The sequence below is a fragment of the Zosterops lateralis genome (assembly GCF_965231275.1).
Source record: "Zosterops lateralis genome assembly, chromosome: 2".
NCBI classification, from domain to species: Eukaryota; Metazoa; Chordata; class Aves; order Passeriformes; family Zosteropidae; genus Zosterops; species Zosterops lateralis.
This window is the reverse complement of record NC_139763.1, coordinates 89049024-89192047: the sequence shown is the minus strand read 5'-3', so window position 1 is coordinate 89192047 and position 143024 is coordinate 89049024. Positions and strand designations below refer to the sequence as shown.

At 43.8% G+C, this 143024-nt stretch overlaps 4 protein-coding genes across 9 annotated transcripts in view; 2 read left to right on the top strand and 2 right to left on the bottom strand.

Moving 5' to 3' along the window:
- Positions 1 to 32405, top strand: part of EPHA1 (EPH receptor A1) — a 34226-nt gene extending 1821 nt beyond the window's left edge. For both annotated transcript variants that reach the window (XM_083883557.1, XM_083883556.1), the window contains exons 2-18: positions 1546 to 1613; positions 13254 to 13529; positions 15194 to 15584; positions 20103 to 20258; positions 21165 to 21497; positions 22696 to 22820; positions 22917 to 23076; positions 25590 to 25686; positions 26453 to 26508; positions 26785 to 26907; positions 27011 to 27196; positions 27641 to 27702; positions 28085 to 28294; positions 28876 to 29025; positions 29687 to 29880; positions 30202 to 30357; positions 31214 to 32405. In XM_083883557.1, the coding sequence (XP_083739683.1) occupies positions 13272 to 13529; positions 15194 to 15584; positions 20103 to 20258; positions 21165 to 21497; positions 22696 to 22820; positions 22917 to 23076; positions 25590 to 25686; positions 26453 to 26508; positions 26785 to 26907; positions 27011 to 27196; positions 27641 to 27702; positions 28085 to 28294; positions 28876 to 29025; positions 29687 to 29880; positions 30202 to 30357; positions 31214 to 31292 (2736 nt within the window). In that variant the 5' untranslated portion in view covers positions 1546 to 1613; positions 13254 to 13271 and the 3' untranslated portion in view covers positions 31293 to 32405. The remainder of the gene's footprint in view (positions 1 to 1545; positions 1614 to 13253; positions 13530 to 15193; positions 15585 to 20102; positions 20259 to 21164; positions 21498 to 22695; positions 22821 to 22916; positions 23077 to 25589; positions 25687 to 26452; positions 26509 to 26784; positions 26908 to 27010; positions 27197 to 27640; positions 27703 to 28084; positions 28295 to 28875; positions 29026 to 29686; positions 29881 to 30201; positions 30358 to 31213) is intronic.
- Positions 32406 to 35693: 3288 nt separating this feature from the next.
- Positions 35694 to 48512, bottom strand: ZYX (zyxin; the record flags this gene model as incomplete). Of its 5 annotated transcripts, none has more annotated exons than XM_083885314.1 (10): positions 35694 to 36891; positions 37272 to 37392; positions 37655 to 37833; positions 37988 to 38157; positions 38243 to 38384; positions 38724 to 39230; positions 39532 to 39624; positions 40683 to 40885; positions 44518 to 44778; positions 48347 to 48512. In XM_083885314.1, 10 exons carry the CDS (start codon positions 48510 to 48512, stop codon positions 36781 to 36783), a joined length of 1953 nt encoding a protein of 650 aa, XP_083741440.1. In that variant the 3' UTR covers positions 35694 to 36780. The 5 variants fall into 5 exon arrangements, with proteins under 5 accessions (XP_083741440.1, XP_083741444.1, XP_083741441.1 ...); XM_083885318.1 differs by lacking the exon at positions 48347 to 48512 and adding an exon at positions 47982 to 48102; XM_083885315.1 differs by lacking the exon at positions 48347 to 48512 and adding an exon at positions 47573 to 47667.
- Positions 48513 to 64698: 16186 nt separating this feature from the next.
- On the top strand, positions 64699 to 89993 carry FAM131B (family with sequence similarity 131 member B). The gene is made up of 7 exons (XM_083854288.1): positions 64699 to 64781; positions 82731 to 82840; positions 84256 to 84291; positions 86798 to 86891; positions 87487 to 87684; positions 88037 to 88180; positions 88603 to 89993. Exons 1-7 carry the CDS (start codon positions 64754 to 64756, stop codon positions 89148 to 89150), a joined length of 1158 nt encoding a protein of 385 aa, XP_083710414.1. The 5' UTR covers positions 64699 to 64753; the 3' UTR covers positions 89151 to 89993.
- A 13424-nt stretch (positions 89994 to 103417) lies between these two features.
- CLCN1 (chloride voltage-gated channel 1) lies at positions 103418 to 139596 on the bottom strand. The gene is made up of 23 exons (XM_083882330.1): positions 139360 to 139596; positions 132960 to 133113; positions 132310 to 132441; positions 130711 to 130839; positions 130473 to 130606; positions 129621 to 129698; positions 126064 to 126142; positions 123242 to 123367; positions 119756 to 119840; positions 117197 to 117298; positions 115400 to 115484; positions 114852 to 115001; positions 113315 to 113384; positions 111878 to 111988; positions 111539 to 111752; positions 110692 to 110825; positions 109974 to 110188; positions 109748 to 109853; positions 108241 to 108323; positions 107438 to 107476; positions 106722 to 106826; positions 104671 to 104757; positions 103418 to 104165 (listed from the first exon to the last, which is right to left on the bottom strand). The coding sequence occupies exons 1-23, from the start codon at positions 139546 to 139548 to the stop codon at positions 103776 to 103778; spliced, it is 2997 nt and encodes a 998-aa protein (XP_083738456.1). The 5' UTR covers positions 139549 to 139596; the 3' UTR covers positions 103418 to 103775.
- Between the last annotated feature and the right edge of the window lie 3428 nt (positions 139597 to 143024).

Genomic DNA, 143024 nt, shown 5'->3' with positions numbered 1-143024 from the left:
GCTTCAATCCTGAAGAGGACGGGACTGCATAGATGTTATCTGGGTGATGGTTCTGGCAGGGCAGGCTACCTCGCCCTCGGAGTTTTTGGAGTTAACCACAAAAGAATATTATCTGAAATAAAGAGATGGAGAGTAGAGGGGACGTGAATGAGGAGCCTTGTCTGGACAGTGAGTCTGTGGCTAGGAAGGCTGTGCCATATGACCATACTGTGAACACTTTAGAACTTGCAAAACCTGGATTCCTGCTTTTCCCTTCTCCCAATCCCGAAAGGGTGTTTCAGAGGTGAGAACAGCAGCGCAATCCCTCTTATCTCTGATCCTGGGCCCACAGCCTGCTTCCTCATTCCACAGGACTCTTGCTGATCTGCACTTTACACTATTACTTATAGTTGGCAGGGAGTATTTGTAAAACAGTCAGATGAGGGGGAGGAAACCTGGTTATTTAAATGCCATTTAAAAATCTCCCCACTCCTACCTTTCACCCCCAATTTCTTTTCTGAGGAGTTTAGAAACGACCCTTCTGAATACACCCACAGGAATCTAAAAGAGAATCCAAAGAATTTTTCTTGTGTTTCCTGTGTTCCCAAGCTGTGACTTCACTAGGTGCACAAGAAAGGAGTAGTCTGTTCTGGCAGCACCGGCAGACCCAAGGGCAGGCACGAAGCTGCACATCCCACAGTGTGTCTTATTCCAACTCCTCTGCTTTCTCAATGTTTGCCTACAAAGTGACACATTTTAAACGTGTCTTCAGATCAAGACTTTGGGCCAAACTGTCATCGCATTTTCAAATTCCCTTTGAGGGCTAAAAATGAACATAGCAATGATTTTCTCCTTTGTCACAGAACTCCAGTAGCAAGGCTTAAATCAGCCATGACTCTCTCTTGATGTCCCGGCCAGAAAAGTCGGAAGGTTGGGAGAGGGTTAAACGATTTCTCGGCCAGCATCAGCTGGTGGACAGTCTGAGTTAGAAGTAGGGGGCTCATCAATTTGCACAAGTGATGCATGTCCTGGCTTTTGGGTACTGTGACAATGGAAAGTCCCTTTTCTACGACTTCACACTCCCTCTGTACTTTCCCACTGTGTTTCAAGTACTGAATAGTCCCTCCAGGCGACACTGATTGATCTTTTGTGCTGGTAATTTATTTGATTGCCTTCCTCTTCAGCCATTTAGTTTGCTGCCTTTTATTTCAAGGAAAGATGTGTTCAGCTGCTAATGCCGCGTTCCCATTTGAATAGGCTTCGGCCTCCTTCTTCCTTTTTGGGACAGTTTTAGGAAGTGATAAAATTTGTCAGGGTTGCATTGTTTGGATGTGTATAGGAGGGGATCTCATACATTAGTAAAAACGTTTAACTGCTGCCTAGCTGCCCTGTCTTGTAACTTTCTGTCCCTCTTCTAGTCATGGCTTTTGAACGTGAAAGGTTTCGAAGACTGGGGGGTCGAGAAAGGAAATGCAGGCTTTACTTTCTTTGACAAGGATGAAACCATTCCGTGGGGCATATGAGTTGGGTCACTGATTTATTTTTTCCCTCTCTTCTGGTTTTCAGTGGATCTACTTGACACAAGCACCGCACAAGGTGAACTGGGCTGGCTTCCAGACCCTCCGGAAGAAGGGGTGAGTACCCACATTCAAGGAAGGGGAGCCACTGGCAGTATTAAATATCGGAACAATATAATTTATGTTGAAATTTTACCCTGCTTCTGGAAACTGAGCTTCTGAGGCTCTATCCCCTCCTGGACATTTTAGGCTTTATAAGTCTCTCTCTCCCTTCATCTGTGCAGCCTCACCCCTAGCCAGCTTTTTAAGGACTGATGCCTATTGGCTTCCAGTCTGCTTAAACATATCCTTGAAACATACTGTTTCTATGAAGTAATAAAACAATGAAGAAAAATGAAAAAAATCAATTCATCACCCAGTTTTTCATTCTGTCATGCTGCACATAAATCTTATGTCTTTTTTTTTTTTTTCCTAGGGAAATAGGCAGAGCAAAAGTATTTCTGTCTCAGAGTCTCTCAAGAAATTAGAAACACATTTTTTAATTCAGCAGCTGACTGAAGAAATAACTGTTAACTCATGGGGCAGCAATCTGTCCTTGTGGGTGGGCTACAGGATTCTCGGACTTTGCACCAAGCTGTGGTATTTGGTCCACACAGCTGACAATGAGGGAGGAATTTCCCTTTGCTTTGTGACTATAAAATTGAGTTGATGGAAGTGTTTCAAAATGTAGTCCTGAAACTACTGCAGCATTGGACCCCGAAAGACAGCTGAACTCTCAGCTATTTTTGTACAAGTACAGCTATTTTGTATGAAGAATAGTTGAGCAGTCCCTCTGGTGTCACAACCTACATCAGTGAAGGTGGTTTCCTTTGTAGCAGCAGTGCTGTGGGAGTGGTGGAAGGAAGCACAAAGAAAAGGAAATTTAGGGACTACCCTCCTGTAGTAGTTAGCACATATGTCAATACACAATTTCAGTTCCTCATCCATGCTTTTGTGTTTGTAGGAAGTCCAAGCTTTCCATTGGAGAGTCTTCACCCTTCCTGTTCTAAAGCAGGCCCGGGTTCAGCCTGTTCCTTACTCATTTCCATAACTTTCCTGTCTAATGTGCTGTGTCTGGTTTAAATCCACTCCAGCCTCCTCCTCCCAGTAGCCTTGCTGGGTGAAATAGAGCCAGACAGTGAGGTTCTTCTGTACTGGCATAACTGCATTTGTTTTATTAGTAAAGCTGTTTTGGTTGTTAATAGTAGTATTATTATACCCTGCTCAGAACAGGTGCTCTAGTGAGACATACATGTAGATCATGTTTTGCCCACTGTTCCCTTTGTTGTCTCATCAACTCTCTGTGTGGTAATTTTACCCCAATTCTATCCTCCAGGCATGTTTAGGACAAAATTTCCCTCTTGAAAAGATTGAAAAAAACAGCTGAAAAGTGCATTCTAAAAAAAAAAATCTGATAGAAAGAAAATAAAACCTTTATTACAGAACATCTGAGTGTTGCACTGTAGGTTCAGAGCAGTGTGAGGAGTTGTCAAATCCTGCTTGTGTTACATTTGCTTTTTAAAATATGTATATTCAAAATATAATTGTAACTGAGAATTCTTGAAAATTATGGGGAACATGGCCTGAGAGAAATCAAAACTAACAGATCAGGATACGGATGATTGATAAAACAACAGAGGATGAAGAATAGATCCATTGACTTCTCATGAGCATGCCTTTTGAGGAGATTTGTCTAATTACATCATTTCCCAATAACTGTTGGGTGGAAGTCTGACAAATTGCCACAAGCAAAAAGGGAACAATGGCTGATTCTCTTGTAATCAGAACTTTGAACAAGTGTTTCTGAAACCATTCCTTCAAAATGAAGAATTCAATAAGTTCAAAAAAGAACGGAAATTAATTCAGAACATTTTTTGACAAAAAAGAGCCAAGATTAGTACTAAATAGTCTGACTAGGTTGATTAGTAACAGGCTGGAAACAGTCTGAGCTGTGTTGCACACAGAGCTGAAGGGTGTACTTCATGTAACGCTGCTACTTGTACTTAACCTCAGATGCTGGAGATCTCCCATCAGTGAGCTGGATTTGTGTCAATACACTTATCGCACAGAGGAGGAATTTGCTGTGGGGAATGTTCATGCTTTATATGGACAAGGCCCCCGAGGCACAGCCCAGAAGAGGTTGGCTAAGTCTGTGGAGGCAGAACTACACCTTTGTTTTCTCTTCACTTGTAGCCAATGACAGAGGATGAAGTGGCTTGCCAGGTGTGGTTGTTTCATGGTCAGACTGTGGCTGTATCCAGGGTAGACAATGCTCCCATTAACACACGTGCTCAACCTGAGAACACCACTCAGTTTTGGACAGCACTTCAGCAGTTCAGAACTTCTGCACAATTAGCCAGCATCTTGCATAAGCTTAAAGGCAGTCTTTGAGTGAAAGTCTCTGTACTTTAAGTAAAGTGTCTGTAGAGTTTTGTTTGTTAAAAGGTTTGTGCTAGCTTGCTTTTTAGTAGCTATTTAGAAAGAGTTTCATTAACTTTAGGCTACTATTGGAAACTAGGCTTTTAAAGAGGCAGACTGTAGTTCCTACGGTCCCCTTTTATCTACTTTACCACCCACCACCTCCCTCCTTCATCATCTAACATATTCCTTGATAATTCTTTTTTTGCCTTTGAAGTTTTGCCACAGCAACACCAGGTGGGCATAGAGAGGTGTATTACAGTACTAGTGGTAGGTCTCCACCTTTTAACAAATATTACAGAGCCAACGCTGGCCACTTCGAAGGTGTCAGGAGGACAGAACTTGCTGTCACATTTCTTTAAGACTCCTCATGCTGCACAAACATCCTAGCTACCTGAACTGGTTTCAGATACCACTGAAAATGTTCAAAAAGGACCTCTCAAATCCAACCATGAACAAATTCACTTATCAGGCATAGTGGCACTGCTTCTTGGCAGCTTGTGAAATAACAGCATACAATGTTATTAATCACTAATTTGCTTTCAAATATAATTGCATCAGCTGTGAACAGATTGTGATGAGGAATTAAGCTTTCCTCTTGCATTTTGCTTTTAATAGACAAGGCCCTAAAGCCTCCCCAGCCTGGCTTTGAAGTCAGCCTTGCTTTGAGCAGGGGATTGGAGTACAGAACCAAAGATCCTTTCCTGTCTAAATCTTTGTGTCTGTGTGATAATTTAGAATTGTTTGTTCGTTAGAATTCTGAGCTTGAATTTTTAGCCCAGGCACAAAAGGTCCTCATGATTTTATGTTTAGATTTTTTTTTTCATGATTTTATGTAATATCTATTCCTATGGATTTTCTGTATTGGTTTATGTAGGCCTACCATACAACATACTGAGCAACCCAATATTTGTCTTTAATGCTGTGATTATCTCACTCCCAGCTTGTGGGCCTATCTTGAAATTTTTCTTTTATCCACATTTTCCAATTTTTGTGTATGTGAATAGTATTTGCATAATCTAGTCATACTTCCATGAGTACATGTGACTACTTAAGTTCCAAGACATTTGTGCTGGAAAATGCTGCACCCTGGGCTTTTCAATATGACTTTCTTTCTGTATATTCTTGAATGAAATGTAAATGAAACATACTTTATTCTTTTTTAGCTCCTACATTTTCTGGGGAGATGTGCTTTCACCAGTTCTACATGAGTCTTTGCTTGTAAAAGGGTCCTTTTTCATGTTGACTTAATTTTTAAATTGGATGTATGCTATTTCAGGAATCACATGAACTCTACTGCTGCCAAATTGTGCCATATTTATTACATATTAAAAGTTTGGCAAGGCTCAGTTCTCAGCTGGTAGCTGGTTTGTGGAGCTTACTTTTCCCAGCTTACATTTCTGCCATGGATCATAGCATTATTAAAGCTTCCAAATTACTTTCTTAGTCTCCTTTTCAAGCTGCTGTTGTTCTCAGTCTTTTATTCACAGTGAGGAGGAGGACATAATTATTTTCCTGCCTATTCCACATTCTTGCTTGCTTCCACACATACTTCAAAGCACTGTTATCAGTTTCAATCTTTCTACCAGTTTCCCAGTGTGCATGGCACTTGATCTGCTCGGCTTTTCCAAAGTCTACTTTCAAACAAGACTAAGGATGGGCTTATAAAATGCCAGTGGCCTAACATATCCCAAAGGCTGTCAATGAATAGCCACAAACTACAGCTCTTATGGCTCCAAAAACACCTGAAAACTTTGGAAAATATGTGTTTCTTGTTTAGGAACAAGAGTGTCTGAGTTCTGCACCTCATGTTCCGTGGAAAGTTTAATTATGACCATAACAACTGCCGAAGCTATGTGAATACAATTTGATTAAGCTAAAAAATCAGATCCTTTTTTTTTATTATGCTGTTGTTGTCCCTATTAAAGCCCAGGCACAGTTCAAATTCTACACTGATAAATTTTTAGGTAATAGACTAGACCTGTGACCTGTCAGCAACTTCTCTATCACTGATCACACCATAACATTTACATGCCTTCAGGTTGTAGCAAGGTGAGGTCGTGTTCCACCAGACTCAGCGGTCCCAGATTTTGGTATCAGCTGATGGCTGGTTTCTGTTCCACCACTTCTTGGTCAGACAGACAGTCCTGGTCACGAGGAAAATAGTGCTGTGGGGCACACGCCTTCAACCTGCAAGCAATTCCAGAACAGCACTCCTATCTTGTTAAACCTGGGCAGTTCACTTAGTCAGACTCAATGATCTCTTACTCAGATAGTTTTACGTGGAAGAGTCATGGCCAGTCAGTTTTTTGTAGCATCCAAAGGTGGTGTGAAAAACAGCCATCAGAAAAGCAGTTTTGTGCACCTCTTCCCACAACTGTTGTTCATGCATGTTCTTTAGGAGCTAACTCAGAGGAGTGCCATCACCTGTGAAGCTGGAGTAGAGTAGCAGTGTACACCTCACTGCTCTCAGTTTAAGTATCAGGCATAGGGGATTAGCTCCTCTGAGTAAACAGGATCTGTATAGAAATAAGGGAAAAATGCTTAGTAAAGTCAACAGCTACCTGGGGCTGTATCCTGATATGACCTGCTGCTCTTGATCTGTGGACTGGTGAAGGGTATTTGCTGATGGTATCCTGTTCATTTTAAATTAGTTATTTTGTGTCAATTTGGGACAGAAGGAAAAAAAAAATTTGTTATGCATATCCAGATATACTTTATTCAGAAATGTGAGAAAGGGGAATACCAACCAGTGAGATGGGAACGAGTGGAGTGTAAATTAATAGCTGCAGGGAAGGCCAGTTTGCATGAGCCACCAACTAGGCAGCCTAGGATGGAGTCACTGCCAGAGACCCAAGTAACAATCTTGGCCAGTGCACTCAGTGTTGTGACCTGAAGGGCAGAAAAGAGCACGTTGTGAGCCAAAGTGAAGATGCTGTACAGCCATGACATTCATCACCACGGCTGCTCAGGCACTGTGGTGGTGACAGCCCGGTTGCCTGGCAGCTTCAGAAAGCTGCTTCACTCTTTTATAGCTGTTGAATGAGTGGACAAGGTTCACTGAGCTTCCTTGTGTCAACACAAAAGCAGCACAAGTCAGCTGGAGCTTGGAGATTAACCTGTCTATAGCATGATCCTCCAAGAAGACTAAAGGCTATTTAAAATAATAATAATAATATTAAACCTCAACCAACTAAACAAACAGAAAACCCAAACAAAACAACTTCTATTATATTACCAACTAAAATACTAGTGAGTTTGCAGGCAACCAATTAGAAAGAAAAGGCTTTACATCTTTTGTTGCCTGCTGTGTCCTCGAAGGATGAACCTCTGCTTTGAACTGTGATTTTCACCATCTCAGAAGCAGATCTGCAGAAAAATATTCCCTCAATTTATTTCTCAGAAGGGTTTTTCCATTGTTTTCAAGGCCTAGTTTCTGGCTTCTCTTTGCTTGACCTGAATATTGCCAGGTCCTCACATGACTTTCAGGCTGCCATCTCCTGCAGCTTCTTTTCTCCAGGCAAGTTTGATCATCATCAAGGCATAATTACCCCATCCCTGTATGGGATTCCACCTGATACATCTTTGAAGGAACTTACACAGAGCAAGTATTGCCCATCACCATCAGACTAATTTCCAGCTTCTCTGTAAACACTAGAAATACACTTGACACACCATACAAAACCACAACTCACAATATAAAGCCCTTTACCTTGAAAAAATGAAAAAAAAAAAAATTACTTCCATTTACAATGAATCCTATGCAATGTAATGCAAAAATAACATGAGAGCTAATATTTGTTCTATTGGTAATATGGTTTTAGCCATGAATTCTGAACTCTTAAGATGCACAATCTGATTTTTCACTCCAGTCCCTTTTGTAGTTACGGATACTGTTAGTGAGTGTTAGTAAAACATGTGTATACAAAACAAGTGTTCCAAACCAGCTAGGTGAAATGTTGGACTAGAGTGTCATTACCCCTCATCCAGCACCATCTGTTGTGACCAGAACTGTTTTCATGCAAGACCTTAATGTGGTCAGGCAGTTCAGAGAATGAGCAGACAGCAGAACCTGGGTTTGATAAACAGGTTCTGTAATCAATGCACTGGCGCTCGGTGTCTCACATTAACACCTTATCTTCCCACAAGAGCATGAGTACCAGTTAAATTGAAAGGACATGGGTGGGATGGAGACCTATGTGCTAGTGCCCTAAAGAACCAGTAATTACATAATGGAGTTGCTCCTCCCTGAAAATAACCAATGGATCATTGTGGGGAAAAACATATCATCCCACCCATAAAGATACTGTAGATAAGTAAACATCTCTTCTGTGTTCAGTTGTGTCAAAGGCTCTGTGATGATATGATGAAATTAAAATTGTCTGACCATAGCCAAATGATCAAAGAAGTAAGAGCAGTCTCAGCTGTTCTCAGATTTAAGTTACAGGACTCATGAAGTGTCTAGATGTCACCACGCTTCTTTCATCATCGTCATCTAAATTGTCTTCCACACCAGCAAAAGAACTTCAAAGAGTGTTGAGAAACTTTCAGTAAAGGGTCACAGAAGCTTCAGTTCTGGAATACACCACTGTGGTGATGCTATTTTTGGTTGGCTGGTCCAGCTTGCCTCCTGACAAATTTTTGTCAGATGTATTTCAACTGAAGAGAAGCTCTTCAGTGTATCAAGGCAGGTGCCAGCAAGGTGCCCTCTTTTGTCACTGGCTTTCCTCTGAGGAAACTGCACTGTGATTGTAGCACAGCTGTAATTACCTTCAATGCTGAATCTGTTCCAGGAAGGATTTTTGGTCATGGTGTCTTGACTTTTATACAGTAACATGCAAATGCTACTATATAAAAGTCAAGACACTCCACAGGCAAGATTGCAGCCAGGGAAAGAGGATAAAAACTGTTCAGCAGCACATGTTCTCCTAGGTGGTTTCAGGCTTGGCACACCAGTGATGTATTGTTGCTGAAAAAGGTTGCTGTTTTGGGGCAATTTTTTGCAATTTTTCTTCAAGAAAAGATTTAAGGGCCTCTCAATTCTGTTGAAAATTAAATGAGATTAAGACACACTTGTTATGCACAGGTACACTGTAGATGGCTTTACTTACTTTCCTGGTCTTTTCATCTTAGTGAAATTTTCTAACCCAAAGTTATTTAAGTTCAGCAAATGAACTCTTTGACTTTTCCAGTAGGAATTCTTATTAACTTTTCCAGTGGGGATATGCATCTTAGTTTAGTAACTTTAGGCCTACTGGCTAGATGCTTGCCTTGCTTTTGCTTCTGTAAGTCTCTTGAAAGTACTGCTGTGCCTTTCCTCAGGGGTCTGCAGACCACAGATTGGAAGTCACTGTGCTAAGGTAATGCGAAAGCAAATGAGATAGAGGTTACCACAGGCAGACTCTTTTCTGAAAGGAGACGAGGCAAGCTGGAGATGGAGACACTTTTCTTATTGGAGTCACAAGCTCTTCTGTCTCCAGTCTGAGCCTACAATTTGCAATACTGTCACAGTCTGCTGCCTCTGTCACTGGTAGCCTATCTCTCCATTAGCAGGGATGAAATCTGTATTTGTCAACATAAAAAGCTTGTTTCCTTCTTTTTTTTCCCTCACCTAAAAAAAGGCTAAAACCAAAAGAGACCACTTCATTGATGCCTGCAAAGCCTGAGACAGAGGCTCCAAGATGTGCAAACTGTTTCCATCTTATATCTGATGGTAGATCCTAGGAAGAGTAGCCCACAGATAGACAAAGGAATCACAGCTTGTCCTAGACAGGATCCTTGACACAAACCTAATCTAGAGAAGGCTCAGTATACAGAAAAAGCAGAGAGTAAGCCTTCAATAGGCTTCAGAGCTTCAAACTGTATAATCATTTCAGAGTCAATAAAGGCAGATATTAAAAGGCACATACCTTAATCTTCAGATTTTTACTCAAATGGCAGACCAAACCAATACTGTTTACTACAAATATTTATTGGTGCCCTTCCAGGTTGTCACTGAAGTCATTCTGAATGGCCTTTATAAAGACAGCTTTCTTTATATGGAATCAAACCAATGTGAGGAAAGTTGCTTTCCTTTTTTCCTTTTGAATGAACTTGCAGTGTTTTGAGGTTATTGACACAGTACCTTTGCTTTGAGGTTGTTATTCACTTGGCTAATTGCTGTGCTGGAATCAATTTGCTCTGTATTATACCACAACACCAAGAGTTTCAAGAACAAAACTCTGGAACTAGGTGCCTGTGTTAGTATATGGGTTTCTAAGAAGTACAGAAAACTCATTTGTTCTCAAATTCAATGACTACATACTTAGACTTTTTAGGAAGCGAAGCTACTACCCTATAGCACTCTTCTGAATGCATTGGCATTTGTTTTCTTAGCAACTTTTAAAGAATTCTAAACAATTTTAAGAGTTTGAAGACTAGTTTAAGGACAGTTTAGACTCTAACTTTAAAAAGAAGAGAGTTTAAATGGAATTAAAAAGAATAACATGCAAAGACTTTAAGAACTCTTTAGCTTGTCTGGAGCAGGGAATTGGAATAGATCTCCAAGGGTCCTTTCCATCCTAATTCTTTCTATCATTCTGAATCTCACAAGAAAGTTTTCTCTCACAACAAAAACCCACAAATTCACTCACTGCTAAAATAAGGAAGTCTGACTAACACTGTTCTCCACTTGTAGAAAAATGTTGCCCATCCTATGGCCAACTTGTGACTGGAGTAAGGCAACAGTGTCTGGAATGAAGAGGGTAAAAAGTTATATTATCAAAGGAGGTTGATTCAATGTCATTGGCAGACAAACTGCAGAGGCAAGTAATTAATATTGATTGAGCCAGCCTTTACCACACATGTTTATTAAGAACATTACATTAAAAATCAGAAGCATACATTTTGATTTTGCAGCAGATTCTTTGAGGATGGGAGACAGTTGCCTGGCAACTTCTGGTCTCATCACCCTTTCATTAAATGTTGTGTGTAACAGTTTTCCTCTACTACTTTGAATTTAAAAGCTTCACTGAATAATGAAAAGAAGTCAGAGGCATATTTAACAATAGTTCTGTATTGTTAGCATAAATAATATCCTCATTTTACTTCCTTTACCCATCAGCAGTAGAGTCTAGAAAAAACATGTCTGACTCCCTTGTTATTTCTTTGCACCACACTGCATATGAAACTGTGCAATAGTCAGTGCCAAGCATCTTTGCCCTGAAGAACTGAGTCTGGAAGAAGCTGGGCTGAGATGAGCTAAGAAATACAGGGGTTAGCAGGGGTTGGATTTTTTTCCAGCAGTAGAGTTTAAAAGAATTTTTTTTTTCCTAGAGTTGTCACCACTCAAAATAAAACTTTGGTTCTGTATCATGCAAGTTTTGAAAATGTATTTTCAGGATGGGAACCAAACAGCTCACGTCTTTCAGTGAGACATGCAAAAACCACTTTCTGGTGACACTTGCCTTGGGATAAACTGCTAATGGAAAGTTGTCTAACTCTCAGCCTCCAAAATGCAATAATGCTTTTCCCATGCAGACACTCATTGAAAAATGCTTCTAAAAGCCAGTCCTAACACTGGCAGTGCATGAAAGCTAGTTTGCTCTTATTCTCCTCCTAATTTCTTTTCTTCTACTTCAGTATACTTCAGGATGCATTGTAAATTCAGTTCAGTAACATTTTCCAGAAGATTTTCAGTTAAAGACTGCAAGAGGCCATTAAGTGATTGCCCCTTCTACTTGATCAATTGGGATTGATCCATCAGTCTTCCTTTGTTTTGGTATCATAAATCCTTTGACATCCAGTGAGTGAAATAAGTGTAAATCCTGTGTGCTGCAGGTCTATGCCAGCTGGATCAGATTAAGAGGGTGGGGTAACACTGGGGATTAATTATGTGAAGAAAAAAGGGAACAAGAAGGGACACATAGATACCATCCCCAGAACTTCCTGGGAGGAGACTGCTAGTACGCACTTAGGTAAGAGGCTGAAATCATCCAGAGAGGAGCTTGTGCTGTCAGCTGGACTTGCTGGCTTGGACAAAGCTCTCCAATACTTTTCAGAGTGGAGCTGTGTAGGAGGTATGCTCTAAGTCATGGCATAAAAAGAGAGCCTCTTTGGCACTCTGTGGGTCCATCTCTTGTATTCATTCCACTAGCAGAGTGACCTGTTCTGTGGGGAGACAAGCTGTTGTGCTGTGAGCACAGGAGGTGGTGGTGCTGAAGAAATGTGTGAATCTCATGCTCAACCCATGAGAGTTGACAAGTCTGGAGTAACATAGAGACTGAGGCCTTGTTTAAATTGCATCTTAACCTGCAGTGTGATTTAAAACCAAGATGCTTAAACTTGTGCCAGTACTTATGTGGGCACTTGCTTCAATTTAATTTGATTAAATATTTAAAGCATAATGAGAAAGGCCGTCTTAGCACTGGGGCAAAAAGGATGTAAGTTATTTTCCCTGTGGACAAAACCTTGCTTTCTAAATTTTCAGTTCTCATGTGTGAATTACTCAAAAGAGAATGCTCTTTGCATTTTGTGTCTGACCTATGGTAAGGAAAGAAAAACTAGAACCACCTAAAATTTGGCAAAAGTATATGTTAAAATCAGTATCAAACTTTATTAGATTCATGCAAATATTATTAGTAAGGTCATATAACCAGCTAGGCCCATGTCCTCCTCTCAGCCATTATTTGCCTGGGGAAGATGCAGAACCTAAATGCAATATGAAGTCAGGAAAACCAAATGAGTTTTAATACTAAATTGGGTTTTGCAAAACATCCCACTTAAAGAAGCGTGAACTTGAAGTTAATGAGTGCTTGCTCTAGAACAGTCCTTCTGCAATTTACCTTTCCATTATGCCAGGCCATCTTTTTTCTCACCCCCAAATGCTGTGCATTATTTCCAGGGGCAGGTAATAGTCCTGGTCTGGTAGGTCCTACTGTACACCCTGAATGTAAACTGTGGCAGAGGGAAGTGGCCAATACATGGGAGTAGTAATTTTTTTTCTCAATCTCCAAGATAAGGCAGTGCATGAAAGAAATAAATTGGAACCAAGGCAGGATGAAGGGGATGTACAAAGGTCTATGTAAGTCAGATCCTAATTGCAGGATCCTGTTTGCTCTCTATGTACAGAGTTCAGGCAGTCATGGGGTTCTAGACCAGATGCAGCTTTTGCTGAGTGTAAGAGGCTTTTTAACTGGATAGGCTTTGAGCCACATACCCTGTGTAAGAACTGATTTTTAGGCAAGATTTTGTCATATTTGAAGTGCAACTTGTTTCTCATATCTGTCTAACAGTATGTGTTTTCTTCTCCCCTGGGAGCAGTGGAGTGAAGTGCAGCAGATGATAAATGGAACCCCAATCTACATGTACCAGGACTGCAGTGTGCTTTCCGAGGGTGACACCGATCACTGGCTTCGCACCAACTGGATTTATCGGGGTGAGGCAGCCTCACGCATTTACGTGGAACTAAAGTTTACTGTGAGGGACTGCAAGAGCTTCAAAGGTGAAGTGGTGACCTGCAAAGAGACCTTCAATCTCTATTACATGGAGTCTGAACAAGATGTTGGGATCCAGTTTCGCCGCCCGCTGTTCACCAAGGTCTGTATTGCTGGGGGTGAGGACTGAGTCATATCTTTCGGCTTAAACTTGTCATATCTTTCAGCTTAAGCTAGGTGTGTCTTGCTGGCTGGGACAGGCCAGGAGAACCAGCATCTGGGGAAGGGCATGGATAGTAAGTGCTGTCCTTAGAGTAAACTTTACCCCCAGTGCCCTCTGTCATGCTAAGAGCAGTCTTTGCCACAGGAGGCATAGGAGGTTTCAGATGAGATCAGACCTGTGTTCCGCGTAACCTCTTATTTAACCAGACACCAGGTAGGTAAGGATTCTAAGGGGTTGTGACAGGGCTGGATGGTTACACCAATTTTTAGAAAGAGTAAAGCAGAGATCAAAGGAATTTTACTTGCCTTAGGGAATAAAACAAGCTTAGACCAAAAAAAGAACAGAATCCATTTCAGGTCTCAGTGGTCCTGAGTATTTACTCTGATTGCCATGAGATATAGGGTCTTGTTTCATAAACCTGGAGGTGATAGTTTGCTACAGTGAAATTCTCCCTGGTGTGAAGGTATTTAGCACTGCTGTATTTTACCTGTTGTTTTCCTCCACGTTGTGCCCTCTTGCCATGGAAACATTGGAATTACAGAATAGAGAACCTCTGCCTTTTTTTCAGAGGAAATTCTTTAAGCTAGTTCTGTTCTAACAGAAGCCACAGACCTAAATTATTTGATGGCCCTTTCCTTTGCAGTTTAAATGGAATTTGATGGAAACAAAGAGTAGGCCACCACAGGCCTTTAGAGCAGAACTTTGGTAACTGATTCCCCTCCCTCCTCAGTGCTCCTCCACCTCCCCTGCAGCCTACAACATGAATTTGTGCGATACCTCCACAACTCCTAAACATGCCTTGTGATCCCTGCCAAATGCAGCTGCTCTACAGGGCCTTTCATCTCCCATCCAACTACAAGGAGTGGGTGGTGTTGTACAGTGGGAAGGGGCCTGCGGAGGAAAGTTATCAGGCTCTCCCACCAAGAAGAAAGACCACTCCACCTGCAGTCCAGCTCTTCCATGTCACAGGGTACCACAAAGGTGTTTCCCACTTGCTCAAGCATGGAAAATATCCTCACTCACTCATACACTCTTATCCTTTGTTTGCAGAGGCAGTGGGAATGCAAAAGCATGGGAGCATTTTTCACCCAAGTACCTAGAGTGCTGAAATACACTGAGTGCTGCAAAAGGCACCTTACAATAGATGATCTGAACTGCAGCAGCTACAGCCTAAAAACAAGTGGCTGTAATTACCTGGTTGGTTTCAAAGCACAGCTCTTGAGTGGCATTGTGAATTTACTGCATACAATTTGCAAACAAAGAAAATTATCACAGAAAAAAGATTTGCTCCTGTAAGGGGCAGTTCCTGAAGACCTCTGAAATCAGAGATTCGGAACACAGGGTTCTGTAGAAGACCAGCAAATGACTATAAAGCAGTTGAAGGAGATGATGGATGGAAGGTACAGAGGCAGGAAAAGATGCCCACCCCATTTTTAACACCTCTTCCAAGTGCAAAGAAAGCATGCAGTACAGTGGCATTAGAAGCAGTTGACCAGCCACCCCCAAAAAGGCCTTAGTGTAAAAGAGGCTTGAGAGGCATGGGTATCTCAGCTGCCGTAGCCTGCTCAGATGGTAAAGCTGTTGTCTTTCTCCTTCTCATGCAGCTCAACACTGTGGCAGCAGATCGAAGTTTCACGAGCAGAGACATTGAGTCAGGGGCCATGCAGCTGAACACAGAAGTGTGCCCCATTGGGAAGCTCTCTCGCCGGGGCTTCTACCTGGCTTTCCAGAACTCTGGGGCTTGTGTGGCGATGGTGTCTGTCCGAGTGTATTACAAGATTTGCCCGGAGGCAGTGCGGGGCCTGGCCCGCTTTCCAGAGACCCTGGCAGGATCAGAGGGGCTGACGGAAGTGCCCGGGGTCTGCGTGGAGTATGCAGCTGAAGAAGTGGGCTCTCCCCCCAGGATGCACTGCAGCACTGATGGGGAGTGGCTGGTACCAGTGGGCCGGTGCCTTTGTGCTGTGGGGTTTGAGGAAGTCGATGGGAGCTGCGTAGGTGAGTATGCAGACACTAGCTGTAGGCCATGGGAGAGGTTCCAGAGAGGTAGAGATCAGAGTATCTGTAAGCAGAAAGTGGGATCAGGAGAGTCAGTGTGGTCTACCTCTCCCTTGCCTACCCTCTGTATCTTGTATCTTTCCTTCTCCTTACCTTCTCCTAAGCTTCTCTTTTTTGGTTGTGATTTTTCTCCTCATGTGTCAGGTGTAAGACCTGCACACACCTCTCCACTCCCTCTTGGGATTCATCCAGGAGCTTTCAGCTCTGGAGCTAGTTTCTGCGAGCTGTAACTATGTGATTGACACTGACTCACTCAACAACTGGTTCTCAACCCTTGAACAGCAGCCTTGTTCTCCCAGGGCAAATGGGTCAGACACACAGAACAGGGAATTTGTCCCGTGACTAGAAAATCTGAGAGGCAGAGGGGACAGGTTTCTCTGTCCCTCATTCTTCTTGGACTGGGATGGCTCTTCTGCCATGGGAAACCATGTAAAGCATATTGCGCAATACCGTGGTGCCAGCTCTTCTGAAGAGCAATTAGCAAGCAAGAGTCACCAGGGTGCTGGAGTCACAGCAAGGGTTGTTGGAATAAGAAGTGCAGGGCTCTCCCTTGGTTGCAGAGGGGACAAAATTCACCTTCTTAAGGCAACCTAGTTTGATATGTGTGGTGTTTCGGGGGATATGTATTACCGCAGGGAGAGGTAAAAGACAGCAAATCTCTGCTTGTGTTGCCAGAGCTGTATGGGACAAGGGTATGGCCGTAGGGATCCATGCAGTGCTCTCAGATTCAGCAGCTGCCCCGTGTCTCTGCTTTGCTCTGCTACAAGGATCTGGTGCCTCTATGAATCCCTACTGCTTGCTGCTCATTTTGCGTGGGGAGCCAGAGAAGGTTGAAGCACAAGATCCTTGCCCTCCTCCAGCAATCCCCTCTCCTTGCACAGCCCAGCCAGTTTTTCCACTTAGGTGCTACAGAGCTCTCCCCGCCCTCCTGAGAGCACTCCTGTGGGAAGGGGCAGGGAAGCTGTCATGTCCGGACAAGCCTCGCCTGCTATCACAGCACAGGTTCATTCTACATCTGTGCTTTCATCCCACTCCGCCCAAGTACAGCTGCAGCCAGAAGTATGTTTTGCAGGATTAGTAGGGACAGGGGAGGTCTCCCAGGAGAGGAAGGGAAGAGGGGAGAACCTAGCAGGAGTAGGGAGAGGTACTTCATGACCAGAATACTGTCTTATTGGAGCATCAGGGGAGAAGGTGAATGCAGGAGGATATCTTAGGATCCGCTCCCTCAACAGAAAAGACCAGACTGTACAATGGACTGGGAGCAATCTAGCTCAGGATAAAGACTGAAATCACAGCTTTTACTTTGACCTCAGAACAGAGGCCGACTTCTTCAGACATGTAAAGTGTCACAGGATGGAAGACCTTGTAGTGTCATTCTGAGTTTTGCCTAGAGTAGGGAGAAAAAAATAAAAAAAAAAAGGGGAAAGCTGCACCTTTGCCTTTTAATAGGGAAAATAACTTGACCTTTGTTACAGGATGGGAGACAACAGGAAGCCAGAGAGAGGGTCAGGTCCTTATCAAGTCCCCTCAATCTGTCAGTGAATTCCCAGCTGTAAAAAGACCTGCTGTGCTCAGAATGGCTCAGCCACCCCACAGTCCCAGAAACGCTGTGCCTGCCCCACAGCATTCAGACTTTGCTGCCCATAAACCCGGAGCTCGTGATTAACTTCCTCAAGTATGTAATTTGCCGTGCCCACGGAGGCGGCTGTGCCCCGGCCTGTGCCCTGCTCCCTGTGGGCTCTGCAGGGCGGCAGGTGAGCCCAGCTCCCCTCAGCCCCGGCCTGCTGCCGCCAGCCTTCCCGGCCTGGCTGCCAGACTCAACCAGGGGCACCTGCAGGAATAAGGAACGAAGGAAGCGCCCCAGCCATCCTCTCCACCCTCTGGTGCTGGGTGAGCAGGCCCTTTCCCAGGCTTGTTTTTCCCATCGCGCCGCCCGGAGCTGGTGCCCAAGGCCCGGGGAAACCGGGGGCCAGCGGGGGCCGAGGCTGCTGGCCGTGCGCCCGCCTCTCCCGCCCCCGGGCCGGCCGCGGGCAGCCGCCCCTGCACCGCCGCACCCCCGGGGCAGGGCGGGGAGAGCCGGGAGCCCCGGCAGGCCCGTCCTCACCGCCGGCCCCAACACCGGGCCGGGCGGGGGCCGCTCCGCGCCGCCCTGGGGCGGGGCCGTGCCGTGCCGGGCTCTACAGGCCGCTCCCGCCCCCTGCCGGCCGCTGGGCTGGAGTGGCGCCCTGCAGTTCCGAGCTCTGCAGGAACAGAGGCTCTGCTGGGGTCGGAGTTACCTGTTCTGGGACACAAGTGTTGTCAGGAGCGGCTGGAGGAGCTGGGAGTGTTCAGCAAGGAGGCTCAGGGGAGACCTTACCGCTCTCTGCAAACACCTGAAAGGAGGGTACAGCCAGGTGGGCATCAGTCCCTTCTCCCAGGCAGCCAGTGACAGGACAAGAGCACATAGTCTTTAGCTGGTTTAGGTTGGAGATTAGGAAGAATTTCTTCACAAAAGGAGTGATTAGACATTGGAATGGGCTGCCCATGGAGGTGGTGGAGTCACCATCCCCAGAGCTGTTTAAGGAAAGGCTGGATGTGGCACTCAGTGCCATGGGCTAGTTGCCGTGGTGGTCTTCGATCACAGGTTGGGCTTGGTGATCTCAGAGATCTTTTCCAACCTAATTGATTCTGTGATTCTTGAAAAGGTTCCCAACCCCTAATTTCTATAATTTACTTGCAGACAGTCTCAGCCTGTTGAGAGTGTATATATATTGTATCATATCTGTGGCAGGTAGTATTATATAGGCAACATCAGAATCTCTGTGTTATACAAGAATGTGGCCATGCGCTTCCTTTGTTTTTCATGTCAAAGCTCTCCTGACCCAAACTGATCCAATGTCATGAACTGTCAAATCTTATGCTGGAGCAAAGTGGCAGGAGACCTCAAAACTTTCATCTTCAGTCCAGCATGTAGAAGTGTTCTCAGTTGTGAGCAGCCTGAAGATCAAAGTAACTTTTACTGCCTGTTTCTCAAAGGGGTGATTTGATCTGGAGTATAAAGGAAATCTCTTTGTGCTGTGACAATCAATACTTGAGCCTTTTAATTATTTTCAACAGCCTTTGCTATCATTAATCACATAGTTGCATGATTGTATCTCAGAATGATATATTTTCCTGAGTGGTTCTGTCATTTCCCAGAATCAGAAGGTGCTGGTTGCTCCTACTTGTGATTATTCCTCTTTCCTGGACTCTTTAAGCATCCCTTCTGCAGACTGATGATGAGTAGTCTTCTTTGGCCTGTGTTAGTGGAAAGTTTTCAAGGTCCCTCAGGTGTTCCTCTGTGCCACATAGTATGAATGGCTGGGTTGTTTTTATTTGTCTTCTGGATAAAGAATAATTTCTTATACTGTGCTCCACCACAGTAAGCCATTTGTGTGAGGCTCCTGAACAGATGGTTTTCTCCATTGGGATCTCCTGAGGGATTACACAGGATATTGTTGCTTTTATAGTGCAATATAAAAAGGGTCATTCCCTCAATGTGCAAGTTAAATGCAGAGTGGGTAGCTCTGGCAGAAAATTAGTGTATGCATTTCTCAACCATCTGATTAGCAATAGATTGGTTGTGTCTTTAGCTAAAGAACATTTGATTCATTTAGCACAGGCTGGCAAACCATTAAATTCACAGGTTGTTTTAAGCTCTGTCACTGATTTTCTCCTCACTACTGCACAACCATAGAGGTGAAGCATTGACTTTGAGACAACTGGTAAGCTGACCAGTGCCTCTGTGGATTGAACTAATAGTAACACGGCAGAAACAGGTTGTCAGATGTTATACTAAGAGAGTGTGGCTGCTCATTTTTGCAAGACTGGAAGCAGAAAACACATGATGCCTATTCCCTTGCAGTCTGTGTTGGCTCCACAGCCAGTTACACTCGATGCTATGAGGTGAACTGATCACTTCCTAGATATTCCCTAAGGCCCTGCTAGGCAATGCTCTGGTACAACACTTTAAATCAGCAAAGATGCTTCTGCTAAAAAGCCTACTGGCTACCCCATATGAAGTCAGGGAGCAGAAGACTCTGACGAGTGCAAGGATTTGTAGTTACTATTTATGGTTCTTATTTATGGTGTGGAAAGCTTGAAGGAAAAGGTGGAGACCAGTCTGGGTTTGCAGTGACAGAAGTTTCTGTGGTTGACTGGATTCTGAATTCATAGAGCATCTGTAAGGAATTAGATCCCCCTTCTTCAGTCTGCAAGTCCTGTCACAGTTTGTGTCTTCTCTCTGTCTGCTCTGAGATGGTTGGTCTAGGTGACTGCCAGGTGTCCAGGTATTCCTTGCAACCTAAATATTTCTGTGAACTAAAAAAAATAGAGGCAGATAAAGGAGTGTTCAAGAAGCTGAGCAAAATGGCCAGGCCATTTTTTTTGTTGATCTGGGTTTATTGATTATCTTATGTTGGCTTTTTTGTCCCTCCACAGCCTGCCAGCGAGGGTTCTACCGCCACTCTCTGGATGCCAAACGCTGCCTGAAGTGTCCCCCCAACAGCTTGTCCAACGAGCCAGGGGCTACGTCCTGTTCCTGCAATGCTGGCTTCTACCGAGCACCCTCGGAGGGCCAGAACATTGCTTGCACACGTGAGTTGCACACAGAAAGCGAGAACAATATCCATACAGGCTGGGGGATGAACTTATTGAAAGCAGCACCAGAGAGAGGAACTTGGGGGTGCTGGTGGGTGAAAAATTTGGCATGAGCTAGCAGTGTGAGCTGGCAGCCCAGAATGCCAAGTGTTATCCTGGACTGCATCAAAAGCATGTGGCCAGCAGGGCGAGCGAGGGGATTCTCTTCCTCCACTCTGCTCTTGTGAGACCTCATCTGGAGGGCTACATCTAGATCTGGGGCCCCTAGTACAAGAGAGACATGGACCTATTGGATCAAGTCCAGAGGAGGGCCATAAAAATGATCGTAGGGATGGAACACCTCACTTATGAGGGAAGATTGAGAGAGTTGGGGTTTTTCAGCCTGAGAAGAGAAAGCTTTGGGGAGATCATCTTGTAGCCTTTCAATACTGAGTGGGGCCTGCAAGAAAGATGAAGAAAGAGTTTTTATATAAAAGCCTGTAGTAACAGCACAGGGGACAATGGTTTTAAACCAAAAGAGGGTAGATTTAGATGGGACATATGGAAGAAAAATTTTATGATGAGGGTAATGAGACACTGGAACAGGTTGTGGGGGCCCTATCGCTGTTCAAGGCCAGGTTGGAAAGGGCTTGGAGGAACCTGGTCTAGTGAAAGGTGTCCCTGCCCATGATGTGGGGGTTGGAACTAGAAAATCTTTAAGGTCTCATCCACCCAAGCCTTTCCGTTATTCCATGAGCAGTGGTATGGGGGAAGAAAAACAAAAGGTTGGAAAATGGGGATGAGAGATTAGAGAGGGAGAGGCTGGGGTGGAGAGAGGGCTCCATTTGAAATGCATCAGAAGATGGGAATCTGAACTTCGGGCATTAACAGCTGGATCTAACACTCCTTTTGTGCTCCCTGTAGGCCCGCCCTCGGCGCCCCGCAATGTCAGCTTCTCCCTCATTGGCACCCAGCTGAGCCTGTGGTGGCAGCCTCCCAGTGACCATGGTGGGAGGAAGGACCTGACTTACAGAGTCTCCTGCCAGCGCTGCCATTTCCTGTCCTGTGAGCCCTGTGAGGCTGGCGTGGTGTTCTCCCCCAGTTCCTCTGGTCTCACAAAGCCTGCAGTGGATGTGGATGGCCTAGAAGCTTACACCAATTACACATTCACTGTGGAAGCCCATAATGGTGTCTCAGGAATGGGTCCTGCTCCACAGAGAACTGCTCCAGCTGTCTGGGTCTCAGTTGGACATGCAGGTTAGCAGAAGCAGAGAGAATTTCTTCCTGCTCATCATGAAAAGGAAGAGGAATCTCTGTGAATATTTAAGCTTTCTCCATTTTCTTCTGCCTGACACATGTGTTGGTATGGTATGATAAGGATTCTAAAGTACCTCTGCCTCTGGTAGGTAAAGTCCAATAGTCATGTTCCTTGCAAATGAAAGTAGCAGTAATTATTATCCACCAGGAGCTATGAATCCACCAAGAACTTAACAGAGGTGAGGAGGATGAAGCCCTCCCTGTCCCACAGCCTAAGTATTGTTACCTGTGTGACAGGAAGAATGAGGGCTGTGTCATTAAATATTTCCCATGACTCAGATATTGCAAAACACCAAACATAATAGAAACCCTGGTGTAACTGGAAAAAAGAAAAAAAGAGTTTTGAAAGCATGGAGGGTTGAGGATGTTAAATCTTGATACATTTCTGTAGGTTAGCTTCAATCTGGCTAGTTTGGCTGTTCTGTAAATACTTTCCAGAGCACCATGAAATGTGATTATAGAAAAATGACATCACAGCGCTCAACAGCCCTTGGTGCATTCCCTGGGTTCTAATTTAGTAACAAAATACGACTTTTCTTCCTGATGCTATGTGGGGGCAGCACAACTCTGAGCGAGAAAAGCTGAGTTACTTTTGGCTTGCCTCATCACTTCCTGATGATGATGAAGGACAAGAAGAGAACTAGGCTTAATTCCTCAGTCCTTGCAGACTCTTGAGAATTATCTTTTTATTCATGAACAGCATGCATTTGCAGTCAGCTGAGCGATTTTGAGCATTGAGTTTCACTGTACCCTTATGCAATGCAGCTGCATTCATAAATCATTACATAGGATAGCTGTGCTACTGCTGCTGTAGGAACATAAAATCCTAGCATTTTTTATTTTAAACTGGACATTTTCAGTGCAGTCCTGGAATAATTGTAGTTTCTTGGAACATGGATTTTGTTTTGAGGGCCAATCAAAGTTATGCTTCCACTGTTAGGGGAGAAGCACACTATTCACAGAAAGCAATTAAACACAACCAGAGACCTCATTTCACTTCCACCACATGAGAGAAAAATGACAGTGGCAATGAGACTCAGTTCCAGTTGCATGGTATGATCAGAGCTTGTGGAGGGAGGACATAGCTTGCAGTTTGTTTGTATTTCTCCCTCACGTTCTCTGTTCTCTCCCACTGCAGCTCCAGTGACAGTATCCCAGTTTATTCTGACACAGAGAGATGACAGTAGTCTTTCTGTTTCTTGGCTTGCCCCACGGCAACGCAGCCGGACCTCAGTGGAGTATGAGGTCATGTTCTTTGAGAAGGTAAGGCCTGCCTGATTTGCTCTTCCCCCTTTCTCCCAAAGGGGTGGAAGTGTCCTCTTGTTCACCATGCATTTGTTACTTGTTTGGTTCCTGCAGGGAGAGGAGGCACGTTACACGGTGAAGCACCTTCTTGAGCCGAATGTCACTCTGAGAGACCTGCAGCCAGACACAGCCTACCTGCTCCGTGTGAGATCCATCACACCCCTTGGGCCTGGGCCCTACTCCCCAGAGCAGGAATTTCGCACCCTTCCACCAGGTAAAGGATGAGCACTGGTATTTCATCTGGGAGAAAGTAATTTCCCCATCAGATTATATATTCTCATGGTGCATGGATCTCTTTTTGTGTTCTGCTGGCTGTAAGGCAAGACACCACTCTCCTGAATTTCTTGTCACCAGAGCCAAGCCTGTTGCTTTGTAAAGACAACAGTAATTTTTCTTGTTTCCTTGCTATCTTATAATTTGCTTGCACTTTCCCCTTTAGACCTGATCAGTCTCAGTTTAGTGTGTTGTACTGGCACAATACTTAACCAGACCTTCATTTAGTTCTTGAAATACATTTTAATTTTGGCTAATGTTTCTAAGTTTGAATACTGGTCAGATGATTACCATATGCCTCCTTTTGTGTGCCAGTTACTTGTGAAAAGGAGAACTCAGAGGACCTCAGCATAATTTTTTTCAGCTTTATCAGTTCCACTGTATGTAGGCCAGCTCCTGAATGTAGCTCTGCCCAAAGAGATGGTATGTGCCACTGAAAATAGTTCTTCACCAAAGTACAATGTGTAAAAGGCCAAGCTGTCAGGGCCACAAGAAGACTTTTTCTCCTGTGTCAAAGAACATCTTATATAGGCCTGACATCCAACCTCCTCTTTGCCTGGGTCACCCAGAAAACTTCCCCTTAATCTAAATTTTTCTGTAATTTGCTCTCTTTCTGGAATTTGCTCTCTTCATTCCACAGACTCCTATTGACCCTATGGATAACTTTAGAAATACACGTATTGAAGTGCTGCATTCGAAAGACTTATTTTATTGTAATGAAATAAGGACACGAAGAAGAAAGCTAAGGCATACCTTTATGTAACTAAATAGTTAAATTAACAGTGTAAAAAGTGATAAGCAGTTGGCCACTGCTAGTGGAATACAAAGGTTGTGCCCTTTTTGGCACCAGGAGCTTCATGAAGTCACAGTGGCAAATGATGATAACAAAAATGTTGTTTCACCAATTAAATAACGTACTAGAAAGGCCCTGTGAAAAAGATGTAAATTAGCATGCACAATTGTTTTGATTAAGAAGGAATAAGTTAGAAAATACTTTCATCAATATTATGCTTTATTTCAAGTGAAAGTAGATCACCTTATCATGCCAAGACAAAAGTATTTTGAATATGAAAGGGATTAAAAAGAAGTACCAGCAAGGTTTCGTTTGATAAGAGTTCTTGTTTGATAATACTGGGAATATTTTTTAAGCTATTATAGTCTAGGAATATTACTGTAACAGGATTTTCGAGGAGTGGCAATTTTTTATTTAGATCTTTATTTGATTATTTAGATCCCTTAAATTCCTGCAGAAATCCTATGTATCTAAAAGCTTGTCCATTTTATTAATAAAGATACTATTTTACCTTCCAAATCTTAGCTTTTTGATTTTAAGAATATAAAAGAATTAGCTCTGTCTCTTGATTTCTGCTTGACTAAGCTGGTGATTTTTAATAATTTTAGTGGGATGAGTCAGAGGAAGAATAACTAGTGTTAATTAGGCTTTATGGATGCTGACCATTGGACTAGATGTTAGGAAACACTTCCCCACACAGTTCTGTGTATCATCTGCTCCTTGCTTTAAAATCTGCTCATTTATTAAAAAAAAAAAAAAAAAAAAAAGAAGTGGGGGGGGGATTTTCTTTTGTCCAAATGTTTTCCTGAATCTCTTTTGGGAAAATATTAAAAAGATGTTGATTCTCATTACTTCTCCATTAATGAATTTTACAGGGGTTTTTTTGTTGCCTTTTTTTTTTTTTTTTTTTTTTTAATTATGGTAAATAAATTTTAAAAAGACCAGCAGAGGTAATACAGTGTTTTCTCTCATGAATTCAAATGTACTTCATGGAAATGCCTAGGTTTAGCTTGAGAACCTAAATGGAAGGAGACAGCCTGTGTTATGTGAACACTATCTGAAAGCTATCCAATCACAGAATGAAACCACCTGATGCCCAGTTTTGAGAAAACAGGAGTATATGATAGACTGCAAGTTTGCAAGTCAGTACTTGTTTCAGGAGTCCTAAGCAGTGAGGGGCTTTTGTTAGGGTAATTAGGCAAAGGACCAGCCCCAGATATTGTTGGGAGGGGAGCATGTAATTAATTTCATAAACAAGAAGAGAGTCATTTTAGACTGTTGGGGGAAATCATGTCTTTGCTTTGCCATAGTTTAAATCAGCTACTGAGCAGGAAGAATTGTTGAAGAGCAATGTGAGGGAAGGAACAGCTGTTCTTCATTTTTGAAAGTGTCGTGAAATTTAAATAGGAATCAGACATAGGGATAAATTACTCAACTGGAAGACCAAGACTGTAGATAAGAGTCAACCAGATAACCACCAGAAGGTGCTCCATGCGCATGAATAACAGTGTGATAGGACTCCCATCTGGTGGCTCTGCTGCCTGGAAGACAAGTGGCTGTAACTTGCCTAATCCAATTAGGTAATAGAAACTGGTTGGTATATTCCAGACAAATAAATATTGGTCTTTTAAGTGGTATGGCCTCTCTCTTTGTTTCTGCAGACACGGGAGCTCTGTCTGGTGGAGTCATAGTCGCTATTATCTTCGGAGTTATCCTATTTATTGGGCTAGTTGTGGGATTTCTCATGTTTTGGCGAAAGTAAGTATTGATTTTTGGTATTGAAAAAGGTATAGATGTAGGAATAGCTGAGCCATAGCAGCTTGAGAAAGGAAGGCCCTGATTTCTCACAGAATATTGTATATGTAGAAGTTAGTCAGAGAAGAAAAACACCAGTGTGCTGGAGCAAGATGGAAGGGGCCTCAGTAAATAATTTTGATTAGCAGGATTGGAGGGATTGATACTGTAAGATAATGTTTACTATTGGGAACAGAGGAATGCGTCATGATTTCTCAGTTTTGTTATAATCCAGCAGTATCATATTGTTATCATGACAGAGGAATAAAAACATTGTTATGGTATAGTCATTTCTATAGCTGCTCTCCAGTTGAGTGGTAATGTATCCATTTCAGACCATTTTTCATATACGATTACTGTTGGGGTCCTTTACCCATATACAGAATTCTACTTTTCTTCTCAATGTTTATAATGCTGCTATTGCTTGGTTTTAAGAAGATCAGATATTCTACTGAAAGCATACAAAAAACATGAAATAAACAGAAATTCGTTTGTAACTCAGCACAAAACTCCCTGTATGAAAACAAAGCTTCATTTCTAAATGTTAATGAAGCATCACATTTTATTGCCAGCTGTACTTTTCCAAGTAGGTGCAGTGTCTGGTTCCACTTTGCTCTGTGCTACCCTGAACTCTGTCCCTAATCAGCTAGGACAGACACCTTGAAAGTCTTGCTTTTCCCTTTGCTATCCACTTACAGTTTTGTTTTCATGGCTCTTTCTGATGTTCCAGGAGGGCTCGTCGGAGACACGCACGGCCAGATTACAGCACTTCGGGCTTTGAGCGAGGTGAGACTCAAGGGGGTCATAAAACCAGGGGAAAGCCTAGAATGTGTTGGAAGGAATGAAAAGAAACATCAGTTTGAAACCAGACACTGGCATGGCTTTTCTGATGTAATTTGCTTCTTCCCACAACAGTTCTACTCTTCAATGTAGCTTTGGTAGATTGTTTTACTGCCATTGTCAGAAGCCCATAGATTCACTTCTGCTTTTTTAGTTATGCTTTTAAAGAATTGTCCAAAGAGTTGATGGGTTAATTTGCTCTTTTGTTTCCCTTTACCACAGAGAAGGTCTGGTTGAAACCCTATGTAGATCTGCAACCATATGATGACCCGAGCAGAGGGGTGCTGGAATTCACTAAGGAACTAGACATCTCTTTCGTCACTATGGAGAATGTGATTGGGGAGGGTGAGTTACTTATTGCTCTCCCCATCTTTCAGTTTCCCCACACAGTTGTTTTGCTGCCTATTCTTGAGTTCATCTGTGACATTTTGCCTCTGGTTGTCTTCAGGGGAGTTTGGGGAGGTCTATCGTGGGTCCTTGCGACTCCCAGGGAAAGAACGTATTGTGGTTGCCATCAAGACCCTGAAGTCAACTTACTCAGACTCACAGTGGTGGAACTTTCTGCGTGAAGCAACAATTATGGGGCAGTTCAATCATCCGAACATTGTGCGTCTGGAGGGAGTTGTCACCAAAAGTAAGTAAGAGTGTGTGTGTGAGAGAGAGTCCTGGGATGAGAGCAGAAACTGGCATAGTTCTCACGCCTTTCCTAGAGAGTTTGCTGTCAGAGAGGCTGTTGTGGGAGAAGACAGGCATTGTCATGTCAGAAAACGAGGAAGGGAGGAGAGGTATGGATTTCCAGCAGAGTCCTGAGGCAGTGTTAGGAGAGATCTTCTAGGGCTGGTGAGTAGATGAGAAGTCAGGATAGTGTGAGGGATGTTGCAGGGTCATATGTACAATACAGGGTGGGGTACAAGATCACTGGGAGATGTGTAAGGAGAAGAGGCATCCAGCTGTGCCAGTGGAGTGGGGGTGTTAGCTGGGGTTGGACATGGTTCTCCGTGTCGGGGAATATGGAGAGCATTGAAAAGTGTGAGTAGAAAAATTCGAAAAGGGCTGAAACCCTCTTGTCTTTCTCAAGGGAGGCCAATGATGATCATCACTGAGTATATGGAAAATGGAGCACTGGATACCTTCCTCCGGGTGAGAAACTCCAACCTGTAATGGGCTTGTGTACTACCAGAACTTACACTTGACCTGGATTTGAGGCTCTAAAATAAAACTAGAAATAAGATCCAGACATCCACTTAATTTCTGCTTACTGACGTTTCTAGTGGCAGCAGCAGAAGCTTAATGCCATCCAGTCTGTCCAGTGACAAGAGTGGCGTCTTTGGTAGTTGAAATACAACTGCTTAATGATGACTGGGGACCACCACCAGTCCCTTAGTGAGAACCTGTTGGGGCCTCTGGGCTGCAGCATTGCCTTTTTTCTTGTTCACCACTGTCCACTTTTGTATGTTGATAAGGTCAGTGACTAGAAACCAAGAGGATCGAAGTCACTTCTCTTACTTCTTCTTCCGTGCAGGAGAATGAGGAAAAATTTAGCCCTGTGCAACTTGTGAGCATGCTGCAGGGAATAGCTTCTGGCATGACCTACCTTTCAGAACACAACTATGTGCACCGGGATCTGGCTGCTCGCAACATCCTGGTAACACGCAGTCTCCAGTGCAAGGTGTCTGACTTTGGTCTCTCCCGAATTTTGGAGAATGATGCAGAGGGAACCTATGAAACCAAGGTAATGCAAACCCAATCTTTCAGCCTTGTAAATTAACTGTAGGCTCTGAGAAAAACTTGTAGTAAAATTGCAAGTTGTGGTGTGGATGGTTCAGAAGGTGGTACTTTTGTCTCTGGAGTCCATGTTGATTTCGTTTGCTAAAAAATTCTGAGGGACTGCAGTGTTGAAATGAGAAGCAAAATAGGAGGTCTGATCTATTGGACTCGGTTACTAAATCTAGCTTGAAGATAACCTTGCTGTGATCAGAGTTTTGGACTAGAGTCATCTCCATGTCTCTTTCAATGAAAGTTCCAGTAATTCAAATCCGTGGTGTCCTTCAAAGCAGGGCTGTGACTGGTGTCAGGCTCTTACTCCCACAGCAGAGATTTTGTGTAGCATTCAACTGAACAGAGGGCTTAAACTCATTTACTTTCCAAGAATATTTCTCTCCTTTAGAGAAATTTCCCTGGGGTGGTTACATGTCACTTCAAATGAAGTGGGCTCAATCTCTGAACCACTTTGTAAGGTCCTTGCAAGAAAACACTGAAGAAATACAACTCAACGATACATGCTGGATACACTAGGTTTCTGCTCTTTTACAGGGTGGTAAGATTCCTATCCGATGGACAGCCCCAGAGGCCATTGCTCATCGCATTTTCACCTCAGCCAGTGATGTCTGGAGCTTTGGAATTGTCATGTGGGAGGTGCTGTCATTTGGTGACAAACCATATGGGCACATGACCAATCAAGAGGTAACAGACACTGACTTCAAATGCTGATTTAAAAAATAAACGAGGCATGCAGGGAAAACTTTTGTAAATCTTCCTCAGCCTCCAGTCTTGACTTTCTTTTGAACACATAAGCACTGTGTTTCCCTTCCTGCTAAAAAATCAGTGCAACCAAGTAAAGGCAATAAGTATTGAGGTTTCAACAGCAGTAAGCCAAATTAAAGAGTGTTTAAATCAGTCATGGTATTTGGATCAGGAGATACTTTCTATTGGTTTTGTTTTCTCCTTCCTCTGGTCTGGTGCCTTATGTCTGGTCTCATTCTAGGCTCAGCACGTGCTGTTAAAATTATCCCTAAGAGTCTGGTTCACCTTCTCTCACTGTGTCTGTGCCAGGACCATTTGGTCCTGACTTTTCCTCACCTTTCATGAACATGTCCTTAGTGGCAAATGGGAGCTAAAGTAGTAAAGGACTGAAAATACATGCATATGCCACTTAAGTTTTTGGCATCCCTTGCGTGTCTTGATCCTGTGCCATGCTGCCCTAACCCTGTGTCATACACGTGTAATCTGCACCAACCCCCCCCGGCTACACATTGTGAAGTGGTGAATCGCTGCTCCCAGAGGACTCTGGCTCCTCTTCTGTACTCTCTGCTCTTGACCAGATTTCTCTGTGTCCTCTGTGCAGGTGATGAAAAGCTTAGAGGATGGGTACCGGCTCCCCCCACCAGTGGACTGCCCATCTATCCTCTATGAACTCATGAAGAGTTGCTGGTCACACGATCGGATGAGGCGGCCTCATTTTCAGGAAATCCGGGCACAGCTGCAACATTTCATCTCAAGTCCCCAGCTCCTCCGGCCTGTAGCAGACTTTGATCCCAGGTAAGCAGGCTGTCACCAGAGGAGGAGGGGTTAACTGGGACACTTCACCTTGCTGTCACCAGCAGGAGGAGAGGCAGTGTGAGCAATGCAGACTGGGAAGATGCACCTTGAGTGCTCTGTGTGCAGAAGATAGTGGTCATCTCTCTGTCTCCAGAGGTGGCAGAGGGCAGAGCCATTGGCCTGCCCTGACCTCACTGTGCAGAGAGCAGATTAGTTGGCTCAGCCCTGGCAGAGGGTGCTTGCTTCCCCTTTGGTTACTGTCTCCTAGTGCAGTCCATTTCAGGTGGTTGCCTGGCTAACAAAGGGTTTCTGTGTCTCTAGGGTGACACTCCGTCTCCCCAGCTGCAGTGGGTCCGATGGGATCCCCTACCGCTCCATCCCCGAGTGGCTGGAATCCATTCGCATGAAGCGCTACATCTCCAACTTCCGCACTGCCGGCCTGGACACCATGGAGTCCATTCTGGAGCTCACTGCTGAGTAAGTGCAGGCCAGGCTCCCACAGGGCACCTCAGGCTGTGCTGCAAGTAGCTGTGCTCATCCCTGTGCGATCTAGATGGGCACTCATATTTACTTGGAAGGCTTCTCTCCATCCTTCTCCATGCAGTTAAATGGAAGTGGACTGGCTTCTCGACCTAAAACGGAAGAATCATCCCAGAACTCGAGCAGCCCAAACTGTGAAACTAATTCCCCAACTATCCATGTCCATGCTTGAGGCTTTTCAGGGATCTTCAGTTGCTCTGAGCTCACATCAGATGCAAACAGCAAGGGGAAAGAGTAGATGGCAAACAGATCTCTAACCTGACCGTCTCCCCACCCTTGAAGGACTTTGTAAGATTGTTTCCTTGCCACAAACTCCATATAGATTAGTGATATCCCTCACTCCATCAGCCAGGCACTGTTGTGTCATAGAGCAAATCTTTCTGAGCTCCTCAGGACTCAGAACACAGCTGTGTTATTTTGTCAGGGATGTGCAGCCAGCTCCAACCAGGGCAGTTACATGAAACAAACGAGCAGGCACGGACCTGCTGAAGGATTGAGATATGGTCCCTACCACAAGCTGATTTAATCACAAGTCTTGATTTACTGGGAGCACAGACCTAGCCATGAGGTGGAAGAGGTCAGTTGACTGGGTGGGCAGGGATAGCCAGAGAAGGGCAGGAATATCTAGAAGTTTATTCCCTCTAGAGAAAAGCTAGGTGTATTAGGAGGCACTGAGGGAAAGGAAGCTTTCTGAACTAATGCTTGGTAACAGTTTCTGCCCTTACCCACACCCTTGTCCCTAAGGAACAAGAATAACAATTCATTTTTTCCTTTCTTTTCCCATTTCCTTCAGGGACTTGAAACAGATGGGAGTGTCACTTCCAGGCCACCAGAAGAGGATCTTGTGCAGCATCCAAGGCTTTAAGGAGTGATCAGTCATTGCATTCTTAAGCTTGAAAAATGTCCATCCTTACCAGATATCATTTGGAATCATTCCTATGGTAATTGCTTCCAAATGAGTGACTGGACAAGCAAAGCAAAACAACCAGAACTGAAAAAGCTCATGAGGCAACACCACCTGCTCTCATTTCTGTTCCCCCTTGCTTTAGCTCTACAGCAGCCATCAGTACGTTTCAGAGCACTGGTCTTAAAAACTATTCTCTGTCTTCTGCAGTCCACTTTGTACAGCACTAAGTAGGCTCTGTAGTCCACAATGCTGGAGTTTCAGACCCTCAGTATATCACATGGAATACAAAGTGGGTGGAGGGTGGTGGATAATGTTTTAAGATTGGAGATGAGGGTTCAAGACAGACTGGGACATTCTGGGAGCAGGCACAAGAATAAAGACAGATAGAGATGGCTCCTTTGCTCCTTGGCACCCATTCCTTCTCATATCAGTACCCACTTCAGTCCTTCTTATTTTGCATCAGGAACAAACTATTCAGTCCTTCACAAGGCTGCTGGTAAGGCATATATTTTTTAAATGCAGCTATTCTTGCTGTGAACACCACCCTGTGGTGTACTTCTTTCTTTGGAGGAGACACTGGGAGTAGCACACCCCACTGTAACTTGTGTGATCACATCACCTCAGCATGTTGCTGTTTTGCACATGCACACTTCAGAGGGGAGATTTACATCTCTCCAGACTGCTTAATACCTTTTCTTATGCCATGGACAGAAAACCCTTTACATATCCATTTTTCTCTGCCCCTTTTTAAAAGAGACAATAGTCTTGTTTGGCTGTAATAGGGTACTTGTAACAGAAAAATGTGTAGGTGGTCTGTCTTACTCCTTCTCTGTGGAGGAAATGTTATTATTTATCAGATCTCAATACAGTAATAGTCTGTAAATAATATTTTGTAAATAAACCTGTGGCAGAGCAGGCTGTGTTGGAATTCTTTGGCTTATTTCAAATGTGATTGAGACCTTTAGCATACATATTATAAGTCTCAGAAGGGTCCTTGCATCCAGCTTTAGTTGTTTCAGCCAGTGGTCTTTGTACATTTGACTGCAGATGTGACATCAAAGTGGAATCGCATTAGGATTAAAGGATACCTTTGCAGCTGGTCACTTCAGATTTTTTTTCTTTCAACCCATTTACAGGCATATCTATCTGACATCCAAGTCCACGATTTACAGATCCTATGATTATTCCTAAATCATAAATATTAGCAACTACTGCTGTGTTTGGTGAAATACATGTGAGTAGTACTTCTTTCTCCTGCAGACTAGACTCTCCAGGAGAAAGAAAAATTCTCACTGATATTCCTAAGACTTTCTCCCACTCTGGAAGAGTAGCTACCTCAAGATTTATTTTTCAAGTCTAGGTTGGTGAAGGTGAGTGCTACACATCCAGCAATGTGACTTGCTAGAGATAACAGTGTTTCCATAACTGTATAATACTCTAGATTCTTAAGGCCATAAATTAACACTGCTGCTTCTGGGAAGGCCTTGCTTAACCATAGATGACAGGAGGGCTAAGAAGCAGAGATCTAAAGAACTGCAACCTGATGCAAGAAGGCTGGTTTCTCTTCACCACAGACCATGGCTACTCGAGTCAGTGTAACTATAGCACGAGAGAGAGCTGAAAAGCAAAGCTCTGAGTTTTTAGTGTATCAGTCTCAGTAATAGATGTCTTTAACATGCAGTATAGGTAACCAGTAAATTGGCTACCTGGCAGATACCCAAGCTAGCAGATAAGCCCTGATGAAGCTGGCACAAGATTTTGAGCTTGTCATGCACATGTAAATTTTGGCCTGTCACTGCAGGTGATAAGAGAAGTGGGAGTGGTTGATACATCAAATACATGTGCTGCCATGCAGAAGGACCTTAACAGAGGGGAGAAATGAGAAGAGAGGAGATTTAGGAAGTTGAACCAAGGGAAAGGCAGAACCTCACGACTGTGGAGGAATAGTCTCCTGCACCACTAAAAGCTGGGGACTGGAAGGCAGCTTTGCAGGAAAGGACTTGCAGGTCACTGTGAAAGTTGCACAAGACCTGCAAGGGCTAAAGAGTCCTTAGCAAAAGAAGACAACAGTACCTGAGCTGCATTTCAGCAAATGCATCACCAGTAACTGGAAGGAGGCAATTATTCCTCTTTATTGGTCAGACACCTGATGTGTTGTGTCCAGTTTTGAGGTCCCCAGTACAAACAAGGATACAAACTTAATGGAGCAAGTCCAGTGAAAGGCCACTGTGGTTTTGAAGTGATTAGAGCATCTGACATACAGGGAGAGGGTGAGGGAGCTGGAGGCTGTTCAGCCTCAAGAGGAGAATGTTTGGGTGGCTTTTATCATTGTGTATAAATACCTGATGGGAGTAAAAAAGGAGCCAGACACTCCTCAGTGGTGTCCAGTGAAAGAAGCAGCAGTGAGAACACACCAAAATGCATTTGAAGGTGAGAAAAAAACTTACAGTGAGAGTTGTTAATGCTGGAACAAATTATCCAGGTCTCATCCTCTAAGGTATTAAAAAGCAACCTGCCCTAGTTGACCCTGCTCTGTGCAGGGAGGTCCCCACCAACTTCAAGTGTTAGGAGCTGCTGAATCAGCTGGCCTGGTAGAGAAGAGGCTGTTCAGTTCCATGTCCTCAGGGCGCAGCCAGTAGCAAGCCTGAGCATGTATTCCCAATAGGCACTCATGCACAGAAAATCCCCAAGTATAAAATGTGTGCACGCATATAAACGCACACACACTGTACATGACTGGCCGGAGGCAGAGAGCACAGCAGACATGCAAGCACAGCATAAACAGCCTAATCCTCTTCCCAGCTCTGGCTGATCAGGATGAACCTGTTAGAGGGAAACACACATGTACACGATGGATCCCTCCTGACCTGAGACCAGCCATCCTGCAGTTCTCTCCATGCCCTGGAGTCTGAGCTGCTCTCAGTTGCTGGCAAATCTTCAAGGCCTGCAGTCCTGCTGCAGTGGTGGGCATACATGCACATACATACCCTGGAGCCCTCCAGGAGTTAGCATTAGACATTGGCTCTACCCAGCAGCTGGCTCCAAGATTCCCTGGTCTCCCAGTTGTCCTCACACACAGATGCAAACTCTTCTCTTTCAGCTGGTCTCCAGACCCAAGAGTAGCTCCTGGAAGCTTAAGCAGCTGACTCACACACATCTCCACAGGACTTAGCCAGACCCACAGCCATGCCATGTCCTGGCTCTCTAATCTCTTACCTTACCAGCTACTCTGACTTGATTTTGCCAGCAATAATATATGCACCTACACAACATGCATGCACTCAGGTCTGTCCAGTTGCTGGCATTTAGATCCACTTGCACAGAACAGATTCCATGCACAAGGAACAGAAAAAAAAAAGCTATTACGAAGACAGGACAGACTGCACTGATGACACACAGGGCATGGCCAGACAAGAGTACTGTGTACGTGCAGCCACCTCCTTCTGTGCTTTTTTCCTGAGTTTCTCCCATGGTGCTTCCCATCCTCGATCACTCCTGTTTCCTGCCTTTGATCTCCCCCCTACACATCCCATGCCTCTCAGAGGAGAAACCACCCTTTAACCCACAAGGTAATCCATTCCCATTGACTCCACTGGATAGGTCTTCTACCCAGGATATGGTCCTCTGACAGCTCTGGGAGGACCCAGAATTAGTGCCTCTCTATCCTAGCATTGTTCTCTGTGCTCTCTGGGTGTTTGTGGGCACAAGCTTTTAATAACATGGTCTAGAGAAACAACCTCTCACAACAACGCCTACAAACTAGCAACAACTACAGTAAGAAAAATAAATATATAATTCATTCTCTATTCATTCTGTAGAAAACCTCAAGACATTTACTGGATCAATTTGCAAGGAGTCATTAAAGATTCTCCCCAGACTGGGAAGAGATCAAAAGTAGGTTTCATGTCTCTGAAGTGTAGAAACATTGGTGCTTACAACAAAGAGGAGATTCACCTGCAGTGACCATCACTATAGCATGCTTAGAACCATAAACATCAAGGACAAACATTCTGAAAAGCAATAGTTAGAGGCAAAGCAAACAAAATGTGCACTTTTATTACAATCCATCTCACTGGAATATCCACCTCCTTGTCATACATGAAGCAGACTACAATATTGCTGTACTGAACTGCAGTCTTCCACTGCTTTAAATGAGAGCTACTCTTCAGGAACAGAAAAATAGGAGTCTGGAAAGGAGACCCAAAGGTGGAGAGAGAAAGGCCCCATTCAGACTCCTGATCTCTGGAGGGTGGGTGGAATAGTCTTATATACATTTGGCAATGTCTAAAAAAGCTATACAATGGCAGTTCTGCTGCCAAAGACAGCAACTCTCATGGGTGGCTGAACAAATACCAGCAGACACAGGTTAATGGAAAAAACCACACATTTTATTGAATGCAAACAGTGGTTGGACAGTGTTGCTATTCAAAAGAGTTGTTCAGTTTGAGACAGTTTCTAGTCCAGGAAACGGGGCTCGGTGCAGTAACACTTAGAGCCAGACAGTACATTGCAATTACACCGCAGCTTTCACCAACAGCAGTGAGAGAAACCCTACTGGAACAGGAGACATTCCTCAGTCTGCTGAATCCTAATCCACGCACTGAGACGCCTCCTCACCATGTGCTGCCCGTCCTTTTGACGGTCTGTATTTGTAAACATGCATTCTTTGGACTGCTTTGCTACTCTGGTTCCCAGCCTGGCTGTCCAGAAACCACACTGGGAAATGATTCATTTTGGGAAGGGGAAAATTATAAAAAAAAAAAAAAGTTTCCAAACTCAGCAACAGAGTAGTATTTCAAACACTGCCAGTTTAATCTGGCTAAGAAAAAAAATGACAAGACAGTTAATCAGTAAAATCCATTAGAGACAGAAAAACTATAGCAGGTTAGCTTTTTCCAGCAACAGTAACAGATTCCCACTACTTTTTGCCTCCACACTCTAACCCAGGTGAGGGAGCAGGCAGAGGGAGACATCCTGATAAGGAGGTGTTACAAGATATAAAATAAAAGACAGAAAGTGGTGCCGAGATGCAGGCTTCCACCTTCTCAAATTAAATCATCGTTCTTGGCTCCATGGAACTGCAGAATGCTCTCAGCCCTTCCCAGCACCTGCCACCAGGTCTTTCTTGCTTCTTCCACCAGGCGGTGGTGGAGGTCTGATCCTTCTCCTCCAGAGTCTTGAGGGAACAGCAACTGTGCACTCACCTTGATCACAGCCCCCAGCCTGGAATATGCAGTGGCCAGGAAGCAGTGACAGGAGAAGAGGCCTTTTTCTTGGTGGGTGTGCAGAGTGAAGTCTAGGAGCAGTGAATCCTACACGAGTAAAAAACTGCGCTGGCATAGTCTCCATTGGTAGCAGTGTGCCTTGTCAGGCAGAGGGGTGGGTAGGACAATGGCAGGGAGGGGAGGAGTATTGAGTGCGGGGCTCTCGATGGAACACCCGCTCCGAGCTCCTCAGCGCGCTGTTTTTGCACGGACGGTGTGACACTTGATACACAGCACGTGCCCATCCAGAGGAAAGCATCCATTCTCGTCTGCTTCAATAGACAGGGGCTTCCCACAGTCCTAAACAGGAAAAGAAGAGAAGAAGGAAGGAGCTCAGCGATGGCCAAGAACAGGGTGAAGGCATTCAAGGACGTAAGAAATGCCCCAGGGGGTCAGGATGATCGCTCACAGCCCACTGCTCTGCTCCCGGGGGTGCTAATGGGAGATGCTGTCTTGAGGAGAGAACAATCCCAGCAAGTTCCCCTCCGATACACAGCTGATGTATTGGGGCGTTCCTGTATTCATGACTGTGAATGTCTAATCCTTTTCTGAACATGGTTCAAAACCACTCCAGATTCATTCAAAACAACTTCAGTGTTTGGTCAGCGTAGACAATAAATGTGCTCAGTTACTGGTGATGGGCATGGGAGACATGGAAGGAGTGGGGCCACCAGGCTTACCTCACACTTGTAACATTTCATGTGGAAATTTTTCTCCAGTGCAACGACACGCACGGTCTCATCCTTTCCAGGCTCTGGCATGATAGGTTCACTACAGACTGAGCAGCGTGGAGCATACTTCCTACAACACAGAACCGTGGAGGAGAGACCATGAACACCGTGGTGACATACAAGGCAGGCTTCTTAGAGCTGTTAAACGGCATTAGCAGCAGAGGAATAATAAATGTTAAGGTGGAAAGACATCTTAATACTTTGCTGACTCATTTTTAACTTCATGTCCGACAGATGATATGGGCAACCCAATCCCATACTGCAGCAAAAGGAAGCAGGTGTGAGGGAATCTGCCTTCTCTCACACATTACATGCATGTGCTCTCCCCATACCTGTGGTAGTCATCCACACAGTGAGGCTGGTTGGACTGGTCCACAATGAAGGAGGTCCCCTCCAGGGGGGTATGGCACATCACACAGGTGAAGCACTGGGGATGGTAGGAGTTACCAGTGGCCTTCAGCATCCGGTCTGTGATGGTCTGCTTGCAGACACTGCACTTTTCCAAGGTGCTCTGAGCCCAAAGAAAACAAGTAAGACACGTGAATATCATCTGCCACCCCTGTGAGGCTACACCACATAAAGCAAAGATGGAAGGAGGAAGGGAAAGCGAGAGAGAAACACAGGGAGCTCAGTTCTCTCCAGCAGCTTTCACCCCTGTGACTCACAGCATAGCAGTCCTCACAGAAGGGCTTCTCATCCACATTGTAGAACTGCTGCCCCTGCAGCTGCTTCTCACATTTGAAGCAGGTGAAGCATTCCACATGGAAGAGGCGGTCCAGGGCCTTCACAGCTGGCTGGGTTCGTGACAGGGGCTTCCGGCAGAAGCCACAGAGTTCTGTCAGTGGAAAAAGAAAGGGATCAGGAGAGATGAAAAACCCACTAGAGTCTTAATCTTACTGCTGTCCATTGTGAGAACGCACCAGAAGTTGCAGCCTCTGCTGGGGGTGGATGCTCCATATCCTTCATTAATTTCTGGGTCAACTTCTCCAGCTCTTCTACCTCCTTCATTGTCAGACAGGAATTCCCCCTAGGGGGATCTGCACTGGAACCTGTGGGTCTATGCTGCAAGAAGAGGGAACATTCAATCCCAAAGCACAGACTCCCTCTCTCACCCTGCCCCTAATAAACCTATTTCTCTTGCCTTTACAGGTTCTCTCTGTTCATCTCTAGGAACAATCTTCCACCCACTGTGCTTGATTTTTTCCACCTCTACATGAGGTCCTCCACCACTATCTCTATAGTTAGATACTCTCTTATATATAGATATATAGTAGATCACTCTTTTTCAGATGGGTAACAGCCTCCCATAGCGTGGGGCAGATCTGCCCTCATCCTCCCAACTTCACTCCTGACGTGCCTGTCCAAAGACACAAATCCCATGGTTCTTTCTCCTTCCCTTACCATGTCTTTTGCAGCAGCAGGTTGTTCTGTTGGGCGTGGCTTCTCCTGCACTTGGGGTCTTTCCCTCTGCTGGGCATAGGTGAAATTGGGGGGTTGTGGTCGAGAGGAAGGGCCTGAAGGTGAAGGGGCTGTGAACTGAGTTTGAAGGGAGGTAGGGTATCTTGTAGAATTTGAGGGAGCCACTGGAACATTGTCACCTGATTTGGACACAGACTTAGGAGAGCCAGCAACAGGAGATGGGGTGAATTTAGGGGAAGGCTGAGCAGAGGAGAGAGAGGGGGGTGGAGGGACTGGTGCTTGGGGCTCCTTGCGTTGCTGTGGGGCTCCCCATGGGGTTGGAGTGGGGTTCAAATCCACTCCAGAAGGCTTGAAAGATGAGCTTCCACTTGGCTTTGGTGTGAACTTGGAAGGAAAAGAATGAGGAGTATCTTTGGGTGCAGATGGTATATCCACAGGGGCTTTTGGGGCCAATGGCTTCTCCAGAGAACCTGTGGATCCCGGAGTTATCTGTAAAGAGAAGCAGTAGAGAGAAAACAGACAGGTATCAGCAAGGTGGAAGAAAAAACATACCATCTATAGCAGTGAGTCAGCCAGCAGCTGTCCCAGACTCGGAACACGAGGAGTTTCCACACTGTGACATATTCAGCAGAACTGACAAGCTGCAAGATCCATGCTTTCTGGTCCTTCACCAACACTTCAGTGCTATGGCTTATCCAGACATTTAAATCTTCACCAGCACAATCCTCACTACCTCTGTTCAGCAAACCAGTCATCTCTTCTTCTACCTGCAACATTCTGGCCAGCTCACCCGAGATTTGAAGGGATCATTCTTCTCCATGTCATCCAACATTACAGACAGTGAGTCAATCTCAAGATCAATGCTGCTCATCTTGCCACGTACCTACATCGCCATCCATAAGGAAAAAGGGAGCAGAGCATGTAACAGGAGCAGCCAGAGACATGGGTGTATCATTCCCTTACAGTAGCATATTTTGATCCTTTGGACTGTGGTACAAATCTGCCCTTTGCTTTGAATGGACAAAAAGCTGGTGAGGATGAACAGGACACAGTCTCAAAGGTCTACAAACAGTGGAAAAATGCACAGCCCAAGTAAGATCTCAGACAGATTTAGGTAGGAAAAGACATGTGGATGTCTGTAGTCCAACACTCTGCTTGCAGCAGGGCTAATTCCCAAGCAACACCAGGTTGCTCAGGGCCCTGTCCAGATGATTTCACAACATTCCCAATGATGCAGGTTCCCCAGTCTTTCTAGGTGCACATGCCAGCAATGAGCCACCCTTGGAGTGGAACAAGGTTTTCTTCTGTCCAAGAGGAATTTCCCTTGCCACAACTTCTGTCCATTGCCTCTTGTTGTGCCTGAGTAAGAAGAATCTGTCTTCTCTCCAGCCCTCCTTTAGGTCATGCAGAATCCAGTCAGATCCCTGCCTTGGAAGCCTGCCTTGGAAGATCTGCTCCAACCCCCAAAGGCGGCTGTGACCTTTCACTGGATTGCATCTCACTCAATATTCCAGAGGGGTTATTATACTGGAGAGCCTGACTGGATAAAGTCCTCCAAGATACAGCCTCACTAGCACAGAAGGGAGGAGCATTCATCTCTGTACTTCCCTCCTAGGACTGGATACAGTCCTCCAAGTGCAGCCTGGTGTGTGGTTGGCCTTTACTGCCACAAGGGCACATTGCTGGCTCACATTCAATTCACTGTCCACCAGGAACCAGGTCCTTCCCCACTGGAAGAGCTGCAACCCAGCCAGCTGACCCTAACTTGTGCTGGTCCACAGGCTGGTCCAAGGATGCCACTCACTAGATCAGGCTGGTAGCATTTCTTGCTTTCTCAGATCTCAGGGCTTCCTGCTGCTGAGTTCAGACAGCAGCGAGAAGCTGTCCCAACTCACAGAGCATCTATCACACAAACCCCACATTTCCTTGGACTGCACTCACCTGTGGGGCAGGAACCTTGCTCACAGGTCCTTCATCGAACATTGGTGGAGGAGGAGGAGGAGGTGGAGAAGGAGGAGAAGGAAAAGCTTCTTCAGGGGCTGGTGGAAAAGGCTCTTCAAAGGGTGGTGGGGGTGGTGGAAATGCACAGTTTGAGGAGAAACTTGCATCATCCCCAGGTGGAGGAGGAGGTGGCAGTGGCAGGTCTATGGGGGAGAATGAAAATAAAAGCAACTTCAGATCATTTGTTACTCCTAGCCAGAAGGGCTCTTGAAGGTATTGCAGCAAGCAGAATTACAGAATCACAGAGTGGTTTGGGATGGAAGAGACCTTAAAGAACATCTAGTTTGAACCTCACTGCCGTGGGCAAGGATGCCACTCACTAGATCAGGATGCTCAGGGCCCCATCCAGCATGACCTTGAACACTTCCAGAAACAGAGCATCAACCTCTCTGGGCAACCTGTTCCAGTGCCTCACCACCCTCTGAGTAAAGAATTTCTTCCTGACATCTAATCTAAACCACTCCTCTTTCAGTTTAAAACCCCTGTCTTTTTGCTACCTGTACACAAAGTCTCCATCTCTCTTTTATAAAACCTTCTTAAGGTAGTAGAGGATCACAATGAGTTCTCCCCAGAGCTTTCTCTTCTCTGGGTTGACAAACCTCAGCTCTCCCAGCCTGTCTTCCTAAAAGAGGTGCTCCCACCTTCAGATCATCTTTGTGGTCTCTTTTGGCTTCACTCCAACAAGTCCACATCTTTCTTGTGCAGAGGACCCCAGAGCCAGATGCAGCATTCCAGGTGGGGTCTCACAAGAGTGGAGCAGAGAGGCAGAATCCCTCTCCCACCTGCTGGTCACACCCCTTTTGATGCAGCTCAGGATTCCATTTGCCTTCTGGGCAGTGAGAGCACATTGGTTTCCCTGGACTCAGGGGACCTCAGCACCCATCAAGGACAACTGAACTCCACAGGCTGATCTTCACCTTGTCCAAAGCTTTTCATAATTATTTAACCTTTCCTCAGTAGGTGCTGCTATTAGTCACTGGGAAGAGTTGTTGTGTATTTGGGAAACACGTCTGGCTATGCTCTTTCCCACTCCTTGTTTCATTCCTTGGTCCCCAGCATACCCTTCCCTTGCCAGTAACTGGCTCAGATTACTGAACACAGGGTAGCATCCATGGAATGCCAGTGGACAACCCAGGACCCTGGAGAGCTGGTGTTTTTACACAAAAATAAGCTGGCATCTCACAGCAGGATAGCAAGCACTACAAGAAACAAGGCAGGTGGGGGGAAAGCAAGTTGGATCAATTACCCCGATGTGTATAAATAATCCTTGAAAGCCTTTGGTTTTTCTTGGGAGTAAAACCAGCTTTGATTTTTGAGGCTAGTGTCTTCACGCCCAATGCACATTAGAACATGAGACATTTTCCAAAACCCTTTTAAAGCAGGCTGAAAGGCACCAGAGCACCTCAGTTTTCTAGAAAACACCATTGCTTCCACCTGTTCACATACGCCAAAGATGCGGAACAGGCAAAACCAACCATTTTCTACTAGAACACAGACAAATAAATGTGAATCCTCTTCCCTTCACCACACAGAGGAGAAAGCATACTCTTATCAACCACACAGCAAAGAACATGGAAGATGAGAAGGTATAACTTTCACATGCCTTCATCCAGACACTCATCTCTCTTCCCAGCTAGCCCCAGTGAGCAGTAGGGTGAAAGACCAAACTTTTCGCTCCAGCTACTCCAAGTGCATCTTTTAACAGCATTAATCAAATTACGTCATCTTTATATCCTGCTGTTGTCAACAGGCTTTATAAGGACTTCTTATCTGTAACCTGAGGGAGACAGTACTGCCCTTTTAGAAAATGAAAGCCAAAAATCTTATTAGCCTCTGGAATGCATAAACTGCCCTGGTATGCAACACCTCTTCCAAGCTTTCTCCTGCTGCAGAAATTCTGCTGGGGGGAGGGAGTAATACTATGTATTTTTTTTTCTTTGAAATTACAGTTTGGGATCAAGCTTGTATGTGCTTGTCTTTTCGTTATTGAAACCATAAGAAACAAAACCCTGATTTGTCGTCACACTGTTTCAGATGCACTAAAAGCCTATTCAATGAATTATTCACAGGATGAAGTTCCTCACAAAGTTGTTATACCATATTTACAAAATAATCAATACTAAATGTAACATTCCTCACAGCAATACTAAGTTAGCCATCCTGTCATTGAAGACAAAGAGCCCAACTACCACAGCTCTGTATCATACTACATTTTGTTTGGGGAGTGTATAAGAAAGGCACAGAAGCACTGAAAATATGCACCAGAGAAGAATCAAATCAGACACATTTCTCTCATGACTAAGTGTTGGTGGCTCATCTGTACTTCAGATGTCTTGCTGGCAGCCCTTACCCAATGATGACACAGCAGCTTATGACAAATGGTTCTTTTGCTAGTTTTTCTGTTTAGTTACTCCATAATGATCACTTTAATGATGGAGAAGCAGAGCAAGCAACACCTAACGCTCCACTCATGCTCTATATTGAAAAATAATTTTTAACATCCATTTGTCTACTTCAGCTAATATTTGTGTCAGTTTGAGACCTTCTGCCAGACACATCCCTCATCCAGACAACTCCAGCAGAAAACGACAAGTCCTAAGACGGGGACCTTGGTTTCCACAGACACAAGATTCCAGTCAACAACATACAAGAAATAAGTCATCAGAGTTAGCTGGTACAATTTTAGGAGGCAGAAGTACCAGCATGTCCTTAAGACATGGGAAAAACAGTTTAATCACTTTTCTTCTCTAAGCACAGGACCAGTCTTCCGATCAGGAAGGTCAGCTGCCCACTAACTTAAGCATGCTAACCTAGAAAATATCAGTGTTCGAGTCTCTGCTAAACAGTGAAAGAAAAGAAATTTAAACCAGCAGCTGGCATTCCTTGAACATGTGTGTCCCAACTGAGGCACACCCTTTACTCAACAGAGCCTTGGGGAAATAGGCAGTACCAAGGATTAGCAAAGGGTCCCTACAGAAATTTCTGGTGTCCCCATGCTGATCATGAGTTCAAACTACAGTCACACAACCAGTAACCTGCATCTTGAAGGACACAAAACCAACCAAGCAACAAAATATGGAACAAAAAAAGACCTCTCTACCATGGCAGGAAACAAAAAAAGGCCACACACACACAAAAAAAAAAAAAAGAAAAAAAGAAATAAGAAAACCACAGTGAAACAAGAAGTCACTCTGCACAGGAAAACCCAACCCAAACCACTAGGAAAAAGTACAGAACTGTAGAAACCATACAAACTAAACTCTAAGTCTCACTTCCTGTTTATCATCGCTGCCACTATTTTTTCATGCAATTATTTCTCCCTTCTTTTTTCCAGCATCAAAAGATGGCAATTGCAGAGTCCACAAGGACAGTCAGAGATAACCAGCTTGAGCTGGAACTAATCAACAAGAAGGAGAACAGCGTGATTCATCACTATCAGGGTCAACTTCTCTGCAACATACTTGCTCTCAGACATGCTGGCCAGAAACCGACTGCAATTACACAACTGTGCACCCAGGGAATACTCAGAAAAATCCACTGCATTCCTCCAGCATCAGTGCGGTGCAGGACAGCCTCCCTCATCTTTCCTGATGGACAGACTATGTACTTTGAGATCTCTTTTCAATCCATTCATCTCGTTACGGAACCTGCTAGCCTCTACAGCAAGAATATCCATCAGTTATGCCCTTATTCTTATATTCAGCCCAGCTACAAACCTCCCGCCCTGAGAATTCAGAAATGCATATTCACATCTGCCTTGCCAGGCTTCACCTACCTTCTGCCAGCAGGGACACGGGTGGTACTGGAATCTCCCCCACCTTCCCTATCTGGGCCCGCTGGGCACCAGGACCAGGAGGTGGGGGCAGCGATGGCTCTGATGCACCCCCAGCCTTGAAGGGGTTCACCTTGGGTTTCGGGGCAACCACAGGCGCAAACTTCTTCTGTGGGTTGTAGAAGGAAGGGGTAGAGATGTTGATGCTGACTGTGGACGTCATGCGGGTCCCTGGGGCACCTGGGGAGGCCATCTTCTCAGCACCTGGCGGGAGGGCAGAGGGAGGAAACACATATGAAGTCACCCTTGGGCCAGAGTGGAAATTAATGGAGAACGACATGTGAAACAAAGGGATACAGGAATTTAACTCAGGCCAGAGGCTGAGGTGCCTGAGCTGTGCACTTACAAGACCAGCACAGGAAAAATGAAGAACAGAAACTGCAGACAGCTCGAATGAGCCATCGCATTTCACCATTTCAACTCGGGATGGCATTAACCACAAACGGGTTCACAACAGAGAAAACCACCACGCTGGAGCTTCCGTGGCGACCAGAAGGAAGGCGATCCCCTGCAGCCCCAAGGATGCCCCCAGAAGTGGAGCCAGCATTTCCTCCTGCCCTTTACCCGGTATCTCCAGCCGGCTCCTCTCGAGCTCAGCCTGTGGCAGCGCCAGCCAGCAACGCCCCCTCTCCCCGGCACCCGCACCCTTTACCTGCAGGCCCCTCCATGCCGCCGGAGCGGCTCGGCAGGGCGGCACAGGGTCTCCCGGAGCCGGGCGATGCCAGCCCGTGTGTCCCGCCCGCTCCGCTCCGCCCCCGCCAGGAAGCGCTCCCCGGATGCCGCCGCCCCCCGGGCTGACCCCGCACATCCAGCGGGATGCCCGGCTACCCGGGGAACGCCGGCTTTCCCGAGGAGAGGCGCATCCCCTGCACTCCTCCCTGCGCTCCTGCCATCCAGGCCAGCAGAGCTCACCCGCGCTAGAAGCCTCCATGGAGCCAGACGCTTTGTTGTAAAGCCTGGCGTGCCCACAGCCCCGCTAACACCCCAGCACAATAGGGCTGCCGTCAGCACAGGGGCTCCGTGCCAGCTTTTCACGGTGGCATGTCCGAGTCGGTGCCCCTCCGCTCTGCCGGCCCCTCGCACGGACAAAAACAGCTGCGGCCACAGACAGCCCTGGTGCCACAAACATCCGCCCACCCCGCTTAACCCCTGGCTGCTGGAAAAACCCGCACGGCCCATTCCAAGCGCTCCCACGACTCAGCGCAGGGTGACACCATGTAGCAACAACCTGTCACAGCTCCCCCAGGTCACAGGCGAGCGGCAACGCAGACAAACAAAGTCCACAAAGTCCGCGCTGCTGAACTTTTCCTTCCCTTTGTGCAGCGCTGATAAGGTGTGTACACTTGGACAAGTCTTCTGGGAGCTCCAAAAGGAGAATGAGGCTGCAATAAGCACGAGCCAAAAAGCTGTGCTGAGCATTCCCTCTGGGTTAAGAATGGGAAAGGGCCAAGGCAGAAGAGTAATTAGCAAGGCCTGTCCTCACTCCTCCAAACTTTTAGGGGTCAACAGACTTGCCAGTCAGAAGGGACTGACCAACTCCCTCCATTCTGCACCACCAAGCTGCAGAAGCTGTTAAAAAGACACCCAGCCTTTCTTTAGAGACTTTTGCCTCATGCTCCACTATTTCACTGGGGTGTAATGAACCACTTTGGCAGTAGTTCTATCAGATTTGACAGCATTGTGAGCAGAACACTAGAGTGACAATGTCACTTCTAATCACGGACTTAGTCAACACACAGTCTGGGGACATTGGCTGCTTGGCAAAAAAAAAAAATAATCCACTGGCTTTGCAAGCAGCAGCTGCATCTCCCTTGGCCCAAAGCAGCCCATTTCCCGGGATGCTGTGTCGCACTTGGGCACTTTCTGCTCAGGGCTGTCTCCGCCCAGCAGCTGCCCCAGCTCATCCTCATGTTGGGTTATCGGTCCACCCACACACAGACCAAACCGGCTGAGAAAGCTTGGCCTTGCAAAGAGTCACCCCCTCCAGCCCTGGGGCGCTGCCAATGCCATCTGAGCCCAGCAGGAACACACAGCTCGCACAGGTCCTGTGGCGCAGTTTGGGAGAGCTGTGGGAGAGGGAGTGTCACGCCAGGAGAGCTAATCTCAAATCTTTCTCATCCTCACATTTGCCCCGAGGGGAGAGATTTTTCTACCTGCTGTAACAGCATGTAGGATGACTCAAGTGGAGCTATGAAGAAAGATGCCCTGAAAGGACACAGTCGGGATACCTAAGTTGGCTCAAACACAGTTTCTTCCTTAGAGCAGGAAGGAGGAGGACAAAACCAAGGGACACCTCCTTCAGCAAGAGGATCAATTCCCAGAAGGTCTCATGGTGGGTCTGCCACCTGTTACACACCCAGACAGCTTTCACTTCTTTGATGCTGTGACACCACTCTCAACAGCTCTGCTCCTTTCAGGCTGGGAAAAGCAGAAGGAACCTGAAGAAGTAGAGTGACCTTTATCATTTCTCTTGGTAAAAGCAGTTTGGTAGCAGCCACACTGGGAGCCCCTATAGCTCCACACATCATATCTGTACTTCCCCCATCGGCCAACTTCCTTCCAATTGAGGGGAGTCAGAAGAGAACAAAACAAAACAAAAAATCCACCCCAAACCCAAAAACCCACCAAAAAATTCCCACAAACAAACAAGAATATTAAGAACAGATTCAGGAGTTATGCTGCTTTTCAGCTAGAAAGTTCTCCCAGCCTGGCCCAAAGTCACAAAGCTTCAAAGAGAGCAAAGTCTATCAGCTATGCAAGCTGCAAGGTAAAGCCTCAAAGCAGCCGGGCTGGGGGAGGGGGTTATTCGGAGCTACTAACTTCCCTCATAGATGCTGGGCTTGCCTCCTCCTTATGCAAGGGAGGGAAGAAAAACCTGGGGAAAACTCCAAAAAAAAGCTATGCAAACATATGTAAAACGCTACAAAGTTTGCAAGCACTTTCTCAGGGCACTCCCAGGGAGACAGAGAAACTCATAAATTAGGCAAATCTCACGCACAAAGGGCCCCAGATTCCTCTCTCTCTGTCGAGCACATCTGGAAAAAGGCTCGCGAGGTGTCTCGGTCATCCATGAGCACACAAAAGAAAGCCTGTCCCGAGCGGAGCCGGCAGCACCCCCTCCCTCCCTCCCTCTCCCCCTCCCTGCTGCTGGGGCTGTGCGGGAGCGCCGAGCCGCCTCCATTCCACAGCGAGAGAAGAAAACTCACCGCACACACACATAAATACACACACACACACACACACATACAGGCGAACCTGCCTTTACTGCAGAGGGCCAAGCACCCCCGTCCCCCGAGCCAGCAGGGAGAGCCAAGGGCTGTGTCCGAGGCGCGGAGCGGCAGGAAACCCGCACCACCTCCGGGGCCAAGGACAAAGGCTTTTTCACCGAGCCGAGCGCACAGACTCACCTCGGGGGGAGCGGGAAATGCCACCCCCGGCGCTGGGGCTGTCGGGGCTGGGCTGGGCTGGGCTGCCCCGGCCCGCCGGCAGCAGTGGCAGCAGCAGCGAGAGGCGGAGAAGCCGCCGAGCCCCGGCGCTTCCTCCCGACTCGCGAAAAAAGCCTCGCCCAGGCAAAGTTGTTTGACCATAAAAGGCGCGGGGCCGCGGCACAGCTGAGCTCACTCGCTGGGGAATGTGGCAATGAGGTAACGGGGGCCGGGGCTTGCCGGGGCAGCGGCCCCGGGCTCTGCCCGCGGGGAGGGGGCCAGCGCTCTGCCCCGTCCCGTCCCGTCGGGGTTTTCCCCTGCCCCCCGCTCCTCCCGCCTGCCCTAACCTGGGAGCTGCCCCCAGCCCGCGATTGCACTTCCAGTCGCTGAGCTGGATTTTCGGAAGGAATGCGGTGAGTCAGGGTCCCTGCTGGCCTCCTCCTCCCCGGCCGAGCCAGCTGTGAGAGCATCTGACTCACGCTGCCCCGATCTGCCAGAAATTAAAGCAAACATCGGATGACTCCACCGTGCAGAAAAGCGACTTGTTCTTGTACTGGCTGCAAGGCAAACACTATGAGCTGGTTTATATCTAACACTATGCACACGAATTGCTTTGTTGGATTGCCAGTGCTGCACATGGGTTTTATTTTTGTCCCAGTGCTCGCCTGGGGCTTAGCCCGCTGTAGAACAGGGGCAGCCTGACCCAACCCCACAGAACGTAATTTTCAGCCCCAGCCTTTGTTGCTTCTCCTTGCTGCAGAGCCACTCACGAAGGAGGAGCACCAATAAAGACGTTTCCTGTGCAATCATTGTGTTTGACTTTGGAATCTGGCCTTAATATCGGGGTTAATACCCCTACTATTGCAAGTTGCCTGGAAAATTACAGTATTTGGTAATGCTCAGGGGACCTGGGGCTTGTCTGCTCCAAAGACTTACCTATCAACAAGGTACCTTTCTGTTCTGCTAATTTACTTTCAGGTGAGTGAGTAGCCACAAACCTCACCAGTGACACTCCCAGTCTGCACTACTGCAGAATGCTCACATTAGAGACCTCTGCAAAGAGATTGGTCCAAGGTTTAAACACGGTGTAAACAAATCTTTAATTTTATGCATAGTTTGTACAAAGAGGTTGTATCTTTTATTTAACCAGGTGATACAGCTGGAAAAAGTCTCTCTGAGGTTTTTCAGTGTTACATACTATTTGAAAATGCCACCCATAGCAACGCCCAGCACTGAGCATCTCGCTCCTTATACAGCTGCAACCATTCAACCACTGATCTATAGCTCTGAATTTCTTAGAGATATATAGCTCTTCTGTGGGTGCTAAATAATCCTGTTTGCTGCTGCTTTTGTAGGCATGCCATCAGTTGTTGCCTCCTGTGATTAATGCACAAAGTAATTATATAGGATAAAGAATGTATCTCTGTGATGGGTCTAACACTATCACTTTTCTACTGCAGACAAATCTTCCCTCTTGTTTGGGTAAAGATGTCAGTGCAGAGCTGAAAAGGATTCACTGCATAACTGAGAACCAAATTCTAGAACATCACAACACACCCTACACAATGAGCCTGACGTCAGAGAACTCTGCCACTGTTCCCTGGGCTAGCTCTGACTTCAGAGAAAACAAAGAATGTCTCAGACTGAGATTAAAAAAGTGCTGAGCGAATATGAAAAAAAAATAAATCTATGCTATTATACTTTCTGGTCACATCCCCATAAATCCAGATGCTTGCATGCTTGATTTTCTCACCAGCGTGTTGATGTTAAAAGCTCATGAAGGCAGATCAAGGAAAGTGGGAATAAGAAAAAGAAAAGCAGTCCTCTTAGACATTTTGTATGAACTCCTCACTATGAGGAAACAAGTGCAAAACAAGTGTTTTGCAGGTTGCATGTGTGAAAGTTAGAATTCTCAAATCAGAATACACAGGGGGAAACTAATCTGATTTTGTGCTTGCCACACAGTGAATCTAAAGTTTGTGCTTTTGTAATTGGAAATGAAGATTAACTAACTTCCCTGTTAGTTCTGATTCCTCCAGAAAGAAAATAACAATCTCCTTATGCTAACAGTCTTCCTTCATGTAATTATTGGCTTGAAAGAGTAGGCATTTTTCTGCTGCAAATGAAAATTAGAGCCTTGAGATGTACACAGTTGTAGTCACACTCATTAGCTGAAGCAAAATATTAGTCCTGAAGAGGCATTTAGCTACCTGGGTACAGAGATGGATCAGCAGGTATACTTGGCTTGTGCCAGACCTTGTTATTTCTGGAATTAGCAGCCATCCTCTGCATAAATCACTTTGGCTGTTCCATGCTATGAATAAAAGTGATCTGGTATTTTGGAGTGTATTGTGGTGTGAATGCTACTGTCACCATGGGAGAAGTGACAGCCCACTACAAAGCAGGTGTGTGAGGGATTTAGAACACGCAGTTCTAGCTGGGTGCTTCTTTTGAGGCAAGTGACAGGAAGCAAGCCCTGCTACTGGCCATGAAATCAAAGCTTAGAAGTGCTGAGAGTTCAAGGCAGCCATCTCAGGAAGACTAAATTTTAACAGAGACAGTTATAGAGAATCTTTGCTGGCAATTCAGTCATGTAACACAATGAGTAAATAAAGAGTAAGACCACACAGAAGTGGTGTGGCAAATTCATGTACTGCACTGGGATGAGGTATGTGCTAGCACTGGTTAGGTGCCTATAAAATGAAGATAAAAATAGATGCAAGAAGAAAAATTAAGTCCTTGAATACAAAAAGAAGAATTATTTGCAAGAACACTATTGGGGAATTAAACTTATCAGGCAGTAAATCTTTTTTGATAGCCAGGTAGGGTTTAGATAGCTGCAGATGGGAATGTTTGTGTTAAATACGTGTTTAAGGTCAGAGGAAAGCAATCCAGAATCTGGACAGCGTGCTTTACTTGTGTTAATACAAAATGTCTGCATCTGTATAATTTCCATCCATATCAACAGATCAATTAGTGCCATTTTATCTCAGCGTGAGTTAGTTAACAATTAGTGACACCACGCAGGAGCCCATGCTTTTCCTAAGCAACCAAAAGTTCTGACTTGTATCTGTGTTGAATCCCTGATGCTTTGATGCTTCTTTAGTCACGTAACTCCTGTTTAGTCTAACCACGTTTCATTGATTAATGTTAAATTGCTACTTAATCAGCTTTCCCCATGCTGCATTAAATGCTATGTCTGGGCCAACTGGAAGGGTTGGGAATATATAATGGATCTGATTTGGTCTCCAGGCCAGGTAGTTAGGCCTGCACTGTGCAGGGCAGGGCCACCTGCAGCAGATTGCCTGCATCCACATGGGCCAACAGATGTTACAATTGGACTGAGTGATCTTCAGAGTTCTTTTCCAAGCTGAACAACTCTATGATTCTATGTAATTCACCCTGGTAAGAGGTTTCCTAGGATCTGCTGTGTTCCCATGGCACAGCCTCTTCTGGTGTGCTCCCCACTCCCTCCCTTGAGCAGGGTGTTCTCTGTGTGAAAGACAACATCTGGCCCAGATTGTGCCCTGCCAGGCTGCTGCTCACAGCCCTTGTGGAGGCCATGATGTGTGCAGCTGTCCTTTTTCTGACCAAACAGCAGTTTGAAGTTGGAGTGCCTTAATGCCATTGTGGGATGTGTGTTGACAGCTGGGTGCCACACGCAGAGAACTGTCCTGGGGACACCAGAGCCTCATGAGACAGCAGTCCTTACAAGCCTCGTCATCTCCCTGCCTCTGTGCAACTGGCACACAGTCAGGAATGCTATTTGCAAAGGTCATGGGTTGTGGAGACATCCCTGAATGACCAGCTACCCAGGACATGCAGCTACAGCATCTCTCTGCTGGTTCTCCTCAAAACCTGTTGTGCAAAGCACACGTCACAGGTGTGTGTCCCCAAGAAGGGGAGCTGTTCAGCAGCTACAGAGAGCCCCGTCATCTCGGAAAAGGGCCACTGTAGGTGCTCAAATCCCACTGCGAAGGTGTTGCATGGTACACATGCACATATGTACATACTTCAGAAGGCATTCCACCCACACGTACAGTTAGCTTGTCCTGACTAAAACACTAGAATCGGCCAGAAGCTGTAAACAGGAAAAAAAACCAACAAACAAACCCAAACCCTTCCTGCGTCATGAAACACTTTTTTAGTGGGGCAAATCAGCCATATACACATAAGAGGGAGCAAATTATCCCTGTGGTATGACCTTGATCATGCCAGGATATGACTGGCCATCAGAGCAGCCAGGCAGCAGGAGAACAGGAGACTGGGAAGGTCCCAGGGAAGAAGCTTTATTTCCAGCAAAGCTGTCAGGTCTTTCCTAGACAGAGCCATGACAGGGGCTCTGGGACAGGAGGTACAGCTCCCAGATGAGTTCCACTGCTGTTCCTTATCTCTTTCCACCAACATTTCCTGCTGCTTCTCAGCAGGCAGTGGCCTACAATTCCATGGCTCCTGAGGCTGGCTCACTGGCAGGCTTCCTTCCCTTCACACAGCCCTCCCACACCTCCTGCTCTCTGCTGCTGGGCTCTGTGCCCAAAGAAAAAAAGATGCAAGCAGGTTGCCCCAGTGGATATCTCTTCCCTCAGGTGCTGTATGACCTGTTCTGCAACTCTGGAAAACTGTGAGATGGCTCCTGGGGCATGCCAATGTGTGTGGCTGAGTATGGATGGCCGCCAGAGCCCATTCTGCTCGGAGAGCTGCCACTTCCACATTCCAAGGCATCCTTACCATTTCCTCAGCTGTATGCCCCACCCCTTGCCACCAGCAAGACAAGCTGTGATGTATTTGGCTGTTCTGTGGCAAATACTACTGCTTGTCAGAACTGTCAAAGAAACACATCTGTCAGCCTGCTAATTAAAGAGTTCCTGTGTGTGCTGCGAGCCTCTTTCCACCCAAGTACCACACTCCCATGGTAGAAGTCTCCTTTCTTCACTTATGTAGAGCTGTTAGCATGGCCATGCTCCTCCCTACAAACGAGTTTAACCAGATGTAAGTACTTCTGGGTATTGCATCCTGGTGGATTTAGACAAAAAGTCCCAGGAATAATTCCAGTGTGTGTCTATGTCAGGGGGAGGGTGCTGTTTCCTGGGAAAATGGTTCTTCTCCTTCCCCCATCCTCCCTGTGACAAAGCTGAGACACAAAAGCAGGTTCTCAACACTCTTTATCTCCTACTGAGTCTCTTCCTATGTGGTACAGTAGAAGTTCTGTTGTGGCTTCCCAGGGAAACATCTGGTGCAGCTGCTTGCTACTGGAGGGGGATGCCAAGCTACAGTCCCAGTAATATTAACCTGGGACAAGATCCTGTTCCCACATGGCACATGTCTGTCCCAGTGCTACTATTTTCTTGCATAAGAACTGAGGTAGCCAAATAAACAGGGACAGGCTTTGGAGACCGCTAACTCTGTGTTCTGTAGTGTGCCTAACAAAGATGTGCTGTGGATATGTCAGGGCATGCTGGACTTGTAGCATATGAGGAATACACAAGCAGGTTGCTCTGGTGAGAAGAATGAAGCCTGGTATAGTCCATGCCTGCATTATCTACAGGGTGTGGATTCTGCAGCAAACCAGTCTCTCATAAAACCAAGTAATTATTTAACTCCAGACTGGAGTCCTGGCAAAACCTAGTATGTACACAGTGTAGATGATCACAGAACCAAGGCCCTGGAGCAAAGCAACAGACCAACCAAACAGACAATACAAGCATATGGTCCAACAGTCTGCTTGCAAAAAAAAAAAAAAAAAAAAAAAAAAAAAAGAAAAAAAAAGAAAAAAAAATTGTTATCCATGAGCTGCACAGTAAAACACCATTTGAGTACAGCTTTAAGAGGTGCAGCCCCTAAAGCCCTTGCCTTCCACTAATCCAAAAGCAAAAACTATAGGGCTACATGAAGTTTCCTGCAGTTCCCAGGTTTAGTGCATGTGGCTACTATCTTTGCTAGTTAATTTACTGACTGTATGAATAAAAGGATGACCAGACAAAAATCCTTGACTGTTTCATGGGGTTATCAGGGAAATTAGCAGAGCCTTGCAGTGAGCTACTGTCCTTCCAGTGGCAGCTAGGAGTCTGTAACAAGAGAGAGCTGGTTTTCAAGCAGGGTATGATTTTCAGTAGGTTGAAAATATACGGTGTAAGAGGCCTTACTAAAGATCTGTGCTAAGTCTGTATCCAGCAAAGTGATTGAGCAGAGTATGAAAGCCACTGACTGGAGGAGTAGTAGTGGTTACAGACCACCACTGCCAGTGCTTTGTAGCTAAGTAATACTGAGAGATCAGCAGCCACAACTGCTGATCAAAAAGGAAGAGAAGTCCTCAAAAAGTGTTCCATCTTGAATTACTGAGTCATTGACTGTCTGCACATTGGTTGAGGTGCATTTCCTTCAATGAAGGCATTCTTCAGTTGCCTTGATGAAAGCCAATATGATGACCATGGTACTTGGCAAACCTGACCCTTTGGTTTCATGGCTCATGAAAAAAAGTCAAATTTGGAACCTTTAACCTTACCCAAACCACTTCAGTTTCCCTATAAACCACTTTAAATATGCATTTGGTCAGATGCAATCTACATGAAAGTCATTTGTGTTTAGGCTTCATCTGCAAATAAACTTCTTCCCTGGGATTCTTGAGTCCCAGGTAATGTCTGTGACAGTGCCGGCTACAGGTTGGGAGCAGCAAGTAGTGAATGATGGCTGGAAACTAAGCCAGCAGTATCTCACCAAGTTGCTAATGAAAATAGGCTCAGGTTATGAGGAGAGGCATATCAAACCATTTTCTGCAGAGTGACTGATGGTTTCAGAGACAGTGTTAGACTGGCTGCTGCCAAAGGAAATGAACGGGATGTTTACAAAGCTATTTCAGTGTTGCTTTTCCTGGGCTTCCCACCAACAGCTTTCTTTCCAGCACCTTGGTACATAGTGTTCAATGCCATGAGAAGGATTACTGAGTCCTACCAGCACTAATCCTTTTGCTTCCTGTTTATTTAGCCTTTGTGGCCATGCTTTCCAAAAATTCTGTCCTCCCAAGATGGTCATCAGGCCTCTATCTTTAAGAATATAAAAAAATAAATGAGTTCTGGTAAAAAGGAAGGCTATATTTGGTTTCACAGTAGACAAGAAAATATTGTGGATTTGTGTAAGAGTGTGTCAAATTTGAAACAGTGCAAGAGCCACGTATCGCATCCAGTCAATGTACAGACAAGCATTGCAACCTTAGGTACGACACCCTGAAAGGAGCAGCCTTAGTTCCACTTGTCACTTGCTTTGGACACATTGGACAGCCTGCATTTCTCCAATGCAGTAAAACAGCTCCTATTTTCTCCTGATCCAAGAGAGAGGAAATCTGCAGAGAGGTCCAAATTTAAATGCACATATGGGATACTGTCTGTATCCACTCCCTCTGAAGTTTCAGAAGGAGGCATTCCACAGGGGCTAGACTACACACTGCCAGTGAGTCTTCTTGAGCAAGGAGACTGGGAAAGGTAGAGGGTACAGTTCATCTGTGAAGAATATGATGAAGATCTGGTTGATACTGTTCATTGCCTCTAACTTCTTAGATGATATCACTGCAGACAGATATCAGCCCTTTAGTGCCAAAAGCCTAAATTCAAATTAATGACCTTAGCTTGCGGTCAGGATTAGAGGGACACTAAATTGTAGACTTTTTTACTCTTTAATGTTGCATATTCTGAGGCCCCTGGCTTGGTTTTGAGGCTGGAATGACTCTCTCATTAGACTCAGAATCCATTTTGTCTTTCAGTCTACACTGAGGAGAAGCCTACAGTATGCTGTATCCTGCTTTGCTGTCTTAGCAGATTATGCCAGAGTCCAAGAGTCTCCACTTGTGTTTGCTTTTGACTCAGAAATTGTTATTCTCCAAATCCCTGCACCTCCAAGCAAGGAATGGAATTTCAAGTTACATACTTGGTGCTTGAAGAATTCCACTCTCCTAAACATAGCAATTATTTATGTGACTCCCGGGACCATGAGAACAGAACTCTCCTCATCTACAATAATTTCAACTCTTTCTCTCAGCTGACAGTAAACTGAGGAAGAAGTGGTAAATATGAAGATATGATGTTATCTTACCTATTGCGGATTAAAACAAGTTTTGGGGTGACAGAAAGGAAAACCAGCCTTCTGTGAGAGCAGATAAAAGCTAAGAGGCTTTGCCTTAGCCCAGTATTGATACACAGCACCTGCACAGGCTGTGTGGTGCAACAATAAACTTTGCTATTCCAAGATTTTCTAGTAGCCATCTCTTCAGTTGCATTGGTGGATTTCTTTCGAGAATCAGCTATAATCCCAACAAGTCTGAGGATGGGATGCTCTTTTCTGAGCTGCTTCTGATAGGTGATGCCTCCTAGCCAGAAGTGCCATCAGGATGTCAAGTGTTGCAAGACAATAAGAAGTAAAAGCAGTGAGGCAGCCTCTTCTGAGACCCTGTTGCTCAAATTTCAGTGGAAAACACAGAAAGCAGCAAGATCCAAATGTGCTTATCAAGGTGGTTGCCAGCAGGTAAAAACATTAGACCTCAGAAGACTTGTAAACAGATGGGATTGGGAAGGTCACCTCCAAATAAGCACAGAGGGAAGCATCCTGGATCCCACCATATTCCTTATGGACTGCAGCACAGCAGAGCAGGTAGATGTATTCACATCTTCCAGAAACAGCAGCAGGCCCTGACTTGATTCCAAAAATAGTTTGAGTCAATGTTGATTTGCCAGAGCCTACTCACAACAGCTGTGTGCTCTATGCTAGAGAGTAATTTCTGGAGAATTTTTTTTTTTTTTTTTTTTTTTTTTTTTTTTTTAATAGGAGGACCATTCTGTCAGTGCATGAGTGAACAGTTTTAAGTCGATATTTTGCTTCAGGATACATAATACTGTCATTATTCCAGACATTAACATTTGGCAGCCAGGACAGACTCAGTAGCTTTTAAAATAAGAAGTACTTTTCTTCGTTCAGACTTGCTTTTAAGGTCTGGGATATTTTTGTATGTTTTTATTAAGATCTGTAAAACTACAAAACCACATTGCAGAAAAAAACTCCCCACCTTATTTTTAAAACAGTTAGTATCCACAGTTTCTCTGAGCTTCTAGGCCCCCATCTCCAGTATATCAAAGGGAGAGAGTGAGGAGATGACAACTGGTATTTTGTAAGGCTAAAAATATTGTGCCTTTTTACATAACACTGGGAATTTAAAAAGCACATTAACTGCTTGCAGATTATTTTTAAAAATGCAGTTTGAGCAACACCACTAGTATAGATTCGACTGACATTTAGTGAAGCTGTATGCTTCACTGCTGGGAAATGAGACACTCAGTAGAGGATGAAGTAAATGTTTAAAAAAAGGCAAAATAAGGCTCAGACTGTACCAAAGATATTTTCACCCTAATGTGCATCTCATATTTAAGTCATTGGGGGTGTCTCTTTTTTGAATGCAAATCAAGTAGCCTTTTTGACTTTCCAAAGCAACCTCCTCAGACCTCCCCTCTTGTCACTAACTACCTGATGATGAGGAACCTTCACATTCTCAGAGTCACTGCCAGAGGTTCAACAAATTCCTTTTTTACACTCCTGGAAGTTCCTTTCCTTTTTCCTCCTCACTCATTGGCATCTGCTGAGCCCTTCCCAGCAGGGAGGGAGTGGGTAAAGAGTTCCTTATCTGAACCCACTGATCTTCCCATTTCACTGGCTGCTGGAAAAGCCCCAGGCCATGGCAGAAGGAACTGGAATTTCAGAGCATGGCCCAGCCTACCTCCAGTCTCAGTCTGTGTGAGCAGGCATTTAGCTGGCTCAGACACAAGGTAAGGACATATGAGGATGCAGAATGGATTTATGAAAGATACTTGCCAGGAGGGTGTTGCTGAGTGGGTGAAGTTTGTGACAGATGAGGCAGCCTAGACTTGCTAATTCTTTGGTGCTGAGCTGGAGTTCCAGGGAGTGCTGGGTCTCCTGCTGGAGTGGCAGGTGATGCATGGTTACATGCAGTAGGTCACTGTGCTACAAAGGTGTGGGGGAGATGCTACCAGAGCAAGCTGCACCACCACAGCTCCAGATGGTAAAATCCCTTTCTATGTCTTCTATAAAGTCTTGAAATGGGAACTGCACAAAAATGAGATCTTAATGTATCTAGAACTCAGCATGACACGTCTGCATGACTCTGGATAAAAACCAAACGGGGATGAAGATGCTGAGAGAATATTACAGTTGCTAAAAACCTGCAAACCAGTATTGTTGTTCTGAAAAAAACCATGAAGCTACAACTTCTTAAGAAAAAACTATGCAAAGCAAATATCAAGGTAAGGTAAGAAAAGGATGGTGAACACTTGAGTATCGAGCATTTATTTCTGTACCAATACCTCAAACCCAGGTGTTATACAGAAAGCTGATTGCATTTTTATAAAATACTGCCAAATTAAGCAAGGTCACACAACAGGGATCTTGCAGCAAAGCATACAAGTCCTGTCTGTTGTTAAGTTACAGGTGGCCCACTCCTTGCCAGGGCTTTATCTGTTGGGAAGACATACCTCCCCACTGGAGAAATTCTAATTTGTTTTGGAAATTTTTTTTTTGAACTTCACCTTGTGTTTAAATAAGCGTGTTTTTAAGGTATCTGGCAAAATCAAAGTATTTAGTTCCTCTCAGTAAGATTTGGGACACTCTGTCCAATATTCAGTTTCCAAGATGATGCCAGGATGTCCCAAGCATGTGTCTCTACTGTGGCAGCACAGGCCAATTTGAGAATCCACTATGAAGAGGAGAAAATATTTTGGTGCTCACCATTATGTCTCTTCAGCAATATGGGACAAAATACCCAGGAGGAGTTTTTGATAAATGCAGTATTGAGGATGTGGATTGATTAGTCTTATCTCAGCACTGAAATGATATGCTCCCCTGAAGTTTTTATGGTCTCTGGGTACAGGAAGAACAAGATTGAGTTTGCTGGGGTGTGAGTGTAGGTAAGCATGAGCTTATATCACAATATGTAATGCAAACATATCCTACCTCTTTCCACCTGTTGTCCCTTCAGTTGATTCACACAGCCTCAAATATTTTCTCAGCTTGAAAGGACCCAGCCTTTCAGTTACGCGAGATAAGTTGCACCACTTTCAGGATCTGAACTACATTGGCACTGCTTTTTTTCATTCTTTAAAACGTCATAAAAAACCTTTCTGTTTGTCTTCTGCAGCAAGGGAGCTCTGAAGAAAGAAGAACTGCATGAGTCATTTTGCTATCTCATTTCCTTTTCGGTCCACACGAAAATCCTATCAGTAGCTAATACAGCTTGATGTAGAATTAACTCTTATGGCATCTACTACATTATTTCTATGAAGCAATTACTGAGATCTCTGCCAGAAGTAGCTTTTACTGGGGAATCCAAACTGCCAGTGGCAGGAGGCCAGCAGTGAAGCATATTGGAGCAACCGTCCCTGGAGGACAATTCCTGCCTCTATAGATCTGATACAGATACTATTTTTGTAAACATCTCCTACTCATGAACTTCAGAGGCCTCTGCATATTTTCCACAGCTGAAGACACATCTTGCAAGAAGCATGTAGGAAGTTTCTCTGTGTCTTCTGTGATGGTCACAAGATATTACATAAGGGCTTTAAAAAGGATTGGAGGAGAAGGTGGACATTCATTTTCCAGAGTCTTTTTATGGGATGATAGATATGATTGCCAATGACACCTCTGAGGACAGAATAGACAAAAGGAAGACATTTTGCATTATTTGGTGCTTGGTGATGTTTACTTGAAAGTGGGACATTAACTGGCAAGATTTATATTGGTTTTTTTCTTTCCATTTTAGCTGGTTTTAGTGGTAGCTAAGGAAGATGACAGGGGTACATTACCTACTGTGATATAATCTGCATCCATGATAATTAATTGATGAAAAGAATAAATTTACTCAGCAGGTAAGACAGTGACAATAGCTTTGTATTTTATAAGCAGTGTTTCTTTGGAAGATGCTGTTCCAGTATTTATAATTTATAAGATCTTTATATTTATATAGACATATAGGGAACATCTGGTAGAATAGGTTTAATAGATTCATCAATGGTTTATAGAAAAGATGAACACTGTTGAACACTGTCTCTTAAAACACAAACAAACAGTTAACAATTTTATAGCATAAGCTGGTCTTCAGGGTTATGATGGAACCCTCAGAGTAGGTTTAGAACAAGTTGCTAAGAACTAGACTAGTTCTAAAACTGCTTTGCTCTGTGCTGTTATCAGCCCCTCCATCAGGCTAGTGACACTATCAGTCACAAGGTGACTATTTTTAGATTTGCTGTTTTCCTCCCCACCCATCCCTGCCCAAACTTACAGTGGCCGCTCTATGTGCAGGGCATGGGGGGAAGAGACCATTGAAGGCATGGATCCTTGTCTGTTCCCAATTCATCCTGGCATTTACCCCAGAAATAGGTGGTCTTCACCTAGGAGCACATGCTTATTGATTACAGTATCTCAATTTCTCTGTTGTATTCATAGCAAAACTGCAGCAATGGAGGAAGAATAGTCAGGGGATCTTTATGTTGCACTTCCTCCAGCAGCATCCTTGACCTAGTTTGGGCAGCACTGAAGCTCTGTTTTGCAAACAGAAGTTGCTAATGGCAGTGACCTACAGAACACAACAGGTCAAACATTCCTACCCTTTTGCCAGCACACCCCTCACAACAGCGGCTGGGGAAGGGGAGGTTTTCAGATTTGCAATAAATAGAGAGGCACATAATTTCACCCATCATACAAATAAATTAGGAGGTTGCAAGGGGGCTGTTTCCTACTGCGCCTTCCTTCTGAGATACCCAGCAATGTAAAAAGATCTATCCATCTTTCTCTCTAGATATTAAATATTTCCCTCTCCCAATCCTGTACAAAAATTTACATTTATGAAGATCTTTCAAACCAGGATTTAAGTCAGCACTTATCAAACAAATTTGGTGCACAATTTCCTACATGAAATTGTACCCTCATTGTTTAAGAACCTACAATGCTCAGAAAAAATATCCAGACCCTGTCAGAAAGTGTATTTCGAAGAAAACAAAACCACTTATGTTGTCATTTACCTCCAGTTCATTTCAGCAGCTTTGAGCAGCAGTGAGAATACTGTTGCTCAGGAAGTGCAAGGACAAAAACTGTGGGGGACAGTTAGATTTTGTTCTGTTTCAGTCCCTTGTTCAGAGATTCAGTTCTGTCACTTCCCTCCTACGAGATAATTCTTATGAAATCATATTCTTATTAAACCATGTATTTCTTCAAAATGTAAAATACCTACTTTTCTTATGGTACAATATGACAAACACTTTAATTGATTTTAGAAAGTTTGTTATTGGCTTGATAAAAACTAGAAACTGTTCACTGATGATGAATTCCCTATTGCATAGAACCTACTGTGCAGAAGAGCTGAGCAACTGAGTGAAAGCTGAGTCTTAACAAAATCTTCTCAACTTCTAATGAGAATGAAATTAACTTTAAATATGGAGATTTATGTAAATATAAATAACACATAATATTATGTAAACATAATAAATAAAGGTGTGATTAAGAACCAAAAGATAGTGAAGAGTCTATCCTTTCATTAGACAGACTATATTAGAAATGAGAGATGAGGCATGGCTGCAGGTGCCAAGACAGGTATTGCTTCCAGCAGCTAAGTGATATTGATTTCAAATTAAAAAAATGAGGGAGCTGGTGGCATCAGGACATGCAAGACAGCCACAAGACAGACCAATAGCTCTGTGGAGTGAATGAATGGACACTTGGGTATAATCCTTCTTTCCAGTTCTTTTTTTCTCCTGTGCATGTCTGGCAGCAGCATGGGTGGTTGCCAGGTCCTGTATAAACTATCACCTCACTAAAGCAGCAGCAGACAAACCCATGAAGAACTGGAAAGCAGCTTTTCAGGCAGGGTAAGTGCTAGGACTTGCTTACCTGCCTGTGGAATCACACCCTGAGGCAGAAGTCAGAGCAGGTTGATGTAGATGATATTGTAGCTTAATGAAAGGAAAGCCAAATGTGCATTTGCTAGGACTTGGGATATGACTTTGAGCTTGAGATAAAGTGATAGACAAGCTCAGGGGGAATAAAGAAAGAAGAGTCAATGTGACTTGTCTGAAATCTTCACTGAAAAGGAAACCCCAGCAGAGTTCACTCAGTGAAGAAAGAAAGTTCACAGAGGAACAGATTTAGATTTGGTGGGTGGGTGACAGGGAGAAGGGGATTAAAATGAAACCAGACTCTCTGAGCAGAGGAAAAGAAATTGCCCACAGCTGTGTCAGTAATACATCTTCTCAGGCCAGGGTGAGGTGCAAATGCTGTTTGGTGGGGTTTGGTGAAACTGCTGAGGACAGCTGTCCTGATTGATCAGTCCACAGGAGACTGTGTGAGACAACAGTTGGCTGGGCAGTCACCGACTTACAAAACATTTACCCAAAACAGGACTTGTGTCTTAACACACCACTCTTCCCGTTGCAATCTGCTTTTGTTTCCCTTTCCCTCACATTTTTAGCCCTAGAGATCTGCTTTTTAGAGATGGTGAAACACCTCTGGTTAACATAGTGCCAGACCTATTGTTTCCCAGTATTTTTACAACCTAGGTTAAAAGAGTGTCGGGAAAAGTGTCTTTAGTAAGTCATTCAGAAAAACGAGATAAAAACTGATAGATTTGGAAATATATGGGGGAGGTGGAAGGAGTGAAACAGTGAAAGAATTCTAACTGTGGAAAAACTTAATCCTCAGCAGAGATCTAATGCATTGTGCCCAGTGACAAGCATTGGAACAGCAGAGCAGACTGGCCTCGGGCACCGGAGAGGAGGGGACTGTGAATCTCTTACACTTCAGCAGCATCATGCTCACCATACATAGTAATCCCTTCAATATCGTGAAGAAGGAAAAAGATAAAATAGCTGCATATATTCAGACAATGTTTTGAGGGTTTTTTTTTTTTCTGCCTTTGCCTTTCCTATGTAGATTTTATTCTGTAAATTGATTTTATCAGAGTAGACTTCCTGCTTATTGTTTCAGAGGGTCAGGCAAAATATGTTCTGTCTGAAGTCCTTTTTTCCCTTATTTTTTTCCTTCTGTAGGCTGACTGTAAGCTGTGAATGGAAAAATGAATGAACTTACCTATTCTTTGGCACTGCTGTTAATGAAGACTGATCAGCTGTCTTGAGTGACTTCTCAGCAATGCTGACAAAACCTGAATTTTCCAAGCACGAGGATGGGATCAAAATGGCTCATACGGGATCAGCAAAATTCAAATTGCCATTACTAGGGATGGGTGGAAGGATGCTGGTGAGATCAGAGACGCTTTTTGGGCACAGGAGACACAAAGGGCCGGGGAGAAATTGTGAGCATTTCAGAGAGTGGAGGAGGAAGGAGCAGACTGGGGAGAGTCGGTGGTGCTGGGGGAGCGGGCCAGGAGGACACCGCCTGTTGCTGGTGCCATCAGGTGAGAATTTGGGCTGTGAAGGGAGCTGACCTAACCACACCTTCTCCATCTGCAGAGATCCCTCCTCACTGCCATGTTAGCGGGGAGAGGCCTCAGCGATCATCCTCAGGGCCGGGTTTGTTTCCTCCCCGGTACTGCGGGGCCAGGGTCAGGGGCCAGGCGGTGCCGCCCGCCTGATCCCCCGGCCCGGAGCCCGCAGCCCGCCCGGGGGCGGATCGGACCGCGGGGAACCGCCGTCCTCCCGCCGGGCTGCTGCTGCTGGGGCGGCTCGGGGGCCGCCTGCCCCTCGGCGGCGCCCGCAGTCTCTGCAGGCAGGGCCAGGGCACCGGGACCGGCACCGGCACCGCGCCGGGCCGGCTCAGCCGCGCGGGAACGCGCCGGGCGCGCCCCGGGGGAGGCGCGGTGTGGCCGCTGGGGGGCTGCCGGTAACTGAGTCGGGTCCGCAAGTGTAGTTACCGGGAAACCGCGCCCGCCCCCATCCATCCATCCATCCATCCATCCATCCATCCATCCATCCATCCACCCATCCATCCACCCATCCATCCACCCATCCATCCCAGCGCTAACGCCTCTTCTTACGGAGACGCGCCCGCTGCTCACCCACCTCCTGCCGGCACCATTGGCTTTACCCTTACGGGGACGCGCCCGCTGCCCACCGCCCGCCTCCCCCTCGGCTCCCGGCCTGCGGCACCGCCCGCCGCTCACCTGTGCCCGCCCCGCCCCGCTCCGTGCGCATCCCGCACCTGTCCCGTCCTGCCCGCCCGGCTCCCCCGCCTCCGCCTCCGCCCCGCCGCCGGCCCGGCCCGTCCCCGCTCCCCGGGGCCGAGGGGCGGCCCGGCCGCGCTGTCTCCCCTCCCCGGGCCGCGGAGGGCGGCAGCCAATCGGCGCGGCGCTGCCGGGCCGAGCTGTTTACCCAATCTCAGCCCGCCCCCCGTCGGGGAGCCGGGAGCGGGGGGCGGGCGGGCGGCGGGGGCTCGGCGGCGGCACCGGCGGGGACGCGGCGGCGGACGGACGGACGGACGGGCGGACGGACGGGCGGACGAGGAGCGGCGCGGGGCGCGGAACAAAGCGCGGAGCAAAGCGCGGCGGGGGCAGATGACAGCCTGGCCCGCGGGCTCCCCGCCTGGCCCCGGCCGGGGCACCCCGCGCTCCTGCCTGGCCATGACCCCGCGCCGGTCCCCGCTGGGCCACCCCGGCGTCTCCCGCTGAGGGGACCGGCTCCTTCCCGACCTCCGCCGCTCCCTGCCTTCTCCGCCTACTCGCCGCTGAGGCTGCCGCCTCTCCCCGGAGCCCCCACGGAGTGATGGGCTGCATCGGATCCCGCACCGTGGGTAAGGCGTTGGCGGGGACGGCGCCGGAGGATGCTCGGGCTGAGGATGCTCGGGCACAGGATGCTCGGGCACAGGATGCTCGGGCTGAGGATGCTCGGGCACAGGATGCTCAGGCGGCCGCGGCCCCCGCCCGGCCACACCGGCACGGCGGGTGGCCCCTGGCAGCCCCCTCCCTCCCCGCTGCCCCTGCAGCGCCATGAGCTGCGTGCGACCCTTCCCCATCTGGCTCTGTCTCCCGCGGCGTGGCGGAGCCGCTGGCCTGGGTGCTGGCAGGGGGCGGCGGGACGTGCCCGGGGCCGGGGGTCGTCTGCCCGTGTCACCCGTGACGAAAGGTCGCCGAACATGTGGGTCAGTGCGGCGCCTCCGGAGAGGGGGTGGGTGCGGGGCGTGCCGGGCCGTGCTGTGCCGTGCTGTGCCGTGCTGTACCGGGCCGTGCCTCCCGGAGCGGGATCAGGCGGCCGGCGGCTGCCTCCTGTGCTCGGTGAGGGTTTATTGTTATCCGAGGATACATAACGTTGCATGATCTGCACGTCTTCTTGTCTCCCCCTTCCCCCTGCGTAGACTTCAATGGAGAAGAGCAAACGAAAGTGAATCCTTTGCCTCTGGCAGGGCTATTGCGAGGGGACACGGGGAGGGAGCGCATCCTTCCACTGGGCCACGCCATGAACATTTTTAACCAAAAGATCCCAAGCCTTCAGGCTATGTAACCCAGCTCTCCCCTCCTACACACATGCAGATACCAGGAGGTCCCTTGATCTTTAAGCACAGGTGTCTACAGGTAAACACGGCATTCTGGCCAGGTATTCTTCCCTTCAGGAAATTTTTATTCTGTGCAAACTACAGGTACAGCTCTGTCAGTTACATGGGGATATATAATAATGTGCTAAAAGAATTTCTGAGGGCAAACCAGAGTTCATTTGGCAGCACATCTCTCTCCCAAGCCGGTCTGCTCTGTCCCTCCCAAGAGCATGCTGGCATCTGTGGGAACAGGAGACCTCTGAGAACATCAGAATTGCACCAGTGCCCCAGACAGAGGGACTGTGTCACCCCAGAGTAAACCTGAGGGGCTGTGTCAAAGCCTGGTGCTGTGACAATTCTTGTCCCAGTGGGAAAGCCCTTTGTGACCACTTGCCGGGAACCATCTACTCCTGCAGCAGCAAACTTTAAACTGCAGAATCCAATACAGTTTCTATGTAGGGAATTGATTCCCATATCTAGCCTACATCTCTTAGCAGTCTCAAATGTCCTTATGACCTAGAGAAATCTCTTACATGTCCACATGGCAAAGATCACTGCAATATTTCCCTTGAGATTCTTCAAGCTCACCTGGATCACTGTGTCTATAGCAGGACATGTATTGCCTCCATCTCCTGCCTTGCCCCTATCCTCCACACACCCACACTGCCGAGGGCATTGTTATCCTGGTAGCTGGGTAATTATTGATACACCTTTTATTGATGTGTGTCTGAGCTGGCAGCGCTGATTCCTGGTCTTTCTTCCCACAATGCCGTTGAAATAAAGAGCAAACATGCATTTAGTAACATCCACTCTCCTCTTGTACAAACTACAGGTGTTTGTTTGTTCCTATGCATGGCAGCGTTTTTATGATCTGTGACTTGGAATCTGTGTTACAAAAAAAAAACCCCTGGTACAACTGAGCTGTTGCAAGTGTCATTCTCATATGAGATTATGTTTATATATTTATAAATGTCATACAGTTGTGTGGGCATAGATGAAAAGAGAAAATAGCGTCTATGCTGTGTCGATGGGATAATGATAGCTGAAAATTCACTTTTTCTGCAAATTGCAGTCCCTCAGTACAGACCTTAATGGCACAGATGTCTGACTTCTCATACAATAGTGAGTTTTGGTTGGTACCATGTACGTTAATTCTTGATGGTGAAAGCTCAGTGGACTTTAGGGACCTATTTTTACATTTAACTGAGGAGTTTTTCTTGCCCTGGTGTTAGGAAGGCGTGTGCTAAGGGGAATTGCACAACTATGATTCTGGTCTCTGTGGGAGTCAGATATGAATGTAGTAATACTGCCTGATGCCTGCTTTGTGTGAAACTTTTACACTGCTTTGCTTTAGGAGGGGCTTATTCTCTTGTCAGTCCTAGAGGCTGGATTTATTGCGGGTGGGATCCTTGAGTTTTATTTGGACTATTCTACCTAAGGAATTTTGTTGAGAACAATTCTTACTTGGCAGCCTAGATTTTTGGCTCCAGCCTTCCTGGAGTTATTGAGAGGATTCTTCAGACATATTTTGGGAGATCAGTGCTTTGAAGTGCTATGTCTGAGCTCTAGGATGTGGTTGGAAACTAACATCCTAGCGTGAGCAGAGCTTTATGTTCTCTCTTGCAAGTGTATCTGGTTAGATTTGTAGAATTAGTTCAGTGTACAGGCTCTGTATTGCTTTTCCAAGACCACATCCTAGAGAAAGGAATGCTATGCTTGTATTGGTTTTACCTTAGAATTTGCATGGAGCAGATTTTGAACTCAGAATTCAAGAGGGTTTAATTAGTGATAGAAAACTCATAATCAGTCACATTTAGTTTATTCACCACACAAGGGCCAGTGCAGGATTGTGCCCTGAGCTTGCTCCGGGCCTTTTTCCATTCCAATTTTAAGCAAGCCACATGATTTCTTCATCTCCCGCAGGGATGTTTTACTATGATCTAGTTAGATGTCATAGTTTGCACATGTTTAGTGATGTGCAACTTTACATTCCCTTTCCTAAATATGAGTTTTCTGGTTATTTCTCCCTGGGGAAAAGTAATTGAGAGGGTCATAACAGAGCAACTCCATATGGGATAATTTGAAATAGAGTCATAGAGCATCTTTAAATTTTACAGAGGACACCAGAATGACAATGATCACATTATGATTTCCTAAAGTATGGAAAAAGCTGAAAAGTGATCTTAAAGGGATAACCTGATATCCAATCACCTTCTCCACAGTCACATCTCAATGTCATACATGTGCTTTGTCATACATGGCATGATAGCAATGACACAACGAGAACTTGAGGTGGCTCCTTCCTCTGGTAATGGCTACAGGTCATGTCTGTGTATTGGTGATGCCCCATTGTAGTTCCTAGAGAGCTGCCTAGCAACTCTCATTGTAGCTGGGTCTCAGTTTCAGGGAATGTACAGGAGAATTTTTGCTGAGGTTGCTGGAAAGATAAGGCTGTAAAATCCAGCTAGGGACTTGTAGATATTTGAGTGCCAACCAACTAAATGCCAAAGGTCAGCTTGATTGCTGTCAGTAACTAAGTTAGCAAGTTTAGGGTTTCCGGTCTGCTTAGGTGTCTGAATGCATTGCAAGTGTACCTTTGACTACAGCTTAGACATCTCCTAACACTGGCTGTTCTGATTAGTGTGGCAAGATATCTTTTAATTCCTTGAATGGATTTAAATTAATAGAAAGCTCAAGCCTGTTATGCTCAAGATTGCTGTCTCTTTTTTTCCAGTGATTTCTCTCACATCTTTGTACAGAAGCCTGCAGCAAACGTGTTTTGTGAATGTGATGTAAAATGGTGGTAAAATATTCCAAGACATTACAAACTAATAGTACTTTTGGAGTGTGAGAGAAGAGAAACTAGAATTGCTCACACTGAGTGTCAGGAAAAGCTTTTTGACTGTGAGAATTGTCAAGCACTGTAAGTAAGGGGTTTCCCAGAGAGGTTGTTCTATATCCATTTTTTGAGGTTTTCAAGGCCAGACTGGATAAAGCCCTGAGTAATCTGGTCTAACCTCAGAGCTGACTCTGCTTTGAACTGGAGTTTGCACCTCAGGAGGCACCTTCCAACCCAGCTGTCCTGTGATTTTATGCTTAGGGTCTAAACCCTGGAGTGGTTGCCCCTCTGAGTCAGGTTGGACCCACTGCTTTAGTCTTGCTCTGCAGAGGACCTGAGGTCTCTTACATGTCATTAGTACACTCCTACATGTTTCCCCCATCACCACTTTCCTTTAACTACTGAGATTGCCATGTGTCAGAATTCCTCACCACGATAACCCCAGCTGCCAGCTGAAGTCATCTCCGTGTGGTTTTGGTCTGGCAGTTTTGCAAGAAACAGCCCAAGTCACAGCTAGGCTGGTGCACCCAGCATCAGTCACTGACTTTGCAGACTGGAAAGGGCAGAGCTCTTAATTGTTCAGTGTCTGGGTCAGATGTCAGCTGCCAAAGCCAGGTACCTGGCTTGCTGGGCTCCCCTTCACAGGGAATGGTCAGTGTCCTGTCAGAGGCAGGAGTATGTACTTCACGTGTTGCTTTCCCACTGGATGATCTATGTTAAGTGTAAATGAGTGGCTCATAGCTCCCACAGCAGGAGAGATGGAGCCAAAGACCACCCACTCCTAATCCAGCCACTTTAGATTCAGCAGAGTGGGAGTAGGGTAGGAGGCTGACAGGAGAGGGGTAAAGCAGCTGGAGCAGGCAGTGAACATCCCCTGCATTTTTCTCCTTACTTATCCCCCCCACAGATCTGTCGGTGTGTGAAGTGAGATCTGGAATGGCAAGTGTGGTCTACACACTTGGAGTGTGAAAAAGTGAGACATCCACTCAGCATACATACCTCACACATAAGAAGTATGCATCAAGGTGTCCAGTTCCTCCCTCCTTCACCTACAACATCTGAGTGAGTCAGTGAAAAGGAATAAAGAGAGGCAGAAGCCTCAGAAAGAAAATGGTAATGCAGAAGGACACTGAGTCATGAAAGTAGGAGTATTTTCATTGAGTTGCATGCACACAGGTGGAAGGTGAAGGAGCACAGAGCTGTGTAGAAACTGTAGGTGATGTGAATAAAAGAGTGCATACATGAAAAGGGGCATCTGAGTATCTTGTTCCTCTCTTACTTGGGATAGAGACAAACAGAACAGAGGGACAGAGGGACGTCTTCCAGAACAGATTTCTTTGTGGTTGATCTCACTTCACTACTTGTATTTCTTCCCAGTCTGGCTTTTCCTCTTTTGAGCAGTTCTCAATCTGATAATTTTTTTAGAAACTCAAATAAAGAGCTCAGGGATGAGAACTTGTTTCTGTCAATAAGATTCTGAACAGAGACCATCTTGCAGACCTAGCAGCCAGTTGTCCTGAAGGGTGTACAAACAGGTCATCTCTGAGACCTCTTGTCAGGGTTTGTGAAATACAGGTGAGTGGTTTCAAAGTTGTGGGGAGAGGCTAGCAAAGAGCACGATTGCATAAGCTTGGCTTTTTAAAGAAAGAGTCTTAAAAAAACCCAAAAAACATGTGCAAAGTGTGTGTCAGAAATAGTCATTAGTAACAGAAAACAGTCTTTGGTGTGTTGCTGATTGAGGTAAGACTTTTGTGTGTGTACAATGCAGCAGATGTGATTTGAGGAACAGAACTGAGGAAGAGCATAATGACTTTGTGAACTCTTATAGACAGTAATATTGAAAGAATTATGAGAGAAATTACAAAGGAGCTGATGAAAAAATGGAAGTAATGAATTCATTGGCATGATGGAGCTGGGAGTCTTAATTCTATAGACTGATGTTTATTGAAGAAGAAGTGAAGCAATCAATAAATGTTTTAGGCCTGCTTTCTTAGGGAGAAGTAGAAAAAATAATTTTCAGCTCATTTAATAGGGTTATGCTCTCCAACAGCAAACAATTGTGATTTTAGACTGATACTTAACCAATTCAAGATAATTCACACTCATGAGTTTTTAAGCTCTTGGATAAAAAAATCAAAGCTTTGTTTTATAAGGTCTTAAAATAGTGAAGAAGGTCTCAAGTGAAGAGCTGGGGTGTTACTACAACTCTAAAGGTTTTGTGAGATGACCTATGTATTTAATTTTATCAATTTGTTAAAATTTCCAATAAAATATTAGAAGGGCAATATATCAGTGAGAATGGGCTTATACAAAGCAGAGCCTGTCAAGCTAACTTAATTTCATGACTTTATGAGTCTCCCTGCAGCCAAGTACTTCTCTGATAGAAGTACCTTTACCTACAATCATGGTAATGGAGGTAAAATATGAGATTGGTAAAAGATACAATTTCTAATCAGCTAGTGATCAGCTTAGCACTACATGATTCTTAGCCAGTTAATGTATGAGTACAGTACGTTATAAGTGCATCTAAATTCAATAGATAGCAAAATAATAACAAGGAAAGAATCATTGTTGAAAAACCTGTGGCTGTAATTTTGCCAAATACCACATGATTTTAATATACTGCTCAAGATCCTGAGGGAGATCTAAAATACTGATAAACTCAGTAGTATCTGGAACAACTGGGAGAACTGCTAAAAATGAAAGTAACAAATAAAAGGGACAAATCACTGATACAGAACAGTTTGATTGATTTTAAGTACTGACAGACAATGTATGTTTCAGTCTAACCAAATAGGAGTTCATATTTCTAATGACAGGGTGTGTATCGTATTTATGGGACCAGAACTCTATGTTAGAAAGCAGTCACACTGAATAAGCTTATAAATATTGGCACTGGTAATCAGTAGATCAACAGCTACTACTGAGATGCTGCAGCCAAGGAAGCTGCTGTGGTTCTTTGATCTTGAATATTGAACAGGAGGAGAGAAAAGCATGTTTTCCTCTGCATTTGGCACTTCTGAAAAAAACTATTTTTCATCTACATTGTCTAATTCTATTATTATCACTTTGAGAAATACTGCAAAACTGAAGTATGACAAGAAAATAAACACAGAACCGTGAATAAAAACTTAGAGAAGTGATTTGATTACAGTCTTTAAGTGTTTGAAGAAAGTCATCTGACTCGTCAACCTAGTAGATAACTGTTAAGATGTGATAGAAGAATGGCAGATACATTCAGATTGGAAATGAGGCAAAAATAAAAAAGTAAAAATAATGAACTATTAAGATTATTTACTGAGAGTTGTACTGAGCCCTCTGTCACATGGAACAATAAAATCAAGATTTTAAAAAATGCTCTAGTTCAAGCACAGCAGCAGACAGTATAATTAACAAAGGGAATACATTTAGCCTCTATTATTTTAAGGAGGTCAGATTAGATGATCAGGATATTTCTCTGTGAGTTTAAGCTACACGTTCCCAAGTCCAGGAGTATGCCTTACTTTTAAATGAAATGTAATTTTTATATCCCGAAATTAATGTAGTTGCAGATGCTGATCAGACATGGCTCATGGGGAAATTTTCAGTTCAAATTTTCTAAAGTGGGCTGGAGAAGATAGTTTGGTGGCCCAAATGGTGAGCATATGGATTGCCATTCCACATGGGAAAAAGAGTTTTAGGGTTTGTGCTAGTGGCCGTTTACGTTCACTGGCCAGGATGGTGACAGAAAGGTGTGACAGCCAGAGAAAGATCAAAGAGGCTGCGAAGGCAGGAAGCTGAGCAGGCTGCAGATTAAATGTTTACTCCAGGAGCTATTCAAAGAGCCTGTAAAAGGCAAATAACTTGCCTTCTGCAGTGATTAGGAGGACTTAGTGCATGGTGTTACTACTAAAGAGGCTTCAGGTGACTCAAAGAGATTATGGCCATAGCAGAACATCACCACTCTCTGACCCCAGCCTCAAAAACCCAACAATTTTGTATCTGGTAACTGTGGGAGAAGTTGTGGAATTTTATTCTGTGGAAGTTTTCCCTGTTGGAGATGCATCACATCAGCTTCGAATCAAAGCCTCTGCGAGGTTGCAGAGCAAGTAGGCAAAAAAGTGGTCAGATGATATTCATGCAAGACTTCTGGAGAAGTCTGAGGCTGAAAGAGCTGAACTCCAGATTGTTATCTAATGCTTTCCAGTTGCTTTAGTGCAAGAAGATTGAAAGGTAGATGATGTGATACCAATTTTTAAAATGATTTTGAGATCTGGAAAACTGCAAGCTAGTAAATAAGATATGCCTAGGAGGCAAGCTAATAAACATTACTCTGAAGAACAGAATTAGTGCATCCATGGACAGATAAAATGTACTGAGAAAGAGTTAACCCTACTGTTAGTGGATATCACAATTTATAAGTCTTAGAAGGGGTCAACAGGCAATATGGACAAAGGAGGTCCAGTGGCAACAGTCCACTTGGATTTGCAAAGCACATTTGTAAAGGTCACTCACCTCAGGCGGCTAAAAAACATGAATCTGCTGTTGAATCAGAGAAGTTCCTTGAGTAGCTGGGTGAAGATAAGAAACAAGGATTAGCATGAAATGTCAGTTTTTCACAGGGATTTTTTTTTCAGGTTTGTGCATATCCATAAAAGGGGGGACAGGTACATTATGAGGTAACAATGTATGAAAATAAAGTAATCATTTTAGGGGAGCAGTCAAAAAACTGCATGGAGTGATTTGAAAAAAGGATTTCACAATATCGAGTTATAGGTCATTTGATTTCACAATATCAAATGACATAAATTATGGGTGAAATTTGATGTGGATAAATGTAAAACGATGGCAAAGCAATTCTAGAGTTGCATTTGTAATGATGGAGGTTCTGAGTTTACTATTACCAGGCAGGAACAATATCCTGTGGTTATAATGTGCGGCTTAATGCTTAGTACCAGTAAAAATGCCAATCAAATGTTAGCAATTAGGAAAGGAATAAGAGAATAAAATGAGAAACAGCATTATACTATGCATCTATCCATATGGTTCTCTTATCCTTTATGATGTGTTGACCCTAATGGCCTATTCCTGTTTCAGAAAGGCCATAATCAAACTGGAAAAGATTCAGAAATGGGCAGGAAAGACAATCAAAGGTATCATGTGGCTAATATGAAAGGAGCTATTTAAATAGAGATTTCTGAAGTATGGAAATGAGATGGTTAAGGATATGACAGATATCTATAAAATCTTGAATTTTCTCTGGGATAGGAACAGCATGGAAGAAATTATGAGAGAAGACTATTTCATTATCAATTTTAAACAAGAGTCTAAACATCAAATGAAACTAGCAAATGGCAAGTTTAAAGCAAATAATAGTCAGCACTACCTCATGTAACACACAGAATTCAATTGTGGAAGTACTTAACATAGGATGCTATGGGTACTAAAAGGCTTTTTTAAAATTTATTTTAGAAGTGAACAGATGAATCCTTTAAAGATGACTAAATACAGAGGCAATGTCTGTCTTGGGAACTACTTGAGGTGTAAATTGTGACAGGTTAGGATGAATATTCTGGGAAAATATCACTGCTGTTTCCCATGTTTGAATTTTTCCCTGTCTTTCTTAGACATCCACTCCCACTTTAAGGACAAGCTGATACCCATCCCAAACAAATACTAAGTATCTCCTTTTCCACTTCCCAAAAGAAGGAGAGAATGAAGAAAAGAAACCAGAGAGAAAAAAAAAACAAACAATCACCGAGGAGTGGGGGATGGGAAGAAGAAAACAATAAGAGAAGAGAACAGACTATCAGGCTAAAACCTGGAAAACAGGGAACAAAGGGGTTATAGTGAGCAGAGCACCCCTGTATTTCTGTGACATCCAGGAACAGGTAGATGCTGCCTAGTGATGTCCTGTCCAGGGCACAGGAATAGAAATAGCACTGTTAGTTGCTGGGATCTTGGGATTTCCTCTTCCTGGAGCTGGACATACCCAGCTTGGTGAGAAGCAGGACACTTGATAAAGAGGAGCCAAAATTAAGTGGGTCTTGGGATAGAAACTGTACAAGTAAAGATGTGAGAAGTGCAGCCAGAATCAAAATTGTAAGTTCTGGAGGAGACAGAAGATTGGCATTTGTGATGTGCCAGTCTCCCTCTGGCTGCGGAAGAGGCATGACTTGGAGAATCCTCTGAAGAACCTTGTGCTTTCTGCTTGATGAAGGATTTTTCCAGCTGATATTCCCAATGGTCCATTGAATTAGCTCAAAGTAGAAACTGGCCAGCAGGGTTCTTCATTCTCTTGTGACAATGAGTGGTCCTACAACCGTGTATCATCATGGGTCTAAGGGGTTGTTAACCTTGTGTTTGGTTTAAGGGGGAGGTTGAACAAATGGTGTGCATACCTGGCAGAGAGTGATGACTGTTCCCTTGACAGTGGGGTCGCCCTTGGAGATCACAGCAACCCCTGTGTAGGTGTGGATGTCCTCAGGGACAGTAGGGAAAATCATGGGGTGGGGTTAGGGGTGGGTGTGATGGTGAGATGTGGCCTCACCTGAGCAGGTGCAGGGCTGGGCATTTGGTGCCTGCATCTCTGCCTGATGAGTTCAGCTTCTGCAGTCTCAGTGCCAGCAGCTCTTTGTCATATTCCCCAGTTGCTTAGGCAGCTGTGGAGTTCTGCATGGTGAGGACACCTGAAGCCCTGGTGGTGGCTTTTTAGGATTGGGAACAGTTTCTCTTACAAGATACCTGCTGGGAATACAATACAGCAGAGAGGAAACAGACTAGGAGTTTCCTGGTGTATGTGTAAGAATTTCTTGACACAGCTGGTGAGTGAGCCAACTAGGGAAGGCACCTGCTGGACCCATTGTTTGTGAATAGAAAAGGACTTAGGGGTGATGTGGCAGTTGGAGGGTGTCTTGGGCATAGCCATCACAAAATGAGGGAGTTTTTGATTCTCAGAGCAGTAAGGAAGGGGGTCAGCAGAACTACCACCTTGGACTTACAGAGGTCAGACTTTGACTTGTTTAGGGGACTGTTTGACACGGTCCCTTAAGAGGCAGTCCTGAAGGGCAGAGGAGTTGAGGAGGGCTGGACATTCTTCAGGAGGGTATCCTAAAGGTGCAGAAGCAGGCACTCCCCATGTGCTGAAAGATGAGCCACTGGGGAAGAAGATCAGCCTGGCTGAACAGAGAGCTTAGTCTGAAACTCAGGAAATAAAGAGAGTGTTTCACACTTGGAAGAAGAGGCAGGCCATTCAGGAAGACTACAAGGATGTTGTGAGGTTGTGCAGAGAGAAAATTAGAAAGGCTAAAGACCAGGATTTAGTCTGACCACTGCCATAAAAGGGAATAAATTATTGCCTTATTCTATAAATGCATAATTAGCAAAAGGAGGGCTAAAGAGAATTCTTAATCCATTATTGGATGTGGAGGAAATTATAGTGACAAAAGATGAGGAAAAGGCTGAGGTATACACTTTGTGTTTTGGGGGGAGTGGTGATGGGGAGTCAGCAGCCTCAGTGCTTCCTGTCTGGCTCTGGCCACTGCTGCTGTCCCAAAACCAGATGGTTTGTGAGGACTGTCACCGAGTGTGTGATGGCTGTGATGGAGAAGGGTGTAGCCACCTGGCTGTAAACTCTGGGGCTGCCAGGGTGATACCCCACAGCTGAGGCAGGGCAGGCAAGGAGAGTGGTGCCTGAAACTCACGGTGCTGGTGTTGGTTTGCCCCCACGTGCTGGTGTTTGGAGCAGGCTCTTGCTTTGTCCATTTCACAAAGAGGGACCAGAAGCGTCCCTGAGGTGAGAAAGGTGCATTGTGATCTGCTGGTTGACTCTTGAGGAGCACTGGGGGTCGTTCTCCTTCCCCACTGTTAAGGAGGAAACTACAGCACAAAGATGAGCATGTCTAATAGTATTCCTGTGCTCCAGGACAGTGCCCATGTGATGTGCTGGCTACAGAGAGATTAAAATTTAAACACATATGGAGAGCAACCTATGAAACTGCCTGCTGCATATTACTTCTGTAAGGCTGGCTGCAGGCCAGCCAGAGAGGGCTGCTACCTTGGTTCATATTGACGTTTTCATACTTACTGTGCTGAGTGAGGCCCCTGGGGACACATTCTCTGCACTTCAGAGAAGCAGTGAAGAATGAGGATAAATCCATCGCTGCTGTTCGCACTGGCTGATACTTGTTCTGCAAATGAGACAGTGCTCTGAGGTTTGGGGGTTTTTTGAAATTGTGTTAATTGGGTGTGTTTCATTTTGCAGTACCTCCTTAGCCCAAATGACATGATGGCTGCTCAGAGCAGAGCTGCTTGTGTCTAGCATTAGGCTTTCTGCTCATCAAAGATATGCAGTAGCCTTTAGTACTGGTTTGACAGTGTTTCCACTCAAGAAGAAAAACGTAGGTGTTCATGTAGGCTTTGTTCATTAATTCTAGCTCCTAAACAGCTCTGAAAAGGGGCCTACCTGCAGGGAGAGGTAGGAGATGGTCTGGAAAAGTACTCAGATTATCCAGATTCAAAGCAAAGGTCCTGAGAACTGCTCATCTCACTCCTAATCTTACAGACATGTCAGAGCTCTAGGTGTTTCCATTTTTTATCAAAAATTTGAAAGACATCTGTTTTGTGGAGACCAAGACATTTCTGTGCCTTGATGAGCACCAAACTGTTCAGCTCTGTCTCCTCCACAAAAACGGGTTTTTTTTCTGTTTCTCTTCCACAAGTGACCCTGTTGGTAGGTGCCAGCAGCAGATAATTAATTTTTATGTTTCCTTCTGCAGCATAAGCTAGAATTCTTTCGGAGTTAGGTGAATAACTTGGGTTGATGGATTTCTCAGCTTTACCTAAGAGAATTTGAGTGCTTCCTTTAGAGGTTCACCTCAGGGTGACAGAGGTTTATTCCTTTCCTTGATGACCTTTTGGATAGCTTTGATTTGCTCTGTGTAAAGCAGGCAGAGAGGGAGAGGGTTTCTATGATTATTCTAGCCACCCATCTGTCAGTCCTTCCCAGTAGCTTCAGCTGCTTTAATTTCAACCACATTTGACAAGACACGATGATATTGTGTTTGACAAAGATACACACTCCCACGAGTATCATGAAAATTGGTATCAGGGAAAGAACAATTTAAAGACTGATCATAATTACTGCAATTACATTTGTTGTTTTCTTAGTTGTTCGGGGGAAGAAAAAGGGAATGGAAAAAAATAATTGAACCATTTACTCTAAATATTCATCTTTACCAATATTAACATTGGCTACCAATATCAAATGACAAGATTTGTACTCTGCTGGAAAGTAACATTTGAGAAACAGAAGAAAGTGTGCTAGCGGGGGATAATAGCAGTGCTGGAAAGTCATTGCTTAATTAAAATGTTTCTTGTGTTAATTGGCATGACACATCAGAAGCCAAATAACACAAATACTTACTTGGTATATGGTGTAGATCTTTGCCAGCATGATGTTCAGAAGGGAAAAACAAAATTTAAGACTCTCAAACTCTGTTCATCTGTTTGGTGTGGCACAAAATAGACAAGACAAATTGGAGATGATGTTTAACATCCAGCACCGAAGTTAGAACACAATAGATTATTAAAGGCTATAGATGGAGATTAAAGTCATAGATGCAGAAGCCTGATTCAGGCATGGGCCTTGGTAAATTAACAAAATGCTGGCACAGGTACCAAATATAGAATCAATTAATGCACACTGGAAACAGCAGTTGAGAAAATGTCAAGAGGAGACCCAAAAGAACGGGCTTGTTTAGATTAAGTTTTGAGTAATTCAAAACAATGTGAATTTCTTAGGATCACAGAAATGCAAAGAAACTGAAAATTTATCCAACTAAGAAACTTGGCATCTCCATGGTAAATTAAGGTGTGTGGCAAAATGAGCTACAGAAATAGTAAAAAACTAATAACAATAGATCAGCAAGGTGAGGTGCAGTCACTGAGATGTTGTTTTGGATTTTTCCAGTGCATATTAAAATGGTCACTTTGCTTGGGAATGCTTACTACACATGCTCCATAATTCCTGAGAGTCCAAAGTTATGATGCCCAAAAAACCCCAAATAAAGCAGGAAGTAGGGGAAAGGATATTTTCTTTTCCCCACGTTTTTCCTCTTTAAATGTTTTTCATCTTTATTATTTAGAAAGGCTTGACTTAAAAATAAATCTTGATTTTTATCTTAACAGTACTGTAAGAGAAAGAGGGATGATATTTTCCCCCAAAGGCTTTAATGACTTGAGTTGAATTGTTATGTCAGTTGTAATGGAGACATCTTTTTCTTATGACTGTTTTTGCAGACTTTGTTTTTTATCTCATTTATGTTAAAAAATACAAAGCAGCCATGATCTGAAATAATGTGGCTTAATGTGTTTCGACAGCTTTCATTTTCCTTCTCTGCTTCATGTATTCGGCTTCCTACTTTTTCTTCAGCCATCTACTGAGTCTTCCAAAACAAGGATGAAATCTATGATGTTAAAAACCCCAAACCAAATAATATTTTTTTAAAAAAAAATTAAGTCGTCTTTTAAAAGTTCAATGAAGATTAATCCCCTCTATATCCTTTCTATACACACCATACAGAAACAATGACAGGGAAATCAGAAACGAGTTATCTTTCAACTTTCATCACCTCGTTTCAGAACATCTAAATGAGAAATTTGATAGCATGTTTGTAAAAATTCCACTTTAAAATTAGCTTTATGACCTACTCATTTAAAAATTCTTATCAGCTCTATATGGAGAAGAGCAAATACTATTCTGTAAGAAGTGATTGATCATAGAATTACAAATGGAATAGTCATGATGATTAGCAGGAGCTGGAATGGAAGATGGAGAAGAGAAATTATATTGGAGAAGAAACATACCATTACAAAAGAAAAATAGCTCTGTACTAATTGCAGGGAGAAAGAGGTTGACAAGAGACTGGATGAAAAGGATAGTAATTTACAAAGTACTGCTTTCAGTTTCTGTTTTCCCACTTCACTCTCCATATTTTTTTCTAAATTTCTGTGTTTTTTCCCCTCCATCTGTCAGAGGAGATGGAGAAAAAACAAAAAATTGTTTTTTCATGTCTCGATCTAACATGGGTTAATGTTGCTCCTGCTGTTTCTAGCAGGAGAGGAAAAAACCCACAAACCTTTATCCAACTTTCAATAAGAGAAAGTAATGTTGCCCCAGGCCCGACATCAGTTCAAACATAGACATTTTCTTTTCAACCAGTGTGTGATGCTGTAACTTTTCAGCAGATATGACTGCATTTAAAACCATTTAACAGATGTTAAAGAGTTATTTTCTCTCAATATATTTCTCTCTTAGTACCTATGAAACTGTTTAGACCAATTTATTTTCAAGAATTATTCAGTCTTTATAGAGCTTGCAAAATCACATATTATTCATTCTTTTTCCTTGAACTAGGTAGATGAGCTGTTTCAACTGGAAAGAAACAGTAGTAAATAAATTCTGTAGTTCTTTAGTTCTGCTATTACAGAGCAGGTGTGGACTTTGAGACAAGTAATTGTTTGATATTCTTCAACCATTTGATGCTGCCATCTGCCAGAATAGTATTCATATTCAGCCTGGACAAGAGAAAACTCCTGGGAGACTTTACAGCACCTTCCAGTACCTAAAGGGGTCCTGAAAGCTGGAGAGGGACATTCTACAAGGGCATGGAGGGATAGTGCCAGGGGAAGTGGCTTCAGAATGGAAGGGTTGGTTTAAATTCAATAATGAGAAGGAATTCTTTACTGTGTGGGTGGTGAGGCCCTGGCACAGGTTGCCCAGAGAAGCTGTGGATGCCCCATCTCTGGGAGTGTTCAAACCCAGGTTGGATGGGCTCTGAGCAACCTGGTCTAGTGCAAGGTGCCCTTGTCCATGGCAGAGAGGTGAAACTGGATGATTTTTAAGGTCCCTTCAAACCCAAACCATTGTGTGGTTCTATGAATATTTTCCACATTCTAAGACTTCAAGAAAATCATCAGTGGGCTTTCAGCATTGAGAGCAAAGGCTGAGTGTCATTTGCTGAACTTTGGGGATGTCATGTCATGTGTGCTGAGCAAGAGGCTCCTCTTTCTTTGGCTGGGGCAGAGCTGTCTTTGCAGTGCATGCCCAGAATGGTGCTGTAGCCTGCTTGCAGTGTGTGCCAGGGTGGTTCTAGACTTAGAGAAAGGTCACAGCATTATGCTCAGAAAGAGCTGAGAGTGCAGGAAAAATACGTTGGGTAAACAGAGATAAAACAGGTGTGACACTGTTACCTGCACTGAAGGGTTCTGTACAGCTGCCTTCTGCTTTGAAAAGGTGACATCCCTCCTGCCTCTCCAGCATTCCCTGTCTTGTTCAGCTCTATGGCAGGAATGCCCCAGCTCTCCCTTTGTAGTGTGTAGGGTGGCAGGGGAAGGAGCACAGGCAGGAAAAGGCAGCTGGATCCCAGTAGGCAGGGGCAGGCTCCTGCTCTGCTCTTCGCACCAGTTTCATCCTCCCACTGATCTCTGTTGGATGCTCAGTTCACCCTGATCACTTCTCAGTCCACTCCTCCACTTCTTCTTAAGTTTGCTCTTCCTGGTTGTGCTCCCTCCTTCTTCCCTTTACCCCTTCCCTGTTCAGGGGGACTGAATACAAGTGTATTCCATTCTAAGCCATAGCCAGACCTTACAGCCGATGCACCTGGGGCTGTTAGCTGGGCTTTCACAGCTCTGCCTGTAACTTCCCTTTACCAAAAAACCCTCTAGCCCTAGGAGGTTTAGTTGGAACACAGATATAAGAGGTTCCCAGCCATGGTGGCAAACAGGCAACTCACAAGTGGCCCATTAGGCCTTGCTCCTCTTGCTTGGGTACAGAAATCCCCCCATCTCCCTTTCTTGCTTTGCTGGACTCAAGATTGCCAGTCTAGTCAGTGGCAGTGCAGTCAGCAAGAGTTCAGTGAGGCCCAATACACGCATGTGCTTGCCAGGAGAGCCAGTGAAGAGGATCACAGCCCTGAGAGGTGGTGTTTGTCGTGCTTGTCATATAGCTATGTCCTGCCTCCTCCTGAGGCCTGGCTGTGTCTGACCTCTGTGCTCACCTTTGTAGCACACAGTACAGGAATCCTTCTTCTTTTGAGTTCCCTGAGTTGCAAGGAGCTGCAACTCAAGGAGCAGCAGCTTTATTCAGCCTAGTTAGAAGCATATGGGGATGCTATTAAAATGCTTGGTTCTAATGATCCTGATGAACAGAAACCTACTTTGGATGTGAAGGAAAAAATACCCCTTAATGGATCTTCCTGCACAGAAGCAGAAATTTGAGATGTGAAGGTGTGGTGGACACCACAATATGCAAATATCATTGTCTTTCTGGTGTTTTTCATATTGCCATGTTTAGCATTTTTAAGGGACAAAATCAGGGTTTTTGCATTTTGGATTCTAGCTGATGAATGCCTCAGGTTTCCTACCCTTGAGTGGCTCCATGGCATATTTCACATGTCAGATTTGTACTGGGGAAGTGCAGTTATGAGGACTCTATAACTGTGCCAGAGCTGCTTAGAACAAGTGAGGGGCTTTGCATATGTCTGTGGAGGAGAAATTTGCTATAAAGAGTAAAAAGTTGGAAGATCATGGAAGTAGAACCATTCACATTCAAACCAAACAGACTAGACCTTGCTGAATTGATCTCAGGAACAGATGATCCTTTTGACAGCTACATTTCTTGACTGATTCTAGAAGGCTCAGGTTCAAGGACAGTACAGTTGTTCCTCCATGACATGGGAGCAAATAACTTTAACCAGAGTTTGAGGATGGCACACGGGCTGAAGGCACAGCAAATTGTTGACTTCACAGAGCAGTTCTGGTTACCTAGCAGACTACTTACATGTGCTTCTTACCATTTAGTTTCACTTTTTAAATTTAATAATATTTAATATTTTAATCTTAATAAAATTTTATCATTTCTATTTTATGTTATTGATATTTAAAATTTGAAATGTAATGGCAAGTGTGAAAAGTCTTTTATCTTGCTGAGGATGGCAAAGCAAAGGCTCCAGCAACTCTAAGCTGATGTCCAACCAATTGAAACCATAACAGTGAAATGCCTTTTTAAGGGATGATGGTTTAATATTGAAAGGGGATGTTGAAGGAATTGGTTCTTTCCCAGTCACACATCATGACTGGATGAATTTGTACTTTAGCCAAGCATACATCATGCTTGAGAAAAACACAAGCGACATAGTCTTCATATGGAGATAGCTGTGAGAAATGTAAATAGTTAGTGAGGTAAAGGTGGTCTGATAAAAACGGAATATCTGATTTGAGTCTGTTGTGGCCTTAAACTCAATGATTCTCCTGCTTGCTTAGCTGAGTTGGCTTAAGACTGATAGAACAAATTGTAGTGGCATTCAGAAGCCTTATCAGATGTGTTCCCACAGGAAACGAAGTGATTGCAGTAGACTGGAAGGGACTGAAAGATGTGGACCAAATCAATATGGACAGCACGAGTTCACTGCATGGCAGCAGCTTCCATCGACCTTCCACTGAGGTGAGTGCCTGGCCTGGAGCTACTTAGCCAAGGGGATGAGAAAGTTTGAATTCTGAGTTCAGAAATGGGTGTTGTGCATCACTGAGGCACCTGTGAGAGGACCAGAATTCCAGTGAGCTCCTGAAGATCATACCTGGGTGGTTTGGCTTGCTCTGAATAGAACTGAGTCACTCCCTTCACAAGATCCATAGTGAGTAAGAATTTGCAAATGAAAGTGCTTTTTAACCAGTCATAATGGGAGTGAAACACAACGTGAGAAAAACAGTGACAGTTCTGACAAGCCTGTGAGTCTGCATTCCTCGAATAAGGGATTCACATTGGAAGGTCCAGCATTGTGTCTGCCCCAGCTTCTGCAGCACAACCGTGAAATCTTTTGAAGAAACACATTTATTGTCTGCATTTTGAATTTTAGAGATGTATTCACTAGTAACTCACAGACAATTGACTTACCATGCAGTATTTTAAGGGCTGGTTCATTGAATTATTGCAGCTTCTGCATTCTTAGATACCTGGATTTTCAGCTTTGTAAGGTTCAGAGTATGCAATGATGATTAATAGAAATATAAAATCTATTTTAAATGCATAATACTTGAAGAATCACAAATAATGTTCACAAATAAGCTTAACAAATACCATATAGTTAGCAAAACCTTGAAAACTATTAACAGGTGTGTCTATATATAAGTATTTTAATTTTGTTTGTGTACCTTGCTGCCTTGGAAGGTAACTTCAAGACACTCAGAGTTTCATGGAGTCCTGACAGAAATTGTTGGGGCTAATCATGTATGGAGAATTCAGTCAAATTAAAGCTGATCTAAAAGTCAATGAGCATAAACCTCACCTCAGTGAACATTTTGATTTATATGAATGGATACCATAGGTGTAGCATGAGTCATCTAAATTTTCCCGAGTGTCTCCATCCCCAAACCCAAGATGTTGAGATTTGAGTCCTCCCAGCTGAAGGAAACACACTCTGAATTGGTACTGTGATGGCTGATGTGGGAAATGTTTCTGGTTTGCAAGGGCCCAGTGAGTCAGAATGGACAAACCAAAACACTGCAGGAGAAAATAATTTTAGCAGAATTGAATTGCTTGCTGTAGGACACTCAAAATAAAAAGGTGGTGTAGCTCCTCCTTGTGTTAACGTCAAAGTGGTGCAACCCACATTTAAAAGGGGAGCCTTGTGAAGAGATGCTTTTCTCTTTCCTACTCTGTCACTCAGCTCACTATTTCACCTTCAAACCCCGTGACACTTACAATCACCAGCAGGGAATGAAACCATCTTGAAAGACACAAGTTTTTTATAACATACCAGATAAAGTAGTGCCTGTTGATTCTGGCAAACTGCTGGAGTTGCATGGCTGCTTGCAAGTTGCTTGTTACGCTGACGTGGTGCCATTCTTTGCTTTCTTTAGCAAACACGGACGGATTTCTCCTGGGATGGTATCAATGTGAGTATGTACTGTGTCACTTTTCCAATTTCTAGTCATAGGAAGACCAGGATTTGTCTGACATTGGATACAGTGGAGGCCAGAATGGGAACATGACTGAAAGTCCTTAGTGCTGCTGAAATTCTGGGAGTTGTCTGCGATTCAGAGGATGGTGATAGATTTTTGTTTGCCACTGGGTCTTTTGCTGTCTGGCAGGTATTTCGATCTGTAGGTGGCTATTGAATTGCTTTAATCCTTTTGGGGATAAATGTGTGCCATTTCATATGTTCTGTTTTTGAGATTTCTGGGCACTGCTACATAAGGAAGGTGTCTGCCCAGCATATTTTAAAAAATAGTAGTCTTTGATTAGAGCATCATTTGATCTTCTCCAGGAGTTTGGGAGAAATGTCTCCCTCATTTTCAGTTGCACACAGAAGTAGCAGAATTCTTTATGTCTACTAGGATAGATGGTGAGTACTTTTAACTTCTGTTAAAAAGCAGATGAGAAACACGCAAACGTAATTACACCTGTTCCTTTTGCTCTTAGTACTTGTGCCATGAGTTTATTTTTTTTTCTTTTTCTTTTTGGCTAATGCAGAAACTGCATCCTGAAAAAGGAATAATGCATATTTGTTCTACTGGACTTTTTAAAAGGGTACTTACAGAATATTTTCACATAAGTTAACTTTGTAGTTTTGTACACTTGGAAGGCTAGGATTAGCAGCTCAATTTTGAGTAGTATAAATATTTTCACATTCCAGACTCTTTCAAAACTTTAAAAATACCTGCAGCTTTCTTCTTTACTGTGATTTGAAAGCGCATGGGACATTGAATATAATTTTTAACTAATTCTCACCGTGCTGATACTTCTTTCATTGTGGCACTTATAGGTTGGGATCTTTTGCATTGGATCAGTTACAGAAACAAATTGTGTTGGAAAATAATGGTGCATGCAGCAGCTTTCTAGAAGAAATTTGTCTTTTTTTTTCCTCACTGCACCTATGTCTAACTGAAAGCCAAGTACACAAGGTCGTGTTTCCTTAAAGAAAGTAGAAGCCAGTTTCCTTACTTGCAGTTTCCCATTTTCCAACCCATACAGAATCCATGGAGCTCTTTCATGAGGCAGCTCTTACACAGTGTGATTCCATAGATCTTCTTTGGTACCAAAGCTGGATCATGAATTCTCTTCCCTTCCCATTCATTCCTGCTTTCATGTCACAGCTCTTCAACCTTGTAGTAGTAGGAGCCCTCTGCAAATTACTTTCTTTTTTTGATGAGTTCCATGAGGCAGCTCCCAGCACAGCCCCCAGGCTGTCTTGGAACAAGTGGGTGGATACTGAGCAGGAGCACCCAGGCAGGAATGACCAGTGGTGGGAGCACAGATGGACTTTCTCCAACAAGCTTCATCACCAAAGGAAATGCATCATGGAACAAGGGCTGTGCTCTCACTTTTTACTGTTCTTCCTGTGCTTTCTGATTTCTTCAGCTCGTGTTACATACAGCACATTCCTGGCTCCACAGTTACAGATGCCTTAGCTGCTGCATTCACACTGAGTTTCCAGAAAAACTCACCTCTCATGTTTTGGCAACGGACTGGAATTATATACAGTGCAAGATCTTTACAATGACCTTCCTTGGCCTCCAGTTATTTCACTGCTAGTTATTGTTCTGCTCACTTTTTGAGTGAGTGAGGTCTGTGCCTATGACAAGTGCTTGTTTTGTATCAGGACTTAAAATTTCCAGTGTCACAGTCACTACTTTGAGTATCCTTGTGTTTGAAACATTCTGGCCTTGATTTTCAGAGAGGTTGAAATGAAGAGCAGAAGCAATGTTTATTTAGCCCTTGTGAAAGTTAAGTCTCATATGCAATGCTTGGCATCTCTGAAGAAGCCTGATGAATTAATCTTGAGAGATTATTTTTGTGATGGTGTTTGTGACGGCTGCCTGTCCCAACAGTGCCCTATCCTTGTTATTCAGGGACTGAGGATAAATGTAGAAAAGACAGTCAAGAAAATTAAGCAGAGCTTTAGACAAAATTTCTTTACAGCTGTAGGTGCTTGAAGCAGGACCCATCACTGATATAGTCATGATTATTTTATTAAGACTATATAAGAAGAAAAAAAAAAACGCTGAAGTGACATTAAAAATTTGGTAATATGACACATTACTGTGGCCTGCCTATTGCACTGACAACTCCCCACTGCAAGATCCCTGAATCCATCAGCCATGTCTTGCATCTCTAACAAAGAGTTGGGAATGGTGCAGCATGTCTATGGAGCACTGGCAGCTGCCAACAGGAGGCTTCTGACAGCCTCTTTCTGCCTCTCCCTCTGGCCTTGCCTCAGTCACTCCCAATGCTGTGCAATATCCAGTCCTTGTTAAATAGCCTCTAATTTTTCCTTTCCTTCTTTTGTTCTTACTGCTTGCTTCTGCTCCTCATCTTCCAACTACCTACTGTTTTCTCACTTCAATTCACTTCCTTTTCTCTTTCCTGTATATCATTTCTCCATATTCTCTCTCTTTTCAGCTCTCCATGGAAGATACGACCTCCATCCTCCCCAAGCTGAAACGCAACTCCAATGCTTATGGGATTGGGGCTTTGGCTAAATCATCTTTCTCTGGTGAGGTCCTCAAAATTTGACTTTAGCCTTGGCAGCTTCTCTCCACAGGCCTTTGTGCCTCTTCCCATATCTCTCTGTCACTCTCACAACTGCTCCTTTCTGGCTTTTGCCTTTTCATGGCCTTAGAGGAGTCTCTACCACCGTGGTTCTAAATACAGAAATCTCACAGTTGTTGCCCTTTTAAAGAACAGATTTGTCTTACTCCTGTTGGCTTCTCACCGTGCACCCCTGCTCAGACATCTTCAATTGCTTCCCCTCAGTCTTGGGTTTAACCCCATTTTCTGTTTCTTAGTTTGTTCACTTCCAGGCTTCATCCTTCATGCCCAACTCTATCCTAAGTGGATTCTAGGCAAGGAAGGAAATGGTCTTTCATATTTGGGGTTCCCCTTTTTCCCCCCCTTCGAGAGTTTGTCCAAGGAAAGATGGAGAAACTCCCCTGGAGAATGATGCAGTGAAAGGTGGGAGACACCCATCCCTAGTCACACATCCTGTCAGGAAAGGAGGGGAGAAGCCCCACTTCTAAGAGAGGCACGCGGCGGAAAGCGCTGGAACTGCGTAATAGCCCTGCGTTGTTTTCCGATGTCTGGCCCCTTAGGGATCTCTCGCAGCATGAAGGACCACGTGACCAAGCCGACGGCGATGGGGCAGGGGCGCGTGGCCCACATGATCGAGTGGCAGGGCTGGGGCAAGGCGCACAGCCAGCAGCAGCAGCACACGCACGAGGCCGCGCGCAAGGACGCCGACGCCTACTCCGACCTCAGCGACGGCGAGAAGGAGGCGCGGTTCCTCGCAGGTAGCCATGCCCTTCTTGGTCTTTTGGCATGTGGGTTGGACTGGTTGGGGAATCCAATCATAGAGCGGAACCCCTGAGAGACCAAAATGCAGGAGCTTGAAAAAGACACTCGGGAAAGTGTGTGGATGGTTCAGGTGGCTGAAGTAGAGACCGGCTTTGATGGTTGGGGTATTGCCAGTTGGGAATGCAAGGTGGAGTTCTAGCCACTTGTGAGGCTTGCTTGTGGGTGATGGGTGTTGCTGAGATAGGAGCAGAGTGGGATAGTGTGACCAAGAGATGGGGTAAAGGATGATGGCGAGAAGTGGAAACTTTAACACATCTTTGCTTTCCTTCCTTGTCTCCTTTGGCGCAGGAGTGATGGAGCAATTTGCTATTTCTGAAGCAACTCTCATGGCCTGGTCCTCCATGGATGGTGAGGATGTGAGTGTAAACTCAAATCAGGATAACCCAGCAGGCAACTACTCTGAGAACTATCAGGAGCTGATGGAGAGCCAAGGTAAGCTCAAGTGCTTCTTGCTAATCTTAAGACACTCCCTTCCTGCTCTGGTTGTCATGTTGCTCTCTTTTGCCCTGCCGTGTTTTATTCTGTAGCCCCAGACAGATCTGCTAGAGTCACCCCTGTTTGTGGAGCTGTCCATGGAATCTAATGTTAACAGGGAGTTTCCAAAGCCCAGATCCTTTTGCCTTTTTAGGGCACAACTGTAGAAAGCTACCAGCTCTTACAGTCATTTGTGGGTATAATCAAGGCCACCTACTAACTGCCCAGAGCTGTGTTTTCTCTTTGCCCTCTTTCCCTCTCAAGGAATAATCCACCCTGTACAGCACAGTGCCATGCACAGGCACACAGGCTACCTGGATGAGCCAGCTTGGCCTAGGGAGGGTGTCTAACTGTGTGTTGTTTGCCTCCTTTGCTTGCAGAGCATATGGCCCAGACGCAGTACGATAGCTGGCCTCATTCCTACGTCTCGCAGGGCATGTATTGCTTAGGTTCCTCTGACGCCTGGGAGGCCAGTGACCAGTCCCTCATCGCCTCCCCAGCCACTGGCTCCTACCTAGGCCAGAATTTCGATGAGTCCCAGACAAACCTTCAGGAAAGCATTTTGCTTCAGAGCAGCTTTCTCCAGCAGCAGCAGCAGCTGCAGCAACAGCGGCAGGAGCAGAACTTCATCCAGAGCACGGGGCTGGTCCACGTGTGGCCCCTGCAGACTGCTCAGAGTGGGGGTGGAGCTGAGTCCAGCACGTACATGGAGGACCACATTGAGGATGAAGGGAACCCACGGCTGGAGAAGGCTCCTCTCCTAAACACGAAGCCCTCTCCAGAGGAGGATGACGCAGTGTGCCGGGACCTGGAATCTTTGTCTCCCCGAGAGGAGATGGAACATGCTGCACTGAGCCGCAAAGTCTCAGATGTCACCTCCTCTGGGGTGCAGTCCTTTGATGAGGAAGAGGGAGAAACAAACAACTGATGCTTTCTGTGAAGTTCTCATCATTGCTCAACAAAGAGAGGGGTGGCAAGGAATGCAGTTACAGGGATTCTTCTCTCCAGCTCCCCATATTTCCAAGCAGACACACCTTCCATTCCTGACATTTAATTATTTTTTTAAACAAGGAAAGTCTCAAAGTGATTGACACATAAAAACCTTTTCTTTCCCTCCCCCATGGACACATACTTTGGATTTTCATTGCTCTGGGCAACATGTGATGTGCTTGGAGAGATCTGGATTGGTAAATAATTTCTAAATCTTTTTAATACAAAGTCTTGGCTGTGGATACAAACTCTTCTGGTACTGGGGATGTGGCTGATGAGACAGGCTTGGTGTAGGGAGCAGCTTTGTGGCTAGAATTCATCTTGGCAGAATGGATGTTGCTCTGTGGACATGGCCCCCTTTGATAGAATATATGAATATAAACTGGTTTGAAATGAAGATGTGGCTGTGCAGATCTAGATTGCACTGATGTTGCAATTGTGGCTGATGGTAGCGGATCAGGCCGTGTTCGATACAGTCCCTATGGAGATGAAAGATGTGCTGTGTAAGCAGATCCTCAGTAGCACCTTGATACAAAGTTGTAGGTTTGATGGATACAAACTGCGCTTGCTGGGCCCGGGCTGTGCAGCCAGTGTGGCTCTGTGGGCATGGCTCTGCTGTGGCATGGAAGAATGGATTCAGATACGAATCTAACCCTGCTCCAAGATACTCATGCTTTGGTCTCTTTCGTTTATTTGTTTCTCTCTTTGACATTTCTGCCTTCCCAGGAGCTGGCAAGAGTGGTGTGTCCTTTTGGCAGTGGGCACTGCAAGCCAGTGGAAAGGACATTTTCAGCTACAGAGACAGTCATAAAAAGCTGACTCTTGCAGGGGGCTTGAGGACATATCCATCTTGGTGCTGCTGCTGCTGTGTCCTTCTGTGTTTTCCTTGCCAGCAGAATGGGGAGACCCAGAGAGTAGGCAGCAGGTCCAGGAACAGTATGTACAGCTATGAGATCACAGATACCTGGTTTACATTAGAGTTTTCAGTTTTTGCGCTTTTTCTTAACCTTTTTATATGCTGGATAAGTGTTCATAACAAAGCAGTTAGTAATGGGAAAGGCCTGTACTCCAGTCATGCTTAACAGAAATACTGCACCTTCCCCATTTCTGCCACTCCTGCAGTGCCAAATATAGCTGGAGGAAAAGGGATGAGAGGAAACTTTTTCCTCCTATTTGTCTCTTTCTTCTTCCTGCCTGTGTTTTCTTCTTTTGTTTTCCTACCCCCAAGCAGTGGGGTACCTGAGCAGTGCTCAGTACTTGGTCTGTTTTCCCCTCCCATCTCTTTTTTAGGTGTGGAGAAAGCTGATTTCAGGAGTTTTCCCTATTTGTACGGGTTCTATGTATTTTTTGTTTAAAAAAACGTGATTCTCTGATTAGGGGGAATTTGGTCTCTTGCAATTCCTCAGCATTTTTTTACAGACCTCCTTTTGGGAGGGAGAGGTTTTGAAATTGTTTCCTTTTAGCTCTCACCCAAAAATAAACAGGGACAAAAGCAAAAATTGTATAAGGTTATTGATTTTGCTGGAGAACTGTACAGAACCAGCAGAGATTACCCAAGTGCTGGGTTTTAGTTGCAAGACCTCTTGCAAGGAAGCATCAGCAGAGCATGGTGTAGATCAGATTCTGGATCTGATGAGCTAGAGAAAGGAATTTATTTGCCTGGACACTGCCATACTGTTCCAGGAGCAACTCTTTCTCACATACTCTGACTCATATTTGCTCTGTTTAATTCATGATACATTTGTCTCTTCTTTGCCTCCTCTTCAGGCTTGGTGTGTTTTTTGGATGACAGGAGAGTGATACATGCTTCTTTCCCTGCTTCAGGTTTAGTTCCTGCATATTTTCAGGGAAGAATGTCTAAGGCAAATAAAATGTGACTGAAGGAATATCATCAAGTCTTAGAGTTTAGACAGCTCCTGGCAAGCAAAGCAAATGATGTCCAGGAATTGTGAAAAGTAGGAATGGGACTCTCAGGAAGAACTTTACCCCACTCGGCTATTTCCCACTGACACAGGCAGCTGCAAAAAGAGGGACTCCTTTTTCAATTCCCAGGTCTTTCCAGCCAAGTCCACTTCAAGCAGATCTGTCTTCCCTCTCCATTGCACCTCTAAATGAAAGACCTCTGGGATGCTTAAGTAAGACTGGTAATTTGGTGTAGGTAAGAGGGAAAAGTTCTTGTGACCCATCTTTTTTTACGTGTTTGCTTGGTCTTGGTTCCGTCTTTCTACGGAGGTTGCTCTTCTCCTGAATGATGACCTTTCAATATCTCTTCAAAGATGTTTACACGTTCAGGTACTAACCTCCCTTGGGCAGCAAGCCTTGATAAAAACGATCTCCTCTAGTTCTTGCAGGGCCAGTGGTAGCTCATTATCCTGACCTGGCTTGAGTCCAGCTGTGAAGCAGGGCCGGGGAAATCACACTAGACAGAAAAGGGAGATGGGGCAAGTGCCAAGAACACCTCAGCAGATGAGTAAATGAGTAAGTTTAAAGCTATTTTTATTTCTTTTTTAAAAGGTTTTCAGAGAAGCAAAGATGGTTGGGTGTGTACCTTTGTGGGAGATTTGGGTGGCTTGTTGTTTCTTTCTCCAAACCATTTTGTTCCCATGTGCCTCTCCAGGACCAATCTGGATGTTTACGGTAACTTTCAGAGTAGTTTCTAATGTTCCCTCTGTGTTGTTTACAGGACTGGGACAAGTGGGTCAACTTGTCCAGAGTTCTTTTTCTTTATTATGGACGAGTGGTGCATCCACTAAGATGTCTGATGTCTAAAAGATATACCTTGTCTCCATGGAAGGCAGAGGCAGGGAGTTTACCTACATATGGAAAAATGTGAAAAAAAATGACCTTAGAGAAATTCCGTGGAATCCAGTAGGAAGAGAAAATCTGTAGTTCTTCTAGCCTCTGTGGAACTGGGATAGAGAATTAACCCCACTGTAGAGTTCCATAACTTGCTGTCTAGAAACCTTTACCTGGTAGATAGCCTTATTCTCTGTGAATGCAGAGTGGTTTGAGCACCACTTTCTGTAAAAACTTTCCAGCTTACTAAATTCTGTAATTTTTTTTTTTCATAAATGTCTTAACATTCTGTGAATAATAAAATTTCGGCCTTTTCCTGAAAGAAAGAAAAAAGCTATTTTCCATACCTCTCCACAATCCAAAAGAGCTAATTGCTAGGAGTTTGACTAGAGAGAGCAGGTCTTCCTGTCCACACTTGCCACCTAAGTGAGAAGCCTGAGCTCAACTGGGAAAGCAGTTTGAATCTCTTTGAAAGTGGAAAATTGTTTGTATAATCTGGCCTTTTCTTATGTAACAGGCCTGCTGCCTGTGTGAATTCCAATATCAGAGAGAGACCTGGAACCTACTGTATGTTTCCCAGAAAAGCTGTCATTATATAGATACACCTATTCAAGCATATGGGAGGCACAGGTGCTCTGTGAGCGAAATTTGGCCTGCAGTCCATTTATCCTGGTGAGGAGGGATGAGTTGGAGAGAGTCCAGCCAAATAGTCAGAGCCCAAATTGTGTTTGTGAGGCTGTAAATAAGAAGGAAAGGTAAGCTCAGTATCCCTGATCTGCAGTTACTAAGAAACTGAGCTCTGCTGTTTGTTTCCACAAACCCATTATGAAGCAAAGCTGCACTACAGAAAATTTTGGATATTCTTGAAGTAGTGGAGGTAGAAGATTCCCATCTTTCCGCCAAGCCTTTGACTTCAGTAGGAACTTCTTGAAGTGACTATGCTAAACATGAAAGAAGGCTTGAACAGAAGTGACCCTAATTTAAAATCTTCTACTGCAAGAAAATGCTCTTGTGTTCCTTCTCCCACGATTGCTTAGTTATACTATTTCATAAGTTTTTCTTTTATATAAATCTTAAGCTTTTTTTACAAGCCTTCTGGGTTCTCTTCAGTTCCATTACCTCAGGCTCTGGGACAGAGAAGTTAATCTGCTTCTTTCAGTTTCTGTGCCTCTAAATCATTATCTTCTTTTGGAAAGCTGCTGACAAGTCATCTACTTGCTTTCCCCCTTGAAAAACGGTAACATCACCTTTCGGGACAGGCTTGCTGCAGAGAACAGAGTTTAGCCATGCTTCTAAGCTGATCCAGTGGTGAGCTGCTTTGAAGCAGGAGGAACTCTGCTCTAACCATGCTCACCTCCCACAACCCTGGGGCAGGTGCTGATGCACATCTGGCCTGCACCAAGCTGGGGACTTTTACCCTGCTATAGAAGTGAAGATGGAAGAGCTGTGAGCAGAGGGAGAGAAAGTGCTGTTCTCAGCAGCTGGCCTACCTTTATATCAGGTTAGAGAAACTGGGAAAGTGCACTTTGAAATGGCATCTTTGTGATGAGTCCAAGCTGCTTGAAGGAGCTGTCCTGCATCCTCTCTTCCACCACCACCAGCTCTGTCCTTCTACTGCCTAAAAAGCACCAGCACTAACACTCATTTGGCTGCTCAGGAACTGGCCCCATTGAAAACTAACCCAGTCCCCTACCTAAATAAAGGTTTCAGTGGGATGAACACTTCATATTGCTCCTCTTGGTGAGGCAGGCATCACTGAGGGCTGGTGAAACGTGTCGATGGTCATGTGGAAGACTGGTTGCAGATGCAACTTAAATTGGCTTAAGCTGATTGTGATATTTCTGTCCGAAAAGAATAAGCCCCACTGGGATACCAGGAAGGACATTATTCCCCATTTTCTTCCTTGGTGTTTTCCTAGGAATTTTTAGTATGCTCTTATTCAATTAGGTCTTGGTTATTTATGTCTTGTTGTTTCCCTCACTGTTCCTTTCCACAGGCCCCTTTGAGGTAAACCCTGGAAATCAGGCTGGAGGACATGAGTAACTTGATATATGCATGAAATTAACAAAATTAACATGCACAAATCGTGTATGCACTCAGTGATTACACTCCATGGCAGCTAAAGATAAGTCTTACCCTGTAATTGCAAGAGGGGAGACTTGTTTAAGAGTGAAGCATAGCTGTTGGAAGGGATATTTATCCCTATTTTCAGGCCAGTTCCAGTCTAGTGTGAGATCCAGGAGAGTACTTCACTCCCAGGCAGAGCCTGTGCATGCTGTGCTGTGTGCAGCAACAATGAAAAATGTTAGTTGTAGCCTCGGAGAAGAGAACTGGAGAAGGAAAGTCATCTCTTTGTTTGACAGAGGTAGGAGGTATTGTGAGGCAAGGTAGTGTGCAACAGTACAGGCTCGTGCACCCTTGTGTGTGGCAAACAGGGAAAGACGTGGAGAGAAAGGCTTGGAAAAAAGTCAAGAAAAGCTTGATGTCTTTTGTTTACACAACACAGGTAAGAAACTCCTTGGTAGATTCCTGGCAGAGTGGACTGAGGTGTAGAATTGCTATACAAGCTGTAGATCCATGATTGTTGCAGCTTATGGTACTCCTTAGTCCAAGCCAGGCTTTTTTTTTTTTTTTTTTTTTTTTTTTTTTTAAGACAGTGATAGGAAAGAGACCTCCCTGAATTAGGATATCTGCTACTTCTTTTTCATTGTCTTCAAGAAACAGTTCACAGTGTGCTTAGTTCTTCAGGGAAATCATATGAGAAATACACCAAATAAGAACTTACTCCTTGCCCAAATGAAGTTAGCGTTAGTTAGAATTCTGATCTCACTGGAAATCCAAAATACCTAATTTCAGCTTAGTTTGCCTTAATTGTTGTACTGATAATTGCCTAGAAGGAGAAGCAAACTCAGATAACCTGCCTCTAAATGCTATAAAAAGCAGAACAACATTGGCAAAGTCTAAGCTCTTCCTTCTAATTTCTCCCAGGTGGATTTTCCAGTGTTTCTTGTTCAGACAACTCTGGCATATCTTTTTAAATAACTTTTTGACTTTTTCTAAAAGGAAAAAAGAAAAGAAAGAAAAAAAATCCAATACAGATATTATCAGCAGCTTACAACTAGAAAAAAATGTAAATAAGTAATACTTTCATCTTTGGTTTTCCTCCCCTGTAGCAATCTGACAGGGAAAGATTTCTATGCCATGGCTCAGGGAAAGGAAAAATAAACAGGGAAAATGTGAGTAAAATGGTGCCTATTACAACTAAATATCTGTGTAGGACAGCCTACAGTCATTAAAGCACAGAGTCAAATATGATTGCGAGCTGTAAAGTCAATGTCAGGTGCCTCTTTTTGTACCGTAGGCTTTTCCCAGGCTAAGTAGTAGTGAGCCTGTGCAGAAGAAGAAGAACTGGACTTGTGTGCCAGACCAGTGTCTCTCTCTGTCTCAGAATATGTCGTGGAGCCTGGGGACACTGTGCTCTCTCAGCAGCACAACCAGCTCCATGGATTGACTGGGATAAGGCATGAGGGTTATTTTGTAAAAAAATGGGCATGGAAGATCTGCACTTGGAACATCAGGGTCTATTTACATCCTTGCACTGACATTTTTCCCCAGCATAGGCAGATCAAAGTGTTATTTTCTCCTTGGAAATGAAGAGAAGCTCTGTGATTGTCAGTGTTGGTCTCTGCACAAAAGAAAAGAGATATGTGATGTATTTTTCCAGTGCAGATACACATTGTTGGAAGAGGAAAAATTTAGTCAGTCTGTGATTCTGAAAAAGAGCACGTTTACTAAAACTGTAGACTTGTTCAAGAATGTTCTCAGTGCAGATACCACAGAATCACAGAATGGTTGGAAGGGATCTTAAAGATCAAGTCTAACCCCTCTGCCATGGGCAGGACTTACTGATGTGTAGAAGCTGCTTTCTTCTGGGAAGAGAGGAGTTGCAGTGTTCTGTGAAAAGAATGCTCCTTCTAGGATCTTCCTCATCTCCTTCAGCTGAGGACATTTTAAATGCCCTCTGAAACCTAGCCTTGTTTTTGCTTTCCCATAAGGGATCAAATGTCCATGCTTGCAAGACAAAAACATCTAAAAAGGCTTTTCTCCATTATGAAAACAAGATTGTGCATCAAGATTTGCTTCTAATAAGATAAAGGCATGTAGTCCAGATTCATTGGCCTTCTGGATTCCTTTTTTTTTGGGCATGGAAATCCAGTCATGATTGGATTGGAGGCCATAAGGTTAAGAACACTCTTCCAGAGCTCTGCCATGTTCCCATGAGGCAAGTGTAGGTGGACTTCCCTTTTCAGATAATGCATGCTTGAGCAACGTAGCAAGCCAAAAGCTCTTTTGCAGGTATATATTCTTGTTTGGCTTTAACTTTTCTTCTCTGATTTGTGGATATTGTGCATGACTGGAGGTCTCTGGGAATCCCTACACTATAAAATTGGAACTCAAAAGTAATTTTACAGGAAACAAGTTTTCTCTTATTTCAGCTCTTTTCAGATGTGGGTGGGTACAGGCAGAGGATTTGGGAGGTACAAGGGTGGTGGATGGGAGTCTCAGTGGTGGCATGTGGAATGAATGGATTCCTGAAGCATGTGTAAAAATAACTAAAGGCTTGGGTCTTCACATGTTGTATTCTCAGTATCTGAAATTACTTTAGCATAAGTGTATGGGACAAGGAAGGTTGCTGCAAGGCAATTTTCAAGGGCTTCCCCCAGGCTTGTACCTGTTTTCTGTAGTGGGGAGGCTGCATGGTGATTCTATGTATCCTTTTAAGCTAGTGTTTACAGAGGTGCACTGATGTTTGGGGAGAAGGTACTGAATGGAGGTAAAACAAAAAGGGGAAGGGACCCACCACTGAAAGCTTCCATCCTTACATTGTCCCACACTAGCCCTTAATAACTAAAATGAGTCTAATTTGCCTTTGGTCTTCCAGCTCCAAAACATGTTTGCCTGATAATTTTTGTTGGATATTCTTCGCATGTTTTGATAATGTGACTTACAAGATAAACACTTCTACAAAGCTATATATAAATACATACATGTGCAACCACCTGCATACATGTGCACACATTACATATAGACTTAGAGAACTATATGGCACTACACACCTCCATGCCTGTATGTGGCAGCAACCACAGTAAAGGAGGGGAGGTAGCTCAAAATAGCATGTACAGTCCTTTATGGAGTTGTTATTAAACAGAATGTGGTCTTGCCCTCCTGGCTGGTGGAAGTGTTTTATTTCTGTGGGACTGGTTCCAGGGGAGTCGTGTCTGAGCAAGGAGGATCCTAGGAAGAGGGGGTGGGTTTCAAGGAGATAGTCTGATGGAGCACATTGAAAAGGATCCATGGTGGCTTGGAGAAGCATCCCAGAGTAGGAAATATCTAATTTTTTTATTAAGAAAGAACATTACATGTTTGACTGTACAGGACTAAAATCTGATGTGTGTCTGTGACTACCAGGAAATGAATCCTAGGCCAGATCTGAGGATAGAAAGCATCACATCAACAGAACCTTCTGATTTAGCACAGAATGGGTTTTCCTGTTCTACTGAATAAGCATTTTCCAGGTGATACATACAAGTTTTGTCCCAGTACTGGTGAGATGCAGACACATCTGACTCAGAGGTGGACAGAAATTTCACAACAGCCCCTTAGGACACGAAAAAGGTGTCTGATGCTTAAGTTGTAAAAGGCAATGACATTGGGTGTCACGACTCTGGGTTCACATTTCAGTTTTAAATGCTTCTCAGCCCACTGTCCTCATATAAGATTGGGGAATTGGTCAACCCAGAGGGAAAGAAACACCTCTGCACTTCCAACATTGTTGTGTCATCAGCTTTTGATGCAGGACATTAGGCAGATCCAGTGACTGTTTGTTTGCCATGTGAGACTTTTAAATTCTAACCATAAAAGGTATTTCCATGTCAAGATACTTGTGCTTTTCAGACTCTGGTTCTTCCAGGAGCTAAGCAGTGTCTCATGCCTTGCTTAAGGCATAGCATATTTTACAACCAGGGCTATTGCACTGATCTTTGCTTTCTGTATTCTATTTGAATTTAATTTGCTTCTTTCCAGTTTACCTGCTTTTGCTACTGAATAGATTGCCACCCACCACATGGTATGTATGTCTGCATAACTGTGTTCACAGAATTAATTGTGACTTGCATAAGACACACTTACTTTACTGTTTTTGTTTGTTGTTTTTTGATATTTTTTAAAAATTTTATTTTTGTCAATCCTTGTAAGTCCCCCGTGTACTCTCTCCTGGTTTTGTGTGGTTTTTGTTTGTTTTGTTGGGTTTTTTTGGTTGGTTGATATTTTGTTGGGGTTTTTTTTGTTTGGTTGTTTGGTTGGTTTGGTTTGGTTTTCTGTTGTTGATGTTGTGTTGGTTTTTATTTTTCCATATGGCCTCTAAACTATTTTCTTTTTTGAAATGTAGTGTGTCAAATGAAATCAGTTATTCCACATATGTTTAAGACTTGAGTCCCTGGGAAAGCAAAATGTCTTTGGTCCTGAAAGTCATACCTCTGCATAGGAAAAATGTCTTTCTTTCTTAATTTTACATTATGCTGCAAAGATGGTGTCCAGCTGCTGAATGCTTCACCTAAAAGAACTATTTTGTTATCATACCAGGTTAGACTTACCTTTCAGTTAAATTCATCTTCTCTGGATTTATCTGCTTAGCTCCAGCATGAACCTCATTCTATGGTATCTGCCTGAGGCTCTCATCTCCATTTTCTGCTTATTTCTCTGTTTAGACTAGACAAACCTGCCATATGTTTCTCTCATGTTGCTGTTTTACAATACCTCATATGTTACTTCTGAGTGAAAAATTAAAATGGTAACTAAATAGGGCATAAGAGCACTCTTGCTGTACACCTCACTGGATCTGCACTTTGCCAGCTGCAAGGGCACTTCGTGGTTCCTCAGACAGATCTTATCTTCTGTGCCAGAGAAATTGCAAATTTGAGTTAAGCATAGGATTCTGTGACATGTTTGGTCACAATCCAGCCATCTCAGCTCCCATTTTTTTTCATAGCCTGTTTGCTTAAGTAAATTATGGAAGTTTGAGAAAAGCAGATTTTTTTTCCCTTTCAAATGTATTTCTCATTAACCTTCCATTACTGTATTTTGCATTTGTTTTTGTGTGGAAAAACTGAAAAGCTTCTAACTTGAGTTTTTATGACTTTAATTCTGAATATATCTCAGTATGCCTTGTAGCTTTACCTTCTGTTCTTCAAACTGAGTTGCCATTCAGTCACCATACTAGCAGTACTTAGATCTTTTTTTCCTCTAAAGGCAGGGAATTCACATTTTCATTTCTCTGCATCCTGTTTCCTGTATGAATTTGCTACTGGACTTTTCCACAGCTGGACACTGTCATCCATATCAGGTGCAATTCTTCAAGTTGGCTAGATACGTTTCTGTAACTGGTTTCACTACACAGAACAAGGTGTTTGCTCTAGCAGCACACTAAAAAGGCTGGGATGGGAGCAAATGCTCATTTCAAAGTCCAGTGCTTGAACTTGAATAGGTTTGGGTGAGACTCTACCTCATTTAGCAATCACACTAATCCCAGCAGTGTCCACAGCAGTGTCTTGTCTTACCGTGAGGCTGCTCTGGGACTTGGTGACATCCAGCAAGCTGAGGGAAGGAGAGATATGGCTAAGGGCACAGGAAACTGAGTTGGAGAGTTTTCTGCTACTGCACAGCTGTGATTTGACAGAGGTGATGTTTGTGTGTGTGCTTGAGAGCATGTGCACAGGGTTGTCTGTCCAGTGGCAGGGGGGATGCTCAGCCTGTGGGTCACAGTCAGGGCTGATTTAACCTTGTCTCCCACAAACACAGCATTAAAAAGTTTTGCATCACGTCTTAAGACCCTAACCCTAATGCTCAGGCACGGCTTTTATGTGTAAATTTTAATTATTGGTCTCCAATGTTGATTAAATTTTTATGAGAGCTGTGCCCAGATATCTGCTTATGTGGCCATGAACAACTTAGTGCTTGCTGTGACTGTGTTTTTAATAGTGTGTTTTTAATTAGACCCTTCCTGGGTTTGGACTAATTAGGCAAAGAGGGAATCTTCACTGGCTCAGCTGGTGTTGCTGGTCTTGTACTCTTTGGCCACAGAACACACACTTCTGTACAGTATGTGCATAACTGGGCAGAAGGGGGATGTGATTTTTATGGACCGTCTCTCTCTTTCTGCCTGTACTAATTGTTTTTGTCCATAGACTTAGAAAACTAGAATTTATTTAGTCTTAAACAATTAGGCAACCAAAAATGTTACTTTGAGGCAAATCTTTCTTGTTGTCCAGTAGTTCATCTCTATGTGTTTTTTCCTTTATTCGGCTCATGGCCAAGTCTCTTGTCATATCTACCTAAAGCTCCACTTGTTGTCTTACCAACCTTAAGTCTTCCCTATTTTTTCAATTCTTTATATTGATGCATTTAGAAACAAGACCCTGCTTTCACCCTTAAGTGCCATATGAAAGGAATAGTTCAGTTTTTTGCTAGATGTGAATTTCTGTGTGGACAGGAAGGCCTCACAACTGATCCAAATTCTGGGGATATTTTGGGTTGAGAAAAAATGATTTTTCCCTGTAGCTAATCAAGTCTGTGCTATCTGGATAGAATGGGAGACGCAGGTTTTAGAGTGACAGATCAGTGTGACTTAGTTTGCTGGACAAAGGTTTAAAGTTTAAACTTTGAGGGGGGCATAGTGGGATAACCTGAGAGGACAACCTTAAAGTTCCCTTGACAAAGGTTGGTTTAGTATTATTTTACTGCACATTTTGCACCTATTGATGTACTTGGCACCAGCTCAGTGAAGATTTTATTGATAAGATGAAAGTGGAAACAACTTCAGCTTTTGCAAACTATCTTTGCAGGGTGTTTTGTGTCTCATCCTGGCTCCTTATGCATTTTCATGTATGAATACATGAGAAAGGTGAGAAAATGGTGCAGATGAATGCTGCTTCTGTTCCATGGGTGGAGGCAATACCTGGAATGGATCTTGAGTAGTGTCTACAAAGAGCAGCAGTTTCATCCTCCTTTCAGCTCCCCCCCAGAGAGCAATCCTGCTCCTCACAGTAACCCAGGGACAGCTTAAGACAATAGGAATGGAGAGGTACCTGTGTGTGCATTTGTGTGTTCTCTTGCAATCTCAAGTGGTGAACCTCAAGAAGCTTTCCAGGTCAGCCAGTGTTTCACTTTGAGCTCCCCAAGCCTCTCCATGTTCATAATTTTTGTTCCAGCTTCATCTCCCCCAGCTCACAATCTGTCTGTCATGACTCACACACTCACTGGCTTTGATTTAGACTCCCATCTGCTTTCTCAGCCAGTCACATCCCAGTTCTTCTGTAACACACTGTAGGAGAAGTGTGGGACTGGAGCAGAGCATATATCTGTATTCAGGAGAGAGGAGGGGGAGGTGTACTGACTCCAGCCTCAAAGTTTCTCCTTGTCTCATCTGTCTCAGTGGAAGCATGTGGTTCAGCTGTAAAATATTGGTCTGCACAGTAAGGCTGGGGATGACTTTGAAAAACTCATCCTTCTTGAGTGTGCTTGGACCCTCAGACCAGATTTGGCCTCAGTGTTGTCACTCACTGAATATTTATGATTTGTAAAAGGAATGTCCTTTCTCCTCTGCTTATACAAGGGACTATCACAATTTTCTTGAGAAAAAAAAAACAAAACCAAAGCAGTTGTTTTGCCTCTTCCCTGCAGGCAGCAGAAGGTGACACAGAGGTAGTGGGGAGGCTGTGCTGATGCCTGGCAGACACAAAGGTGCCCCTCTGGTGGAGACAAGCAGCTGTTGTGTGCAGGAGACTTGCCCTCAGATCGCCACTGTCTCCTCACAAGGACAGGGCGACTCCTGGGGGACAGACGATCATTAAGGCAGGAAAAGGCTGTCCACAGTAAGCTTATAAAGGGTGATCTTGTGCCAGAAACAACAGACCTGGTGGGCTCTGGATTCCAGACAGCAAAAATAAATTTCTCTCTTTTCAAGAGACTGGCGGGGAAGATTTCCTTCTACTGTAACTTATCACAGATCCTCCCACCCATAAGCATCATCAGAGAGGAATTGGTGCAAGGTCAATCCTTGGAATTAAAGCCAAGAGGGAATTTTCCTTTAGTGACTGGGTTAGAGGTAATGATATTTTTGAGTTGCTCTTGAGACACACTTGCACAGCTTATGGAAAATCACATGTTAAAGTAGAACTGGTCACTCTGAGTTAGATAATGCTTTACTAATATCAGGAAGGGGAATGAGAATACCCCCAAGAACATATTTTCAGAGCCTGGATTCCTTCTCTGTTGCTGATAAGTGGAAACATCTAATAGGCTGCTTGGGACTGCATTTAAGTGCTATGAGACACCAAAAATACAGTAGAAAGAGATGTAGACTGTTAGAAGAAGCTGCAGAATACACAGAATTTGGTTTTGCCTGTTTACTGAGAAAGCCTCACAAGAGCAGTGAATTAAACAAAGCAGCATCTTACCTTTGGATGCCAAGGCTTTGCATGCATGACACGAACTGACAAGATGTCTTTTTGCAAGATGCAGATCTGCTCCAGATTTAGAACTGGAATAGAGAGGGATGCTGCAGACAAGGGTTGAGGTCTCTGCTGTTAGTCACAACAGAGACAAGCTGGCAAAAGTGAGAGCTGGAATTCTCAGATCTGAGGTATGCAGAAATATGTGGAAAGTAGGCAGGGTAGAACTACCAGGAAAGAGAGCAGGAGTTTTCAGAAAGAAACCTGTTTTCAAAGTGTAGAAAATGTGTCTTCTCTCTGCTGTATTTCTTGGCAGCCTGCTAACACTCCATAATTATTTTTTTTCTTGAGTTCTTGTATTTTAAGACTATAACTGTGGAAAATTGTGAACAGTGATTCAGAGAGACAAACACAATTGTTTGAAATATAGGTACATATATGCTGTTTTACTCCTCTTCCCCCAGCACTGAGGATGCCCTCACTTAAGATTTTCCCATTCTGTTTTAAAATTCCAGAGATGATGGGAAAACAAAGAAGCTTTTTTCCCTTCCAGTGTTTTCTAAAGCCTTGGCTGAATTCGAGGCATGAGACATATACCAAGTATTTTCCTCCCATCTGTTTTGTAGGGCACAGCTCAGCTGTAGGGCAGAGGAGAAGCTCCTAATTGCATCCCCATCCAGGAAAATCCCAGAGTAAAATTTGAGAAAGAATAAAAATTGTCTACGTGGGAATGTTTGGGGGGGGGTGCAAGATACGAGCCAGTGAAAAGGAGCTGCAGCAACATGGACAGGGTGACAGTCAGAGGCAGCAGTATGCTTCTAGGCTGGAGGTCTGGCCTTGTGTTACACTGCAGCATGCAGGCCTTGTGTGACTGGAAGGATGGCACCAGTGGTGAGTGAGAGCTGATCCTCCTCCCCTTTCTACATGGCAGACGGACCCAGAGCATCCTGACTGTGTCCAGCAGTATCCATGTCCTTTTGCAGCGTGCTCTGCCTTGGCAGAAGCCTGAGCACTGTGAGCCTGCACTCAGGCACCTTGCAGTCCACATCTGACACCTGCACATGCCCCAATAGTCCAGCAGCCCAACAGGCGGCACAGAGGGAAAGCATCAGAAGAAAGGGTCAGTCTGATGTCCCTCCTCCCAGCTGAATCATTCCTCTGTGGGGATTGCAAAGAACATCCAAAAGCTTCTCTTTGAGGAGCAAACACAAGAAGACTGGCTCACTGAAGAGTGTGATGGGCTGCTGCCCTCACACCAGCTATAAGGGAACATCCTCATCTTCATCTTCATCCAGGTCAGTGGTGTATGGGTTTATATCCTTGAGGATGTCTGAGATGTTTTCAGCAACTGGCCCTATTAGCTCCATCTCCTCCAGCTCGGTATCCGTGGCACAAGCGGAGCTGGGGACTTCCCCCTCTTCCTGTGAGTGTGAGGGCTGGGGGGAGTGTGAGCTGGGGGGCAGAGGGCTCTCTGTCCCCATGGCTGGTGCTGGGGATGCTCCCACTGTGCCGTTGTCATCCCGGCTCCACGCCTGGGCGCCCTGCCCCACCTTGGCGTTGGTGGAAGTCCGGTTGATGTCACGGAAACTGGCAAGGGGTGGTCGGAGACGGACCCCGGAGCGGGTGGAACCCTCTATTGCCTTCTGCAGCTGAAAAAAGAGAAAAATGTCAGAAAAAAAACCCCATGAAAGGGAGGCTGGCCCAGCCCTGCCCAGCAGAAGCTCATCTGTTCCCCAGGGTAAAGGGATCACAAACAGAGTCACAGCTCTCCCTCTGGGGCCTGTGGAAATAATCTTTTACACTGGTGATGTAATGAAAAATTCTGTGGTAAACAACAAATTCCACACCTCCTTCAGAAACAGTAATAGCCACTCAGTTAAGAGTGGCTATTAAGCCTCAGTTAAGAGCCCTACACTCATGAAAAAGATTAACCCTCTAACATTCCTGGAAACAACACCTGCTGCCTCCTCTGAAATGCAGTCATCCATTCCTTTACATGGTTTCCAAAGAGCTGACTCAGAATTCAACACTGGATTGAAAATGTAGCACTTGCAGTTATATATATTCCCAGCTGGAACTTGTAGCACCTGTGAGTTACTGCAGTGATACACAGGACACTTGCAGTTAAGAAGATGGCAGAGGGTCTGTACTCACCTCTTCCAAAGCCAACACTCCCCTCAGCTTCCCCATGCTGGTCACATAGGCGTGGGTGAGGCCCAGTAGTGAGAACAATGTGTGTGTCTAGGAGCAAAACCACAAGAGACCATTTCAGGGACTTTGGAAATGGGTAACACAGAACTTGGTGCTAGAGCTGGGACTTAGGATTTAGAAGTCACAAAGACACAAAATTGTGTAGTATCCCAGTGAGAAATTACATCTTTCTTTCTTCCCCTTTTGTATCTGCCAAATACTGCTCTTGACTCCTTCTGCTGTGCAGCCATATTTGGGACTGTGCTGATGATGGAGAGCACATTCTCAAGGTCATTCTCATCCTGCATCTGGTGGAGATTCACATACAACACCCTGTGTTATGCATTTGGAGACCTATGCAGATCCTGTTTCATTTTGGTGCTGGAAACTGAACTACCATATAGTAATATGTAAAGTCAAAAACTGCTATGGGTATTTATTCCAGTGCTTTCCTTAACAATAGAGGTTTTCTTTTTTCCTGTCCCAGATTATTTTCTATGAAAGCTTAAGCTTGTTGCTGCTTATCCAGTGCAGTGAGAACATTGAGAACAAGTTATTCCTTTCTCTTACAAAGTCTCCTTGAAAGGACAGATATCACACTGCTATCAGTCTTCTTTTCTTCAGCCTAAATATACCCCATTATTTTACTATTATTCACAAATCTGGCTTTCTAAAACTTTCCATTCTCAGTGCTCATCTCTGGTATATTTCCAACCTCCAGGTTCTTGAAGCTGAGCTCTAGCTGGACTTTACCTGTTGCCTTACATGAAATCATTTTGTCACAGCTAGTGTTTGACCTTTTTTTTTTAGCATCATATGAGATACTGAATGTCATGTTCAAGTGTAAACTAAGAAAAATCTGATTTCTCATGAAGAAGACATTTTACTCCAATGTAAAAGAAAACCAGACTGGTTAAAATAGTTTAGTCACGATAAACTGTGATGTTCTTTTCATTGTCAGTAGTCTAACATTTAGCTCTAACTGTGCACACTTCATATAGTTTGATTATTTATTCCTGTTGGGGTTTTTTGTGCATCTAAGTTAAGTTGCTTTGTCTGTTATTTCAGAGTTTCTCACTTGCTCTTTTGCATGAAACTTTCCCATGATCAGCCTTCAGGTATAATTTTTTGTAAGCCTATATTCTCCAAGATAAACACTAGTGGTTTTCTATGAAGGATGAAGATGTCTTCACCCACCCCTTCAGAAAGCTCACCTGAACTATATGATAGCCTACTCTTGTTTTGCTGAAAGCTGAGATCTCAGCAGTAATTAATTAATATAGTACAAGGCCTATGCTGACCATTCACATTAAATGAGTATTGATAAAATCATGCATTGTGCACTTTGGCTTCAGTAGACTGCTTTCCCTTTCCACTGAGTGAAAGCCCAGTCCTATCTTCCTCCTGACATATAAGGATTGCTTTCATACCCAGTCATCCAATGCTGACTCTAGATGTTGCATGATCCAGCTTCCTCTTTCCCTTGTGCTTCAGTTCAGTGAAGAGCCTGTAACACAGGCAGACTCTACACCCTGACAGAAACACCCTGAGAAATCCAGGAGTGCTCATTCCAGTGCTGCACAGACAGGGCAGAGTGTAAATCTCAGTCTAATGCCCCAGCAGCAGGGCACACAATGCTACTGTTAATGTAGCAGTTGTTTCTTGTTTGTTTTTTTGTTTGTTTGTTTGTTTGTTTTTGTTTTTTTGTTTTGTTTTGTTTTGTGGTTTTTTGTTTTGTTTTGTTTTGTTTTGTTTTTGTTTTGTTTGTTGTTTTTTTACTCCAAAAACTTTTTTAATTAATGGACTCAGACTTCTTATCACAAAGCCTTTCATTTTGCAGGAGATTGGAGGTATACACAGAAGATTACAGGAACAAGCTCGCTTCTGTAGCTCAGTGTGAAAGTGGCTGGTGATAATAGTTGCAGATGATGACAAGGAGAAGAAATAAGTCATAGACTGGACTTGGAATGAGTGGAGAAAAATAATGCATGCCTCAGGGAGACATCTGCACTCACCTTGTGCAGGGAAGTTCTCTCCACTAGTTGGAAAGGGGAGGGATCTACACGGCAGCTGTCAAAGCACACATTCTTGTTCAGCTCCTCTTGTTCCCAAGCATCTATCTGACACAGGAAAGAAGAGGAATCACTCTTACAGCTACCTGCAGCATTGCTGTCTTTGTACCCAAACTAGTCCCCTCCTCCTGTTAACACTTCTTCCTATGTACATCATTCATCTTGTCCAATGTATCTCACCCCTCAGGTTTCCCATCCCTTTCTTGCCAGATGTCAAGTCCCTGTGGAAACAGAGCAATTCACAGATTTCCTGAGAAGATGGAATTTTCTTTTTTCCTTCTTAAAAGAGAGAGTGAACATCTTTAGCTTTCCTTTCTGACTGCATCTTCCCCTTGTTGTTGCAAAACAATTGATCCACTGTGTAAGAAATGAAGGAACAACATGGGCCCAGAAAGATTTAGATGAGGGGGGCACCTGTGGAGGCCTCTAGTCCAAAACCCTGCTGCACCAGGGCTGACTTCAAAGCTAGATCAGACTAGTCAGTCTTACCAGAACATCTAGCCAATCTCTTCTCTTATTGGTGCCCACTCCAAGAAGAAAATGACTTTGGCTATGGCTTTTTGTAGCAATCACTGAGGTTCCTGGAGTATTGCAAGTTATAAGAAATGGGTAAAAGAAGCACTCACGTGGCCTCACCCCGTCTTTGCACCTGGTCTTACCTCTTCTGGTGTCATTGTCTCAATGACTTCCACTGGCTCCTGTAGGAGAAAACACTGTTCAGGACAGCCAAAGAACCTCACAGTTTCACAGAGTATAGAAAGGGAAAATATGCACAGCCTCCTCACCCCATGTGGTCCCCTTTGTGTTCCAAATAGTGTATTACCAAGTGCTTAGATTTTCTTTATACTCATCCATTATACAGTGTACTCTGCCCTTGCCGTGCTTCCCTTGCCAGTGACAATTCACCATGGAGTTCTGGGGGAGCAATTCAGGGGCCTACACATGGCCATCTAATGCTGATTTAGGGGCACTCAGGATATCCCACATGGGGTCCAACCACTGCTCTGGACTGGATGGGTCTCCCATAAGGTCTGTCTGTAATCCCCAAACCCTGTGCAGATGTGTCAGATAACCAAGGGCATTTAACATGGCAAGAGCCAAAAGCATTTTTTTCATTTTTCTCCATCTGTCCAAAGCTATTTGCCAAATGGATTAGAACTGCACTTTATTGCAGGTTAGCCAAAATATCATTAATTTTTTTTCACTGAGAAAAGATGCCCAAATTCAATCGCGATGGTAGCCTGACACCTGAGCACAGGTGACTCTTCAGGAAGGTGCACACTCCTTTACAGTAATCACACCCTTTCTCCTTGGAGGGAGTTCCCCACTGATGCTCTCAGAGTTCAGGACCATAATTATGTCCATGCTTTAGCCAAATGCTGAATGTCTCAAGTAGTAGTTTTGAGTTCCATTGCATTCCCTTCCTTCTTTAGGGTACTACCAGGCTCTCTGTAGCCCTTACCTGGATGGTGCTCTCTGTTTCATGTGGACGGCTGCAATGGCACAAGAGCTGCTGGATCAGTTGCCTCAGACTCCTGAAACTGCCTGAAGGATGAGAACAAACATGTGGATAAGAGAGAAGAACAAGTGAGAGAAAAAAAATACAAACCCCACACCTATGGCATCCTCCTACCCAAGGCAGTCTGGGAAATACTGTGAGGGATACAATAGAGCTGAGCTGGTCACAATCTGGCATTCAGTTTGTAAGATGGTGTCTGGGACTTTGCAGTGTCTGGCACTTTGCAAAATGAATATTCCCATGCAACAAAACATGTCAACAAACTGGATGTGAGAGGTGCCAAGGGGTGAGGAGTTCAGGGGTCCTGCCAGCAGTGGCAGGATGGGAATAGAAAAGACCAGAATTACACTTCCAGGCAGGGATTTAGCAAAGAGGAGATGGGGCCTGGTGCTGTTGTGAACAAGGCTATGGAGGAAGTTTGGTCAGAAACAATGATAGCTGTGAGGCAAACTAAAGGAAAGGAAGGTCTCATTAATTCACTTCTGTTCCACTTCCTCTTGTCATCCCTGGGTCACTCAGTTCTAGCTTCACATAAAATGTTTCACACACTGTCCTTGTTTTCATATGTGGTTCTTTTTCTGCTTTGGTAAGATAGGTGGATCGCTGCCCCACCACTCCACTGCTCTGGAAGTGGATTTTTCTATGCCTTAGAGATTTAGTCATACATGAGGGGTGTTAATGAACCAGAATGTGCTATGTGCTCTATTACATGTAATGCTGAGGTGCCTAAAAGCATGAGCTAAAGCCCTATCCTCTGTACTCTTTCTCAAGACTGGGCTACGTCTCTGTGCTTACTCACTCTCTGCATATTTCAGGACACATAAAGGATAAACCAACCCACCATCCTGCATCAAATATACATGATAAATGAATCAGAAATGAGCTATGAGTACAATCTTGAAAGCAAAGCTAATACAGGCTGAGGTGTGACACAAAAGAACACAATACATCAGTGTTTGTCCATCACATTAATGCAGCTGAATCAAAGAGATGTATGTCCAAGGGAGGAGCCTTTCAGTTTTGGAGATGGCTGAGCAACAGCCTGAGCTACTCAAAAGCTTAGTGCAGATGGTTAGCTCTAAGGCTGCTTTCCGCAGGGAGATTCATTCATGTGGTGAAGGAGCCAAGAGGTGGGACTGTTCCATGCAGGTCTACAGAAAATGTCCAAGGAATTTGTTACAGCAAAGAACAGAGTGAGGAGACAGAGGGAGTCCATTCTTAGTGCTGATGCCGTGCTCTCTGAGGGATCATAACAGAAGGTACTTCCAAGTACATTACACTGATGTTGAGGTGCACTAACAAAATGTCTTTCATTCAGGAACAGCAGAGAAAGATCCTTCTCTCAGTCTCTAGGAAACCAGCACCTCACATATGCAGGTACACACAGTTAGCATGAAAGCTTCCCCAAACTGGCTAGGATGTGTTTGAGCCATGACAGAAGTTACCATACCTGAGTGTTGCTGGGGCTCCAGGGTTTCAGGCATTTGTTTAAGAGGACTTGTTGGGCCATTTGGCTCCTCTGGGTAGCTGGGAGCGGGACTTGGAGGCTGAGGCAGCTGTTAAGGAAAGGAGAGAAAATAAAGTCCACATCATGCCATTTATTTCTCAGCCTCTTCAAATACCTAACTGCTTCTAAGCAGTCTCTATGTTGCAGTCTGTCCACTTCCCTCCCTCACCTCTGCCTTCTCATCTGTATCCTCATCCTCATCGACATAAGCAAAAGATTCGCGCTGCAGCTTTGGCAGGTTTGCCCAGGGTCCATCGTAGGGTGCCTCATTCAGCTTTTGCTGCATCTCTCTGTTGAGGAGCCGTCGCCGCTCTGGGCTCAGGTGTGTCTGGAGCAGAGCCTGCAGTTCTGATCGCTCCACAGACCCCAGGAGGATCATGGTGTCTGCACAACACAGAGCAGGGAAGCCATTAAGCCACCTCAAGGTTTTGAAGGTCGCCTTCCACACGTCACCCCTTCCTCCTTCCAGCTGCTCAGACTCCCAAGTGCTCAGGCTCGTACAATCCAGAACTGTACAAGAGTCATTGACCAGCCCCATGGTGGCATCTAGGCTGTGGGGTGTGGGAAGGGACCTCGCTGTCCTGAGCTGTGCCACCCCAGGCATGTTCTTGGCTCATGCAGGATCCCAGGAGGGCTCTGTTGTCACAGTTCAGTCTGCAGTCTTCCCACACACCTCCCTTATGTGCTGGATCTGCTTCAGTGCCCACACTCCAAGCTTACCTGTCTGGCCAGCTGTCCGCCATACATCATCCACAGTGGGGGATTTTTAGGATTTATTTTTTTTGTGTGGTAAGTCACACTGCCTGCTTCACACCATGTAATTTGAAAGCTAGTTTCTCCCAGCTGAGACAGTCTTCAGGAAGGACCAGTTTCTCCACATTGCTTACCTGGCGAGTCCACCAAAGGCAAGTATTTCACTGTGGTGCTTTGGAGTACTTCTTGCAAGTCTCGGTATTTACAGTTGGAGGAAACAAATTTCACATCTTGGACCATAATATCCTCAACAAAGATATTGTATTTGCTGGGAATTTATGGATGACAAGAGGAAGAGTTAGCATATTAAAAATATCAAGCACACAAATTCCCTAAAGAAATACCTAAATGACCACTTCTTGAAAAGGTGCTCAAAATACGGCTGCCAAATGATCTTCTGTGAGAGTAACCGGAGGACTTTCCAAGAGTATGAATACAGATTAACTGGATTTCCATTACAGTTGTATTCCACTCTGTTACCCCTCACCATAAAATACATACACGTATACATATGTGTATAGATGATTTTTATATACATACCTCTGCGTATGATACATACTAGAGAGGAAGAAATTTATAGGAATACCTGAGTTTTGCTTCAAGTAAAATATCCAAATAAAGTATTTCAAACATTTGCTGGGGAAAAGATATCCAAACCCCTGAATTTAGATAAATGAGACTCCTGGTTTTTAAATTTTTAAGCTGAAGCAATTTGGAAATATTAATGCAAATTCAGTAATATTGCAGGTCATTCCAACTTGTGCATTCAGTGAAAAAAAAGAAGAGGACTTTTCTCCATTTTTGTGTATGAAACCTATTTCTACTCCAACACTTGTTCTTTCTTACTGCAGGCCTGTTCTGCCTTCTTAATTCCTTTGTAGTCCTGAACTCTTTTAGTAACCTTTTATTCCCCTGTGGTCTTAACCCTCTCCTGCTTTATTTCTTTGCCACTCCCTCTTTCCACCTGTTTTGCTACTATACCTTATGTGATTCCAGCCCAGGTCTGGCAGGTAGGGCAACTTCTTCACCTGGATGATGCTATCATAGAGGCTGGGCTGCAAACTCTGTGCCACCATGTTGGCAAGGATGACAGCCACCATCATGGGCAGGATGTGGGAGATCTGACCCGTCAGCTCAAAGCAGATGACGGCAGTGGACACCGTGTGGCTCACAGCTCCTGTCAAAGCCGCTGCGCCTTTCCCAGGTAGGAGAAGGAATAGGGAGAGGAGAAGACTGTCATACAGAAACAGCATGTCATATCAACCAGGAAGATTACAGCAGTGGGACCAGGTGAGGAAAAAGGAAGACATGGAGGCTCACCAATGACAGCATACCCTCCAGGTAAGATTTGATAAAGAATGTCGTCAAAGAGGATCCCATTGGGAAAAAGCGATGCCATGATTTCCCCAATGAGACGTCCAAATGCAGCACCTGAAAAATATCACTGATGGTTATGGAATTAACATTTAAGGAACATCCAGTCTGTGCTGTGCAGCTGTGCTGGGCAATCACTTGGATATTTTATAGCACAAACTAAGCCAAAACTTATATTAAAATGACACTGGTAACTAAAGAGTAGTTCTCAATTACAAAATACAGAAGCTAGACTCCAAGAGGAAAAAAGGGTACTAAGACTAGTAAACACAGTTGACCTCTGATTCATTCACTTGGGCACACCAGGCACAGCAGTGGCTGTGATTCCCAGGCTGGAGGACGTATTTTCAGACTGTGTACAATGCCAGTCCAGATCACAGTTGAGGCCCTTTCGACTCTCATTCTGTGAATGTCTAAACATTAGAATCACAGCTTACAGAAAAGTTTTTGTAGGAAGGGACTTCTGGAGGTCTTGTTCTGACCCCTGTTCAGAAAAGGGCTAATTTCAAAGTGAAATGGAGTCACCCATGTCTTGTTCAGACAGATTTTACAAGTCTGCAAGGATCTCTTGGATTGGTGGACACAAAAAGGCATAGTGTTCCAGAATTGTATCCAAAATGCTGAATGCATAAAAACAATCAATTTATTTGCATTGCTGTCTAGGTCTTTTCCTAATACAGCCATGATGTTGGTTAGCCTTCATCTCTGCAAGGGCATGGTACTGCCTCATGTTCAGTTGCTGCCAGAACTCAGAGGTCCTTAGAGGACCCTGATTCATTTGAGAGTTGTGGGTACTTAATGCTTAATGTCATGAGCTTGTATAATTCAATCTAACACAGCCTCTCCTTCCTAACATTAGCATAATATTATTTTTTGTTGTTGCTTTGTGTTTTTTTTTTTTTTTAATTGGAATTAAGACCAGTTAAAGGTCAATAAACTTTTTATGTTATCACATTTCAGTCAGAAGAAAGGAGTAAGTGGTAGATTACATAGCGGGTACTAGTTTTGAAGTTATCTCTTCTGGCTGGCTTTCAGGGGTGAAAGGAGCAACTACTATTAATTGTAGGATGGAAGTTTCTCTGCAAGGGAAGAGGCATAGAGATTAAGAGATTAGAAGGCCATGGCTCAGCATGTCTCCCCAAGTGTGGCTTTTTTAATGTAAAAGGGTAGGGATTACCTACTTGGAATTTGGTTTCGGGGGGTTGAGGAAATGTCAAAAGCAGAGATCCAGAGGCTGGTCTATGGACTGCTAATCAGGTTGTCATAGACACCAAGTGATGACTTCTCATACACCAGATGAGCCCTGCTGGGTGTGCAGGCAGTGTCTCTCCTATTCTCTCCACCTGTCAGATGAATATGGTGCAAAACAAAATTGAAACTCACCTAATACGAAAACAGGCATGAAGCCTCCACAGGGGATTGGCATCGTGGTGGCAATAACAGCCATGCAGAACTAGAACAGAGGCAGAGGGTGCAGTTGTTACTGAGCAGCAGTAGCATTTCCTGCTGCCCCACTCTGTGCCCAGCCTGGCTGCAGAGACCAGAAGGCTGCTGATGTGCAGTACTGCTAATCAAGCTCTGTCTTTGCAGTGCCCAACCTGGCCAAATACAGCTGAAAACTGACTATACTGCAGTGGAGAATCAGGCCAGACCTTTGCCCAGAGTCAAAATAGCAGTTTCTTGTTTATGTGGTCTATCTCAATGCTGAATATATCCAGAGGAAAATCAAGAGCAGTTATCCAGCGAGTAGAGAAAGCCTTTAGTTAGTAGGACAATGCCAATGAATCCAGTGACTGAGGGTACAGCTCTTCCAAAGGCAAACAGATGGACTCAGGACAAACACATGCTGTATTCCACTCCTCTTTTCTTCAAGTAAACAAGACTTTTTCTCCTTGGTACACTGTAATAAGAATTATCACAGAAGGAGAACCCTTAACTACCTGTCAGAAATTAAATAGAGTGTTTTACTTTAGGTGGAAACAGTTGTGTCAACCAGCCATTGATAGCTATTCTTTACTGAAATTTTCAATTGACATTGCAAGGTGGCCTCAGCTCTTCTGCCCCTTTGCAATAAGTAAATAATAAAAGAACTAGCACCTATTCTATGACATTTGTATCCTTATATATATATATACACACACAAACTTATATTTTTTCATCTTAAGAAAACTTCCTTCTTGCTACTTTTATTTTGATCATTGGAATATGATGTTTTCTTCTTTCAAATGCTTTTTTTTTTTTTTTTTTTTTCTCTGTCCTGTGTCAGTTACACAGCTGATCCTTTCAGAGGCTGGACAATTGCAACTTCTACAGACCATGTTAGCTCAGAATTTTTAATCTGCTGTTGCTTTCTGGGAAGTGAGCAAAACTGTTTCCAGCTGCATTTTTCCATCAAGTTTTGATGGACTGTTAACAAATCCTTGAACCTCACACATCTGTAGATTGTGCTTACATATTCCTATTTGTCTCCTATCTGAAGTCAGGAATATAAAATAGACTGTATCAGACTTCATGTAGATCAAACATAAATTATCTGAGAGCTTTTTAGTTAAGTATTTATTTTTGTGGAAGTTGAGAAACCTTTCCTGATTTAATCTTCCCTACCAGCTACTATACAGTGGATACCAAAGGTGATTCAGCAGGATGCATGAGGAGGATGACTTAAAGGGAGGGAGCAGAAAAGACCACTAAATTAAGGAAACTATTCCCTAATAATTTTGGTTATTCAAAGTGGACAAACATCACATCAGAAGATGTAGGAATCTGATGAAAGCTAAAACTTAAGGCATCAGATCTAATGCAGCTATAGTGCTTCATTCAATACCCAGCAACTCCTCAATGGCACTTCACAAACTGCTTTACAAAAGGGAAGAACATTCAGTTGGAGTGGAGAAGGGTTATGGTGAGCTGGTCTTCCTACCTTCACAAGGAAGAAGAGCAGGATGATGACGAAGACGTTGACTTTAGGATGGATCCAGGCAGCAGATTTCCCCAGGATCTGGGTGTCCCCATGGTGTTTGATCCAGGTATAGTTATCAAAGAGAGTGCTGATGGCTTCCCGTGGCATCAACTAAACAGCCAAAAAAACAGGTACGAGTTGTGAGATCAGATGGAGTAAATATTCTGTTACAAGGAAGCAGGGGAGATTTTTATTGTGGTAATTCATGACTATGGGACTTAATTCACATTTTTAATCTTCAGAAAGAGAGATAGAACTTTACTCAAACAGGTGAAAAGATAACTACTTTTAGACATGGGATAGCATCTTCCCAACTATTTGCTTAGAAGAGTGGACCTTTTTCAAGTTTTCTATGAAGGAGGTAGCAGAGATCATATAGTGCCTCCTCAGTCCAAACTCCTCCCATATCATTCTTCTCTTTTCCCTAATAACAAGGTTATTGGGGCAGAAGATCAAGAGATAACATTCCAAAGAACTGCACAGAATGGTAATACACTCTCCAGTCTCACCTCCCCTGCCATGAACTGCCCAAATCCATGAGGAAACGTCACAGATGCTATACAGAAGGTTATAACCGCAGGGTATATCAGTCGGCTGCAAAGAAAGAAAGTTATCACAAATATGGCCTCACATTCTGTTCCTGTAGCACCATCACTTCAGGACTAGGAATGCTATTTCTGTGAAGCTTCTCTGTATTTGTATCCATTGCTTTGGAGTGCTGTTACTGGCAGTTTAATGCCCTGCTCCACTGATCATCATAATTCATAGAGTTCACCTGTCAGCAAAACCCTTTTCCCATCAGAATTAATATAATAGGAGGGATGGAGGAAGAGGGGGATGTACAGCATGCACAAACTTGAACATGCAGGAGGAATGTGTGTTTGCAGGGATGTGTTGACCTATTGTCAAAAGCCACTACTTTTCTCATTTGTCCTGATTATGATAGTCTTGCTTCTTCACCCGCCATGCAATGTATCCTGGCTTAGTGGATTTATGTAGGAGTTTTTCACACATTTCTGCAGGCAGCCCCTGGTACATTAATTTTTATGGGGAAAATGGCTTCTCTTTCCACTGAATTGCCGTCACAATTTTTGGGAAGTGGTCTTTGGTAGCCAGTGTGTCTAGCAGTGCCATGCCAGTGGGACACAGCAGGACAGAGGCCACTGTGCCCAGTCCCAGGGTGTGTGTCTGGGTAAACTGTGACACTTCACAAGCACTAGGACAACACGAGCCTAAACTGCTTCCATATGCTGGACTAATCCTGTCATGTGTCCCTTGGCAAGTTACTGTTTCCTATAGGAAGCGTTGGCTGAGATTTAGGAAGACAAAATATAACCTTTAATTTGTTTCAGTCTAAGGACCTAAAAATTCTGAGAAATCAGTGAAAAGTAAATTCCCACTTTTCAGGCTTTGCTCTGCTTCTCTATTAACTTAATTTCATAGCCCTGCTGCTGCTTGTGGGTAAGACTACATGATGAAGAAAGACAATTTTTCTTCCACGTAGGAAAGTAAGTTAATTTGAACTTCAGTTTATCTAGTGGCTTTCTTCTGGTCAGCCTGCAACTTGATAAGAAATAAAGTCCTCCATGCCTCTCAGCTTCAAAAATTCTCATAGTATCAGATCTTCTTCTGTAAAGAGACTGAAGATATTTACAGCCACCATTTCTTGTTTAAGTTATAAACTTCAGAAGTTAGGGCTTTATTAGAGAGGGGAAAACAGTATCTTCAAGTGTCCTGTAAAAACTCTATTGTCAAGACTTTTCTTTTATTTTACATTTCTCTTCCATACTGCATTTCACACCATTTGGTTACTATCAGTTTCAGCTTTTGGCTCATAAGAATGGAGCACTTTCCTTACATTTTTGCCAACACCTTGGTTAAAAACAAACATATATTTTAAAAACATAGTTGGATTTCAGCTGTTAGATTTCAATTTTCCTGAAATATAAATAATGTTGAATTTTCCACAGATCCTAAAAACCCAAAGAAACCAGAAACAGCATGATTTTAAGAAGCATACTCATTGACTTTCTAATTAAAAATATTTTCTGTCCAATGAATAGTTTGCCTTATCCTCTTAACAAATATTGCAGAGTCTCCCTTCCATCAAAAAGAAAATCCAATGCAGGAAAAATTCTCTTGATGGTTGCAGAGATATTACTCTCATATAGGAACAGGTTCTCATATTTTTACTATCTTACACATGAAATAGGTCTACTTTTCTTCCAGAAAACTTCTGCTACTATCTAATACCAGTGGGGTGTAATAATCTGGTCCCTAAGGAGAATGTCTTCACAAACACTCACTATTTGGTGAGAAACTGGCTCAGGGCTTTATGACGTCGGATGCCCAGGACCACTTGGCGATTGAGATAAACAAAAAAGGCTCCAAGGAATCCAGAACATATGCTAAAATGGAGAAAAAGAAATAAAATCATGCCAAACAACAGATAATACACAAACCATCAACCAAGAACATGAGTTTAAGTGGTTTAATAGTCTTCAGCTGCTTGTGAAGTCTTTTGAATGTCAGCTAGAGGGTTACTCCTACAGCAGCTTATTTGAAGATATTGATTCCCTTATGAAAGGAGAGAAATGATCTTAGACCTCTGTCATGCACACTACCATTTACCAATTTTCTCTTGCTGGGAGGGGAAAATCTATAAAATAATCTATAAAAAGAGACTGACAGTTCTCAGTGGGGGCTCGTGAAGAGCAACCAGGCAAAGACCAGTACTGTCAGAACTTAAACATCAGGTTGGAACAGAAAATAATAAAAATTAAGGGAGTTTTAAGTCTGATTCAGTAAAATTATATGCCTAGAACAATTACTAATAGTAATAGGAACTCTTCTGCCTAAAGCAAAGTATATCGTCTCTATGATCCTAATCGCTTAGGCTTATGCTCCTGATCTTAATAAAGTAAGAAAAAAAGTGTAGTTGTCTAAGAATTGGTGTGATCCTTAGGCTCTGTAGCTTAATGAGGCTTGGATAAATAGGGCCTAATACTCGAACATGGGAAAAAAAGAAAAGGAAGAGTGAAAAAGGACTGCATTTAGAATTGGTAAGGGAAAGTCTTAATTAACCCACATAATACTGAGGAGAAATACTTAATATTTTTATTCTATTAATTTCTAAAATTAATGGACTTTTGCTTTGTTATATGTTATACAAGCTTTTGCCAAATCTCATTCAATGATTATTTTAGTATACTTAAAACACTGTATGTTGAAAATAATCCTGCTTTATCATTTAAAAGTTGCACAGAAATATGTCTAAACCAAATATAGTTTTTCACAGACAAATATGTTCAATGAATTACTCTTAAAAATTTTAAGCCAGCACTGATTAGAAGAGCATTTAAAATAGACCAGTCCCTTAGGCAATATAAGCCTAAAGACTGCACAGTCAACTGAATTGCCCTATAATACTTTATAATAAAATATAGATCTCTCCATTCATGTCTATCAATTTATCAATAAACTGGAAATGCTCCTTCTGTATAGGTTATGCAAATTAACATTTGCTGACGAAGAAAAACAAGACCTACCTATTGACTGTGCTAGTCCTACCTGAAAGTGAAGAAATATGTTGGGTAGAAAGAATTCAACATTGAGACTTAATGTTAAGAGAATTTGGGGCATTCCAAGTTGGCATTAGGACTTTGTCCAAGACTATCCAAGCCTTGGGTTTGTTTTTTTTTTTTTTATTTTAAAGACCACATTGGACACCCAGGCATTTGAAAACATTTTGCAGTTGTCATATATTCCTTTCCTAGCCTACGTGCAATGCTGAAAAAAGCCAGCTCTGTCAACTCTGTCCAAAACATAGTGACAAGAAGTTTTGCATTCTAACAACCAGCTGTAAAATCACAAGGATTATGATTTTCCTTGCCAATCTAAACCAACAGATTCCTCCAAGTTCATTAGGCAAGTCTGTTTAAGGGGAAGAACAAAGTGAATACATGTTACTAGCAAAAGTTCCTGTGTATTCATAGATTTTTTAATATATCTGATGTCTTCAAAAAACCCCACTTGATTTCATACTCAAGTAAATTAGTAGGAGGGCAACCTACTAAAATAGGCTGGAAAACCTCAAATATATTTCTGGTCTTGGATGGAGGTCTTGCAACAGAATATGTTCATAACACCAGCACAGGTATTTGTTCCTACAGTGTATTCCCTTTGTTACTGCTCTGCAGTGATTTCTCTGGAGCCTCCCTCAAGTTCTAACCAGAGATGTTTCCCCTCAATTGAAAATGGAATGAGTAATTCCAAACTCATCTTTTCTCTGGTATTTCCCAATTTTCATTTTTCTTAGGTTCATTCTTTCATTTCCTCCAAATTACCCATTATTGCCACTGAATCCAATTATGGTTGGTTACCCTTGTCACCACATTGGGTGTACTGACCTCTCTCAAAAAGGACAATCATTCTGAACTTGTGAAAAGGAAACTTCAGGTTAAGCCTTTTGTTCCATCTTTGTCACGTGAAAAGGCCATACTTGTTGGATCAGTTCATTTGGGGATAATGCCAGAACAGTTAAAGGGCCATTCAGTACATCTATTCCCAAAACTTTGACAAAGTTAGACTTTTTTTTTCTTTTTTTTTTAACCTCCAAGCTTTATTTCTGAAAAAGATATATGGAAAGGAAATAACAAACACCTTATTAATACCCATATTTCTTTCCTTCGCTATTGTGATACATGGACACCATTTTTGAAGGAAGAATTCCAACAAATAGAATCCTTATTTGCGATAACTGAAGTTACTAAAAGTGATGTATGTAACTTTTTGGCAGAAGAATTCCTAACACAGATCATATAATAACCTTTGTAGAGCAAGGTGTCAGTTTCCTGGGAACTTACCCTATTATGGCAAATGCTGGCAGCTCTTGCAGATCAAAGGGGAAATCCATACGGAAGTTTGTTCTGAACAGGGCTGTGATGGTAACTGTGAGAGACGGAAGGTGAAGGAGGAAAGAAAATAATGAGGTGAGAAGTTAAATGCAATAAAAGCTTGGGGTAGGGACAAGGATACTGGTTTATACATGCTCATGTGTGGTTTCCTGACATTATATACATTATTGCGGATTGGGAGAGTACTCTGATTTAGGTTCTATTTTTGAGCACTTGTAACCGTATCACTCTAGATGGTCTAAGTTTGCTTTCAGAGAATCTATGCAATGTTTTTAGCTACAATCTCTGACTTTTTAAAGGGTTTTCTTTTCTTTCTTGTCTCCTACCATCCATTCACTATAAAAGAAAGCTCTCCCTGGTATCCCTACTGATCGAGAGGTCTCTTTGCTGAGGCAGGCAGTGCCTGCATATCTGAAGAAACTGTATCCCTTCTCACAGTTGTGATTGCCTTCCAGAAACAAAACTCAGACCTTCACTGAAGTTACAGCTTCAAATTTTTTGACTGGTACCAAAATAATGAAAGGCTTAGACATCAGAGGTGGAAAACATCAGTTAAGCCCCATCTTGGCCAGCTGACCCCTCCTGGTAGTGCTGCCCTGCTACAATGAAATGTTGAAACCTGAACTGCTTTTGTCTGGAAGTGCTTAATTATGTGAAAACAGTAAACATCTGTATGCTAACAGGTGAAGGATAAATTAGCAATTTAATATAGAGTGGAAGTGCAGCTGAATGAGGATGGATGTAAGTCCCAACTTGCCCTGGATGAAGGAATTACTTCTTCAATGAAGAAATAAAAGAAGCAGTAAAAATCTAGCATATGATAATAACAGGAAGCATTAATTACTTGTTATTTGGTCAGACAGAACTAGGTTTAGAGTAATAATTTAATGAGGTCTCAGTGGGTTACATTACCTAAGATAGCTAAGCCTAAAACTGCATTTTACTATCCAAATTCAGAAGATCTTACTCCCTATCTCTTCCCCCTGCTCCTTCCCTCCTGGCTGTACTATTGTTCTCTCCCCTCGGGCCCACTTTGACACATCACAGCCTTCTCTGAGTTCCTTTGCCTCATTAAAACTTGCCAGAAAACCTATCTGCTCTTTCCCTGGATTACTCCTCTGCCAGGGAAGTGAGTTGAATTGAGGGGAACAACAAACACAGAGATGGCTCCAGGGAGGGTTAGAAGAACAGTCAGGGATGGAAGATGGTGAAAAGCAGGGTGTCCTCTTTATTGTCAGATCAGCCTAAGGAAGGGATCATCTCAATTCAGTTTTAGGAAATGGATAGTACAAGCCACTAAATGGCAGAGCATTAAAAAGTATAGTGAACTCATTTTCAAAGAGTTTTGCTACAGAGTGGCAAAGATGACCAGAGGAAAGGAAAACAGTCACAGCATTTAGTCTGGGTCTCTCTTGGTTCCGTCTCTACTCTCACAGGACAGAAAGAGATTTCCACAGAGAGATTTATCCCACCTGTCTGCATCCTCTTTCCTGCATGACTAAGCCATCCTGAAACTGAATGTCTAAGCCCTTTTTTCTCCATTGGCTACAAACTGTACTAGTTTCAAATATCTGTCCAATTCTTACAAAGTTAGAAGTAAGAAGGAATGGGGAAGTAGTTAATGTGAAAGTCTACTTAAAAATAGATTTGAACTTTAAGATAACACTGAGCCGTGTGTAGAAGGAACCAGAAGGAGCAGGAGGAAAGCAAGGCATGAAATTCTATGGCAAATAAGATGAAAGTCTGGGGCATGGTGAAACAGAAATCCTGCAAATTGCAGAACTCCAGCCTTCCATGACTGGCAAAGAGGGGCTCAAGCTCCAGCAGCCAACCAGAGTGGTTGGCAAATAACCAGATGTTATTTGGGAAGTACAGATAATGGTGTAAAGCCAGCCAACAAAGCCACGAGTATCAAGAAACCAGCAAAGATACTGTGAGTATAAATTTGGTGAGATGCTACACAAGTTACTTGCATCTATCACTCTAATGTGATCACTTCCCTATCTGCTTCTTCCTGGTAGCAGGCATCATAGAAAAACCTTGCATGAACAGAGACTGAAAAGACTGGGTGTGTAACTTTTGAAAGGAAATAAATGAGCAAGAAAAGACATGAAAGACAAGTTAGAGCAGACATGATAAAAGATCATAAAATAATGAATGACTTAGCTAGAGAGAAGTTCCTAGTTTCTTAATAGAAGGACAAGGAGACTGACAACACAAAGAAAACACAGAACTGTGAAAAGGAATGATTTTTTTATAGCCAGTTGAATCATGGAACTTTTTAACCCAGACAGTCAATGAAAAAAAACTTAAGGAGCCATTAATATGGGTATTAAGGCTGTCTGGATGATATTGAAGAAGGGACAGGAGTCAAAATGTTTCAGGATTAAGCTAATTTCTAGTGATTTGAAATTAAACTAATTTCTAGTGATTTGAGAGAACAACAAGGGAGTCAGAAAAGACAAAGTAAAGGAGAGGAAATGATCTCCTGTTATCTGTCTTTGAGTTTCTTATATTTTCTCTGGAAAGAACAGAAAGATATGGGGTTTGGGTTTTTTTGTGACAGATCTAATGGTTAAATAAATACCCCTCACTTTTAGGCAGTGCTCCACAAAGAAAGATGGAGTCACTTTCTACATTCAAGTAGAAAATGTAGTAATTTTCTATATTCCAGTGAATATTCAAGCTCTCAAAAAGTCCAGCCCTCTGAAGTCAAGAGAAACATGTTTAAGCAGTATTAAGTAAGTAAACTGCCCACATGGAGCCCAAAAAAAGAGATGTAATTGTAATAATAAAATATAAAGGTATTATAAGGAAGAAGTTTACTTAGAAATAGCGGCCTTCTGCACCAAAAGTCTATTTGCACAGTGGCTGAGATGCTGTCCTGAACAAGCCTGACTTATGCAACTTCTGACTGCAACAACTATCACACTCCTGCTTTTCAGTTACTTGAGACACTTCATTCTTTCAGGATCTTCAGTCAGATCCTACCAATCCTGTACTCTCCTAATCATTTAATCATCTCAATTTTCTCAACTATCTGTTTTAAGTCAAGAGGTGACCAAAGCAGGCCATGAGTTTTCCAGCAAGGATTACATCTTCCATGAGGGGATATCTCTGTGTTTGCAGCCTGGATGCTATTCTGAGTAGAGGCAAAAAACTCCCACCTCAGGGGGACTTTTGCTTGCTGAGGACTCATATTCTGTTATTTATCAGTTAGACACAACCCAGCTTCTCCTGGGAATAGGTTGGGCTGGACAACTGACAAGATGACAAGATACTTCCCTTTCTCCTTCCTTCTGTGCTGCTGGGAGTCATGTGTTGTGGCAGAAGTTTCGAGCATCATAAAAACATTGTGGTTTTGAGAATGATGGAAAATAATGCATTAACAGAGCAACTTTTGTACAAAGAGAGCAGGAATGGCTCTTAGCTTACCTGCATCCTTGTTCCAGACAGCAAGGACTCGGAACACAAAGGCACTAAAGGTAGCTGCAAAGAAGCCTCTCCAATAATTGCGCACAGCAAAGTAAGTGGAGGTGACTTCGATGCTGAAAAGAACCCCTAGAAAGAATTGGAAAGGGAGCAAAGTTAAAATAATAAGTGCAATGTCAGAAGCATGAGAGAGGATTCTAAATGGCTTTCTGGAGCAGTGGTCTCCATGCTTCTTTGATCATGCACCCCTACCAATAAAAAAATTTTTGGCATGTACCCCCTCCCCACATGTGTGTTTATTTAGAAATAATATGCATGTACTATTGTATTAAAATATTGTGTACCATATCAAACATGCATAAAAATAGAAATTAAACAAGGATGAGATAAAGATGAAATAAACATAATTTTAAAAATAATTTGTTTTATTTATTAATGGAACAAAAAATTGTTCTCACTAAAATAGTAATTTTTTTTTTTTTTAAATCTGGTTTTAATGCTTTGTGACACAGGGATTCAAAAGTCTGGTTCTATATTCAATTATTTCAATACTTGGTCTAAACAGAATATCTCACAAAGACACGCAGATCCAAATGCAAGAAATGTATCATTGGCTGTGCTGGCTAAATCATGTTACATTTTTTTTCAATCCCACCCACCACCTATGGTGATTTTTGTTAAAATTTAGATAGTAAATTTTCCTCCTCCCTGATGTCAATCAGTTGTTCTTGCAAAATAATCAGAAGATGTTGAATTTTTATATTTTTAACAAGTGGGTTCAAAACCCACTGAAAATCATAATCTTGAAGATTTTTTAAAGGGTAGAAATTTCTGTTTTCAAGTTTTTTGAGTATATATATAATGACAGAATTTTTGTAGCTAAGACACATTGTATTTGGCAACAGATTCACAAACCTCCACAAGTTTCTTTTGAAAAGCAGTTTCTCACCCACTGTTAGAACATCACTTTCACCTTGAAGTACATCAAATATGTTTACTTTTTCAAAAATAACTGCTAGGTAGCAATCTACTGACAGACACTTGTCTTTTTGAAAAAGAAAGGTGCAACTGGACTTTAAATTCTATTCTTTAAAGTTGCTATCAGATAACCAGCAAATGCCTGTAGGATTTTCATGGTTATTTCCCATCTTCTTATGAAGTTTTGTAAAGATTCTACTCCTTCAGGGTCTTGTTTTTTATGAAATAAACCACATCAACCACATCCTATAGCACTTTGTGCATGTCTGGCTCCCATTTTTTTGCTGCAATAGTTCATCTGTGAACACTGCAGTGCATGAATTCCAGGTGTAGGGGTGTCTAGGTAACCTTATCCCCAGTTCTTCTCTTATTCTGCTCCACCAGTTGCTACACTTGCAGAGCTCTTCCATAAAACATTTTTTATTAAAGAAGTAATTTACTGTTGAAAATACAGCTTCTGTGGTAGATACTCCTTTCAGTGTCTCACAGAAAGAAGTTCTGCATTTCACTAGTAAAACAGAATCTGGAAAATACCATCATCTGAGGCATTTTAGAAACAACTGTACTCTAATCCAGCTGCACAGGAAACCTCTCCCACTGTGTAATTTGTATAGACTCTTCTTTCTTCAAACCTTAAGCAATGTCCTCTGTGCACCTTCCAGCAGTGTTTACTGATGAAGAAACACATTTTAGTTTGCTGCTCTACTGCTTTCTGTGTATGATCATAGCCATTTTTCCATTTTATGGCAGGAAGAACAAGTGTTTCCCCTGTGGTATGTGACATTTTCTCTTTTGCTGTGAAGCAAGAAACCTCAAAGGAGGCTTCTACACATTTGTCATTAGGTTCAGTGAAATATTGGATTGAATGTCACACAGCTTGAAATATCACTGAAAACATTGTAGAGGTTTGTCTTCATGTTCTGGATGCCTAGATTTTAAATATCTTGCTAATTCTGATGGCTTCATACCCTCATTACTTAACTTCTCAAAGCATGATACTCACATAGGGTAAGGTTCATCATTAATGAAAGCAGATGTTAATTAATATTTAAAATAACCTTTGATAATTTTAATCTTTTTTTGGTCCGACTTCCTCTCAGATCTGATTAGCTGGCCATTGTTTGTACCTCATAATGGGACTGAATAAGGGCCTGTACTAGAAGTGTCAGCTCTGCCACTTCCTTGTCATTTCTCTGTGCTTACATCATTAGTATTATCTTCAGTCCATAGCCTCTTTGCAGGAACCTTTCAAAGCCACTTTTCCAATTTGCGAGGATTAGTTTAGTTAACACTAGATAATATAATCCATAAATCCATTTAATCCAGTGTGGGCACATACTGATTGCAATTCATTGCAATATGCTGAAAGAGAGTAAATGATTGAGGGCACCATGGTCGTCCCTCCACATAGGGAGCAACTCTACACCTCATGCACTGTATGTGACAAGTGGCCATGTGACATATTAGGGCACCACTGCCAATACAAATATTTAATATTAGTGAAGTTTAATCTATTTACTTTTTTATATTTAAAAACATAGAAAGTTTGGTATGTCCTTCCCACACCCAACAGATCACTTTGTGCACACCCTGGGGTACACACAGCCAATTTGGAGACCACTGCTCTAGAGGACTTTCTCCTCTTGCCTCCAGAAAGTGGACAACATGTGGAAAAAAAGACTGTCAGAGATGCTGGGGAGGTTGAAAATGCTAAAGGTAAGTGTCTCTGTCCAAAGTAAATGTCACATCAAAAATGTGGTGCAGGAGAGGGAGAGAGAAGAGGAGAAGAGGACAAGGTGGGAGAGGATTTAGGTACTTGAGGAAAAAGAAACAGAAGAGCCACTTGCCTCCAAGTGGTGTCCCAAAGCAGCAGCCAACACCCACAGCACACCCCACAGTCAGGACATCCGTGTAATAATAGGGCTGCTACTGGTGAAAGAGACAAAGAGAGACAGACAAACAGAAGAAAGAAGGAAAGAAAACAGAGAGTGAGTAACACAATTGGCAGGTATGACTGCATGATGTCACCCAGCTCTGTCGCCAGTCTCAGAGTTATAGCTATATTTGTCTTACTTCTCCCTTCTGGATGGCTTCAAAATACTAAAAAGGCAACACCTGGCACAGGACAGGCCTATATCTGCAATCACACATTCAAGAAATGTAAAGAAGCATCTCATTTTCCTCTGAAACATAAACATTTCTGTCACTGTGGAAGAAATGTCTCATGGAAAATCCTCCAGAGGATGGAAGGAGCATAAGTAGGTTTCGCTCCATCTCTTTTACTTTGGCAGGGAAACTCAGGATGCACATGTGCCACAGAATGCCTCAAAAAACCTACCCTGTGACTTAGTGTGCACAAGGCACATGCATGTCCAGAGCAGAGTGTGGACTGATGCTGAAGGTTCTTCCATGCTGGGTAGGTGAGTGGGTGACAGATCACCCAGTAAAGCATTGTGCTGTCCTGGTGAAAAAGGTCATAATAATAAAAAAATTATTTGGAAGGTGTAAAAGGGAGAGTCTTTCTAAGAGACTGGGTACCATTTGGTTGTTAAGGGCTAAACTGGCTTTTCAAATCCATCCTCCTTAATATACAGGGTGGTATTTACCTGCAACAACACCAAGAATTACACACCAGGGCAAAATGAAGTGAAGCTGCAGGCTTTATCCTGGACCAAGGTCAGCTGAAGATTACATGACTCCCAGGTAATGGAAATTACATTTGGCAATTTGGTGTAAATCCAAAAAGAGGAACTAGGGCTACAGACACTATGATAACTTTCTGTTTGTTCCCATTCTACAATGTTATCACAGATTGACAGTTTTAGTCCTCTGTTTCTGAATGCTTCTCTATCTATCTGTTCAGAACTAGGCTAACTGCAAGGTTAGATCAAGGGTAATAGGATCATGGTGTTCAGGATCAGGCTGCTAGGGCAGCCCTGAACACCTTTAAGGGCAGCGATTCCCCAGCATCTCTTGACACTTGTGCCACCCTGAACCACCTTTGGGACAAGGAGAGAAATTCTTTTCCTGCATAGATAGAATTTCCCTTGTTGCAAGTTGTGCCTGTTGTCTCTTTGTCCTTTCACTGTCCTCTGAGAAGAGTTTGGCTTTTTTGTCTGACATCTCCTTTTTCTACCAAAGGCAGCAGTTAGATCAGTCCCTGTTTAACCTTCGGTTTTCTTCTGTACCATCTCCCAGTCATTGATGTATGATGCATCCTGGAGTCTCTGAGAGTATGTTAATTCCAGGTACAGAGAAAGAAACAAGAAGCATAGACTTCTACAGAGGGTTTTTCTCGGGGAAGTTGGGACTTTTTTTGCTTTATTTTTTTACCATTAAAACAAATACCATTCTCCTTTGTACTTCCAATGGTTCCACCTGACTGTGGTCCGATCCTTGGTTCTGAAACTGCTTTCTCTCAAGGCTTTTGGCAGACTGGCAAATTTTGCCTTGAAGCCTCAGGCTTCAGCTCAGGCTGTCTACATCTTGCTAGACTGCCCACATATGCACAGTTCTCAGCCTCTCTCTTGCTTAGCCTGATTTTCGTTCTGGCATTTTTTCTCGAGTTATCAACTGAAGAACCTCTAATTTGTAGGTGACAAACTATGTTCCTTCTTTGATTTTTTTTTAAATAGCCAACCAGAGTAAAGATCAGTATTACTGCTAATGCAAGACCATGTTGCAGTTGTCAGCTAACTCATCCATCTGAGGACTAACAGGAAAGTAGTGCATGGAAGAACAAAAGCCAACTTAGAAAAAAACCATAGCATTTAAAAACTCCTTACACTTCTGGGCACAATAACCATGCAAAGAAGTTCAGGGTAGCACATAGGGTGAGGGGAAAGTGAAATGAAAGACAAATTATTTATGAATATATTTCCACTGCTTTAGGAAGAAGTTATCATGTGCCTCTGTTTAAAGAAATTCAGTGAATCAGAAGACTAGTACAAATGCATGAGGGAGACATAAATTTCTAAATTTCTCCTCCAAGTGGCATCATGGAAAATTGTGAAGGGACCACTGGAGTTGTCTCCCTGCTCAGAGAGCTATTAGTTCTGTTAATGCCAAGGCTAGATCAGGTTCTTGTCCAGGTGAGTCTTGCACATTTCCAAGGGTGGAAGTTCCCTGGACACTCTGAACACCTATGCCAGTGCTGGACCACCCTTGGGAGAGAAGAACATAATTTCCTTTAATAGAGTCAAAATTTCCCTTGTTGCAAGTTGTACCCGTTGCCTCTCACAAGGTGGTTTGTTTGTTTTTTTTTTCACTTCTGTTTTCTACTTGATCTTTATTGACTTTCTGGACAGCCCTTGGTACTCTCCAGGTGGAACAATGTTCATGGCTGGCAGGGACTGAACTAGCTGCATCATTAGAAATCAGCACTTAAATAGGTGTCACTTTCCCTGTAACCTTCCCTTCCTTTCATTGCCACCACTTACATGTGAAAAGAAGGAACTCGTGTTGCTGCAGTGGAGAGGTATCTATGGAAAACCTTTCATGAGAGCAGGAAGTCTCACAGCAAGAGGAACTGTACATTAAATGTCACATGTAGGAAGACACTTGCCTCCAAGAGGAGCCTTGAAGCAACATCCGACTCCAACTGCGCAAGCCGGCACCAGGAGGTCGAGCTGCCTATGCACATCCTGGAACAGGGAGTGCAGCCAGAGACGGGCATGCTGGGGTTAGAGGGAGCAAAGCCACGGGGTTAGGACCCAGAACAATGAAAATAAGCAACAGCCAGCAGCACAGTCAGCCACTGCTATTACAAATAGCAGGCTCTACACACTTTAGTGCAGTCTTTAGTACTGGCAGCTGGTCTCCAGCAGTGACATCTGGTCCTTGTGCACAGATGAGATCTACTTAAGTAAAACAGCACCTCCAGCTGTATTACACAGTCACTTTCTGCTAAGACCCTGCACATAAAAGAGTTCCTACATTTTCTATATGTGCAGTTAATAGATTTTTTTATACAACCAGTCAATACAGTGATCAGCCTGCAGAGGCTGTTCTGCAATAGCAAAAGCATAGAGACGGTGTCAGTATCTATAATTAGCAATGCTGTATAAATTCGGCTTAAAGACAAATCGATCTTTGTCTGCAGCTACTTTTTTATACAGTCAATGATCACAGTGCAAAGGCGTCAATCACAAGATTAAAAACTTGTCAAACATACTCCTAACTAGTCTCTGTAATTTCTGGGTAACATTGGTGGTCCTGCACAGTTATTTGGACTGTATGTCTGGCCTTGCACTACTTTTGTTCAGCTTGTATTTTACTGCTCTACAGCAGTACAGTAAACATCAATCTGTGTGTTTCCTCTGTGTTCCATGGCCTACTCAGTCTATCCTGAGTGTCTCAGGAGCTCAAGCTGTGGAAGAACTGTGTGCAGAGATATGTGCCTTACCTCATACACCCCACAGAAGATGGACATGAACTTGCTGAGTACCACAGCACAGATACTGGCAATATGCACAAAAGGACCCTGCAAGAGAAGAGGAGGAGAAAATCAGAGAGAGTTTCTCTCTGGTTACTGACAATCATTTAGTTACTTCAGGCCTCATAACTTCTCTTTGGCCATCTCAGCCAGTAATAGAACAATTAAGGTTGGAAAAGACGTCTGAGATCATTGAATCAAACCTTTAATGCAGCATCACTCTGTTCACCACTAAACCATATCCCCAAGTGCCACAACCACCCACCTCTTGAGCTCTGCCAGGGACATTGATTCCACCACTTGCCTGTTTCAGTGGCTGACCACCATCTCATTGAAGAAATTTTTCCTAATATCCAAACTAAACCTTGCCTGGTGCAACTTGAAGCCATTTCCTCTTGTCTTGTCACTGGTTACCTGGGAGAATTGACTGATTCCCACCTGGCTACAACCTCCTGTCAGGGAGTTACAGAGAGTGAGAAGGTCTCCCCTGAGCCTCTTTTTCTCCAGACGGAGCAACTCCATTTCCCTCAGCTGTTCCTCATAAGATTTGTGCTCTAGACCCTCCCATCTTCCTCAGTTATCTCCATTTAATTTTTTCACTCTCAAAGACTACTTGACTTGAGTTCTTTGATGTTTCCTCTATCATGTCTTTCAAAGTGGAAGGAAAATGGCCAGTGAAAGGTAGATGTTGCTGGAAAGAGCAGAGCTTTGAGAAGAGGAATGGTGGTGAAAGCAAGAAAACATTTATAGATTCTTCTTTCACAGACAACTCCCACCTTCCAGACCCTGGTCACTACTGCACACAGAATCAGCAATATTTACCTCTTTCCCCACAGGCATGCCACTTCCAAGCCCAGCTGTGAGGGCCACAACTTTGGCCACAAAAGCTTTGAGAGTGAGATACTCCTTGAGGACCACTCCCCTCATAATGGTCTTGAGCTCTGGGATCCCAGACCCTGAAAACAACAGAAGAGCCAGGGATGAACAAAACCCGCAGGTGAAATGAACAAGAAAAAACGAGACAGACAGAAACAGATCTTGCCATGCCTTCTGCCCTCACCAACAGCCTGTGGAGAGACGAAGTGGCAGAAACTGGCGGCAAACAGAATGAGGCCGAGCGGGAAGGCGACCCACACGGCGTACTGCAGGGGGACACTCGGGTGCAGGGCTCTGTATGTCCACTTGTAGGCTGTAGACACACAAACAGAGAACTTGTCAGCAACCACAGCTGCTCCAAAAAAGGCTGAGAATCAGAGAATCAGAGAATCACACACTTGCTAAACGTGCCCATGCTAACTCTCCTTCAGAAATGGCACCCCAATGCTCCTTTTCTAAGACAAGCCTTATTTTGAGTATGATTTCCTCAATAATGCAGGTGTTCTGTTCTGCAGGAATGGATAGAAAACACTATTAATACCTGTGCACAAGTGTGGCATAAAAAGAAGTGTGTTACATGCAGCTGTGATGACAAATCACAGTGTAGTGTCTTCATTTGGCAGCCTGAAGGTTTTGTGTGGGTTCTGAAGGACAATAAAGTGGTCCACCAATCATTCTTTCATAAAAAAAACTAGTTTAAAAGCTCTGATTGCAATTTTCCTTCTAGAGCAGCAGAGTGGAAGCTGTGCCAGCAGCAATTGAAACAGCAGTGATACCATTGCTCAGCTAGGTACAACAACATGAGCTGCTGAGAATCCAAACTGAACTGCAGCTCCTCTACATTGCATCTTCCCTGCCTGAGCTGGCTCCCCACACAGCCTCAGCAGAGGCTGAGACTTGGCAGGGGAGAAGAAAAAAGAGTACCAAAGGACCCAGCTGCAGGAAGTATAAAGGACAGGAACCTACAGAGTAGATCATACCAGTCACCCAGTAGATGGGGAAGCTCTGGAGGGAGGAGCTCTGGAGGGTTGAAGGAATGTTGGGAGTTTTGAGGAATTGCAGCAGCCCAGAGGAAAAGGTTGGTGTATGTGTGTGCCAGTCAGGATTGGGACACTGAGGGTGAGCACAAAGGTACAGTGCAGTTAACAGGATGTGGCAGTGGTGTGCGTATGTGTGCACTGACGTGGGGGCTGAAAGATCTTGTAATTTTTGTAGCTGGCAAAGGGAGAGAGACCACAGGAAAAATGCAGGGAAGGGATAATAGGAGGTCTTTGTGAAAAGGGTAAAAGGAGAGGGCACTATATGCCAGATGGCAGAAAAATTTAGGGCACTGTAAAAGTAAAAACTGGAAAGAACTAAAACGAGGTAAAAAGCAGAAACAGTGTCAGGAGGGTGTCTAAGAGCCCCTCCCCCCCATTGCCCATATTCTTAACATTCTTGGGGAGAAAGGGAAGCAGTATAACAGGAAAGGCCACAGTAATACTTCCCTGTGCTCCTGCATATTCAAGGGAGCAGAAAGTAAAGGGGTTCAAAATAATTGTTTGACTCATCATACACATATCCCTTATTTCTGCCCACTTACTTCCAAATTTTCCCCTGTCATCCCTTTATAGAACCTCTCCCTAGCTAACCTTTGCTACATTGCCAGAACTTCAAACTTCCCTAGAAATGCGGGTTGAGCATGGGACAACGATGTTAAAGGAGGAACAACACTGGTCACTGGGCTTTGTAAAACATTCGTATCATTTACTATCTGCTTTTGCAACTCCTGAATGGGACCCACCCTGTACGGTCTTTGCACTGGCATAATCCACTCCCCAGCTCACCAACGCCATGACCAGACCCAACAGAACCAAGAAAATCCAGTCCTCTCCAAGCTTCTTGGTAACATATTTCTGGATGCGTTTAGCACAGTCTGTGGAGGGAAGAGTGAACCAGAAAAACTGAGTGAACATAGATGAAGCTGTGTCTGTCTCTCCTGAGAACTGACTAAAACAAGGATTTATTTGGAGGCATCATGGGCTTCATGTTGAAGGACTGGTACTGATCCCTTTCTCACACAGTTCTGTAACATCTTATGTAGTTTAAAGAACATTTAAAAAGGGGGGGTGGGGGTGTGCAGGACACACAGGGTGAAATTTAACAACTTGTACACCAGCAGCAAAAGTCTGATACAAGGAAGTCCTTTTCCTTCCATTTCAGAGCTCTGTTGTGGAAAAAAATTATCTACTTGGGATTGTTTTTTTATTCCAAGCATATCTTTTCTCTTTCTAGGATGAAAACTCATATAGAAAAGGTTTTTCAACCCAATGAAATTTGATTCCTTTTCCTTCCCTGTCTACTTCTCCCCAGTCACAATTGCTTAAATCCCATGTCTCTTGCTGGCCTGCCCAATATCTGGTAATAGGGTAATGAAACATGAATTGTCCCTACCTTGGCATTTGGAATAGTGCTCTTCTTTGATCTGTACTTGGCTGTCACGTTTCAGGGGTCTTCCATTGTTCCTTTGGGCCTGTTTCTTCAGCAGTTTTGCTGCTTCCTTGTCTGAAATTTTATCTGTTATCTGGTCTGTGTATCGGCCATAAAGCTAGAGGAGCAGAAAAGAAGAGGGATCACAAGGAAAAGGTAAGGCAAATGCTCCTTCACAAATAGCATTAAGGATGACAAGGCAGATCTACTAACAGACCCAAAAGTACCAAGCAGGGAGACTGAGACACAGAAACTCTCAGACAGATGCAGCTCATTTATTTTTACTTTTTTACTTTCTAGTTTCCTCTTTCCAATCTCTCCAAAACCTTTTCACCTCCTTTTCAGGGGTACAAGATATGATCACAGAATATTCATTATTTTCTAATGTCCTGGGCAAAAAAAATGGCTGAGAGATTGGATGTTAAGAGATAGCATTTGAGCATTAAGAGACAGCTTTCTGCAGGTACAAAAGAAGGTCAAAGTAGTTCACACGAGGCCGCCATCCTCAGGGCTGTCTCATAGATTTCAGCAGCACTGTAAAACATCTCTGAAGGTTTTGAGAGGCATTACACTCTCAAACAGGCTGCAGGAATGTCCTGCATCTGTTCCTCCTGCTGCCAAGGAATGCTTAACAGGGCACACAGCCACTGACAGTGCTCATGAGGAAAAGAAGCAGCATCATCTCAAAAATATCACAGGCTGCTGCACGCCTCCAACCATTATTTACCCAAATCAACATTTTAAGTCCTCCTATATCTCCAGCTCCTCTGAAATTCCTAATTGCTTAATCTTAGTCTTTTTCTTCAGGTACTAAACTTGAAATGCAGCTGGCTACATGCAATTCACAATCAGCTGCCCATGCTTACCAAGGACATTTCTTACAGGGGTCTACAGTAAACTAGGCAGTTGTGCTGTCTTATCAACACCTTAAGGGAGTTTGAAGAACCCTGACTGTGCCCCGTGTTTGTTTACCAGATTCTGTGAAGAACAGCTATCCCACCTCACTCTTTCAGAGTATAGGTGGGTAAGGTGTGCATTTGAGAAGCAGAGAATAAGCATCTTCTCCTTGCATGTTCTTCAGTGAACCAGGTTTGGCTTTATTTAGGACCAGGTTACCACCTGATGCACTTCCCACCTGTGACAAGGTGACCCTTTGCTCCCTCCCCAGCACAACATCTCCTTTTCTAAGATTTTCAGAGTGGCAGGAGGAGAATGAGCCATGTTTTGATCAGCAAAATCAGACACTTAAGCTGGAGAATGACAGGACGTATGACAGAGATAAAGCACTACCACACACTTAGGAGACATTTCTATTTGACAGTTCCTGCCTCCCCCTTTCAAGGTGACAAAAGAGATGTTCCTGTTCCCTTGAGATAAAATAGACACAGAGACTCACAGAAAGATTTACACTGGAAGGCACCTCTGGAGGTTTCTAGTCCAAGCCTCTGCCCACAGCCTGCAAATTCCAAAGCCAGGTAAGTCAGATTAGGCTGCTCAAGATCTTATCCAGGCAACTCCTAAACATCTCCAGGAGCAGAAATTACCCAGCTTCTCTGAACACCTGTTTCAGTGCTCTACCAATTGGTATTTCAACATAACAAATATGACTGAAGGTCCTAAGTATTTTATTTATTTGCACATATTCCTTGACAGACACTTGAACCATGTGCCATAGCTCCCTTTGGAAATCCTAGTGGATTTTTTTTCTTCACAGAACCCATATGTATGCATATTAAAATCATCCTGTTCTAAAGATGGCTCACCTACTGCCTCTTAAACAGATTGATCCTATGTGAACAGCTGAAAGTATTCTTCCATTCATCACCATATTGGAAGGTACACAAATTTAATGCAATTATTAACCACATGATTACCAACATATTCTAAGTAAATTAAGCAGACTCTTTGCAGGGAATAATGGCCATGCTCTGACCCCCTTAAAACAGACAGCACAGTAAAACATCAGGCTGAAGAATTTCATCTACAATGCAGTTCTACTTAGCAAACTGCTAACTTTTTCTTTTACTGTGTCTTTCAGACAGAAATGCCAAATACTAGCAGATTTTAGACAAATGCATCTTCACATCACCTCACCAGTGTTTCATTGCTGTTAAATGGTCATGAGAGATGGGTTCATGTCAAATACAACTTAAACCCATATCAAGTATGAGATTCAAATTAGAATCTTCCATCTGCCAGATAGAACAGCATGACAGTCTAATAGTATGAATGTTGAAAGTCCTCATATGGTATCGTAGTTCACTGCTTCTGCCTGGCTGTAAAATGGTGCACTTGGGATATGGGAAAAAAAGGAGTTAGTCCACAGACATAAAAAAGAAGTTGCTGTCCTGACAAACCAGGTAATCTCAATACATTTAAAGAATGCTTCACACATGTGCTTTGCTTCTCCAGGATTCTGGAAGCATCTAAAATGGTAGGAGATTGTGGGATAGAGAAAGAATCCAGAAATCAGAGAATGACCTTACAGCAAAATTGGGTTAGGCAAGAAATATCCACTCCACTAGAAGATGTAGAACTAAAAATATAACACAGTACAACTCTGACTGTTCCTTCTTCTGTTGCTCCCTCTCTAACACAAGGAACACAGGGTTTCTGAGCACCAGAAAAAATGAAGACAATTTTATAAGCTCTCAATTACCACCTAAGGGTTGAACTAGAAAAGGTTAACATGCCTACTTGGCTAAATGCTGAGAGAGGCCACTAAAATGGTGCAAAAACAGCTGAAAGTATTAAATACCACTCAGGATAGATGGGAGGAACATATACTCCAAACAAACAAACAAACAAAAAAACCCCTAAACCCCACCCAAAGCATTCAGGGAGAAAGCACAACCAAGTAAGTTTATTTTCAGAGATGAAGCATTTATCTATGCAAATAATCTTTCATCTTTCCAAAAATTGGGGAAATTTCATTGTTTGAGTAACAGAGGAAAAGCTGCATAGAATCTCAGGGGAAAAATACATCACAATCAAGACTTCTCTGGGAGATATTTTTTGAGAGGTCAGCAGCTGTATGAATCTGCCCTCCTTCCATAGTCCAGAGCCCAAGCTATTTCCCATGCCATTCAGACTGAATAATACATTCTCCACAGAATACTCCAGTCTGAAATCCCTTTGCCCAGTTCTGCCAGTCTATCCTGTTTATGATCTGCTTCTTCCAGCCATTGAGGCAGCCTTACCCTGCACTTCCTTTCCCTCTCACTCCTGCCTTGTAGCTGTCTTGCTATTCCTAAAATTATCTTCCTTAGGTGATTTTTTTTTCCTGATGCATCACCAAAGAGAAGTCGTATCTGACCTCAAAGGTGAAACCTCCCCAAATGCACCAGATACATAAATTTTAATGTCAGTAAAACATCTCAGTCAACTGCTTAAACATCGAGCCAATGAGGCACATGGAAGGGATAGGGGACAGTAACAAAATAATAGTTGTTCCTGAAGAAAAGGTGGCAAAGGGGAAATCTAACGGGAGAGAGGGGTTGGAGGGAAACATCAGAGCAAGATACCTCAGAGGGGCACAGTGATGGACAAAAGGGAAAAAGCACAGCTTGCAAGAAAGGAAAGCCCACGCAAAGGAACACGTCCCCATCCAGCCCCTCTTGAGAGTAGTTCAGCACAGGAGCAGGTGCCCACTGGGGCTGGGGAATCTTCAGTCTTGCAGATGTTCAGAACGTGCCTGGAAAAGGCCCTGGACAACGTGACCTACCTTTGGAGTCAGCCCTGCTGTGGGTAGGGGCTTAGGCAGAGAGCTCCAGAGGCCCTCCCACCTACCTCTCTGTGAGCCTGTTATTCTGTATCACTGCACTGCCTGATTTCTTATTGCACATCCCTCCCACTGCACCCATCTGTGTATTGCTGAGTGAGCTCCCTGCCAGGAGCACCCTTTCTACAGTCACAAATAGCACAGCATTTAAATACTTTACCAGCTGTAACTGCTTTCTCATGCAGAAACAAAACAATACAAAATCCTACTGTGTAGGATAATGTGTATTTTTATCAAGGTATATTACATAATCTGTCATATATCTACTATCTGTTATATTAATTGTCAAAAATACATGTATATTATTATTATTATTATCCTACTACTGTTATGTTATTATCTATTAAACACTATATGGTTTTTGACTATCAATTATCTAAAGGTCCAAAGCCAAAGACCAAGATTTCACTATTCTAGGGTCTGTGTAAACCAAACCAAATCACATGTACAACAGAAGGCAACAGCTAGCAAAAAAAAAGAGCACAACAGAATCGAAATCTTTGTCAAATGTTTTTCCACATGACAGTGGAGAAAGAAATCTTAATGATTACTCTGCATGTAAATGGATGAAAACATGTGCAACGGGTTGTTTTCCATGCTAATTACATGATAATAAGTGTGCATATTTGTACGAAGTACACCTGCATATTTATAATTTATCTGCATGTGCATGAATGACCAGCAAAATATACACATTCCCAGCAAGCCTGGCTTAGCCAGAATATGTTTGCATGCAAAGTTCCATGATAAATGTACATGCACACATGTACATGACTGCTGATGTAAAATATTTCTAGGACATATTTTTCAGTAAACTATAAATACAACTGTCTGGGTTTTAGATTGCAAATTGCCTTCACAAATGCATGCTTGCTTGGGGATGTTTCTGCCTGAAGATATGCATGGGAATGGGTTTGATGGCCTTCTTGTTTGTATGTGAGATCATCTATCTACATGCACTGACCATCACGCCTCTGGAACTGAGCACAGAGACACTCTGGTGTCAGAGAGCAAGAGCACAGAGCTGATAGTGTTGCCTCACTGTGTCATCTGTGCCTACTGGAGATTGGTTTTAGGTGTGTGGGACTGGCATATCTGCTGGGTATGTGTGAACTGGGATGTTTCTGTGCATGGATGTGCTTTATTGCAGAAAGGGTTTGCATCTCACAGCTCCCCACAGCCCAGCTTACTCCTCGTTCATGGCACATGCACAGACATGTGTTTCCTTCACCCACCTCAGCTCTCCAGCCCTATTTGCACCCCAAGGGGCAGGTGTGACCCCAGTGGAGCTCAGCCTCAGGTGGTCTCACACACCTTTCCACGTCATCCCACCCCTCATGCTCACCCTCAGCGTGGCTGCTGCAGCCAAAGCACTGCCTTGTGTTAGTGTAGATAAAGCTTAAACTGCTCCCCTCAGACCTCTGTCCATCTGGGCTGCTGCTTTCAAACAAGCCAGTGGGGTGGTTTTGGAAGACTTCAGCATAGGAGACATGCAAACTCTCAGATGTTGTAGGCAGTTTCAGAAGAGAAATCTCTGGATACAGCCATGGAACTGATTCTCTGATCTTAGGCAATGTGACACATAACTATCCTCACTAAGATGCTTATCTACTGGAAGAGATTTTCTTGGTGGCAAATGTGCCTGTTTTCCTATCACTAAATCATGTAAGTCTTGAGGAGACAATGCCATCTCCTTCACTCTCCAATCATTCACCATCCATGTAAGAGGATTTGTATTTACTTAAGAAGAAACATCCACTTTTTGAATTTCACAGTCATACATTCTCTTCCTCATAATTTGACTGGATCCTTCATTGCACCAAAGCTCTCTTAGATCAGCTTACCCAGAAGAGAGTAGTGGGAAATAAGACACCAGGACTCTGCTGTAAACCCTCCCCTTTGCAGGAGGCCATCCCAAAAGAAGAGGTAGGGGAGATAGAGAATATAATGGAACGAAAAGCCATAACCTGAGTACATCTCTGTCCCAAACATTTTTATGAACCAGTGCTTCTACAAACCAGAGCAAGAGTTGGGTCAAGCTTAAGGGTTAGAAAACACCCCACTTACAGCTCCACTAAGAGTTATCAAAAACACCAATATACGTGTATGGGTCTATCATCATGAAGGGCTTTATGGTCAGAGAAAAGTCACAAGAGAGCTTTACTTCATCTACACACCTGTGCAGATAGATACCCATCTATACACATCACTGTTCTCTTTGGTTTTATTCACTCTTGTGCTTCACTTAATATCACTATGCAGCTGAAATCAGCTGGAGCTTCTCTTTGCGGATACAAACGCATTAATGCTCTGGTTAATTTTCCCCATCCCAGCTTGCCTGTTCCAAGTCTCATTGCAGCCATGTCAGGTGACAATAACCTCTGACTTGAATTATTTGTGGGGCCCCTTGGAGTAAGTACAGCCGTGAAAGTCAAAGCCTGACCTGGAGTCAGCAAGCGGAGGGGAGAGCTGGTGGGACAGGGGATGGACGGGGATGTGTGCTTTGCCAGCACTGCTCTGAGAGCCCCAGGGTGATCCCAGGGAGACCTGTGTGGCCACAAACATCCCGTTGTCCAGCCCTACCTGTGGGTAGCTGAGGGAGTTCTCTGGGGAGCGCAGGTCGTCCCCTGTGTCCCCGGCCTGGTGTCCTGCCTCCACAGGAATCCCGTACCGGGTGCATTTCTCAAAGGAGACATAGTCGTACTGCGGTGTGCCCCCCCACAAAGCTGCCTTCGGGCTGGGCTCCTGCGTCCTGCTCTCTGAGCTCTGCATTCCTCTGCTCCTCCTCACGCTCACCTGTAACTGAGTTGCTGCTCTGGGCCTTACCTAGAACCACCTCGTGTTCTGGCAGAGAGCACGGCCTCCGCATTCTCTGCTGATCCTTCCTTTCTCTCTCTCTCCTCACACCACTCCAACTTGTCCTGTTCCTGCACTCTCTTTCTTTCTGCCCCTCCTCCTCCTTGTGCCTCTCTCACTTTCTTCTCTTCCTGCCCAAAGGGTTCAACTATATTTATAGCAACCTTCCTCTGCCACATGATTCCCCAGTGCCGTGTCTGATCTCAGCAAAAGGCAATAACTGCTGGGATTGAATATCAGGTATGAGCAAGAGGGGAACTCCTGAAGGAGAGGGAGGGGGCATGGGGAAGGAGGTGGTGTGACAGACAGAGCTACAAGCACAGAGACAGAAAACAGACAGGAAGAAGCAGAAATTATTATCCAGAATATCTCTTCTTTCATAGGTCCCTATCCCACACACTCCCTGTTTGCAACGAGAACAGAGATCAGTGGGCTTCCTCATTTTCTCCCCATATATCAGGTGTCCTAAAGACTGAGCAACAATCGTAAGGATGCCAGCAACTATGGTGAGATGGAATGAGATGGGTGTTCAGTCAGTGTCCCAAGACAATTTTTCTAAGTTCACAGTTCACATCAGCAAGCCCTAATGGAGAAGTCAGGCATCCCTGTAAACTGCTGAACATTACAGTCTAATCTCAGCCTTCCCAGGTGTTCTTATGGGGAACACTTTGCATTGCAAAGCATGTCACCAAACTGCTCTGTGGGTGTTCAATTATAGGTTTATGCAGGAATTTAATTATTCTTGATGCATTTTCACAGACCAGAGCATTACACAGCTTCTCCTCTCCACTCTGCCACTTGTTTCTCAGCCAGGGAGTGAAGCAACAAGCTCAGCCAACACCAGTGAGCTACCAGCCAGCCATAGGAATGAGAAGCATGTTACAGCAACTTGGCCTAGAGACACCTCCCAGTACTATCAGTGTGCTGCCCATAAACATATTTCTTCTGAGGGCTATTAATTAAGGAGGAGCAGAGAGTTCAAGATCTCAGAAACTACATACAAGAGAAAAAGACCTCACATGCCAAGCTACTCATACTGAGTAAGAGATTTACAGGCAGGATGGGGTGGAAAGAAGGGCAAAACACTCTTTTTTGGGCCCAGAACAGTGGCGTCATTATCACATTTTGCAGATTCCTGTAAAACATTTCTTGTTTTGCTTTTTTTTAAATTCTGCACGCTGCTCAAGAGTAAGGGAGAAAGAAAGTTTGCAAGAGAAAGACACACCTAATTTCTTGCACAAACCACCTACTCCATGCTCCTGCTAAGATATGGATATGCATTAGCAGTAATATCAGTAATATCCACGTGGATAAGGTTAGTACAACCTACAGCTGGTATCAGGCCAGGCAAGGACTGAATATTTACGAAAGCAATATCAGTGCTGCCCCAAAATTTACAGGCTCTCCTGTTTCATTCTCAGCAGCACTCATTTTACTGTCAACAAGCACTATTTTCTGGAGGAAGACTATGCCCCATAGGTAGGACACAACTTGAAATGAATGACCTTAAAGAAGAGTTTCTAAAGGACTGTGTCTAGGAAATCAGGGAAACACATTTGGTTACCCTCACAGGTTACCATCAAAAAAAGACATTAATTGCTCCCAACCTATTGAGATGCTTTTGGAAGACCTTTGTCATTAGGGCTCATATAAAAAATGATGCATAGCACATAGTATAGAGTGTATAAAATATAAAAAAACTGTCAAAATAAAAGGTACATCATGTATAGGAAGCCTAAAAACTGAACACAGTAGAGCCTAGCAAACATCAAAGCTGTAATACAACACCAGCTCTTCAGTCACTATTATAGGTATTGGAGGAGAACACTCATCAGACCCACTGCAGAAAACTAATGAGAACCTTTAGCTCAAAGTGCACTCTTCTAGCTCTTGTTTTTCAAGAGTCACAAGAATGGCACATTAGAAATTGCTGCAGTATAAAAAGGAACCCTCTACTGCCAGCTAATCAAACTCCACTGCCTGTCTTGCATGATACTGTTGTGGAATTTCCATGGGAAGTAATGACACAATAATAGCTTAAAATAGGACAGTCCTACCCTGAAAGGCTTTTTCCAAGAACCGTCCCTCTCAGCTTCCAAACTTCCAGCCTCACTCAGCTCATCAATAAAAGCATGAAGGACCCCAGGCCAACATTCACCAAGTGACTCCAAGTGCTACTTGATCAAAGAAACCTTTACTATCCTCATTAGGAAGACATCCTACACCCCCTCTGAGCCCTCACTCGTGCTTCCCACAGTGTGATGCACCTCAGCCAGTGCATGGCAGTGCTGCAGCTGCACATCTGATCCTGAGCAATCACTCTGTGTGGTGGCACCTGTGCACTAGGAAAGACCAAGCTCATCTGTAGCTAAGGATCTCATATTCAACTAATCTCTACTTCTCATCAAACAGTATCTCTGCCTCAAGTCTCTGTACCCAGATATCATCTAACAAGGAAACAACTGATAACTGAAATTCATCAGTTCAGTGCATGACAAAATATATGCAATGTGTAGAGATACTGGATTTATGTAATAGTATTTCCCATGTCCTGAACACTAATCTTACCATGCTACTGAGCTTATAAATCAGTCATCTCCCTCTTTCCCCTAGGAGGTGAAAGTGCTTTGTCAGCTCTCTGGAAATCATTAACAATCCTTGCTATTTCACACAGTACCAGTAATCTCTGTTGCAGCCTCCAGCCTCACTGACATTACCCTAGTTAAATTCAAAGCAGCTGCTCTCAATTTGCATTTGCTCTGAGATCTGCTGCTTCTATTTCATGCTCTCAGAAGAACTTGTAGACCCAACAGCTTGTCCACTTTTTCCAGCTGGTACAGCTGGCCTAATGAAAAGTAAAGTTCCAGCTTTACTCATCATCTTTTCCATGAAAATCGTTTCATGGAAACCATCTTTTCAGATCTGCAGATATAAACATAAACACAGAATACAGAGAACACCCTGAAAAAAAGCTGCTTTTCTCCACTGCTGCTGCCCAGCAACTGCTGTCAAATCTCCCCTATCACTCTTCCTGTAATCTTCTGCCACAGCTCTTCTTTCTATATTTTGTTTATTGCCTCTCTTTCTTGCTTTCTGTTTCCCAGGTCTTGCTCTGCACTTCCACCAGGATTCATCGGTGGAGTAGTGCTGTTGCTTTAGAGGTTACCAGCAGACTCAGGAGATTAGCACAGAGCTGGAGGAAGACATAAAAATAAGAGGAAGGTGTCATAACCATCTTGCACTAGCCACAAACACAGATGACCTGTACACATGGCCTGACTCCTCAGGTGTACCTAAGCCTCTTGAAAAGGCTCACGAAAGTTTCTAGACTTCCCCATGGCATGCAAAAGGGAAGTTCCACAACCTGCTCATACACCTTTTCTTTTTCCCTT

Coding starts and splice junctions, on each gene's coding strand:
- CLCN1 (XM_083882330.1), bottom strand. CDS start 139,548: ATGCAGAGCTCAGAGAGCAGGACGCAGGAGCCCAGCCCGAAGGCAGCT. Junction 132,442..132,959: donor GCACTATTCCAAATGCCAAG/GTAGGGACAATT, acceptor TTCCCTCCACAG/ACTGTGCTAAACGCATCCAG. Junction 115,002..115,399: donor GGCAGTTCATGGCAGGGGAG/GTGAGACTGGAG, acceptor TTGGCTGTTTAG/TTGATGCCACGGGAAGCCAT.
- FAM131B (XM_083854288.1), top strand. CDS start 64,754: ATGGGCTGCATCGGATCCCGCACCGTGG. Junction 64,782..82,730: donor CATCGGATCCCGCACCGTGG/GTAAGGCGTTGG, acceptor GTGTTCCCACAG/GAAACGAAGTGATTGCAGTA. Junction 88,181..88,602: donor GGAGCTGATGGAGAGCCAAG/GTAAGCTCAAGT, acceptor CTTTGCTTGCAG/AGCATATGGCCCAGACGCAG.